At 27.8% G+C, this 118,389-nt stretch overlaps 4 protein-coding genes across 5 annotated transcripts; 2 read left to right on the forward strand and 2 right to left on the reverse strand.

Annotated features, from left to right (window-relative positions):
- The first annotated feature begins 6,791 nt into the window (after positions 1-6,791).
- LOC145841564 (nuclear receptor subfamily 5 group A member 2-like) lies at positions 6,792-39,913 on the forward strand. Its single transcript, XM_082948919.1, has 10 exons — positions 6,792-6,962; positions 12,698-12,884; positions 16,689-16,891; positions 24,072-24,643; positions 24,805-24,925; positions 29,087-29,230; positions 32,461-32,532; positions 35,097-35,298; positions 39,098-39,191; positions 39,667-39,913. Exons 1-10 carry the CDS (start codon positions 6,792-6,794, stop codon positions 39,911-39,913), a joined length of 2,013 nt encoding a protein of 670 aa, XP_082805045.1.
- An 18,842-nt stretch (positions 39,914-58,755) lies between these two features.
- LOC145841022 (heterogeneous nuclear ribonucleoprotein Q-like) lies at positions 58,756-70,864 on the forward strand. 2 transcript variants are annotated; one of them, XM_082948381.1, is made up of 13 exons: positions 58,756-58,894; positions 59,533-59,645; positions 59,944-60,045; positions 61,083-61,193; positions 62,168-62,344; positions 63,414-63,549; positions 63,758-63,858; positions 64,339-64,443; positions 64,743-64,892; positions 65,245-65,363; positions 65,853-66,023; positions 66,398-66,588; positions 70,334-70,864. In XM_082948381.1, the coding sequence occupies exons 1-13, from the start codon at positions 58,777-58,779 to the stop codon at positions 70,381-70,383; spliced, it is 1,644 nt and encodes a 547-aa protein (XP_082804507.1). In that variant the 5' UTR covers positions 58,756-58,776; the 3' UTR covers positions 70,384-70,864. The 2 variants fall into 2 exon arrangements, with proteins under 2 accessions (XP_082804507.1, XP_082804506.1); XM_082948380.1 differs by lacking the exon at positions 70,334-70,864 and having other exon boundaries at positions 66,398-67,980.
- Positions 70,865-79,585: 8,721 nt separating this feature from the next.
- On the reverse strand, positions 79,586-112,502 carry LOC145840655 (DNA-directed RNA polymerase III subunit RPC2-like). Its single transcript, XM_082947976.1, has 28 exons — positions 112,467-112,502; positions 111,151-111,325; positions 110,882-111,047; positions 109,915-110,038; positions 107,347-107,541; positions 106,822-106,926; positions 105,607-105,700; positions 104,840-104,943; positions 103,601-103,711; positions 102,950-103,111; positions 102,506-102,604; positions 102,200-102,308; positions 101,584-101,697; positions 100,988-101,064; positions 100,545-100,663; positions 99,227-99,406; positions 98,705-98,832; positions 97,598-97,662; positions 96,976-97,120; positions 93,828-93,937; positions 93,559-93,633; positions 90,919-91,020; positions 89,560-89,668; positions 89,185-89,325; positions 88,336-88,465; positions 86,855-86,968; positions 85,686-85,815; positions 79,586-80,352 (listed from the first exon to the last, which is right to left on the reverse strand). Exons 1-28 carry the CDS (start codon positions 112,500-112,502, stop codon positions 80,179-80,181), a joined length of 3,393 nt encoding a protein of 1,130 aa, XP_082804102.1. The 3' UTR covers positions 79,586-80,178.
- Positions 112,503-113,927: 1,425 nt separating this feature from the next.
- LOC145840630 (small ribosomal subunit protein bS18m-like) lies at positions 113,928-114,954 on the reverse strand. Its single transcript, XM_082947947.1, has one exon. The coding sequence runs from the start codon at positions 114,941-114,943 to the stop codon at positions 114,485-114,487; it is 459 nt and encodes a 152-aa protein (XP_082804073.1). The 5' UTR covers positions 114,944-114,954; the 3' UTR covers positions 113,928-114,484.
- Positions 114,955-118,389: the final 3,435 nt, after the last annotated feature.

Raw genomic sequence — 118,389 nt, forward strand, 5'->3', positions numbered from 1 at the left:
ATTTTAAAAGTCTATCGCTTTTATAAGACTTAATTTACACTTTAACCTATTGCCGAAACTTATGAATAAACCTCATAACTTAAAATCTCAAACTCATCACAAAAGTTTTTTTTTTCTTATTCGTATCTGTAGGATTTTTTAATACAGGAACCTAAAACTTTTGATAAAAAAATTTAACAAACTAACAACTAAAGTTAACGGCTAACATCGTTTCTAAATTTATTAATATTAGTAAATAGAATTTTTTGTTTTTATTAATCGTTTACTTTAAATAAATTCAATAATTTAGCTTTTTTTGGAGACTTAAAATAAGCAGTTTACAAAAAACTTTTTTTCAAACAAGTATGTTTTCTTTGCACTATAAACGAGTGCACGACAGTTCAAATTCAAAAAATTCAAACTCTGATAGTTCTGATTTATTAATAATTATATCCTATTATAAATTTATTTTTCAATTTATTTATTGAAAATATAGTCTTAATTGATTTGACCAGGTAAGTTTTTAATGTTTAAATTTTAAGTTATTTTTTGAGATATTGCTAAACAAATGACCTATGTAAATCTACTACTTTAATGACTGGATTATTTTACTATTATATTTTGTTACCATAGTCTTTATAAAATAGATCTTTTGTTACGTTTATGTTTTTTAATTTAATTTTATTTTTAAGGTATGGCTTCTTAAAAACTTTATAATAAGTTTAAATGCTATGTAGTTGTGAAAAACTATACAACTAAACTAAGTGATTTTTTACATCACAAAAACTTTAAATAACAAAGTAAAAAATTGAAAACTTGATTATAATCAAATTAGTTTCTTTAAAGCTTTTATTTGAATTTTACTAACTAAGAAGTAGTTTTGCTCTAGCCTAGAATTAATTTCTTAAATGTAAATAAACTTATCATAAGTTAGAAAAAAAATACTGAAATATAAAAACAATTTATTTACAACTGAGGTTTATTAAGGGAGTCGTTAAAATTTTTTTTGAGTAAATTTTATTGTTTTAATGCTCATTAATATTTTTTACTACGATAATTTACTAACAAAAATAGATATATCATAATTTAGAAAAAAAAGCTAACGAATAATAAAATAATAAAAATTACTCGAAAGCAAAATTTTAAACGACTCCTTTTATAATCCACATTATTTAGTAAAAATGTTTTTTGTTCGTTAATGTGGAATAATAAAGGAATTATTGGAAATTTTTTTTTGAGTAAATTTTATTATTTCAATGTTTTTTTCGCATCAAATTGTTTTTTTTTTTATAGTTGACTTTTTTTATTTTTGTACATCTTAAACTTCTACTTAAAAATGTATATATTGTCTAATAAATAAAAACAAATAGTACAGTAATCTTCCTTTATTTTACCAACATATGTTTCTGTGTGTTAACGAATCAACACACTTCAACTGAGTTCTGTAAAAAAATAATTACTGTAATGAAAGAATAGAAGCATATAGTAAAGTAGGTATATACATGTTTTTATTAAAATAAAAAAATCTCTACAGATAATAGTTAATAATAGGTTAAATACTTAATATTAAATCCGACTGTTATAAAACTATATAATATTAGTGACTATTAAGTCTAAAATAAGTAAAGTAAACTAAATACACAACATTTAATCACAAATATTATATAGTTTTATAACAGTTTGATTTAATATTAAGTATTTTACCTATTATTAACTATTAGCTGTAGAAAATATTTTATTTTAATGAAAACATGTATACACCTACTTTACTATATGCTTCTATTCTTTCATTACAGTAAATATTTTTTTACAGAACCCAGTTGAAGTGTGTTGATTCTTTATACACAGAAATATATGTTGGTACAATAAAGGAAGATTACTGTACAGTTTGTTTTTATTTATATTCCAGTGAAGTTACTTCACTAGGATCTTTTATTAGCAAACGATTAAACCTATATTTTTAAATTATATTGTCTAATAGTGACTAGCAAAATATTAAATTTACTCATAAAATCTTTATATAACAACAAAAAGTAGAATAAAAATATAATGTTATATTAATAAAACAAAAAAAATTATATTAATACTAATAAAAGTTATATTGTTGTTTTTATCCTTTATAACTAGAAAATACAAATTTACTCTTTATATCATCAAATTTTTTCAATAGAAAACGAAAACGAAATAGTAAATGCACTTTTGACCAAATCGATAACATAAGTATCAATTTTTCAACTCAAAATCTAAAAAAATACATATTTTTTTCACTTCACAAAAAAAATCAAAGAGTTCCTAAAATTACATAGTATGTTATGAAAATCGAAGCCATATTTGTATTTACTGTAAACCCAAAGAATGTGGTGTGCTAAGTATAAATTAAGCAAAAAAAAAGATCAAAAGTTCTATTTCTATAGTTTTATTAACTTAAACTTAATTAAACTATTTTTTGTGAATTTATACTTCGAAACTATAAAAAGGTACATTTAAAAGTGTACAGAACGCTTAATTGTATTTTAGTGTGAAGGTAGTTGTTTTATAGCATTATAAATAATTTTTTGTTTTATATAAGTTATGTTTTGAAATAAAAATTCAAATATTTGTTTCACGAAATAAGTTGCATTAACCTTCAATTGCTTATCACTAGTCTCATTCAAAATATTTATGAACAACTATTTATAATTCTCTTTTTTAATTTAAGTTCTTATTTTTAATTCTACTTAACTCTTTGTATTTTATTTTACCTAATTTCAAATATTTCAACTACTTCAGCTACTTTATTTAGTTGCTTACCATTAATCTCATACAAAATATATATGTACAACTAATTAAAGTTCTCTTTTTAGCATAAGTTTTCGATTCCAAAGCTAATGAACACTTTTTATTATATTTTACTTAATTTCAAGTATTTCTAGATTTTATTTTTCAAAACTATGTCTCACCTAAAAAAGAGATCATCAGTTAATAATAATATTTTATTCAAATAGAGTTTTATTAATTGTTTTACTTAAAGTCAAAACCGATTATTTTATATTTAAAAACAAGTACTTAAAAACATACTTTAGTTTAATAATTTTGAAAGTAAGAACCGTTTTTTAGGCTCAAATAGAACTCCTTTTCTAAAAGACTCAAAATCACTTCTTTAAAAACATTAGTTTGATTTCTACAAAATCTCAGTAAATAAATCTTTATTTTAAACTTTTTTTTATAGAATACTTAAATAAGCTGTAAGTTGTGTAATATAGAAACTTACTTTTTTATATTTAGTTTTTTTTTTTTTGTTTATTCAGTTTATCTTCCATATCATGAGTTTTTTTTGCATTAAAATTTTTTAGATAAAATCTATATAAGATCTAAATTATTGTAATAAAGCTCTTATGTTTTTATTTCACAAAACCTTAACTTTAAAAATAATTTTCAATAACTTTTTTATTTAAAGCTAGAAAAACGACAATCTAAACTTCTCTTAAATTAAATTAAAACAAATAAAAAGTATGTATGCAATTGTTTACTAGAGTTTTTTTTCAAGATGATCAGACTGATTAGACATGTATAAATTAACTGTACATATAAACTGAATATAACTATCTTCTATAACAATTAGTAAAGACTACTTTCATTACCTTTACCGAGTTACCTTTTAATAAATATAATTTCTTAAAAAAACAGTCTCAAAGATTTACACACGTAATTGCAGGGTGGTAAACAGTAGTTAACTGCGTTTTCTATGCCAATTAAAGCACGAAACAAAGAAGATTCTAATTACTCAACTTAAAAAAACAAATCAGTTTTTAGCTGAATGAAAAATAAATGTCTGTATTTTTGTGTTTAATTTAAATCATTAAGGCGGTTTATGGTAGTCGTAAACTACTTTAAGCACAACAAGAAAATTGCTGCTATTCACAAAACTAATTTTACTTATTCATTTTTATACTTGAACTATAATTTACAGTTAGAACAATGAAAACTTGTCTATAATGGCGCAGAAGGAAATTAGGAAAATTGCGTTTTATTATTTTAACACGTAGAACTTACACAACACACAAGATAGCAACCCAATTATATTTGTATAATTATATGCTTGTGATTTAAAGCATCTATTTTTTTGAAACCTTTGATTGGCTAATTACTTTTTTTAATACTCAGTAGTTATAACTTTTAATCTTAGAACAATTTCTCCAGAAAAGTTCCTTTAATGTTTACCAAAAAAAAAGCTACAACTCTATTAGATGTGAAACTATGGTATTTCTGCTTAAATTAAAAACATTTTTGTTCTTTTTTATTAATTGTTATCTATAGAAACGTTGAGCGTTATAAACTACAAAATAATACTTCAAACTACTTTTTAAAAAGGTCTTAATAAAACGCTTGTTTTTATTTTGATTTTAAATGAAAAAATAATTAAATCTAATCAACAGTAATTTTTTGTAAGATAATAAGTCGTTAAAAAGTTTTATATTACTAAACTTAAAATTAAAGATTTTTCAATAACTTTAATTTTAATGTCAATTTCGAGATTAATATTTTAGCTTGCTGCTACTAAAGTAACCTAGTACATGAAACATTTAATATAAAGTAAGGTGCAACGTATTTGAGAAATTGTAAAGGAAAATATTGTGTCATTTCTTACATTTATTAGGTTAACTTATCATTTATTACCTTAAACCTACAAGCGTTCTAAAACAGTAAGAGAACTCTAAACTAAGTTAATTTTTGTGTTTGACTTTAAGTGTAAAACTTTTAAAGTAGCTAAAAGGAAAGTAGATAATAATTTTGGTCAAATACTTTGCGTTATAATCCTTTTTTATTAGTTGATATGACATAATAAATCGGAAACTGATTCAGTTTAAGACTTTGCTATATATTTTAAGTTTAACAAAACAAAACTTAGTTTGAGTTTGGTATAACATTAAAAAGTTTTATCAACTTTCATAAGTGTTCAAAACAAGGCAAGCAACGAAAAATGAGTTTTCAAAGCTCTTAAAATTTGTTAACAATTTTGTATAGGTAAGCTGTTCAATTTGAAATGATTTTTTCCAAAAAAGTTTTGCAAACTAATTCGCTTACTTTTTTAGAAGTATAATTTTTGTTTTATTTTTCTTCATATAAAATTGTTAAATATAAAATCAAAACTTTATTTTATTTATGTATTAGATAAATTAAATATCAAAGAAATCGTAATAAGTTTTTATCCATGATAGTTTTAGTATGCAAATCTTTATTGTTAATTGTGTATACGACCTCAACTTTTACTAAATTAACTTATTGTTTTAGTTAAACTGAACTATTTGTATTTATTATAAACCATTTAGTATTGCTTTTTTTTGTTTGAAAATTTTTTTTTAAATCTACACCAAGATATGTTTCTATAGTTGTGTCTAGATTTTATGTAGTTACACGTGTTCTAAAGATAGTTATTGTTTATTCAAAAACTTAAAATTTTATGACTTAATGTGTTTGTCAGTTTGTAAATTGATTAAAACTAAAGTTTTATTTATTAACATATTTAAGTATTGTTCTAATTTGATCTACAATGCTAGTTTTGTACTTTCTGTTTATCAGTTATATATTGAAACTGATAATCTTAATAATCATAATTTTATGGTTTTTTACCAATACAATAACTAATTTTCAAACTATTTTTATAGTCTGATAAAAAATTTAACTATTATTATTTTAAACAATGATTACCGCTTTTTTGCTTTTCATGACAAATTTTTTTTAAGTTTTAAAAATTACAAAAGTTTTTACGATCTGCTTAATTTTTTTTATCAAGTTTAATAACGTTGAAATATCTAAAACCTTCCAATCTAAGGTTTATTTCAAGTTTAGTGGAAGTTTACAGTTTTTGATTAAAACCGCAAAAGGAAAAAAGATGTAAAATGTATAAATTTGGTATATATTCAAATGAGCTAGTGCAGAGAATAAAAAAGCTGTGAAGAAACATGTTTAAATGTAATTTATGGCTTTTCGGTAAAAATTTTACAGTAAACAAAGTTTTTTTAAATTACTTTTTTTAATTTTTAACTCTGCAGATAACCATAACCAGCAGTATTTTTTTGTAATTTTATGTTTACAATAACTTTTAAAAAAAAATTTGCATGTGTTATTAAAAAGTTTTTTTCAGTTAAAAGTTTAACAAAAGTGGAAAGTTTATATTTGTTGGTAACTAATTGTTTAGTCTATTTTGTTTTTGTATTCTATATTTATATAAAAAATTACGAGGTAATAAGCTTCCTCAAGTTATATTTTTATTTACTAATACACTGTAACTAAATTGTATACAGCTTAAACTTATTACATTTTTAAACATGACTTGGTCTAATCACGATTTTATTTTTCTTCAGTAAAATTCTCACCACATCTTCGACAGTTTTTTTTCCTGCACATTTTAAAAACCCGTACCCTAATTTAAAACCCGTGTGCTATTTTTAAACATTGAAAAACGTCGTTAAAAATAATACCTCAAAGAACACGATAAAACAAACATTTATGAATACATTTGCTAGCGCACGTAGTGCAACGCCGGTCAATCCCATTATGTAAGCGCAAACAGCTAGTAAAAAAGAGAGAAGTGAGAAAAGAAAGAAAATAATAGCGGCGATGCACGAATATCAGGAACAACAAAACATCACATCTCCACATTCAGGTGATAATGCGGACAAATCTGATTCGGTATCTGTAAAAAAGAATTGAAAAAATTAAAAATCAACATCGGTCTGAGAATTCGAACTGTTTTTGTTTTACTGTCGATGATCACATTTGCTCCTGCCGTTTCGCTCGCAACTTGACCGAAGATTTTTTAAGACTCCGGGATGTCCACCGCATCCATGAAGAAAGCCGAAGATCTGCACGTGATGGGAAACTTCTCCAAAGCGAACCAGCAACAGAAAAATCAGCTGAGTACGAGGAAGAAGCGGAAAAGTGCCGACAAGTCGAAGAAGAACATTTACGAAAACGAAAAATGTCCAGTTTGCAACGATAAAGTTAGTTGAAAATTTTTTTTAATGAATTTAATGGTTTTAGTTGTTTAAATCTGCTACTGCTGTTTATTTCAAGCAGTTTAAGAAAAATTTAACACAAAAGATTTGTTTTGGTCTATCACAACAAGTTTAACATCGCTAGTTATTTAAATTATCAAAATGTTGTAATTAAACTTTAAATTTTTTTTGTCACAAAATAAAACGTCGAGAATTATTCAGTTTAGTTTTGAAACTTTAAAAAGCACTAATTTTTGTCCTTACGTAACTTTATTTGTTTGTTTTGCTGTATATTATCGAGCTTTCAGTTTATAATACATCAGCCAGGTCTTTTATAACTATTTCTTTGCAAAAACAATCTAAAGTTGTTTTTTTATTAATCTCTACACAACTAACCTAACTCATACAAGTATATATAAAATTTATAAAAAAAATTGGTATAATTTTGCAACATTCTTACACCTTCTACACATATTCAATTAATATGATCTATTCATAAGCCGGAATATTATAAAAGTTCACCGCAAAAATTCAGCTAACAAGAAGATTAATAGTTCATTCCAAACCAACACCAACACTTTTACATAAAACTTTAATTTCACTTATTTTGTAAAAAAAATATATAAATTAACAACAAATTAGCAATTTTATGTGGCATACGTTGTTTATTACAGTTTTATCGTTTATCTAGATTTTGAAATTATTAAAACAGGTTAAATCTTTATTTTTTATAACTTTTTATTAAGGCTTGGTAACTTAAGCAAAAAGATTTGGATATTTCTCGACTTACTGTAAAGAAAATATCCATACAAAAGCTAAATCTAGTATTTGTTATCTTTCGAACCGTTTGTTGTATAAACAATTTTGGTCAATTATTATTGTACTATTAATTATTTATACACCATTAAGTTTAAAATAATAGAGAAACTAAATTCTGCATTATTTCCTAACAGCTTTTTAATACCTACACTGCTATAACTTTAAAAGTAGATAAACTTACGGTTGTTACTTTAGAAAGTGATCAATTAAAGTAAAAAGTGTTAATACGGAGCGCTTACAATTACTCACTAATATATTAAACTTTAATCTAGGTGTTTTTTTGTTTTGCGTTCATAAAAAAAATAGAAATTGTAGGACAGTATATGTTGGTACATGTTTAAGAAAGTTGCAAAAAATCAGAATACTGTTTTTTTCTTTACAGGTTTACAATGGTTTTTTCACGGCTTTCACTTATCTAATTCACGGTATAAATACTTACTTTTAGCAGAAACAACAAAACAGTAAAAAAAATATACTTTTTAACTTTTAAATGTAAAAACCGTTTATTTTTATACTCAAAGTTATAGCACATAAGTGTTTTTAAAATTATACTGCTTTTTAAAAAAACTTAAGAAATAAAAAATAGTTGTTTAATTAAAAGTTAAAAGCTTACATCTTTAATAGCTAGTTTAAACAACATTTTGAGCCTATTATTAGTATTTATTTTATTGATATTTATAATCTAAGACGGTTCCTTTTTCCATAACTTTTAAACTTTTTTTACGATAAACTTTAGCGTAAAAAAAGCTTTATTGAATTTTTATAAAATCAAGCAAACTTTAAATAAAAAATTTTTTCACAATTTTAATACTGAAACTACAAACAATATGTACATTGAACATTTACAGTAACTTAATAAAAGCTATTCCTATTCTTGTTAGTGTGTTGTTAATTTTTTATTTTGTTTTTCAGAATATTATTTAAAAAGTTTTAACTTGTTAAGAAACTCATAATGAAATATATATGTAGTATTTTATCAACTAAATGTTTTTGTTTTACTGACAAATACGCATTTACCACTTACAAAAAGATGTAACATATTCAAAAGAATAAAGAAGTTGAATTTTTATTCAAAATAAAATACACATTAAGTTTTATTTTGTTTGAAACTGCTCGTATTAAGCTTTTAGATCTTTTTTCAGACTATTAAACGTAAAAAGTGTCTATTTGAATTAAAGAAAATATATAGTTGTTTTAAGGGTGAGAACAAACTAAAACGTCAATTCCAATAAACAAAATATACTTTAATAAAACTATTACCATGATTCACAGCCTTTTTTCAAACCAATAGCATACAAGTATTAAACATCATTAATCAATTTGTAGAGGTAATTTTTTTCCTAAAAACATTTTAATATATTACAAAATATCGATTGAATCTAAATTAAAAACGCTTTACGTTCAGAATTGTTTCTTATTAGAAATTTTACATAAGAAAAAAAGTTATAAAACGTTTGAAATATCCGCTTTGCATATGCTTGTTGTTTATTGAGTAGTTAATTTTATTACGTAAGCTAATTTTACTATTTGATTTTAATAATCGCTGTTATAATGTTTTTTCTTTTTTTTTTAATACAAAGTTAAGCAACAACTACGTTTCCATTCTTTATGAACATTAAAACCTTCTCAAGACTGTATATTTTTACAACAGCTGTTTTTGTTTACTATGGGTAAGCCTTAATATTCTTTTAACTTTAATAAATCGTCTTCTTATAACCATTTTTCTATCAAAAAGCTTAATAAGCTCTTTAAAGAAAAGATCTAACTAAGCTTAAAACTAAATCGTGTGAGGAAGAATTTAATAATAGATCTTGCCAGTATCTATACATGAAATAAAAGTTAAACCATTTAAAAAACTAACGCTTGTAATGAAAAACACTAGCTTGAGTAAATAAGGTAAAGGTAATTTTAACTACAATATTTTTACATTAAGTTTTTATAAATTCCAAAGTCATTTGTAAAGAAAATTGTGTTGCTTTTAAAGCCTATATTAATTAACGTTCAAAACCAAACTTTATCTAATCTTTTTTTAAATGTTTTCAAAAACATGCCCTAATTATATCTCTACATAAACTAAGAGGTAAAGAATACTTTAATATCAAAATAAAAGTACTTTACAATCAGTGTATCCTTTTTAAAAATACTAATATTTTGAAAGTAACATATGATACATTTGTACAACATATTTATCTACTAAAACTGTTGTTTGCTTATTAATTTTACAGAACTTTTTTAATATTTTTGCGCTAATGTTTAAATATTTTTTGTATCATACTTTTTTTATTTTATACAGCTTACTTGTCTTGAGTGATTTCTTTCAACTACTTAATGTTATTTTCATGACATGAAAACAAGACATAAAAATAACATAAACATCATATATAAGTATTCATTTTAAGTTTATTGTTGTCTTCTAAATCATTAAAAGCTTAAGTTTATAAATTCTTATTCATATCAACTAAAGATATAAAAAACAGTCATATTCTCTATTACTGCAAACTAAATTCCGAACAAATCAATTTAGTTTATTCAAAAAAACAATTATTTTATTAAATTATAAATTTCAAATCGTTTCAACCGAAATCGGTGCAAAAGTTCACTCTTTACGTAACAGCCCGCTTACATAACAAAATTCTAAGTCACGTGAGTGAAATGTTGAGGGGGGTGCCAAGGAGGGCCGCTGGGCAAACACCGTTGTGTAGTCACAAACATCAGCTAGCGTAGTGGCTCGTTAATAAGTAACCCGTTGGAATTTAGTAACCCGAGCGAGAACGCGCTTTCATTGATGGATGTTCTTACCACTGCACGCACGTACTAAGACTTTTGCTGCGGACGAGTCTATGCATTAACTACAGACTCCTACTCGTTTCTTGATTCTGGTATTTATGATCAAAAAACTTGTCAAGCGAATAGACCTCAACAATTTGGATGGAAATTATCTTAGGATTTAAAACCTTAGAGTTTAGGTTGTAAATATCTAAAATAACAACTATTAAAGGTGTTTAGGGCACGACTAACTCATAATAAACAAGAGAGATGAAGAGTTGAAATATTTTCAATAAAGGCTTTAAAGAATAAATTAATTACTTTCATACCGTAATTATTAACTAAAAAATGTTAATCTAGTAACTTTATTACTTGTAAAACTTTTAAAAATAAAAAAAAATTCCATCACTCTACAACTCAATAATTACTCGTTAAAAGCATCCGACAAACAAGTTTTGATAATTCTTAAAACTTATTACCCTACTAGAATGATTCAATTAGTTCAGTAAGCAAAAATATTACAAACTTTAAAATAAAATTCATTACAGTTCTATTCAAAAAATATATTGATATTAAAATATTTCACAAGTTTTAGTACATGAATTAGAATTAAAACTAAAATTTTCAATCGAAATTTAAATAAATACTAATTTATACTCTATTTACTCATATGTTTTCTAATTAATTTGTTTTTAAACTTTATTTCAAGTCATATTAACTTTACAATTAACATAAATTCTAATTGAAGCCAAAGAAAAAAACCTATAAAACAAAATTGAATTTAAGTTTTAAGTTGAACCGATATCAAAAAAGCTTTAATTAGCTAAGCTTGACAACAAAAATATAAAGTATTGTCGATACACTTTGTTAATAAAGATTTTCAGAAAGGTAATTTTGAATTAAAGTACTATTTAAGCTAAATTACTTTATTAGAAGTATACGCGAATTTTATTTACTTTAGTAATTTTAACTGTTTGCATTCTTTTTATAACTTTTTATAAATATTTTGTGAGATATAAAACTGTACTTTTATCAAGGAGTATTATTATAAAACAATTTGAAAGAATTATTAAAAGAACTTTTAAAAGTCATAAATAATGTGTGTTTAAAATATGCTACTAAATTATACTTACTATAGTTTTTACTAATTAGATAACACTTTTTAAATAAACATGCATTGAAATAAACCGTTTCATATTTTATTACATCAGTAAAACATGAGTTACAATTTTTTTTTTAACTGCAAAATTGTTTAATCTTTGCCTGACTCTACAAATATTAGGTTAAAAAACTTTGATTTCGTATTTACACTACTTATGTACTAAATATTAGTTACAAACTTATTCTTTCTCAGTTAAAAGTTATACTTAACTTATCTGATAGTTAAGTTTTAAAGTGTTTTCTAAAACCAGTAATTAACTGTCTTCTAATACCGTTTAAGTTTACTGAAAAAGCAGTAACAATGATGACTTCTTAATCTATTAACTCATTCCAATAACGTTTTATTGATTACCTATTCATATTAAGGATACTCTTAGTTTCGTTTGTTAAAAAAAAACAAAAAAACAGTACAAAACCATTTCTAACAAGTACTTACTCTTTTTATACTTCTGCTTTTAATTCTTCTGTACTTAAGTTTTTATTTGTTAGCGGTAAATACTGCAGTCTTTTTCTAGTCAATCATATGTTAGGCTATATTTCTCGCAGTTTTGTCTTGCAAAACTTATTGTTTTAGTTTTGTAAATACTTTTTAAAGCAGTGTTCTAGTACTAACAGGTCTTTTAAATTCATCTATTTACAACTTTTGTCTCTTTATTCATCTGTTTAAGTTTCATGTAGTAAAAAAATAGATTTTTTTTCCTCAAACGAAAATAAAAGTTCAAAAATAATACAAAGAAATATCATAAACAAATTTTAAAAGCTCTAACTTTTGTTTCAGAAAAAACATAAAAACAATACTTTTTAATCAAAGATTTATCAGGTTACTCACATGCCACTACGGTTACCACTACGGGTAACAAAAGTCGCACTTTTTCTGAAAAAAAAATACATTCAGAATTAATTTTCAACAAAACATACAAATTTAATTTGAGACCAGTAGTTTTATTTTCAAAACAAAAACATTTATATTTCAAAAAAGCACACACAATTCTCAGGTCTCAGGTTACCACTACGGCCTGCTGACGTGCGAGAGCTGCAAGGGGTTCTTCAAGCGGACGGTGCAGTCGCTGAAGAAGTACCAGTGCGCGTTCAACTCGTCGTGCCACATCGACAAGACGTGCCGGAGGTGTTGCCAGCACTGCCGCTACCAGAAGTGCCTCAACGTCGGCATGAAAGTCGAAGGTGAGTTGTGGTGATAAAAACGCTGAAAAAATCTTGTAGAAAATTGAGTGAAACGATTGTCAGAATTAAAAAAAAAATATTTAGCTAAAGTTGATTACATTTTGTTACTAAAAGTGCTTGAACGTCGGCATGAAAATTGAAGGTAAGCAGAAAAATAATATGAAAAATTAAGCAGGAATATGCGAGCAATAAATTAAGTTTTGCTAAACAAATTAAACAAGTGTGATTTTGTGGGTTTTAACAGTGGAAAATTTTGAATTGAGATGTGTCTGAAGTTGAAGGTAATTTGTAATAATAGAAATTAAGCAGAAATGAATCTAATTTAATGATTAAGCAGAAATAGATGAATTTTTGCTAAACAAAAGTTAATACCATTTTGGTTCTAAAAGTGCTTGAACGTTGTCACGGAAATCGAAGGTACATAACCAGTTCGTATTTAGTTATCATTTCAAAGTTTTTCTTTCAGTTTGTATTTGTCATGTTATTTTGATATTATTTTTGATGTTGCAGCTTGAATATTTTTCTGAATAAAGTCTTTCAATAATTTTTCTGAAATCAGAAAAGATTGAATGTCGGATGAAAGGTAAAGTTAATTTGTAATAATAAAAAAGCACTAATAAACTCGTGTAAAAGTTCTGTAAAACGATGAGCAGAAGTGTATAAAAATGATAACCATAAGATCTCTTTATAAAAACTGTGCTTATATCAAAAGTGTCTCAATGACAGCATGAAAACTTAAAGAAACTTGTATAATAAAAACAGTTCGTTGACTGTTTATAACGGTTTAAAAGCATTATTTTTACTTAACAACTATATCACTTTGATAATTGGTTCGTGCAGTAACTTTAGTCTCAACCTTAACTATAAATGTTAGTTAAGTATTTGAAACAAGAAATGTCTTAAAGTTTGCATGAAAATTAAAGGAAGATTCGTTGATTTCTGATTATAATTGAATTCTTTATGTTCAGCATAGGGATTTGCTGCTCAAATTTTTTTTATCTCTCGACGTAATCTTAATAATTTAAGTAAAAAAATTTTCCAAAACAAATAAAACCGAGCGTTGTAGTAACAAATAGGTTGAAACTTGCTTGTTGTGCGGTTTTCAGCACAAAGTAGTTCTTACTACATCATAATTATTATTTTGCTGTTACTTGCTAATTCCGGCCAAAAAACTACAATAACCGTACACCTCTAGACTAGAAACCCACGTAGGAAAAAAAAAGTCGTGAAAAAAGGTGAACAGAAGTGTTTTTTTCATCTTAGTTTGAGTTTCTGTCTTAATTTATTTCAAACCCTAGTAAGGCGTTTCGAAACCAGATTAAACAAAGAAATTTAATTTAAAAATTAAAATAAATTTTAATAACTTCTTACGAAGGAAAAAAAAAACACTGTAAAAAGCTAAGCAGAAGTATGAGTGTGAAATGACAAAAATTTTACAAAACGATAGGTGGTGTTTATAAACAGTTAAGCTTCACTTCATATATGACAGACGCACAGAGCGTGGTTTCCATAAGTTGATTAAAGTTTTAAATTTGTTTAAATTAAAGTAAGCTATCAACTTTCATCTGTTAAAGTTCTTTTTTTTTTTGTTCAAAAATCAGCTACATCTAACATATCTATGGCTCGTGTATTAAATTCAGGTCTCTACAACCCATATGAACAAAAAACCTTTGTAGAATATGTCGAAACTGCATCGGAAGCGTAATGTCAAAAGTAATAAGTATTCTGTTTTTATGTATTTGTTGACTCGGTTCCAGATAGTACTTGCTGCTAGCACAGTATTTCACATTTTGTAGTTATTTACGAATACTTCCTGATAAAATATATCACAGTCATAAGTTCAGAAAATTGGTTTTAAAATTTTGAAAAGTGTTAATTTTAACAAACGAAATATATTATGTACAAGTAAAGGTAGAAACAAATCAAATGTGACACGTAAATACTGCTCGATAGGTAGCAAGTTTAAATAAAAGGAAAACGCAAGACTCGATTTATAAAATTTTGTCAAATTGCTCGTGAGAAACAATATCATTGCTTTGAGTTCTTAAAAATTACATCCACTTGCATGAATCAAAAAAAAACTTTCCAGAATAGTATAAGCACTTGGTCTAAACATAAACAACTGGAAATTATTTACGCGACTCTGTCTGTCAAGCAAAAGTTGCGAAGATCTTTTGTGGAGTTTTCCGAAACGTTTTTTGATACTTTAAAAAATAATTTGATCTTGTTTGAGAATTTGATCTTGTTTAAGAAACTTGAAATTTGAAATCAGGATATATTTCAAAGTTGCGACGTCGTAGTTATTTAAAGTGTATTTCTCGTCAGAAAATAATAAAGTTCGTTAGCTCTGCCTTTAATTGAAAACTAATAAAACTAAAACAATTACAAATCAAGTTTAAACCAGATGCTTATATTACTTGTATGATACTTTTAGTCAAAAATTCAAAACAAAGCTTTTTTTTGTAATTAAAACTAACTTTTTTTTGTCTAGTTAAAAGCTTAAAGGTATTTCAATAGGTGTTTAAAAAACTCATGTTATTAAAAAATCCGTCTAAGAAAAACTTTTTAGAAACAACTAAAATTTTTGTTTGATATAAACTCGTAGCTTTTTTAAGAAACGAAAAATTACCTGAGCTGTAAAAATAGTTTTTAAAATGTTAGCTTGTCGATGAGTACGATACGTTTTTCTGTCGAAACTTTTTTGAATCCTAAATAAAATTTAAATTTATGAAGATTCCCTTTAGATTGTTCTTAAATAAATTATCAATTAAATGAAACAAGTATTAAGTTATTATAAGCGTTGTTGGCCTGGACAAGACGTTAAAAGGTATCCGTGGTGTGTTTCTTAATAACTGAGAGGTTTCACCAGGTCCGAGGACCAAACATCTTGAGCGTGTTTTTTTGTTGTTCAACAATATAATAATGTTTAGTTTTTCGTAAGAAGTTTGATTGTTGATTTCTGCTTATTTATAAGTAGTGTAGAATTTTTTATAATTCAGTTAACGTTTTTACTAGCTTTAAATTTAGCGTAAAACGGACGTGTAACTTTAAAAAGCAAATAGACCATTTTCGAAAACTAATTGTTGAAAAGTAAATTACAAAGTTTCTAACCATATAAAACTGATATGATTTGTAGTTTATAATTATACTAGTTTTTGCTAAAACAAACTGTTTTCTCAAGTTTTGTTTCACAATGATGCTGTATGCAAACTACTCTAAAAACAGCCTTGTTTGTTTAGTTTACGATAATAAAGCATTTCCTATATTACGCAAGTCTTTCGAGCCTAGATTCTAAATGTATCAATCTAAAAGCAGAACTTCCTTTTATGCTTTGTTTTTCTGGTTTAAAAATTTTTTTAACTTTGTTGATTTCTTAATTTGTTGACTATTCAGAAAAGAATTAATTCAAACTAAGTTGCAGATACTATCCACACAGCTTAAAAAAATTAAACTAACAAAACAATTTTGTTTTGTGATTGATACATTTACAATCTAGGCTTAAAAGAAATGCTAAATGCAGAAAATATCTTATTTTCGTACCATGAAAAAACAAGGCTGTTTTTAGAGTAGTTTCTTTTTAGACTGAAATACTTACTAATACAGGGTTGGTGGAGGCACAGTTAATAACATTAACCTTTTTACTAGTCAAGAACTAAAAAAATAAACGATTGAACCAAGTTTCAGATACCAAATTGCACTTAAATCCTAACTGCCACAGGTCGCACAGTCTCCCGCGATATAATTTATTAACAACAAATATCTTTCACTGCAGTTTATAATTTAAACATTGTCAATTGTTTTCAGCCGTCAGAAGGGACAGGGTGCGCGGGGGCAGGAACTCCTTCGGTCCCCTGTACAAGAAGGACCGGGAAAGGAAGCGGCTTTCGGCGGCGCAAGCCTCCACGCAAGCCAGGTCCCAGGGGACCAAAAAGTCCAAGGTGCTGATCGGGTCGTCCGTCGAGAGGAGACTGAGCGAATCGTACAAGACTCACGGCTACGACCTGCAAGTCAGTTGTGAGATTTTACAGTAAAAATGGTGACAACTTTGTTTCGCTGATTTTCATTGCAAACAAGCCAAAATTAAGACTGGTTATCTGTTGATAGCTTTTTAAGATTTTTTTTTAATATTCTAACAAGTAATTGAGTTAACTATGTAATTTGTTGTAAAAATATAACTAAACACTAGTGCGACAAGATTTCACCCAAACACTTGTTGTATGCTAAGTGAATGTAAATTATTCTAAACTAAACTTTCTAATAGTTTACATTATGCTTTAAACAGAAAAGTATATCACTCTTGAAGAACTATTTTTTTCTAAAAAGCTTTAATTATCCTCAACCAAATCAATCAAATTCCTCAAATCCAGTTTTACTAAAGCAAGTTACCTTGTACAAGTTTATACTTATCATAGTATGAAAAAGCTGTTTTGCCAAAAATTACAGCTAAAAAAACCTAAAAATTACTATGCTGTCGGTATTTTTAGTTAAAACATTCAAGCTAAAACAAACTTGCATAAATTAACTGAGCTGTGGGCCCATGAAAATTATAGTTAACAAAAAAACAAGTCTATACCAATTAAAAATTATTTTTTTACTTTCAATAGCGTCATTTTTCACACCAAACCGTATTATACACCAGAGCTTTATACTTAGTTTGGCGTTTTTTTTTTTATAAAACCGGATAGTCATCATAATTTTAAAAACGTAATTCAACTAAAATTACGGTTAGAACAAGCATGAACATTTTAAAATCATTGCAAAAACAATTCAACCTTGAAAAAAACTTTAATCTCTAAAAATCGCGCTGAAACTCCGCCGTTGTTTTTCCTGCACTCTGCCTTGTTTACCTTTGCCAGCGAGAGGCACTTGAACGTGTTTACGGTAGCCGAATGCATTGTGGGCTAATTTGAGCAAATTCATGCAAGTGTTTCCGAGAATTCCGCCACTTTCGCTTTCGGTTTACCAGTAAATTGCGAAGGTTCTGAGAAGCGCAAAGTAGTCATTGCAAGTCATCTTTTAAACAAATTAGTCATCGGTTTTGCAGCCGCTTACATAATTGTGTCATAATCTCATCTCCACACTTCCAAGAAGTTAACTCATCGTTCGAGTTGTTGCGAGAAAAACAAATGGAATTCGGCTGAGTGGATCATTTTGAAGGTTTGAACTTTTCATCGAAAAGACCTGTTCTGGTTGTTTCTACCTTTTTACTTTGGAGTGAAAAGCTTATTAGTTTTATTATTTCGTTTTATCGAATATTCTTGCGCAGCACATATTTGACAAGTATGATTACAAGTGTCACTGATTGTACGCAAAAAACTGAAGTTTTTTTTTTTCTGTTTAATGATCACATATTTTTAATGCTTCTAATTAAAATGAAAACATTTAAGAAATACATACACTCAAAAAGAAAAAAAATTTAAAAAGTTATGATAAGTTACGATAAGTAAAGAAAAAACTGAGTTTATAATTGTAAATAACCTGGTTTATAAGTTATGTTTTGCTATTTATAGTTTCATACTTGTTTTAAGATTCTTAAAAAGTTTGACTAGTTTTTCAAATTTAGTTCTATAATTTCTTAGGCCATTTTATTTCTAAAAAAATTGTTTATAAACTTGTCTGCCTTTCTACCCATACTTGTTGGTAAACACTATTAATTTTTGCACAATAATTAGAAAAACATTTCTAAGAACTTGTTTATGAAATCAACCTGTATTTACGTAGTTTGATTAAAAATATGTTTAATTTTTTTTGTACTTGTATTTTTTTAACTACTAGTTCTTAACATTATAAAACTACAGTTTTATAAGACTATTGTTTGAGTAATAGATAATTAACTTAAAACACAGACTAACTTATACTAGTATACTTTCATTATTTTTAAGTAACAGGCGATTGAACAGTGTATGTTAAACTTTTTGGGCTAAATAACGTGTATGTAATCAAAAAAGTGTTTTTCTATAAACGAAAAGGGTATAAGGTCTAGAAATTAAATTGAGAACTTGATGGATTTTGGACTGTGATCACTAAACTACCGTATACCTTGGTACTTTTCGAAAAATCTTCGTCCCAGCATTTTTAACAAAAAACCTTATTTTTTTTGTTTGGTATAACAAATCTTAATTGATCTTAAAACTAATTGATCATAAAAACAACAATAATGCGGTTTTAAATTTTTTGGTTCCTATCTGTCCTCTTTTTTAAAACTTACATAGGAAACAATTTTTATTGCTTTTTTTTACTAATTAGTTTTTAAGTTAGCACATTAGTTTCTAAACTATTTATATTTGTTATAGATTTAACTAAATATGTACGGTAGTGAATGAAAAACAGGTCTGTTGTTCAACCACCGTTCATCGCACCTGCCGTTTATCTTTGCAGTTTTACATGTTTTCAGAACGCGAAGTTACACAGCAGGCAAAACAATAAAAGTTTTTTTTTTCTACCAGTAGTGGTGGATTAACTCAAGTACCTAAAAACAATAAAAGTTTTTAAGTTTACAGCTAAGTTGTGACTTTACCGAAGACAAACAATCAAGTATGGTCACAAGAAACGGTACTTTAAACTTTGTAAAATAGTTATTGATATAAAAAAAAGTCCTTTTTTGAAAGCAAACTATGTTTAAGTTTAATAACCTAGATGGTTTTTATGCATATTGCTTTTTAATAAAGGTCCTTTTTTTAACCAAAATAAACTTAATAAACAAGTGTTTTTTTAATTTACATATAAAGTTATCAAAACTGTTAATTACTAAAAGAATAAAATAACCTTTTATCATTTATTGTTTGTCGTTTAAATTCTAAAATATATATTTGATATATATATTTAACCAGAAGTGTTTAATCAAGCATACTTCGGTTTTTGTATAAAGCTGTAATCTGATTGAAATACACAAATTTCAAGTGTTGTTAAGTTATACACCATATTTTTACCATATATTCAAATCAACACCACAAGTCTTTTCTAACGAGATAAAAAGTCGTATTCCCTTTGTTGAAATTTTTTGTTAAGTTTTATTCAGACTTTGTTCAAAAAATATGGTTAAAAATTTAAGTTTTGACATTGCACTTTAAAACCTGTAAATAAAGTTATTTCAAAAGCAAGTTTTTAAAAAGCAATATTTTCAAACTTTAAAAGCTTATGACTAAAATACCTGTCAAAAACAAAAGCAATTTGTGGAATAAAAATTACTTTAAACCATATTTATTACTTTTTGCTTATTTTATACAAAACTAGTCTTAAACCATAAGCTTAACAACTTGTTTAAAAATACTATTCAGGTTTAGTTATTGTACTAACATACTAGCAAAAGTTTTTTTTTTACTTTCATTATTAGATCAGTCTGATTTATAACAAAAACATTTCATTATTATAGATTAGTTTAAGTTAAAGTACTCGTTTATTTAGTTTTTTGTAGTACATTTAAAAGTTTTGAACACTTTTTAAAAAAGCTGTTGTTAAAAAAAAATCGAATTTAAACAGCTTTTTTTAACTGATAAACTACTTACCATTAGTGAATAAAGCTATATATAAAATGTAGATAAATAAGTTAGTATTTTACCAATTATCAAATGCATTAATAATATTGATTATCGAAAACTGTAAATACCGAAAGCAGATTTCTCATAAGCAAAATAACGATTTCAAATTTTTACATGGTTTATATGTCAAAACTATTTAATTTGATTTACTAACTTGTATACCATAAAAACTAAGTTTTAACACATTTCTAACTTATTTTTAAACTAACAATTCTAATTAAACTTATTAATGGGTTTAAAAATAATGTATATGTTGTGGTTTAACTAAACTATTATATAAGCATAAACTCTAAGGCAGTGCTTCTGAACCTTTTTCTAGTGGCGGAACCCTTTTCCAAAGTTCAACTTTTCCGCGGAACCCCTAATTTAATTTTACATAAAATGTTTATTATAATATTTCCTGCAAAAAACAAAAGAATTTCAGTGAAAAACGAATTTTTTAGCAAAACTGTATCATTGTTAGAAATCATAACAATTTTAATAGTATTAAGTCGAGTAAAACTCAAAGTGCGCCAGAGGCAATAAGTATTTTATGATTCTATGATAAATAAATGAAAACAAACATGTTTAATCGCAACGTCATAAAAATCTTTCCTTGCATAATAAAAACAAAATAAGAGCTACAAACAATAACGAAATGAACAAAAACCTTATCGAATTCACAGATTACTGTAATAAACGAGTAAAATGCCTAACAAAAAAAAAAACAATTAGTGCGAAACTTGAATTTTTCTCTTAGCATGTCAATGCGCGGCTGGATTTTGGATAGACTGAGACGGAGACAGGAATATAAGGTTGAAGTCAGCATACAGTTCCTTTGCTTCGTTTTAATATTTGTTACATGCGAACAGCCGGACTCGCAAAGATAAGTGGTGGTGAATGGTAAAAGAAATTTTACTGCACGCTTTGCTAAGACGGGGTACTCTGAAATTGCACATATCAAAAAATCTAAAAGCTCCTTCCATGAAACTCAATTTAAAATTGCTATGTTCAGATAAATGCAGCAATTCGTTTTCTGTATCTGTAGGAATATTCATTTCTTCTGAAGCAATATCACACATAAAAGGATTCAAAATCCATAAATTTCCGATGCGAACATCTTCAGGAAAATAATGTTAAAAACTTTATAGAAAAAAGATCAAGGTGGTCGTATATTTCGTCAGAGAAGTTGAATTCTATGCATTTTTCATGGACCTCATCAAACCGGTGAAATATCGCAAAATTACCATTAATTTTCTTATAAAAGTTAATTCTATTTTTAAACGCCTTAATCTGGTCTGTCATGACAAAAATAGAATTTTGCTTCCCTTGCATGCTTAAGTTAAAAGCGTTTAATTCTTCGAAAATATCGGTGGGATAAGCTAGCCTAGCTAAAAAAAAACATCTGATAAAGATTTTTTATTTAGTTTTATTGTGTAAACATTTAGAATTTGTTTTGATTGCTCCTACATTGTTTGCTTTAGTGATAATACCAGTATTTTCATGACTTCACTAAGAATAGAAATTCAAAAAATTTGCAAAAATTTTTGCAACCAAGACACCTATTTATAATGAATACCCATTTAAAGTGCTACCGCTAGATACACACTAAGCATATCAATGAATGCTAAAATTATATATGTTTTCCATTTTATGTGTTCCATTTTTTTTTGAAGTTATGTGATAGATGTTTTTTTTTTCTTTCAAAATTTCTTTTTTAAATTTCGAAAGGCTTTGCGGAACCCCTAAGAGGCGTCGCGGAACCCTAGGGTTCCGCGGAACCCCATTTCAGAAGCACTGCTCTAAGGCATAGTACAAAAACAAATTTTGCAGTATTTATGTATAAATCCACACATTAATTCATTTATCATGTAAAATATCAGCGTTTTTTTATTGTTGTTTGAAAATTTTTCTACTTGGTTTAATATTATTGTTTTGAATTTTGAATTTACATATGTACCTTTATCAAACCATAAATTCTAATATTTTTTTTTACATTATACTTTAAAAAAGAATTATAGTTATTTTTTTTAATAACAGTTAATTTTCAAATAAAAGTTTCAAAATAAAATTTAGTTTGAAAGTTATTTTAAAAGTTGTATAGTTCATACTGTAGACAAATAAAATAGTTAAAATATTTTGTGAATCCTTTTTTAAAGTTTTTCTGCAATTAAATTTATTTTGAATCTAAATGAGTCTTAGTTTATTTCTTAAAGATTTTATAAATAAAAAATAACAGTTTTTTATAAAAACTACATTCGTTTTTACTATAGTTTTTAAATAGTTTTCTAAGAAAGAGATAGTCTTAAAAGTAGCTAGAATTAAAAAACTAACTTCTTATATTTTTTTCAATTTACACGATAATTTTATTTTGTGGATATTACAACAAACAAAACTAATTTATGTATTCAAAATTTTCAAACATACTTTAATATTTACTTTCTGCTCGTACGTGCAGACTTTATAAAAATTACATAAATATCAAACAAATAAATTTAAACTTACAATTAAAACAAATGTTCCAAGCTTATTCAATAAAATGGCTAAGTGGTGATCATAAAACTTTGTTTTAGAAATAGAAATACAGTTTGTTCCATCACTTTACTTTTGTCAAGCAATTTAATATTTTTCTAAAATCATTATTGCGCAATTGAACAAACAATCTTTAAATATCAGATCTCAGAATAATATACATTTAGACATATGTTACGTATTTAGAAACAAAAGCTCTTGATAATTTTTGAATTGATTATGGGAAAACCTCTAAGCGTTACTTCGAGTTATTTCATTTCAAATTAAATCCTGTTTAATTAAGAGTATGTGCTTTGTTTGTTTTACCTTTTTTGGAATCGATTTTTCCTTGTTTTGTCAAGTCTTGGGCTTTGACGCATTATTGTATTTGATTGTTTTACTGAAAAAATATATTAATTTACAATGAATATCAAACACAAGTATAATGTTTAAGCATTATTTTAAACAGCTTAAAGTTTTTTTATATAGCTAATTTCGTAATTTGCATTTCTTAACTTAAAATGAGAAAGTAGGAACCGTTATAATTATGCAAGTTATTATTTTTATTAAACAAGTTTTTAAACAACAACACATCAAAACCTTTTATACATCGTATATATACATGTATATAATATGTAAAGGTTTTAGTTTGTTGTTGTTTTTATATTTGTTTAATAATAATAACAACTTGCATAATCCTAAACCAAACACCTAATGTCTACTTTTTGATCGGTTTATTAAAAATAGCAGACAGTTATCTTAAAATTAGTATTGTTTAAAATTGTAATATTAAGATAAAAAGATGTGCTAACTTTTTAGCGTTTCACAGAACTGAATATAACAATTAATACCACTTCAATAAATTAGTCTTGTTTTGTATTAACGTCTCCAAAGTAAGAAATTTACAACAAAATTCTACAAACTACTTAAAACACATAAATATATTTAATAAATTTTTTTTATGTCTATATGATGTATATAAAGAGAAATATTACATATTTAGTACCATAAAATACAAAAAAAAAATACGCCTTAAAATAGCTCTCATTTAACCTGTTTCAAACTTGTTCTATTTGATGAACACTTATGGATAAAAAAAACATTTTTATTTAAATAATAATTACTTAATTTACTTAAAGCCGTACGACCATTCAAACAGAACCACCCCCACCACCACCACCGGCCCCAACAAAAATCCCCCCAACAGATGAAGCAGTTCAGCCAGCAGCAGAACGGCAACTCCTACCCCACATCGTTTATGACGTCACAGCAGGCCTTCAACGGTCCCCACCCGCCCATGCGCTCCGTCGGCATCGACTTCTCGCCCCCCACCCCCTACTCGCCCGCCACCTTTATCAACCCAACGGGGAACTTTCCCGCCTTCGAAAACGACGACCACTTTGACCCTAGGGGCCTGTTTTCCCATCACCTCCACGGCGACACCCCGTCTCCTGACGAGAACCCGCCGCACGGTGGCGACGGTTTCCATGACGACGACATGCAGCTCTTCCCCGACTCGATCCCTTCTTCTTTGGTAATGATGACGTCACCATCCGTCAAGCGGGAACCTTCGATTGTGACGTCATCATTAGACTTCTTTCCCACGACGTCGTCGGCGCTGCGCGAGTGCCACGAGGAGGACGACGACGAGCTCTTCGCCACATTTGTGACGTCACAATCATCTTCGCAGGATGAGGAGTCACCGCAGCTGACGGTGGAGAAATTGGACAGGTATTAATACTTAAAAAAATAATTAAATATTTATAGTTTTTATGGTTAAAAGAAAGAATAAAACTGCAAAGTTTAGTAAAATTTTATTACAAAATAAATGGTACGTATTAATCTTATATCATGACTCATCAAAGTTTTATAACAATACTTTTGTTGGACAGGTACCTGACGCAGTTGGACGGTCAGGATGCGTCGGATCGACAGGACACTGTGAAGTTCAGCAGGAACGTGCAGTTTCCGCTGTTGAACCAGCTGCTCTGCTTGACCATACGGCACTTGCAGGTTGGTATAATGAATACATTAGTGGAGTAAAGTAATGGTTCTTTTGGTACACATTTGTTCAAGAGCTTGATGTAAACTTGTAATACTTGCAGTTAGTTTTTTACTTTAATTAATACTTAGCTAAAAAAAAGTTCTTAAACAAATATTTAATAATAACAAATTAATCAGTATTCTTTTTTTACTGCAGTACTATTACAGTGTTATTACGGTACTGTTTTCTTTGTTAACCCGTTAACACATAGAAACATGTTTTACTGTAATAAAGAAAGAATACTGTTTAACTTGTTATTATTATATATTCCTGTGAACTTTTTTTGCTCGGATCTTTGTTAACAAACGCTTAAATTTATATTTTTGAATAGTTAAGTAAGTATCTATATATTTAAGTTTTGATTTATGAATTAAAAACAAACATGTTATCAATGTAAAACAATGTTATTTGAAATTGGTTTGAGACGACTTATAGATCCAATTTTAAGCTTTGTAGTGTTAAAAATACTCTTGGCATTTAAGAGTAGTACTATATAAATAATTGAAGTTTAATGTTTTACAAAAGGTTTATTAGATAAAATGAAAAATAAATTAGAGCTTTAGAAAGAAACAATTTTTCGAAAATAAACATAAAAATGTCTTAAATTAAAAATCAGTAAATATAATTAAACTTTGTTCGGCCATTAAAATTTTATATATTAACTTCAACAAGTTAAAAATAACGATTTGTTATAACGTTTTAGTAAAACTATAATCCGGTCAAAGTTTTGAAATTTAAATTTAGTTCAATGTATACTTTTAGCAGCTTTAACAAATTCTCGTAAGTATTTTTATCGAGTTAATTATACAAGCTACAACTACGTCAAATAAAAAAAATTAGTTAATAGTCAACTTCCTAATCTATGAAATCTAAAATTTTAACAATATTAAACTATAACAAAACGGTAATAAAATTACCAGACCTATTTAGCAAATAAATAGTTTAGTTTTACTTTTATATAAGCTTTTAATGGATACATTTTAGTCAATTTAAACTTTATTGGATATTTACACACCTACGGTGTTTACTCATTTTAACTGGCTCGATCAATTTTTTCAAATAAACTTAAGACCCAGGGCACTTTTAAAAGGCTGATATACTTTTGTTTTTCTCTAGTGTTAAGTACAGTTGTTGTTAACAAAATTATCTTTAGAAACGTGAGTGCTTATCTGTTGCCGAATACTTGTTGAATAAATTGTGTATTCAGCTACTCGTCACTGCTACCCAACGGTATTTTTATAACAAATTTTCCAAAATTCAAGTTGATCACCAAAACTAAACTTAGCTACGAGATTCCATCACTTATAAGTATATGACGAGAATCTTTATCACAACTTGTAAAATAAATATTTCATGTTACAACTAAACTATTTAACATAGATGCAAGAAGTTTAGTCATAATTTTTTTTCTAAACTGTTACGGTCAAAACATAGTTTTTAATATGAATAGGAAAGTTCAGTCAATGTTGTATAAACAGACTTACACTTTCAAAATCTTAGTCTAAAGTTTTTTTATACTTTGTTGTAAGAAAAACACTAAGAATAGTAAAACTTAAAACATGCAGAAAACATACTTGTTTTGTTACCCGATTAGATTAATAAATAATTAACGTCTACACACGCCCAACAACGACAGCATCCGAGACAACCTACGACCGGTTTCGTCCTTATTAGGACTCATCGGGTAGGCATAGTCGCGAGAAACCGCTGTTGAGATCTTACCAAGCGAGCGTAGATACAAAATACTGAAGCGAACGTTTATGGGTAAAGTTGAAAAAAATGACACAGCTGAATCATTCACAGCCCAACGTCTCAGACATTGTCAGCTTACTGTGAGATTATAGTCTGTGCTCGTTCCATCAGTTTTAACTAACATTTATATCGGCCATCGTCAACAAAGTTGAGATGTTCGCGCCATCTACAATAAATAATGAACTTCCCCACACGACCAACAACAACCGATTAGATTAGTCAGTACTTGTTATTTGTTGTTTTGTAAAGTGTAGTCAATGAATATATGACACAAAAAAAATTCTACAAAACCTTTGTTGTTGTATTAAGATCAAAATATAATAATTAGTTTTGTTTAGATTATATTTTTTAATGTTTATTTTTTAATAATTAGTATATCTTCTATATTATAACACAGTACAGTTAACACTAGGTTGTTATATTACTTACAGTTTTATATTTTCAAAGAATTCCTAACTTAAGACAAAGCTACAAAACTTCTGTTAATCTAAAAACTTGAACAAAACTATTACATTTAAAATCTTTAAATTTGATATTAAAAAGACTTTAAAATTTTCGTTTGACAAAGTGATCATGTTATTGTTTGTAAGTAAATTTTTCGCTCTAAACGATTTGTTTGATGCAAAATAAAAACGTTCATGAAACTTTACTACACTTTTTAAATTCTGCACTCACTTTGTGTTTTTTATAATAAATAGCTATTCTGAACCTAAGCACACTTAGAACTGTTAATTTTAATATTTTTTAATCAAGCCTGTACGTATCTTACACAATTTTATAAACTAAATTATTTTCTTAACAGACAATGTTTACCAAAGCACAAATTAAATCTAAACAAGTTTATCTTGTATTTTTTGTGATGTGCGGTATTTAATGTCTTAAAATTGAAACAAATAAATTGAAACACTAAGTTTGTACGTGTTATACTTATATTAATTTTATTCTATATCTAGCTTTACAAATATTTATCTAATGGTACAAATGTTATAGCTTATAACTACTGCATTTTTTTAATTTTACTTTTTTTGAATTTACTTTTTTAAACAAAGTATGTAAGTTAAAGTTTAATGTATGACATATTTTAAAACTGGAATTGACTTCAATAAAAAGTATTGAGAAATTATTTTGTTTGACAATTATTAATACTCTAACTTTTATATAAATTACATATTAAAACTAATTTGAACAAGTACATAATCAAGTTATTTGTAAAATAAAAATCAACAACTAACCTTCAACATAAACTAACATAGTACGATATTATTAAAAAATAATAATAGTTCATTAAGTTTTTATCATAAAGTGAAATTTAAACTTTATGCAACATTTCAGTATAAATGTTACAAGAACCTACTTCACACTAAATTTCTCACACATGTTTTTATTTCACACATAAAAGCATGTTGACCAGATAGTCTGTATACAACAAAAACACTAATGCATTTTAGTTTTTATTGTTCGAAGAAACTTTGATTGGCTAAAACTAAGTTTCTAAAAGCTTTTTATGTTTTAGTTAGACTACTAAACTAAATAAGTTATTTACCTACTTGCAAGTTTAGTAAAACTAGAACTTTTTTGTTCTAAAAACTTTTAGCAACTTACTTTACTAGGTGTTTATTAAATCGGTATAAAAACCTAATTATTTCTAAAGGACAGTAAAAGTTTTGTTTTATTAGATTAAATATTAAAGTTATAAAGCTTAGCTTCTGTCAACGATTTTCGAAAATTGCATAAGAATAACAATATATCAGCGGTTATTTATAAGCAAAACTAAAGCATAAAAAAAAACAAGTTTGGTCAAGCAAGTTAAACTTTACTGTTGGTCCCTATTTTGTCCCAATGTTTTTATTTTTGACATAATTACAAAAACACTACTTTTTATAAAAACAATTAACATAACTGCAAAAAAATCAACATATAACTTAAAATTTGCTTATGATACTGTTTTTAGATATAAGGGTTTTCTCTTTTAGAACTTATATAATTTAAATTTCATACTTCAATTAAGTTAGAAATAAATTTAATAATGCATTTAAATAAAACTAGATAACTAGTTAAAATATTTAGATAATAAACACTTGCAACTTGTTTTTGTTTTAAAAACCATACTTTAAGTTAACTTCAATAAAATTACCTCACCTCACCATACTTCAATCTAGCTGTAAAATAAAATAAATAATAGTTTCAAATAAAACTATATAAATAAATGATATGGTTTAGATAATAAGTTTTTAGTATTTTAAATACCATACTTTAAATTACAAACCACTCAAAATAACTGCACCTAGATTAGCTTATAAAATTGTTTTTAGTTACTTTATCCGCATATTTCAAGTATCATACTTCAAATTCACAATTTCAGTTAAATTACCTCACAGGAATCCTCGGAGCCCCTGAAAGTGTTCACATCTCTGATGAGGCACCCGGAAAGAGCCTTTCTCACGTTCTGCAAGCTGGCCGACCAGTCCCTGTACGACCTGGTCAAGAGGGCGAAGAAGCTGAAACGCTTCTCAAAACTGCAGGTGAGCTTTTTTTAAGCTAAAATGTTATTTATGTTTTTGTTTAAGTAAAATATATGGTACAGTTTTGAAACATACAAAGACTTCGATATTATTAACTTCGATATAAAAACATTCTAAGTTTTTAACAAAAAAAACTATAAATGTTTCATTTTGAAAATAAAAAAATTTACAGATAATTTTAAAGGCGTTTAAATTGGTTTGCCCTTAGATAAAGTCTTTAAACTTACTCATTGAAAAAAATATTTTTTTTTGTTAAAAAAAAAGCACGATATTTTTTATTTAATTGAAAGTAAGTGGAAAACAAATCTTACTTCTAATTTTATCTAAATACTTATTGAACAACATTTAGTTGGTTCTTACTTTCTATTTGTTAATTGATTATGACCTAGTCCGTTTTATCTTAAAGAAGCTGAAGTACTAAATAATTATATAATAATTATCCTTTGCTAGTTGATAATTCGAACTACTTTTATTTTAAACTGAATTATATATTGATACACCTGTTTTACTTAAGACTTTTATTAAAAACTGTTTGTTTATATATAAAACTAAATTACTAATTACAATCTGAGTTCATTTGATGTTTATAAGTAAACAATTGCTTTAAGTGTTATTAATTACCACAAACTTGATTCTTACAAAAAAACCGAAAGTAACAAAAAAGTTAAATTTATTTTATAAAGCAGAAATGATAAAAAACTATAAACTAAAATTTTACAATTGTTATACCATGCCGAAAAATATTATAAGGTATCATTTTGTAAAATATTTTAAAGAAGTAGTTAAAACTTATATACGATTTTAAAGTTTGATTTCAGAGTTGTTTCAGTTTATGTGTTTTTTTTTGTGTTCTTTACGTGGTTTTTCTTGTTATATTTAAATTTATAGGAATAAATTTACATTTAAAACTGAAAAGAAAATAGAATTTCTAAATTAATAAAGATGTTAAGTGATTTAACAACTTAAAACAATTAAACAAGCATAAGCTTACTATTTTAAGCAAAAGTTTACTCTGACATTTATTTTTCAGGTAAAATAATTCTAAGTAATATTTTATATTCTGTTTGATTTTTTCATTATTTTTTTTTCTTCAAAGAGTACAAACTTTTAGTGTCAAAGGTATGGTATTTTTATAGCACTGAATATTTAAAGTAAATAAGTGGTGTGTAACTTGATGACCGAAAGGTCTTTCTATACTTCCGGTTCTGTGACCAAATTTTTGAGCTTCAATTTCTTTGTCGTGTTCAATAAACTAGCATTAAGAATTTTATAAACAATTATGAAAAGCAACAAGTTAGGCAAAACTTCTGTTTATGTTTATCTGTATACCGGTGTATTTAAGGTGTTAAAATGCTATATGGATTGAAACTTTTTTAATACAAAAACGTCACAAAAAAACAAATAAAATTTTTCATTATTTTGTGAACTATAATTATCGCACATCAGCAATACTTGTTAATTTTAGTTTTATAACAATGCTGCTAAAAACAAAAAATACTCATTGGAAGTAAATAATTATGTAGTTGATGAAAATTTAATTCAGTTGTTGATTGTGACGTTGATTCTTACCTTGACCTTTGCTGTTTATGTGCTTGGCTGAAAGTCCTCGGGCGTGTAGATGCTGACTTCGAATAAATTCATGATATTACTCATTATAATTAGGTGGTACGTCCCATCGAGAGCTTGGCTGTAAATTTTATATCTAGATCTTTAGGTTGTAGTAAAACTTAAACAGTTTTTTTTAATTAAAACACTATAAGAAAGCATACTTTACCTCGTGTATTTAATAACTCCTAATATAATTATGTTTTTAATATTAAAGTAATTTTGGAGACTTGACTAAAATATGCTGTTTTTAATATTTTTTAAGAGTTACTTATAATGCAACTAAAACCTTTTAGTAGTTACAAAGCGCAGATAGTATATCATGATCATTTTATGCAGAAAACTTGGCAAAAGGCTATTTTAATAAAAATATAAACATCACTGAACTGCTATATAAACCAAATAGTTGTTTTATAATATCTTAACATGTTTTAGTATGTTTTTATACATTTAACTACCAACTACAAGCCATACTTTATTTAAACAGAGTTTTAATTCAATGCCATACTCAAAAAATGTATTTGTCTCAACACCTTTCAAAAGTCTTGTTTAAATAATTGATATGATTGTTTGATTAAAACTGTAATTTTAATCTTTTAATTTATTTGTCGATTTAAATTAAAACTTCAAGGATACAATAATATTCAAAAAATTAAACGTAGTAGAAAGTTGTTTCTTAACACAAGTGTGTTGTTTATCTATCACAAAAACGTGTGCTTTAGTTTCTAGATTCAACGCCTACAAAAACATCAAGTCTTGTCTAATTGTCGCTGACTTGTTATCTATTTGGGTGAAAAACTAATTAATAAAAGTATCCATCCTTAAAGCGGCATTGCAAGTCAAAAACTTACACGTCGTCTTTTAAGGTTGTTTACTTAATTTAAAAACATTTTCAGCATCAACAAAAAATGCCGGTTTTTATACGACATCGTGCCGAGCAACTTCTATTTATATCACCCGCATATTTCGGTGCTTTCTCTAAACTTTTTATTATTATTATGACGTCACAATGTGTAAAACAGCCGCGGGGGGTTTTTGACCGGCGAGCGGAATCAGTGTTTCTAAATTTAAAATTAAATCGCTTTGAACCCGATATGTGAAAGCGGAGATAATATCACAACATGTTTTGAATGATAGCCCGGTTTTCACGTTCGATTGTCTTTCTGACTTCGATTCGGCGTTGCGTTGAAAAGCTGTGAAATTTGTTGTTGATTTTAATGTGATTTCGACACATTTGAGCGTTTTGAGCAAAAACTAGTGAAATTCATGAATAGGAAAGACTTGCTTGACTCTTAAATATCTATAAAAAAAAATTTCTAAGGAAACAAAATTAACTTTGTAAATTTAAAAAACAGCTAAAATTTCAATTTAAAAGTAATTTTGCAACAAATCGATTAATAAAACAGTTTCATATAATTTTTTTAATTCAGTCTTTCAAAATATTACCAGAAGAATGCAATATTTTATAATGAATATTCAAAATATAAACTAAAACCAACTTTAAATAACATCTTTCACATACAATTTAAACCTTTTTTCAAAGTTCTTAAACTTGCTGTACATACACATACGTATAAGTTGGTTTTATTGAATATCGAATAAACAAGTCATTTTTTATTAAACAGATTCACCAACAAATGCATTTGCTTCGTGGAAGTTGGTTGGATTCATTAATATTCGACCACTTACAGCGCCAAGTAAGCTTTTATAACTTTTATAATTATATTTTAATATTATAAAAATATATTAAATATATAATATTAATATTTTATAATAAATTCTAATTATCAAATATTATCTCATTTTAAGTAAAACAATTACGCTCTGTTAACAAAAAGAAAGGCTTCATAAACAGTTTTGTAAAAATTTTAAAATTAAATTATCACGCGTAATTTTTGGGATTAACACTTTTTTTTTTGTTTATAATAAACATATTCCACAATGTCATACATGTTCGTAAGTTAATTTTTAATTTTTTTTAAACAAACTAAAGTAAATTGTTTGTTACTTGTTTCACGAAAGTTGTTCAATGTAATATAGAATGGAGAGAAATCTAAACTTACAGTTTTATTTAAACTGTTGAAATTTATTTTTTATATGTACCAAAGTTTCAGCATTATCAAAAAATGCTACTTCGGAGGAAATTAACTGTAATTTTTTTTTAATATACAGAACTTTTTCTTAATGAGTTAGAATTTTATTACTAAAACAAGCTCGTTTTATGTTTTTAGAACAGAATGAACTGAAAGTATTAACTATTTTTAAGTAGCTAAGATGTTGTAATACAAAAACAATTTGTATAAATCTTTTTTAAATTTTTTTTAATAAAGTAGTAACCTTATGTCTTAAAATACATTAAATAATAATAAATATAAATACTCATTAGTAAATAAAATCTTCTAAAAATATAACCTGTTAAAATCAATTTTTAATACTAATATTCCTAACTAAGTTTTTATTTTGCGTTTTATTTTATTTGTTTGTTTAGTTTTTGAGGGAAACAGCAAGTTTTTTTTTCTTTTTGTATTTTAAAACATTTAGTAATAGAAACTGTAAGCTAATTAAGTCGGATAAAAAAGCTTTTTCTTTTAATGGAATTACTGTTATTGTTTAGTTTCGTTTTCTATTAAGCTAAATTGGTCTTAAGATATTTTTTGAACAACTAGACGTGGTTTTTATCAAATAAATATAAAGATATTGTTAATTAACTTTTATTATCGAACAATCACATAAAAAGTCAAACTAAAACTTTTTCAAAAAGCATTGGTGTCGTGTTTTCCCACAATAATATTACACCCATTACCACAAGCATTATAACACTCCTATATAAAGTTACTAAATGTTCACCTAATTTAAAAACAACAAACTTTTTAACTACTTTTCTGTACAAAAATACATTGAAAAAACTTTGTTACAGTTATAATTATTGCGTTCAAAATATAACTAAGCTAATTACTGTTTGCATACTTATAATTGAGTTTTATTTTTACTTCTAATTAACTACATTTAATCTTATTTTATTCATTATAAAACTATGAAACTACAACTTATTAAATAAAACATATCAAATTTAAATCTAAAAAAAGACTTAAATCAAATTCTCCTTTGTTAATCTTTTCAGATATTTTTTTAATAATATTTTTATTAACAACTACCTGTTAGGATACAAAAAAGGGAGTCACTGAAATATTTTTTGGCTAAAAAAAAAACAACTAAATAAGTAGTACCAGATTAAAAATAAATAAATAAACTATAGAACTATATTTAGTTATAAAAATTTAGTTATAAAGCTAAAGTTGCTATAAACTAATACTGAAAAAATATATATAAACTTACTTTTTTACTAATTTACAGTTTTTAAAGTCAATGTTACTAGTGTAATTTACAAGTTTTTTGTAACTAATTAAGTATTAAGTAATGATTTACTTATAGTTAAACTAGTTGGACTTGGATTAATTATGGTTTTTAAAGCTTATATAACACTACTTTGAATATTTTACAAATATATTTTCAAAACCAAGCAAAAAAACGCTTGATTAAAAAAAGAGGTGTTACTTGTTCATTAGATTTAAACTAATACAATTAAGAAATAAACATATTTTTTGTAATAGGATTATTTTTGTTTAATATGAGTCAAATATAGAAAATCGTTTTACAAACAACTTAGTATATCTCATTTGCTTTAAACAAACTTTTTTTTAATTTTTAATAACAAGTTTGCTTAGAATTCTATTTAGTTCAGCAGTTTGTAACAACTAGTAAAATAAACTATTAAATGAACTATTGCCGGAAGGAAATTTATCGTTACTAAAAAACTTTGCTTCTTAAAAAAGTTTGTTATCTTAAAACTAAATCACAAACTTCTCAGTACAAACAGCCAATTTAACACTAAAACTAAAAGTGGTCTCGGATCAAAAAAATTTTCTTTGAAGCATACCATAAAAAAATACAATCTTAAAGTAGCATTAAAATGCCAGACTAGCATCAAGGCACTCATATTAACATAAATTTAAACTTCATTTTAATTGTACTTTTCAAACCTAAAATTTCCTTAAAAAACTAGACCAACAAAATAATATGTTATTAAATAAACTAAACTAAATAAGGAAATTAACTCAAATAACTAAAGCTTAAATACCAGTTCCTGGGACTAAATATTTTGAGTGCTTTTTGTCGTTCAATAAACAATAAAAATTAAACATAAAGTGTAAAGCAATTTTAAACTGAAAAAAAATCACAAAAAAACTTTCAAAACCTGAAGATCTGCACGTTCAGCAAGCAGGGGTACATCTTCCTGCCCAACGGCGAGCTCTTCCCCAGGGACTTCGAAATGCTCCCGCCCATGTTCCGGCAGGTCATGGGGACCCTCTCGAGGACGGCGGCGCTGGAGAGCGAGCTGCGGCTGATGAAGATCGACTCCGTGGAGTGCGGCGCCATGGCGAGCCTCATACTGTTCCAAGCAGGTGACTTTTTCTATAAAGAAATTTTTTAGTTTCTTTTTTGTAAAAATTTTTCTTGCTTTTTTAGTCTTACTTTTGTTTGCTCATCTGTATTCTTCATTCCAATACAGCCTCATTATATTGCTCCAACCAAGAAGTTTATTTTCTGTAAAAATTATCAATTAGTTTTGTATTACTAATACTCTTTCAAGCAGGTGAATTATTTAGTTATTAAATAGTTACTCTATTTAATAGTCTTCTGGTTTCAATTTTACTAACTTTTGATTGCTTTTGATACTAATACAGTAGAAGTCTACAACAATCATACTGTATTAAGCAACTACTTTTTGCTATTGATTAGTAAAAGTAGTTAACTAGTTGATCTTCTTTATAAAAATGCTGTTCTTTTAACTTATATTTTTCTAGTTTTATTTACTAATTAAAACAGGTACTTTTTTAGGTAAGTAGTAAAATTATTAATCAATTACTTTACTATTTAGTCTTTTTTTGTTTTTTTCTTTTTATTTTTGCTTTTATGACTAGTGTAGTAGAAGATTGCATTAGAAAACGTTTAAAATGATATTTATTATGATAATATAAATATTTCAAACCAGTGTTCTTTAACTTTTACAAAGCCTTGCACAGTAAGTTACTAAAAAAATTAATTCTCTGCACACTAGACTAAAAAAAATATAAATTGCTACCAAAAATTACTTTTTTTATGTTTATTTAAAAATCTTAATGTATAAGTAACGTTTTAATAGCTTTTTCTTATAAAAAAACATCTTTTTAAATACAATTTTGACCTTGTCAAAACTTGTGTGCACAGCACAGTAAAGTATTTTCTATGCACACTAATCTGCACAGGTGCAAACTGTGAAGAGGTTTTAAACTATGAGTTTATTATCTAGAAATTTACAAAATGTACCTTGCATGTTTTACTTTTTCCAATGAAAAACAAAAATAAATATCTTCCAAAAAATAATTAACACATATCAACTACTATTCAGTACACTTTACTTCATGCATTTTGTAACAAAGCATTAGTTGACGTTTTTAAACGAATGATTAAGCATAAATTAACATAGACTAAAAAAGTTAAACAAAATAGTTTTTTTGTCAACCTACCTGATCAAACCAGCAGTAATAATAATGTTATTCCAAAATCTTCAGCTTGAGATTAAAAATCAGCTTTAAAAAAGTCACAAAAAAACAAAAATTCCCACACTGCAAGGTCGTTTCGCACTATTTGAAAAACGTGACATGTTTGTGAATTTTTCAGTAGCTCAACTGGCTTTGTTGAAAATTTCATAAATACTTAAAGATATCTGCGAATAAAGGAAAAGTTTTTAATAAACCAAGACCAGCTTTAAAGTTTCAGATTATAAACTTTAAAAAATCTTATCTTTTTGCATGTTGATCATTGTTTTGCTGTCCGAAGTCAGAACATCTAAAGATAACGTTTGCAGTTTTCAAGTTGTAAGTGAACTTAAACAAAAAGTTCTACATCGTTAACTTCTTTAGTTAATAAAACTTTTGTTGCAATAAGTAGCGAACTTTTAAATTGAGTTTAATTAATATTTTCGAAGTAAAACCGTAACATATAAAACTATAAGAAACAAGTTGGATTGATAAAAGTTGTTTTTTCCTTACCATGAAAAATCTAACATATCAGAGATTTTTTTTATAAATTATAATTATAAATCAAACAACTGTTTTCACTTATTTTAACTAGGCTTATAACCTTTAAGTTCTAAACTTAAACCTGTACAAACATTCAAAAAATATTATAAATTGACTAAAGGAGCTTATTATATCAATTTCAAACCATTAAAGTTATCCACTACTTGTTCACTTATATAATTTATGAATATTTATTTTCTGGCCTTTTTTTTTTATTGTTACTGAAAGTTTTTAAATATATTTTTGCGATAATTTTAATAGTTTTTTTTTAATCCCGTCAGTTCTTAAACAATTAAATATGATTAAAAATAACAATGAAAACAATAAACTTAGTATCAAAATATTTATTAGCTTTATGCTAATTTAAAGGTATAATGTTTATTTTGTTTTAACTTTACTAAGTATTTTTACTTTTTTATTATTGTTTGGTAGAAAAAAATCCTTTGCGTTTTCTGTCACTTACACAATTTTAAGGTTAGTTTTAAAAACTAAAAACACATAAGAATTAGAAGAATTTTTTTATAAAATATTTTAATGGTTAACTTGAACATTTTATTTATAAATTAACAGTTCTTATCAATAAACTTTTCAAAAATGTTTTTTTTAACTTTCAAAATAATTTTGATAACGCTTGAAGTAAAGCTCTGATTTTTTCAAAAGTAACTATTGTAGAGTATAAGGTTTGCTTAAATACAAATTTAAAAAAACTTTAGTTAATAAAGCTCAATAAGTTCTAAAAAAACTTGCTAAAAAAGGTAATTTTCATAAACTTGCTCGTCTTTTTATAGTTTTAATCGTTTTACAGTAAATCTAGCAACAATTCTTTAACTTTTGCGCACTTTATATGCAAATTAGGAACCACTTATGGTTCATGTTTATTTAAAACAATATTTCATTCTACCTTTCATCCTAAACCTTACAGTTGTTTAATTTTCTAATCTGACTGGTTTGGTTTTCCTGGGCTAAAGATATTATTGACTGTATGTTCATATTGCTTTAAACTACTTCGAGGTCGCACTTAAAAACTAACATGCTAAAAATTGTCACAACCTCATTTAGATAACCTTACGGAATTTTCTATACAACTTCAACTTAGGTTAACATAAGAACACCATAATTATTTTTGTTAAATACGTAGTTTGTGTTGTATACAATTTAAATATAACTGTCTCTTTTTAGCTTTATTCTGATTCATCAGTTGAAATATTAAAATCTGCTACATAGTTTTTTGTGGTTTCCATGTAAAATATATTTTTCTCATGCGATTTACTTCAACAATAAATAAAATTATCGTTTTAACTTCTTTTAAAAAAATAGTTAGTTTCTTAAAGTAGAAGTCTTAGTATGAAATAAGTATTCAGTAAAAACTTCTGTATAAAAAAGAAACAGCAATAAAAACTTGTTTAAAAACTTGAGATATTTTACAATGCGGATAGAAAGCATAAGCATTATTATTAGAAATAAAAGAACTCAGTTTGTTGTTTTAATTAACTAATGAGCTGTATGTTCATACATACTGATTTAGAATCGCATTTGTTGCTAAAAATTGTGTTATTCTCAATTAAACAATCTTACTAACTATTCCTACAAGTTCAACTTAGTTATCAAAAGCATAACTATTTAAACTTAATATTATAATATTTAAGTTTATCAAATCGCCCATAAGTATGTCAATTATATCATTGTGATTTTTTGCCTTTATCTTAATATTATATATATAAGTTGTTATACTTCAAACGAATCGACAAACTTTATATTTTACACTCATTACATCATATTCAACTTGCTTGCTGACGTTAGTTTTGAAAGTACTTTAAGCAATAGAATGAGTGCAAAATAAAAACTTTGTCAACATTTTTGAAGTATAATAGTTTTAATATGTTTAAATTATGTGAGTAATTTTCTTGTTCAACTTAGTTTAACGAATTAATAAGCCTAAAAACCAATTTAACTGCACAATATTTTAATTAATTAACAAAATTTAGGACATGTTGAACTATCTAACAAGTCAGCTATGTATATCTCAGTAACTAACATAAATTGTTACTCTTTTATAAACCAGGAAAAAGGCTAACTTTTAGGTTTAATTTTCTTTTATAGTTTCATTCTTCTTATTCCATTAAAAACGAAAACATTATAGAAATAAAGAAAGAAAAGAAGAAAACAACGAATGAAGAAATTAAGAAAGAACTTCAAACGTACGTGGTCACCAAATACGGCAGCAAGTCTCAAAGGTTGCTTTTTAAAACTACTGCGCTCTCTTGTTAAATAAATAGCATTATGATAAATATATTGCATAGAAATACCGATTACTACAAACTTCGTTGAAATTTAAAAACACAGTTCTTTTAACTTACGTAAACTTAAAACATAAGATAACTTTAAGTGTAAAAAGTTAACTTTTTCAGTATCTATTTTTAATAATTTAATTTGTGTTGAAGGTTTTAAAGCTTTTTAGTAGAAGTAAAAGAAGTTTTGTTATAATCTTTTTTATATATCGTAAGTATTTTTCGCAAGTTATACGCCTTTTACTTATAAACAAATAGACTTTTACCTAACTTCAACATTTAGGAACAAATTTATTTTTTTTACTCAGAACGGAGCTTTCTGTATTCATTTTTACTATAAATTTTTTCTCCACCATGGTGGGCTAGACGTTTGTTTTTTTACAACTTTGTTTTTTTTTCATATTTTTTTTCTCCCCACCAGGATGGGCAAGATGATGCTGCACATCAGTGACGTCATGGAAATCCGACGTCAGCTCACCGTCTTCCTGTTCAACCGCGAAAAAATGGGGGCTTTCCCTGCGGTGGACGACACCCTGCTGGTCGAAATGCTGCGGGCGTCGGTGCAGTCGGGCGCGGTGACCATGACGACCGCGCTGACGTCATCGTCGTCGCCCACGCAGGCCACCTACGTCATAATGGGGCAGAAAGACATCAAGGTGGAAAAGTGAAACAATGGTTATTTGAAAACTTAAAGTGTGAAAAATAATAGAGTTTTATTGAGTTGGTAGTATATGAACTTTATAAGCACTTTTTAAACAAATTGTACTTCAAAAGGTTTGTAAGTGTGATAAGATATAATATTTTAAATAGTATAAAAATAATGTAGATAATGTATAACGATATTGAATTATATATATAATTGAGAAGATGTTGTAGTGAAACTACTTTGGTGATTTATGATATACTCACAAATACATGTACAGTATAATTATGCTGACAAAAATGTTTAAAAACACATACAACAAAACATACTATTTTATTCAAGAACAAACGTTTAGATTCCAAACGGCTATTTTTGCCATTCTGTTTTTCGCCAATCACTGTTGAGTTTCCACCAACTTTTGTGACAAGTGATAAAAACTAGTTTAAATAAACTAAGATATGTAAAGCTTGACGTATACGCTGCATCGGTCACTGTTAAAAGTTATTGTGGTTCTTGTAACTTAATGTTGTCAAAGACTTTCATTCTGCTTAGCTATACTTTTATTTTAAGAACACTTTTTAAACTTAATAAAATGGTACTGTTTCAAAGTTTCTTATTTTTACGAATATCCAAAAGCTGAACAAAAAAAGAAACCTTAAGTATTAGTCTTTTTTGCTTACCTACCTAAAAGTATGCAATAGACAGAGGTTGAGCTAAAAGTTACAAGTTTTGAGTTTATTGTCATGAACCTCATTGAAAAATGTCTAAAAACTTATCAAAACAAGGTAAATTAAGAAGTTTTATTTAGTTTTATTTCAAATCTAGATAATTATTCCAGTAAATTACTCTACACTCTACAGAAAACAATAAAATAAAGGTTTATATGCAAAATTTGTACTAAAAACAACTTTGTAAAAAATAGAACCCTTGGAGTCTAAAGTTTTTTTTTTTATTTTTACAGAACAATTTTGTCACAAGTAAAATCTTAGTACTTAAAAAAATATCATAAACTTTTGCTACTTACATTTGTTTTAAAAGCATTTTCTATATAAAGTTTATTCGTATCAAACATTTTGTAAACTCTAAATAATCGGTAATAAGTTATTTTTATTAAGCTTACAATTGCAACTGTTATGTCTAAAACTTATTAAAGACAGCTTTAAACCAACAGTCGTATTTAAACATACATGTGTATAATTTCATCAGTGTATGTCTTTAAGTTTCTCAATAGTAGTAGATTGTATAAAACTATATATATATTTAAGTTTATATTACTTTAAACGAAAAAAAAATTAATTTTTTATAAAAACCAGGATTTCCAAAACTCATTTTCGTAACTTAATTAAATTAAAAAACAATAGTAATTTTCCCTTTACTTGTTAATTACCCATTTATTTTTTTCTCACCTATTTATTTCCCTTTATTAGCCAAAAACGCTCCAAAGATTTTAAAACTTTCATTAGATAAACTTTTTTGTTAAAGAAAAATAATTTCATTATCTAGTATACTATAAATCAAGAGGCAAAAGTTAAAACAACACCTAACAGAGTTCCCATCAAAAACTTTTAAAAAATGTAGCTTTTTAAGTATATATAAGAATGTATACAAAATTTTAGAAATTATCTTAAAAACTTATCAATATCTATTTCTACCATGATACAAACTATTTAAACGGTTTTTGTTTCTTTCTAAATAGTATATATAGACCACTAAATATAGGGTATACTACAATAAAATATGTGTTGCCAAGCTAAGCTCTTTTTAAAAACAATCGAATATTTTATTTTTTGTTTAGTTTGTTTAATCTTAACATCCATTCTAAATTTGTTACAAAACAAGTGTAAAAATAAAAATAAATTATAGTTTTGCATAGTGAAACATAATTTTTTTTAGCCGTAATAAAAAGTTTTAATAAGGTGTAATATTAAATACAACTATGGTTTTTTATTCTTCAAGTCTTTTAAGTTAGTTGTTGAAACAATACGTAAACAATAAACACTATAAAAGCTTTGATATCTTTTACATTGTTTTAAACTAAACTCTAAATAATCATCACTTAACTAACTTAAACGACTTAAGTAAGACTTATATTTAAGATAAATGACTTCTTTTTTTTGTAAGACAATAATATAAAGTATAATTTTTGAAAATTTTACACTCGTAAATAGTCTTTCACTAAACTTTAGTGGTAACATACAAAATAAATGTGTTCATTACGTTGAATTTAAGTATTAAAAAAATCATAATCGTTGTTGTAACAATTTGTATCCTTTAGATTTTTTTACTGTATTTAATTGACTTTTTTTTGAGCTATAAGGTATGTGTAACTTACACTTTTTCACAGTAAGCCCTAGGCTTGGTGAATACAAAAAAATAATCTAAACCAAAGCCCTAACCCTCGAATTAATTTTATTGGAGCTGTCATTTGAAACTCATTAACTATAATCGAATTACAGTGACTAGGATTTAAGAATTTTTACGTTGTAATTTTTTCATGTGAACTTTTAAAGGCAAAGTTTTGTATATAATTTAAAAAAAACTCACAAATACTTAACACTTTGTTTTAGCCAACTAAGCTTAACTCTTTTTTCTATAGTTAGTTTTTTTAATGTATTAATAAAGTTACTATGAGATTAACTTAGTTAATATAATAAATTGTACATTAAATTTCTTTACAAAAGCTCTGGGACAGTTGAACTATATTTTATTATTGTAGTTAATTTTGTTATTTTGTTTATTTTGCTTTTTTTTATCTGTTTGCTAGAAAATTTTAAAATTCATCATACTTGTTTAAGCTTTTGCATGTCTTTTTTAAATAATAAGCAACTAAAAAATATAGAATTGATTTAACTCTAATTTAATATGTCTTATAACTTTCTAAGTAAAGTTTAAATATTATAGGTTGAAAAAAAAACCAAAATACATAAAATGCTTTTTTTTTGTGTTTTCTTCTTTTTTTTATTCAATCCTCTTAAACAGTTGATACAAACGCAAAAAAATGCTAACTACTTTTTACAACATTCTCAAAGTGATTTTCAATTACTTTAAAAGCTTGTTAACTTCTATCTTTAGTACAGTTTTGCTATGTTGTATTAAGCACACTTAACTTTCTTTAGTGTACATAATTTTAAAACGTGCAATCAGTTTTTATTCGTACTATTGAAAATAAAACGTAACTATGATTAGTTTTCTGTACCTTCAATGTGTTATTTGATGTAAATGATGTTTTTCTAGTCTGAAGTGTTTGTTAAAAAGTTTACAAATAAAAAGTATAGTATTTGAATCACATATATTTTATTAAAACTTTCATAACTTTTTTGTGTACAGATTTTCACTTTTTTAATTTAAACTCGTAAATTAAACTAAAAAAATTATTATCAAGACTTGAAATCAACATCAAAAATATTTTTTTAGAACTATTTTAACAAAATAAAATTTGTTCAATAGTTAACCTAGTAAAGTTTTAAGGTTTTCAACTAACTAATAAACATTTTATACTAAGATTACAGTTTTCTAAGCATTTGTTTTTAAACATAGTTTATTTTATGTCGTTATTTAAACTATTGTATTTTAATCTACCTTAAATGTTGTAACTAGCGTATAGTATAAGCTTATTGCTTACTAGCTATAGAAGCCAAGTAGATAAAATCTTGCCTAATTTTATACATGATTATGTTATTATCCTCTTTATTTAATTAGGGTTTAGTTAAGTAGTGTTTAGAAGTTTTTAAAAATTTAGTCATTACTATACGTTTTGATTAAACAACAAACTAAAGATTATTCTTTTTTCTAATATATATAAATCCTTTTTAAAAAAGCGAAATTTTTTTGCTCATATAGGAGCAATTATAACACTTTATTTTGAGTAGCTTTTTAATTTTCTTTGGTTACAAAGGCTTACCATATAATATAACGTTCTTAAAAAGAAATTTAACTCTACAGGTAAAAAACAAGATATTGTTATATATTAAAAAAGTATACACTAATTATTTGACAGTCATTTGTTAACCATATAATCCAAAATAAGGGCTTCTACTGGTCAAAATAAGACTTCCACTAAAGCTACTAGTTAGCAATATTTTAGTTGTGCGTTAGATAGCTACAAACTTGCAACTTCATCTTTGTTTCAAACGCTTTTATTTTTAATTATCTATGAACACCTGGTTGTTAATAAGAAAGTCATGTAGAATTTTTAAGCAAAGTACTTTTCATCTTTATAAAATCAAAAAGTTTTTTAAAATTACACAAAGCAAAGAATTTTATTCAAAATTTCAGTACCTAGTTATTCGTATCTAATTTTCTAAACGTATATGAATATCCTGTGCTTATTTATATGCAATACTCGGGGATAGGAAATTGTATTCTGACGAGTATAAACCTTATTTTATTTAAAAAAACTGTTTTCTGTACATTGATACTTTTTAAAACTGACGACATAGTTTTGTTGATTACAATTTTTTTCTTGCTGTTTAAACTGTTTTTATTTTATAGCACATAACATTTACAAACTTTAATTTAAAGTTTTTTTTAACATATTTTTGTTACATTACAACATATTGGTAAAAAAGTTTCAAATTAAAAATGGTAGAACAAAAACACGAATGCAACACTATTTACCAACAATATTTAGAACAGGGGTCGGCAACCTTTAGTCATTCGCGGGCCAATTTTTACAGAAAAAAATACTCGCGGGCCGCACTATTTAGAAAAAAGTCTTCAAGGGCCGCACTTATTTTGAAATTGTTGTAATAATCACTATAAAAATACTGTTTTAAACCAAAAAATGATAAAATAAGTAATAATAAAGCACTAGTAAAGAGTATTTATTGAACTAAGAGCCTAATTCTAAGTTTTTATCACAAAACTTTTTAGTTTTATTGTTTTAAAAAAGTATGTTTTTAGCAAAAAAATTCTTCTCGGGCTGCAAATTTTTGCTAAAAGGGCTTTTAGATTTAGAATGAAATCGAACTTTAAGCTACTAAAAGGTAATTAAACTATTTAAATGCATTCTACAATGAATAAATGTTGAGTATTGTGTATAAATGTAAGTAAAAATACTAAAATATCAAAGCTTAAAAAAGCTTTGCATAAGTCAAGTTGTTTAGTTTTTAATTAAAAATTGTTTATGTTAAAACATGTATGGCACAAGAACATTCAGTTTTAATCAAAAATGACACCTGGATAACTGAATAACAAAGCTTTTTATATTGGTAGTAAAATTGTTGAAGTTATTTGAGTTGTCGGAATTTGATTAGTCTTGATTTGAATTAACATGTAACCGTTTTTTTTTTTTGGGCGGGGAGCATAATTATTCAAATTCAGACATTTCATATTCCGTCAAATCGAATTCTTTAAAAAAAACTAAAGTTCCCCGACACTCAAAAATTTATGTACATCAAAATAAATATAAAAAGCATATAGCTAAAATAGACGCCTACAAATACTTTCTTTTTTCTTTTTAAATATTTTTGGAGATTAACTAAAATAAGATTTTAAATACAGTAAATTTTTAAATCCCTTTTTTACTAAATGTTTTTTCAAAATCAAAAAAAGTGTTTGTTTAGGTAATAGTTAGACTTACATACTCATATTTTTGTTTTCAAAATAAATTAATTTTTGACATATGGCCCTTTAAATATTATTTTAAGAACTTGAATTGTCTGGATTTTAGTTTTCTGAATTTAAATTGCCATGTAATAGTAGTAGGAATATCAGAACTTTTTTTAAGGAAGAAAATAATAAGAACTCACTCTCCCCTCTGCAACGATAAACGTTTTCTGAAGGTCAAGCGAGTGAGTTTGAGCTGATCATGTGTTATTCCAGCTGCCCTATCTTCAAATTTATCAAGAAAAAATTCACCTTTTAATTAAAAATAAAATTAAATATATCTATAAATAAAATTTAAAAAAGGAGAACTTTTTATAATAACAAAAGAAGAACAAAATTAGAAATTAAAACTAATCCTAACCCTTTATTGATAAAAAACCTGGTGACACGTCATTCGACAAACACTCACAAGGTTAAAATCTCAACACCAAAAACTACAAAGTGTTGGAAAATCATAAAGCTCAAATCTCCAAGTAAGTATCCGCCGACGCTACAACAAATAACACATCAACAATCCAACCATGTGATCACTGCCACCAGTGTGAACTCACAATTAGCTGTTGCAAACTCAAATAAATTAATATTTAATTCAAAGTATTAAGTTCCATAATTTTAACTCAACAGCTGATACAAAACTAACATAGTGGTACTTAAATATAACATGTCTTAAGAATCAAACATGAATCAAAACAACTATGAAAAAGAACTAACTGTATTCTGCTTTTCTAAATTTAGTAACTTCTTTAAAAACAGAAATAAAATATGACTAAAAAAAAGTAGCTATAAACATCATTTACAAGAGTCAGAAACTATCTAGTTAATTTAGTACAAAAATCATCATTAAATAACCGACTAGTAGTAAATGGACATAAAAGCTTCGACCTACTTTAGTTTTTTGAGAGAAATTAAGTTTTATTTGTCTTTGAAGATGAACAAAGGTTTGTTATATTTTGCTGATACGCAATAAATAAAGGTATTAAAAGTTAAGATATTTCTTTATTCCAGAACGCAAAAAGATTTTTAATTTGTGTAAAGTTTAAATTGATATTGGTATAATGTCATCATATGCTACTTTTTAAAACGTATTACAATACAATTACAAACTTGTTTTTTTTTTACAGCACAAGAAGTTAGTATGGTTACAAAAATAAGTTAAATAAAAGAAAACCCAAATTAAGTCAATTGATACGTTAAAATAAAACAAATTTGAAATGTACTAGTTTTACAATCCGAAAAGTAGTTAAGTTGTACACAGTACAATTACTGTTTTTTAGTTTTATTTATTTAGAGTAAAATCAAAATCTAAGTTTATATATCAAACGTTTATTAATATATAAATTTTTGGAATCTCAACAACGCAACGTAGAAAAAAATGCGATTATTAGTTGATGTGATCACTTGAAAGTATGGCTCTAAATTTGTAAATATGTAATGATCTTCATGTTGAAAGTTGAATGGATTGGTATCGAAAGTTACTCCTTAGTTGCAAAAAATGTATATATTTTGTCTTACAAGGTAAGCTTTGATGTATCTCATGGTTTTTTTAGCTGGGATGGTATTAAAGTCCTGCGTTTTTCGTCATTGACTGATTATAAATATAACTTTAGAGTTTTAATAAACAACATGTTTAATCTTTATAAACTATTGTTTTATCTAAAAATATAACTTTAGTTGCGTTTTTTGTTTGTTTAAAATACTTTAAGCCGTTTTATGAGTTTTGGTCCTGAGTTTTTTAAGCGTTTTATTTATTTTTCAGACTAATTACGAAACTTTAAATAAAATGAATGACTAATAATTTTTAAAATAACTAAAACTTTACATGAACATATTGTGCAAAACAATTCATTAACAGATTAATAAATAATATGTTACATTTTAACTGAGAATTTTAACGAAGTTAATTTGAGCGTGTCTCTTTTTTTTATTTGAATTAAAAACTAAAATTTTTCGATCCGAGCAATGCTGACTTATTTAAATAAAAAATGTCGACGGTTTCCTACAAAAACTATTATAATTTAAATATGAGTTTTGCTATGCATCATTTTTTTACAGAGTTACAAACAATCTTTAAAAACAATCCAATATTCAAGAAATATTTTTTTTCATTTAAATTTTTTATCCCATGATCATCAACGCTTTTGACTTACTAAATAATTAACAATGTACTTCACCGCACGATCAACAACAACAGCATCCGAGACCAAGACAACATACAACCGGTTTCGTCCTTATAAGGAGTCATCAGGCAGGCATAGGTTGTTTCGGATGCTGTTGTTGTTGATCGTGCTCTGAAGTTATTGACGAAAAACATCTCAACTTTGTTGATGGTGAACGAAATAAATACTGGACTTATTAAATAAATAATAATATAGTGTTTTTTAAAAGGTTATGTGAAACAAAATTGTGTAATTGCTAGTTTTGAGAAAAAAATTCTATCGAAGTTGTGTTTATTTTTTGCATTGAAGTTCTACAAATTTAGCAATCTTATTTTTGCATGGGTATAAGTTAAAATAATGATAACAAATTAAACAGTATTCTTTCTTTGATACACTAAGACATGTTTCTGTGTGTTAACGGGTTAACACATTTCAACACAGCTCTATAAAAAAATAAATACTGTAAGGAAAGAATAAAACCTAAAGTAGGTATATGTATGCGTTTATTGAAAATAAAAATAAATGCTATATATTATTGTAGATTATTGGTTAATAATAGATACAACACATAATGTTAAACCCGAATGTTATACAACAATAAATCTACAATAATCTATGGTATTTCTTTTTCTCTTTAAGAAACACATATGCATATATATACCTACTTTAGCTTCTAATCTTACCTTACAGTTTTTTTTAAAGTAATTTTTAATTTTTTTACTCATAGTTCTTACTATAGAAATTTAGGTGAAATCATAAAAGCAGAAAACTAAGTTTATGATACTTTAACAATAAAAGTATAAACACAAAACTAAATAAAATATTTATTAATATTTGTTGGAATTTTTTTTTTTTTAGAAATTAAAATAAAGATACAAATTAGTTTAAATTTTTAATTCGATTTTGATAACAAATCATTTTATCATTTCGCTCATTTACCATAAGCGAAATTTTACGATGTACCTTAAAAAAAATTATTTCAAAAACATATATTTTTTTCTTACTTAGTAAATCTGTGTTTTTGTTAATGTATTAAATGTTTTTAATCATGAAAAAAGTTTAATTGCTTAATTTTAAATGCGACATGGAAGAATTGGAAAAGTTGGTTGTGTTGGTAAATCTAAATAACAAAGATTTGAAGCGGTTGGAGTGTTTCACAAAATAATTATAAATTTTTGAAAATTTCTCAATCTTGAAAGAAAACACTAATCTTTCTCATTACAGTTATTGAATTGAAAAGATGGTACTCTGCAATTATGATACAGAGAATTCAATCACCACACTCTGTAATGAATTAATATTCAGGATAATTTCATCAAAATTACTTTTTTATTTATTTACTTCATCATTGTTTTCCTGTTGTTTTTCCAGTAACTTATTTTGAGAAATACATGTGTAAAAACATTGATGTTAATACACAAGATGATTAATAAAAAATAAATATTTGTTAACTTCAATTTTATTAAAGTAACTTGTTTGATTGTAAGCTATAATTAATTACAAACTATAATTAATTATTGACTCAAATTAATAATATACGCTAATTAAATAACTATAAAAAATATTAGTCAATTTACTCTACACATAGTAAAGGTTTTAAATTATATTAAAAATATCAGGAAATTTGAACAATAATTACTAAAAAACCTAGAATTTTAAACAATTTTTACAAGTAAAATTATCAAATTTTTATTAGACACATGTACAGTAAAGTTTTAAGTATTTTTTAGAATTTCATTAATTATTAAACACAGTTAAAATATCATTACAGTATCTTTTCAATATTTTTACACTAATAAAAACAGTTAATTTAAATTTAATGAAGTTTTAAACTTAAGAAATCTACAAACAGGGTTGCCACTTTACCTGGAATCCTGGGATGCTAATGATCTGAAAAAAACCGCTGGCTTTCTTGAGAAATACAGTAACAAGTTTTTTTACCTTATAAAAATTTCATAAGTTTAAAAACCTTTAGGTATAGCAATTTTTTTTTCTCCATAAAAATACTAGTATTTACTTATCATATATAGTTTTATATATCATCTCATTTTAATTTGGACTTGATTATCAAAAGTAAGTAGGTAAACATAAAATAAATATTTGTTATAAAAAAAAGCATTATAATTTCAGTAATTTTAGAAGCACAATTTTCAACAGTAGAAGCACTAAGAATGATAAACTAGTGGACACTACCATCAATAATAAATAGTGCTTGATCTAGTATACTAACACCTAAACTATATGATTATTTTAAACAAAACAATCCTATTTAATAGTTGCTTAAAAAGAGTAGTAAAGGTTTAACAAAAGCTCCATAATTGAAAATACTTCTTGAAATTTAAATTACATGTTAGTAAAATTTAAGTCCTAACTTAACAGTTTAGTGAACATATATAAGTTACTTAGTAATAACTTAGTAAAAATCAGGTTTGTTTCTTAAATACTTTCTCTTGATGAGTTAACAAATCTAAAATCAAAAGCATTCTGTAGTTATTATTCATACAACAATTATACATAAAAAAAATTATTTGAAATCTTTAAAAATTATCTGATATTGTTGCCACAGACTAACTCAGATAGTTTAAAATGTTTTCAAATTATTGGAAAAACTATAACTTTTTTACAGTTTTACGTAACACTCCAACCTGCAGTTTTGAACAGTTTTGATATGTAAAGTAACAAATGTTAGATACAGAGTATATGTTGTATACAATTGTTTTATAAATTATTGTTTTTTGTTTATCATAAAACAAATTAAAGTAGCATTACAGTATCTTTTCAGTATTTATATACTATTTAAAGCATTTTTACCTTAAATTAAGTTTTATACTTAAATGGAAATAAAATCATCTTGTACCTTTAAAACCTGGAAGAATATTCTGAAAAACCATGACCACCTTAGTGTGTTTTTAATTTTTGCCTTGCTTACTTAATTTTTTCATAGTTTAGTAAACATAAAGTTTGAAACATAAGTTGTGCAGTAGATAATTCTATTTCTAGTTGAAATTGATATTTTATCGTATAGTTGTAGTTGACTTATTTTGATTTATTAATAAATATGAAATAAAAAACTATAATTACGCCAAATACTTTTTGAGTATAGTAAAGTACTTGCACACTACTGTTCACAACTCCACTGGAGTAAAGATTTTAGCAAAGTGGCAATTTTTTTGAGCTATTTGAATAAACTCAGGAGACTAGTTTCTAGTTACTCTTAAAGTAGTTTGTAGACTTTCTATGCCTCAAGACATAAACAGTGTTGCCATATTTGTAGGACACTGAGGATAAATTAGGATAGTTTGAATTTTTATTATTTAACACAAAAAAGTTTTTATTATAAATATAACTAAACTGTTTTAAAATGAAAAATTATGACTTCATAAAAAACAAAAATTGATTACAAAAATTCACTATAAGCAGGGTGGCCAAAAAACCTGGAAAGACCTTGAATTTGACACTTAAGAAACTAAAAAAACCTGGTATTTAATAAACATAATTTATTAAAAAACTTATAAAAGTGAATAATTTTTACATGTAAAATATATTTTTTTTCTGAAACATGTAAAATAACATAACAGTATGTTTTCAGTAACTATATACTTTTAAATACATTTTTTGGGTAAGTGTCAAAATTGTGAGGAAATACTTTAGCACAAGGGGACTAAATTGCACAAAAGGTCACTTTTGCATGAAGACTTTTTTGCACAAGCAGACAGTTTTGCACAGAGACATTTGAATATGTATCAGGGTTGCCACTTTACCTGGAAACCTGGAAAAACCTTGAAAAACCTGGAATTCGACAATTTAGGCAAAAATAACCTGGAAAAACCTGGAATTTTGATCAAAAAACCTGAAATTTTTAATAATTTTAAAATTTTTTGTAGTAAAATTTTGATTTGACACAAAAAATTTATAGTATGAATTTGATTTTTTTGACATCATCAAAAAATTTTTTTAATTAAAAAACATATTTAAAGTAACTTTACACTATCTTTTCAATGTTTTTATACTTTTTAACACAGTTTCTTATATATAAATTAACTTAAAACTTAAAATAGACCCAAAAATGTCTACTTTTAAAAACCTGGAAGAAATTTGAAAAACCTGGAAAAAAATTTGAAAAACCTGGAGTAAAATTTGAAAAAACAAGTGGCAACCCTGTATGTATATATATATTTTTATTAATTAAAATTTAATTTAAAATGTTATTTTATTTAATTTTTTCACTATCACTGTTACCCCTAACCCTTGGTGGTTAGCTTTTTTTTTCTTTTTAATTAATTTGTTTAATAATTTTTATTAGTTAATTTTTTATTTTTGTTTTTACTATCACTGTTACCCCTAACCCTTACCCTTGGTCAGTAATTTTTTTCTTTACTCTTTTTTTTATTAGTTTATCTTTTTGTTTTTTAAATTTATTTTTTTCTGTTTTTTTTTACTCTTTTGCAAAACTGACTCTTGGTGAAAAATTGTCTTTGGGCACTTTTTCTTCGCGCAATTTTGTCCCCTCATGCAAATTTGTCTTTGTGCAATTTTAACCCGTTCCCACATTTTTTACCTTAACTTAAATTTTTATCAACTTTTAGTACAAATAAAACCACTAATAAGCTTCTCCAAAAATGCAGTTCCCATACTAAAGAGAACCATTTGCACTTAACATATTACATTAATTTTAATCAATTAACTTAATTTTGTCTATATGTAAGTTGGAAACTGCTCTTATTTGACTAGTAGATATTTGTTACTATGAATTCAAAACTTAAAATCATAAAAAAAAACTTTGCTGTCAATCAAAACTTTTCCTTTGAAAAAGAGACCACAACTAATCAGATTCTGACAATTCAAATTCTAAAAACAAATTCAAAAGGCCACAACTGAACTTAAAAAGAAATGGACATTTGAAAAAAGTAAAAATTTTTATGTAGGTCTTTCAAGCCATTTTTATTTTTTGCAAAATTTCAAATATTTTTTGAGATATGGCTAAAATAAGTTTTAAATCATAGTAAATTTCAAATAATTAAAAAATTTGCAAAAATAAAAAACTGCTTGTAGATATTAATACATATTATTTTTTTTGCAAAAATATTACACTTTTTGATATATGGTTTCTTAAATATCTTTTTAAGAATTTTAATAGTTAGAATTTGAATTGTCATGTAACCTTGAAAAAGGTGATAAGCAAAAAGGTTAGGATTCAACTTTGCTTAATTTCTCATTAAAATAATTTTAAGGATAATTTGTAGTAAATTTAAGTAGACATCACCAGCTAGTATTTTAACATAAATGGCAAAATTTATTTCAGTTAAATGTACAAGAAAAAACAAAAAACCTGAGCAAAACCCAAAATCTTTAATGCATACTTACCATTGTAGCCATAACATACAAGTTCTTCCTATACTTGAACTTAATTAGTTATATACAGACTACAAAAAAAATCATCTTTTACAATAAGATAGTTTTATAATTATTTAGATATAATATTATTTTATGTTAAACAGAGTTTCCAGCACACTGGAAAACTCTGTAAAAACTCAGTTTAAAAAAAACATAAATACACCAGGTAAAATATAAAAACAATGAAATTTTGCATTTGTAATGGAATATACAATTAATTAAATTAGGATGTTTATTGTACAATTTATATCTAAGTCTGTCCACAGTCAGAGAAACACCAACTTAAGACACAGACAGAAACTGACAGATGAATTTTGATTGCTAATAAACTTATCTTTGAGAGGGTGTATGTTGCCTATCTCAAGTCAGTAGAGATTACGGTATGCAAGTTTAAGAAAAATAAAAAGTCACAAAAATGGATAAATTTTGCAAGTTTTAGCTTTAAAGACTGGCAAAGTTTGTAATAGAAATGTGAGTTCTTTAGAAAAAAAATAGTTCAATTGACTAAAAGTAAACATAACTATTCTAAATCTTAAAAAACTCTAGTTTAAATTAAGTTTAAGTTATTTAGTTACAAGCAGAATTTTTTACTTTTTATCATTATACATATTTACAAAATAAGTAAACAAATTTTATTCAAGTTACTTTTCACTGCAAAAACTTCTACAACTTTTAAGCAGTTACGAAAACTTTTTCATTCTAATCTTATAAAAGATTTTTTAAATGTCTAATTAGGATTTTGTTTTGATTTTTTTTTCAAAAATAAACAAAATTAAATTTTTGCTAGTTATAAAAACAATATTTAAAAAAATTTCATTTGTGTGCTGTCAGATTTTTACAAATAGTGCAAGGAACACATCCTCAAAATTTATAGTCTCTAGCTCAAAAATTTGAATACGAACATTTATTTAATTAAAATTTTATTTTTTGGTAAAAATTTGAGGTCCTAAGTTGTAGTGAAAACTTTTTATAGAAATGACTATATCTCCAAACAGGGTGGCCATCTAACCTGGAATTAAAAAATTTATGCAAAAACAATTTTGAATTTGATTCTTCTTGAAAACACTAGGAATTTTGAACTAAAATCAATAAAAAATCTGGAGTTTTAAACAAATTTACATTGAAAATTACAAATTTTAGATAGAATTAGAGTTACACAAAAAACATTGTTAGAATTTTTATAAAATATATGAGATATTTAAAGTAGCATTGTAGTATTTTTTCATAAATTTTGATACACTTAAACCAATCCAATTTTATTCTAAAATGAAAATGTGCTTTAAAAACCTTTAAAGAAAATCAGAAAACCTAAAAAAAAACCAGTGACCACCATGTCAAAGTTTGACTTATGTTCCATAAAAACTGACTTGTATTTAAGGGCATAGGGGGGGGGGGGGTAAACACCTTTTTTTGGTTTTTGATCTTATTTTATATAGTTTTTACTAAGCTACAAGATGCTTTTTACAGATTTTAAAAATTCAAAATAACTTTTGAGATATAGCCGGTCAAAGTCAGAGGCAACAATAGGATCCTTATGGGAGGCGCAAACTAAAACAGCAAATAACAAGAAATCACTAAAAATCTATCTTCTCCTACGTTTTTAGAGATAACTACCTCAAATTTTCAGGAAATGTTCCTTGCAATATTTAGAAAATTCTGTCGGAACAGATTTTAAAAAAATTAAAAAATAAAAATTTTATAACAAAAAACAAAAAAAAAACTGTTTTTTTTGTTTATTTTTTAAATAAAATTTTATTTTTTAATTTTTAAAAAATTCCTTTTGACAGAATTTTCTAAATATATCAAGGAACATTTCCTGAAAATTTGAGGAAGTTATCTTAAAAAATGTAGGAGAAGATAGATTTTTAGTGAAATAGTCTATTTTTGCCGTTTTAGTTTGCGCCTCCCATAAGGAACCTATTGTTGCCTCTGACTTTGACCGGCTATATCTCAAAAATTAATTTAAATTTTTTTAATCTGTAAAAATTATTTTGTAGCTTAGTAAAAACTAAATAAAATAAGATCAAAAACCAAAAAAGGGTGTTTACCCCCCTATGCCCTTAATACTTAGAGCTTAGCCAAAGTTAAGTTTTGAAAGAAAGTTGAACCCTTGTGCCCTTTGTATGTTGCTAGAAGTTAGGAATCATAACAAATCATACCTGCCAATCCCTAAGCTTCCCAATTTAAACATTTCAATAAAAGTAGTTTTTCTTTTTAATCTATTCAAAAAAAAGTCTTTTTTTTTGTTGATAACTAAGCTACTAGTTTCTTTTTACTGCTGTTTGAAAAAGTAGCTTTTGATATGTAAGAAATCAAAGTTTGAAAGTTAGAGTGGCTCCTTCCTTATAAAAGGCAAAAAGTAATTTTCTTAAAATATGTATCTACGAAATTTTCTGAGGAACTATTTTGATCTTACACAGTATAATTTTCATAAAAAAATCTTTTGGAATAGAATTTTATAATTAACTTAAAAAAAAGTTTGTCGTTTAATTTGAAAAAAGTATTTTGATATTTTATTTTTAAGAAAAAAAAGTTCTAAGAAAAAGTCTTCAATATTGCAATAAACATTTTCCAAAATAAAAAAGTTTTGCTTTTGAAAGTGAGAGAAACTTGTAATTTTTTTTTTAGTATCAAGAAAACTTACCATAAGATTTATCTTCTTGTCAGTATTGAATAATTAATACACAACTGAGTATTTTTAATGTAAATTTAAGTTTTGTTAGTTCTTATTTTTTATTCTTCCGTTAAAAGTATCATAGTCTGCACAAAAAGTTTTTAAGTAGTGACTAGCATGTAAAAATTAAATTAATTATTTATGACCTGTTTAAAACATCAAAATTTTACTAAATTTAATAAATAAAAAGTTAGTTTTGATTTATTACTATTTCTGTTCAACTGTTTTATATGTTTATTATTAAAACTATATATATCAAAAACTTTTTTTTCAGCAATATAATTTATTTTACAAGTTCATACTACTACAGTAGTTACTTATTACAGTATAAAATAAACTTTATAAGAATAAGTCAGGCTAAAATGTAAAACTATTTCAAATAAAGTAAAAAAAGAAAAAAGTATGATAACATTTTTATTAAAAAAAAAACACTACTAGTAGATAAATTTAAATGTTTAAATATTGGAAGTAAATTTATACTTAAAAAAGAAAATCTAAAAAGATAAAAAAAATCTGTAAAATTTTGAATTAATTTAAATAAAATTTTGAAAGCAAAAAGTTACTGTTGATTTTTTGTTGAAAATTAAATTCAACAAATATCTAAGGTTTTTTATATATTCAAATTAAGTTATTTGTATTTGCCAATAAGTTAAGCTTTTAGTATTCAGCATTTAGTTGAAGCAATATTTTATATATTGAAAATTACTTAGTCAGTTAAAAAAAAATATAGTTAACCTATAGATAATTTAGCAAACAAAAGAAATTGATTTTTTTTTAAATTAAATTAATTTTTTTATGATAAATATCTACATGAATTCTAAATGATTTTTGGTTAAATAAATACTTTAAGTAGACGTAGAAGAGCATGCTTAATTGAGATTTAATTTATGTCATAGATTGTTTTAATAATCTTAATACAGTGCTTATTCACTTATCCGGACACCTTGGGCAAGATTTTTCTGTAAACATGTCCGGATAACCAAAATTCCGGATAAGTACAAAAAATCAATTTTTTCCTATAATAATATAACTGCTGCATATAATGCAATGCATAAGAAAAGTGTAATGGTAAAAACAAATACATTGTAATTGTGAGTGATATATAATAAAATGATAAATAATAAAAGCTAAATTTAAGGTTAATTAATTTATTTTTTTTAGTGTAGAAAAACATCAGATTTATAAACCCTCTGTAACTATAAACGTTTTTGAGGGTCAAATAAGTAAAATTCATCATTTGCAATTCCACCTGGCCTAACTATTAATTACAAAAAAAGATTAATTTTTATATAAGAGAAAATACAAATTGAGTTTATTTTTAAGAAAATAATGTAAACCTATCTCTCTAAATGAAAAAAAAAACTTTTTAAACAAAGAAAAAAAAACAGACATAAAGAAAAACTTTGACTATGTTTAAAGTCAATTTAATTGAAACATATTACTCCTAAAAAATTAGTTTTTATTTGAAGTTTTACTAAAATTAGAAAAAATAGATGTTTGTTTTTTAGTTTTTTCACGTTTTGCAGCAGAAAACTCACAGAATTTGTTAAGTTGTGAAACTTTTTGAATATTTTTTTGTGTTTATTAATATTTACTATTGAAAATTTTTTGAATTTTCATTTTACCGAAACTGTCCGGATAAGTGAAGTCCGGATAAGTGAATAAGCACTGTATTACCAAATATCATAGATTGTTTTAATAATCTTATTACTATCAAATAATCATTTGTTTTGTTTTTTCTGAACAATACAAGTATATTCTTTAAAAATTTATTGTAACATAACCTTGAAAGTAATCTGATTTAATCTTAATATAAAAATAACATAAGAAAAATGTTTGAAATGGATTAAAAAAAAACTTTCAAATGTATTTGTTTGAAATAAAGCTTTTCAAACTAAGACCCGTGTTTACACTATTTTGCATGATACTTTTTTACTAATTTTCTTTTTTCCAGTAAACACTTATTCATTTTATTTAACCCTGATACTTGTTAAGCTTTTGACTCAAATAAGATGATTTAGATTATATTGATAAAAATAAAAATCAATTTATTGGTACAAAAAAAACTTATGCTGTTTACTGAATAGTGAAAACCTGAACAAAAAATACTAACAAAAAAAAAAAGCTTTGCAGTTATTGTTTGCTCTAATTTTTCCTCAGTTCTAGTAAAAAGTTAAATAATATTATCATCTTAAATAAAACTTGTCTATTTTAACAAAAAAAGTTACTGAAATTTTTGTGCTGATCTACTATATATTAATAAACAACTGTTTGTATTGATAAATAAATGTAAAACAATAAATAATGATTGAGTATGTGTGTGTCATGAGTGTTAAATTTTCTTAAACTGTGGTAATAATAATTCTGATACTATGTTTGAGTAAATTTATTATTTGTTAAATTTCAACCATATTGTTTGTTGTGTGAGGAGAAAATATTTGTTTGATTTTTGACAAAGTGAAACATAGTTAATTTCATGTCTGATTTATTAACAACTGAGAAAACATTAAATTATTAAATAATTTTTTGCCAACTAGCAGAAAGTAGTAAATTAAAATTAATTATTAATTAAAAAGTAAAAAAAAATCAAGTTCTTCTGTTTTAGTAAAATTACTTTTTAAGTTTTATCTTTTATTTCTACAATTGATTTTATGCAGTTAACAAAATACTTACTATTATATGTTTTGATTTTTAGAAAACAAATAAAGAGATCTCAACTACTGGAGGAGAAATAATGAATTTTTTCTTTCAAGACATTATTTTACAAACAAAGTTTTGGTCAAAGACCTCGTCAGTTTTTAAATAAATCATATTCAAATAGAATATTTCAGTCTAAATTCTATTTGAATAGAATTTATATAAGCTTATAACTTATATTTATTTATGACGAGGTCTTTGACCGAAACTTAGTTTGTAAAATAAAGTCTTGAAAGAATATAATACTTACTATATTATAGCTTTTTAGTAAACTTAATAAGTTTCCATTTTTTGCTAGTTAAACAAAGCAGTAATAGTTTTTTTTAACAGATAAAATAATTAGAATCATTAATTATCAAAATGGAAAACCAAGATATTAAACCAAATCCTGATTCTTTAGAGAATTCTAATCTAACCCAACTACTTAATAATTCTTCTGATACAATCAAAGAAGCTTTTGAGAAACTTATCAAATCTGGTAAATATTTAGTCAATGTTTACTTGTTTAACATCTACCTACATTTAGCTTCTTAAGTAAAATTTTGTTAAGGATTGATTTATTTAATCTAATTATTTCACGTCTCAATTGTATGGTTATATAAGTCTATTATTGATTAAATGTTAAAGCAATAAAATAAAGCTTCAAAACTAAAAAAGGTTCTTTTAAAATTTAAAATTCACTTAAAAAGTTTATCTTAAATGTTTCAAAAGAAAAAAAATCTTAAATTATTAAAGTGATGTTTATATTTTTTGGAACATCTTGATACTATTTAAATATATTACTTCACATTTCTAAGTAAAACATGTTTTTACTAAACAAATATTTATAAAAAGTTAAATCTAGTTTTGTATTAGTTGTAATTACAGTCTTAATTAAAAAAATAATTCTACTGCTAATTACATTTGATTAAACTCTTGAGCTTTGAAAACAAATTTTACCTATTTGTATATTAAATTGTATTTAAAGGTACTCAAACTTTTGAAATTGCAATATGGAAGTAAATAATTGATATAAAATCGTGCACTTTCTCATGGTTTCAAATTAAATACCTGATATTTTTGTTTAATTGATTCAAGCTTGATTGTAAAAGTGATAACTAATAAAAATATTTACAGACGTATTCAGAGAATCCGATTTTGACATGGAAGAGTTGGAAACTCAGTTGAAATCCTGTGAGGACAAACATGTGATTTCGGCTATTGAACAATACCGCGAAAACAGAAGCAAAGTAAGTTGTTATAAATGTTTAGCTTATTTATTCTAAAAAATATTATAAGCTTTAAAGGTTACAGAGGTAGCTTCATTGTAGTTGCCTCTAACTTAAAATTAATTCAACAATTTGTCACTAAACTAACTCTGTTTTATCTAATCAAGGCTCATCAGAGCTTACCAGAAGGTGAAACAGAGTTAGTCTAGTAAAATATACTTATATAAATTTGGCTTGCTAATAAAAAAAAAATTGCACTTTAAAACATATAGCTTTTTAAACTTATGTAACTTGCTATTCTGAATTAATTTTATTATAGAACGCAAATGAAGCTCAAAATTTCTGCAGTTTGTTAAAAGCTGAAAAGACTCCTAAAAATCCGTATGCTGAGCTTTCCGCCGAAGATCAAGCTAAAATGGATGTTAGTGATTATATTTAAATAGTGTTTTTATATACCTTAATTATTTCAAAAAAAAGTTATTATCAAAATATTTTTTGTGGAATTAACAAAGCTATAATTGCTAAAATAAATAGTAATTTATACGGTTGGTGATTTTAGGTAAATGAATATGATATACTTATGACGCATTTGAAAATAAGAAATAATAATTTAGTAGTCTATGAGATTAATAAGCTAATGAAGTTGTTGTATAAGTTATAAATTTCTATTGAAATTAAAGTTATTCAAAGCTTAAGTCTAACTATTAAGTTGCAAATGAACCTTAGATAATAGTAGTTTTGGTATCAGTTTTTCCATTTAAATTATTTAAGTATTTAATATCTAGCTGTAAAATAAATAAAACATTTATAATACATTTTGGATTGTGTTTCTTAAGTGTTGAATGCATTTAAAAAAGTCAATTATTTTATAAAGTCGACTACTTTTAATTTGTTTAAATTTATAAATGTGGAAACTTGAATAAATCTTGACACAAGTACTTACAAAGAGTTAAATTTAAATATTTTTATAAAAAATTCTCTTAGTAAAAAAATTAAAGGTTTGTTATTTTAACCTGTTCTAGTAAAAAAAAATAGCAAACAAGTAATACAAAAAGAAAAAGTGTTTTCCTATGTTAACATTGGTAAATGTATTTCTAAATCTGAGTGGTATTATATAAAGAGCGAGTTTAAAATCAACTATAATTTTTTTTTTAGTAACTCAGACTAACAGTTGACATTTTTGAATTTTGAATTTTTAAACTCTAAGAAAATCTAAGTAAAATATTTGTCAGCATGTTGCCCTTAATTAATTCCACATTTTAATTTTTTAATTAAAAAACAGTAAAAAAGTTCTTCAAACAGTTGCTGTTGTAAAAACTCTTTAAATCAACATGTGCATACATTGCGCGTATATCAGTGTTGTGCTCATAAGTATAACTACATGTGTTTAGTTAATCACTCTACTGTTTTCATTTATAAGCAATAAAACTCCGTGAATATTTGCATTATTTGTCACAGGAACTCCTCAAACGAACAAAGTACGGCAGCGAAGTGACTTCAGGTCAGAGGAGGTACGGGCCACCGCCAAAAGAAACGTACGACGGAGAAGACCCCAGCCCCAATTGCCAGGTAGTTGAGTAGTATAAACAGTGAAGTTGTAAAACGTTTAAATCAGGCTTTCCCAAAGTGGGCGGTACCGCCCCCCTGGGGTCATTTTTAGTAAGTTGGGGGGCAATAGCTAGTTTAGGCAATAAAACATTTTGAAACTTACACTAGATATTCTTGAGTTGCAGATGAAGAGCAAAATAAAAGATCTTGAGTGTTTTCAAATGGTAGTTTTTCGAGTAGTCTTATAGCCTTTTAAATTTCTATAAAGAGGGCCATTTGAAAAAAAGTTTGGGAAACCCTGATTTAGATTGACAAAAATTTAAGTTGTGAAAAATGTTTGCACGGCTTAAATTAAACTGTTCCCAGTTAGTTTGAAAAGTGGTTAGTATCGAGTTTGTTATAATGTGAAATTTCAATAAGACTTTAACTATTGTAGCTTCCACGTTTAGACTCGTCTAACTATACACTGACAATTACATACTTGTTAAAAATATTGACAAGCACATTTAGAATTTTTTTTATTTGATCATTTATTTTAAATTAATTCATCAATTTTAAGTTATTGAAGCTTAATCTTCCCAATAAAAAAACAAAACATATTTCATTATTTTAAATTTACTGAACCACAACAGGTGTTCATTGTCTAAGAACAAGATAATGATGATAAGTTATTTTTTTAGATATTTATTAGAAAAGACCTAATTATAATTCAAAAATAATTAATATTTAAATTTTCATGTTAAAATTATTTACACCCGAATCACCAGTCTCTTAACATCTTAAAACAGAATGACTGTTTTACATCCACAAAATGTAATGTACATGGAATAAAAACCAACTGTATATTATTATTCTAAACAGGGTTGCCTCTTTACCTGGAATTTGACAATTTAGGCAAAAAAAAAACCTGGAATTATAACAATTTTCACACGTTCAGCAGTAAAATTTCAATTGGAGTCAGAAAATCAATCATCTAAATAAAAAAAACTTTCAAGGTGTTCATCGGCAAGATACCGAAGGACGCGCTGGAGCACGAGCTGGTGCCCGTCTTCGAGAAGGTCGGCATCATCTGGGACCTGAGGCTGATGATGGAGCCGATGACCAGCAGGAACCGCGGGTTCGCCTTCTGCTGCTTCACCAACAACCGGGACGCGCAAAAGTGCGTCAACGAGGTATGAATGTTATACAAATAAGTATTGAATATTATGTGATAAATTATTGAAATGGCATTTGAGTACAAATATTTTTTATCAATTATGTTGTAACCGGGACGCACAAAAGTGCGTTGATGAGGTTACTATAATTGTGTTAATTGATGTGTAATTGATATTAAGTGATTAATTTGAGATTTAGATGTAAACTTTCAACGAGTATAATGCGTTGACGAGGTAAATATAAATGTTATAATAATAAATTAATATTGAGTAATTATTTACTAATATTGCGTTTAATTTTAAATAATTTTCAAAAATGCGTTGATGAGGTTAAAAATTTAGTTATGCTGTTCATTTGTTAGATATGAATTTTTCAAATCTTTTCTTGATATAAGTCTGCTAAAATTTAATCGTGTATGCGCTAATGTGTTAATATCAGGAAATTGTTGACTAAACTCTAAATTGTTACTATGTGTTAAAATTTAAAAAGTTGACGTCGTATTAAAAACACTACAAAATTACATTTAAGTTCAACTTTTTCTTTAGTAATTATCTTTACGACTTGGATGCGCAAATATGCGTTACTGAGGTTTGTATTGACTTTTAAACAAAAATGTATCAAATAATTGTAAGTGTAAAAATAACAAAATTTTACCAAGATGCAAACGTACCAAGATTTGAAACTCACTTGTTGTTTACGATGTACTGACTGTTATTTTTTATCAAGTGGAATTGCTGCTTGTGTAATTCATTATAGTTTTTATTATTAATTGAATATGTATTAAAAGTTAATGAATATAATTGGCATTGTTGAGTGGGTTCTATTTTACATAGATATATATATCTAAATAAAAAAAAGAATTTTGCTGAGTCAGATGTTTATACAAGTTAAAAACACTGAAACAGTTAAACAACTGTCAAGGCCAAGTCAAAGCTTGTGGTTTTGTCTACATTGTTTTTGGTTGATGAAAATAAAATAATAATATTGAGTTAGTTGGACAATTTATAAGGTAAAGGTTCTTTAAACCTATTGTTTTAAAGATTCTTTAAACGAATAAAAGTTATATTACAACAAAACTTGAAACAGTTGGACAATTACGAAATTCGCCCGAACAAAAGCCTGGGAGTTTGCCTTTCTCAATCGAACTGCCGCCTTTTCGTCGGGTCCATTCCGAAGACCAAAACGAAAGATGAGATCTTCACGGAATTCGATGAAATCACTCGTAAGTGCTAATATGATATTATTATTTTCACTATGATTATTACTGATTTTTTTTAAAATGTTTATTTTGGTTAATTGTTTTTGTAATTGTTATTATCACTCGTAAGCCATGCAGGATACTGTTATTATAAATTAAAAATAAATTGAGTTGTTATATTTATCAATATCATTACTGATATGGTTTTTAAAATGTATCTTTTCAACCACAGAGGGATTGAAAGATGTCATCATCTACCTTCAAACTGAGGACAAGAACAAAAACAGAGGATTTTGCTTCCTCGAGTTCAACGACCACAAAATGGCCTCTCAGGTATTTGTGCAGAAATTGCTAAACTGTACATAAAATCAACTTCTTAACTATATATCTTTATTAACCACTCGATTGTTTGTGTAAATGTTTAAAAAAAATCTTATGGATCTTGAAAATTGTAAATTGATGTGTCATTTGTGATCGACTGAACGCAGATGCCATCAGTTGGAATTTCAAGTGATCAAATTTTTGTCACCACTTTGATGCGCATGACGCAAAACAGAATAAATTCAAATATCAATTGCAAAAAGTTGTAAAATAAAAGTTAAAAATAATATATTAGACACAAAAAAAAAACCCTACGTTTGAATATATTTTTTATGATCTTAAGAAAAAAAAATTTGAAATATTTGTCAAATCTTATCAGTGATCAACTAAACTAAAACATTGTTTCGAGTTGTAACCAACCAAGTTTTTTTTTTTGCCCTACGTAACTGAAAATGAAATTCTCAAACAAATCGTGTTTATCACATCACACAGGCGCGAAGGAAACTTTCTCACCCGAAAAGCCGCGCTTTCAAAAACAGCATCACCGTCGACTGGGCGGATCCCATCGACGAGCCTTCGGACGAAATCATGGCAAAGGTGCGTTGAAATTTTAACTTGGTTTCAAATGAAAATAAATGTACTTTTTAAACTTCCAAATTGCACTTAAATTCCAATTTGATTGTCCACGTCATTCTGATTTTAAAAATCTGTGCACCTTAGTTTAATTTATGAAAGTTAGTTTATGTGATCACTATGTAATTTGGTTTGTAATTTTTTACTTGAAAATATGCAAGCATTTTTTTTATGAGCTTAAAATTTTAACCACATCGTATAATTTGAACACGCTGCAAAAAACAAAAAGTCAGTGAGTTAAGTCGACCACTTTTTTTTCAAAGGTCAAAGTCCTGTACGTGAAGAACTTGTCGGCCAAGTCCACGGAAGACAACTTGAACGAGCTGTTCGTGAAGCACGGGGAAGTAGACCGGGTGAAAAAAATAAAAGACTACGCCTTCATCCACTTCAAAGAACGGGAGGACGCCATGAAGGTTTGTGAAATAAATAACAGCAATGATGAATTATCGTTTAATAAATTTCCTTGCCAAGAGGCAAAACTGTAAATTCTTTGTACTTGCACATTAATCTTGCTGTTTTGCTTTAAAGTTTGTGTTGTGTTTTATAAATTGATAAAAAGTGTTGTGATTTCAATTCCCTTCTAAAAAGTGCGCGTTGCATTCGACCACAAGTTATAAAACAGACATGTTTTAAACAATTAAAGCTCAACCATTCAGTACGGTGTTACACGAGCTGAATGTGTTTGAAACGTGTCTCTGTTATTTACACGATTTCAAAATAAATCAAATGTAACAACCGGTTAAAAGTTAAATTTCTTCCCAACAGGCGTTGGAAGCGCTCAACGGGACTTGCTTGGACGACGAGGTGATGGAAATAACGTTGGCGAAACCGATCGACAGGAAGAAGAGGGAAAGGCAGATGGAAAGAAAAATCACCAACAGCTTGTTAGTTTGATTTTGATTGAGAAACAAATGATAAAATTTATGCGTCGAGAAATTTTTCAAGTTGTGAAAATTTGAGTGATTTGAACCAATTTATATTTTACAAATATGTTTCAATTAAACTTTTAAATGTATACTTTTTAAAAAAATGTTTTGAATTTTAAGTTGCAAAAGCTGTTAAGCCGTTATCAATCTGAACAAAGTGTTTTACAAAAATTTTCAAATAAAAGTTTAAAAGAACTTTACACAAATGTAATATTTATTATTTCCGCAACAACGGACTCTGACATAATTGATAAAATATATTTTTTTAAGTAAATATGATTTTTTACCTAGGAATACTTGAGTAAAAAACAGATTGAGCAACCATTTAGTAACCAGTCTAAACCAAATTAATTTTAACAAAACTCTGCAAGGGAATATTTTTGTATTAATAAACTTAAATATAATGTATATATATTTATATATATATATAAATTAATTTTTCCACAGCAACGGACTCGGTCTTGGTCCCAGGGGCCCGATGAATTACAGGAACGGTCGCATGATGGGGGGATATCCGAACATGTACGGACCGATGGGGGACTTCCCCTACATCGGGGGGTACCCGAGCAGGAACCAGATGCAGTATTACGGCAGAGCAAGGGGAAGGGGCGGCCAGAGGTGAATTTAAAGTTGTTTGGGATGTTTAAAGGTTAATGGATTTAGCTGTTTATTGGGCTGTTGTTCTCGTAACAGACTTTGAAATTAGAAAGTTAAAATAAAATACTTTCAGGCCAAGGGATGGCGGTCAGAGGTAAATTATTAAAACTATTTGTTTAATTTTTAGAAATAAAAAGTTTGAATTGCTGTATGGAAATGTTATGTTCTGTTGAAAACTTTTTGATTAAACTGGGGCAGAAGCGGCTTCGCACGTTTCTAAGTTTTAATTTAATAATTTTACAGCGCAGCTTCCGCTCTAGCCGCAATTTTTGGGGCGAATTAAACTGGTTTTCGCAGCGTAGCTTTAAATTAATATTTCCCAAATTGTTTTCCAGGTTTAACGGGCAGCGCGGCATGATGATGCCTCCGATGCGCCCCGGTCACCATAACAACCACCACGGAATGCGCGGACCCCACCACCAGATGAACTACAGGGGCCAGTCGAACAAGTTCAATTACCACGGAATGCACGGCAACCAGAGAGGAGCTCAGATGCGCCACCAAATGAACAACCCGGCAAACAAACGTAAGACGCAAATTAACGGCCCCTCGCTTAGCAACGTCGGCAACCAAGCGTACCCTAGCAACGGCAACGCGGGCAACTTCATGGGGCAGACTAAAAAATTCAAGCCCGAGGGTCAGGGGGTGGTCGGGCCGGCGGGCGACTGGGGAAGCGAACCGCTCATTCAGCAGCCGCTGCAGACCAACGAAACCTGGTTTTAAACCTATTTTATATCCCCTATTGACACCAAAAAATATTCTAAGAATTTAACCCCTATTGATACTAAAAAATGTTCTAAAAATTTTAACCTTTTGACAACATATTTTAAATTAAACTCTTTAGTAATTTTGACTCCCATCCTTCTATCTCTTTTAAATAAATCTACCTCCCCCACTATCTACTTATGACACTTTGAAATATATTTTTACTTTATTTTTCCTTTGTAATTTCATCTCAGGAACTTTTAGATTATTTTTGCGTTGTACAAAAATCTCCTTTGACACTTAAAATATTTTTAAGTTTTTTAATCCACATATTATACTGGATTTTTTCTCTTTTAACATTTTATCTCGGGGAATTAAATGATTCACAACTAGATGTGATGATTTCTGTTTAAAATAGTCTCCTTTGGAATTTAAAAATTTTAACCTTTGACACCCTATCTTAGGCCTTATGAATAGAAAATAGGTGATTATTTTAAAATAGACAAATTAAGAACATTCAAAAAAAAGTAAGTTTAGATGAGAATAATTTCAAGTAATCAGGAAAAACATTTAGATTTTTAGGCACTTAAATAGTTAACATTTTAAAATAGTCGAGTAAGTACAATCACAGGTATTTCACGGTGTAGTTTTAGCTGTCCATTAGGTCCCTTTTTTAACATCCCAGGGTTGTTGTAGATCAAATTATGTCGGTCACACAAACCTACCTTTCAGTTCATTTATCCACTAAACAGTTCGTTTGATTTTGTTTTGTTCCTTTTTTCAAAATGATATATAGTTTTCGTGCAGTATGAGCGTTCGTGAGTTGACCTTGACTTAGGGTAATTGTCTCTCTATTTATACAATTTATCTATTTTGTGCGTGCTTTTTCACTACAGGACGGTTCGTTTTCAATGTACTAAAGTACTGAAATAAAACGTTAATTAACGTGTGTGTTCCGAAAAACGTAACCAACAGTTTTATTTTTTGTCACTAAAAAGTCTAACACCACTTTTTTTTTTTCGGTTACGAACCTAGTTCTGATCTGAATGTTTTTTTTTGAGCTTTAATTTTTCTCAGTTAAGAGTTTTATACTTTTTTACACTTTTTTTTTTAGTTAATGGTTTCATTTTTTCGATACTGGCTCGTCGCTTCCTTGCTGACGTGACTTCTATCTTGTGTATATCGTTGTTGTACTCTTGATAAAAAATAAAATTATCAAAAAAAAACCTTGTCTCATTATATTTTGTAACATGGTCAGTCGAAACAAAACTGACGTTTTCATTGCAACTAATTAAAAATAACAACTCAAAATGTGCTTGAAAGCTTTTGACACTAGAAACAAACGTGTACACTTAAAATTTGTAAATATGCATATACTAACACAACTGTTGAGTATTTTTCAAACGTGTTACATAATTAATGAGAGCAAAAAGACTCGCGTGCATCAACCATGTACACTAAAGATGGAAGCACAGCAGAAAAGAAAAACGACGAAGTAATTTTAAAAGCATGAACTGAAATTGACGAGCTTGAAAAATATTGTATTTGCAGTGTTTAAGCATGAATTGAAAAAAATATAAGGTTTAATTTAGTTTCACTGCACTTCAGCAGGAATAAAATAAAAGCATTTTTGTAACCTTTTAAAAAGGTTTGAACAAAAGTTAAGCCTGATTTTTAACGTTAAATGCACAGTGACTGAAATAAGCTCTTATTTTGTGCGCAACTTTATTTTAACACAATTATGAAACTTTTATTGCACAAATTGAAATTATTCTTTGCATGACTAAAGCGTTTGAGGCGAAAATTTAATGAGAAGTATTTTTACTGTTGTTTTAAAACTTGACAGTAATTTCAACTTTAAAACAATTGTGTTAAGACGTCAACTATTAACAGTGGTGTTTCAACAATACAGGGTTGCCAAAAAACCTGAAAAGACTGGAGTTTCGAACAAAAATTACTAAAAAAACATGGAGTTTTTAACAATTTTAACATGTTCAGTAGTAAAATTTCGGCTTGTCACAAAAAATCCATCCTATAGAATATAGATAGAAATTTTTTTGTCATCATAAAATTTTATTGTTATTAAAAAACACATTTAAAGTAGCTCTACAGTATCTTTTAAATGTTTTTATACTATTAAACACAGTTTCTTACTTTAAACTTAACTTAAAACTAAAAAAGACCCAAAAATGTGCACTTTTAAAAACCTTAAGGAAGTTTTGAAAACCTGGAGAAAGTTTGCCAAAAAAATTTGGCAACCCTGACAATAAGATAACTTTTTATAATTTGATGTTGTACTTAAAATTGGAAAAACCAGTTTTATAACAACAAACATTTAAGTTTTTTTTATGAAATTTAAAATCTATGAGTAAAACATAAGTAATGTTCATTAAAGATTTAACGTAATTGCTGATTGGTCAAATTAAAACAAAAATTAGTTGCAATCAAATAGGCATGTAAAAGGTTGAACAGTAATCTTGAAATTAATACACTTATTACCACAATGTTCAAGTAAAATATCATTTAAATGTAATCTTGAAATTTCAAGATCATCCGTATCAAATTTTGTGGATGCATATCATTAAACAACTCAAAGTAATAATTTGTCACCAATATATATTTTTTTGTGTTGTAACACAATAAAAGCATCGTTTTTCACAAAAAGTTCAAAGTACAGTTAATTTGTTAAAATAAAAACGTTTCAGCCACATAAGTTAATACGTTGATCAATTTAAAACAGTTATGTTACAGTATAAATAAAAAACTTTGTAACTTAAAAGTCTACTTGGTATCAATTTAATGATAGCTTGTATTTCAAAGTACATAAACAGTAAATACTTGAAAGTTGTTGTTGGAAACAAAGTGGTATATTTATCATTTCTAAAGTACATCTAATAATTTTATTTAAGATAAACTATTGAAAACAATTAAACAAAATTTTAACTACAAATTATAAACTTAATAAAAGAACAATTGTACAAGTTAAGTTGTTAAATGAGTAAAACATCGAAAAAAAATTCTCTCTTACCAAAAAACCTTAAAAGTTTTGAGTTTTTGAACAACACTGGCTAGAAAAGTTGGTAAACAGTTAATACTTGATCAATTATTTATAAAGTTAATGTGCACACTTTTGTTTTAACCACTAATTATCACTAATCTATTCAGTGTTTTGTGCGATTCGTTGTTTTCACATTAATGACTACCAAAAAAAAAGGCTATCTATTGTTAGTTTTTAAGTAGGCTTAAAAATAAAATATTAAATTAAAAAATTCTTGAAGTAAATAGTGTAGTTTTAATTGAGTAATTTAATTGACAACAAAAAATATACTTGAATGAAGTTGTTAGGGATAAACATTTTGAAAACTTGAACGCTTATGAAAAAAAGTTAGCTTACCGAGTAAAACTATTGTTTTTTTTAACAGGTATAACCAGCTTGCTACAAACTACTTTAAATGGTTATATTAGGAATACTTTCATAATATAATATAACTTAATAAAGTTGAAAAAACTAATCAAAAAAAGTGTATTTTTAGCTTAGTAAAACTACTATTTTCTTTCATAAACAGGTTACAGACAGCAAGCCTGCTACAACGGCCTGGTGGAAAGTCACGCCTAATTTGCCACTATATCAACACTGTTTACCTGTGTAATATTATTATAACTCCTGAGTTTTGAATTATCCTGTGTTTGTACGTCTTATTTATCTTACTATATCAAGTTTTGCTTCTATAAAAAAGGCGTTATGCGTCGGCTATGTAAGAACTTGTTGCAATTGTCCGTGATTTGCAATACACCTTTGTGTTGTCTTACCTGTGAAGGAGTTATTTTGTTTCCTAATTGTGCTTGGTTGTATAAATTTCGTTGTTTGTAGAATGCCGCTCTATTCGTTTCAACTGGCTGGCTCAATGTTCTTGCTGTGCTACGTTGTTGCTTTCTTTTCAATTTAGAACATCTTTTTTAGTTTTGAAAGTGTTATTTTAAATGTCCTCAGTATATTTTATGTTACTCTCTCTGTTTTTTGTACCCAGTAGTTTCTTTTTTTATACTTTAAGTGGATTTTGTCCAATCATTCCTACACAGTACTGTACAGTTTGAGTATCGATTGTATGTGATTGGTTAAAAAAAAATTCTTTGATTTTTTTCGTTATTCAAAACGTTTCGTGCTAAATTTTGAATATCATGTATAATTCAAATGAATACACTTTTTGTAACCAGCTTGTGTATTTTAGTAAATAAGTTTTTTAACGAACTTTTAAGGGTTATAAAAAAAGTGTTAACATAAGAAAGTAGTAGAACAAAGTAAATAAAAGCTAACAAAAAGATTTTACTAACGACCAATGCAAGGCGTCGATTTAATAGGTGAATTTTACCGTGATGAATAATTCAGAGGTTTTCAGCTAGAAGTGCTTTGCTTAAAACCATGTGTGTGCGTACATATTGCTTGCAATGACGGTTGGCAATAAAGCACCGCGCTCATAAATTAAATTGGAAATTTGAAATTTAAAAATCTAACACATATTTGAAATGAGAACGCCAGTTTAAATTTTTTTCGTGAACAAATAAGTTCACTTCATATTGAGTTATAACATGGAGGTAAACCTTTCTAATTGTTAAGAACTTAAGTTTTATTCTAAGCAGTTAAAATACAACTTTTGACTAAAAAAAAACTAAATCTTTGTTAAATTTTATTTTCAGCACAAACTATTCAGGTCAAATATTATTTATCCCTCGTTTTGTAAAGTAAAGACGAGAAATTAGACGAATATGAACCATATTTAAAGCAAAACTAAAATCAATGCATGTAATGTAACAATAAATGCAGTTGAAATAAAGTTAATTTCATAATTAGTTAAATCTTACAGTTTTAACACATATGTGCTTCGGAAACAATACTATATATTAAAAATGTTAAATGCTACAAAAAATTGATTTAATGACCTTCAGCTAAGACTAAAAAGCTAGGATTTTTATTTTACTTAATGACTAAATAATTAAGTCTAAGTATAAAACTTAGATAACGGGAAAAAATAAATGCATCTAAACCTTTAGTAATATTAACCAGATACTTTTCTCGACACACTGATGACTTAATTTACAAATCTAAAAGATAAATATATATATATATATATAAGTAGTTATAGATTTTTTAATAAATAAAAATGGAACAAAATTTTAAAGTATCATAAAGGGCTATTTATCAATATTAGTTCAATTTTAACATAAAATCTGTAATGAGTTAAATGCGTTTACTATTTAAAATGTTTTAAAACTTTAATATTATTGAATTTTATATTAAGAAAGGTAAACTGTTATTTTTAATTGCTAAAGCTTCAGGTTTTATGAAAAACTAACAGTCTCTTTGTTAATCTTGTATACTATTTCAGGAATGTTGGTGAACTATCTCCATGAGATACATTTTTTAAACAGGGGTCGGCATCCTTTCATAAACGCGTACTATTTTTTCCAGGAAAAAAATCCGTGCGGGTCGTTTCTATAAAATAATATAGTATTTCTATCAATTTGAGAGTTTAATTGTAGGGTTGTACTAAAAAAAACTATTTTAATTGTTATAATAAGGTACGATTTTAGCTGAAAAGTATATTGCAGGGTTAAATTCGTTTTAAATATTTTCACTACTTAGTATATTAAACTAATAAAAAAAAAATAAGTTTTTCTAAGCATCGGTTTTTATTTAAAACTTTTTATTTTTTAACTTTTAATTATATATATTTTAGTTTATTAAAAATTGGTCTCATAACGGTTTACTTCATAAATAAAGTAAAGTTATGATAGATAAATTTTGATTAACTATATTTTGTCTTTGTAAAACTGATAAGTCAGTTGCAAAACTTAATACATACGAAAGTTGTTTTGCTTTTATTGAATAACCATTTTTAATCTTCCTTATTATACTAGTAACCTAATACCCTGATTAATTTACATGTAAATTGAGTCTCACTAAAAATAAAGTATAATATAATAATGTAATAGAAAGTTTGTCGATGAAAGTTGAGTGTTAAAAACCATACAAAAAAGTAAATTATTTTATAAGGAAAGAGTAACTTTATTAAAGAAGCTTTTAAGAAAAAGCTTAATTATAACTAAGTTTTGTTTTGACTGACATAACTAGGTATTCTGGGTAGCTGTCAAATTTTCACGAGCGTAAAAAATTGCACGAGGGCACAAAATTGCACGAAGACACTTTTGCACGAGCAGACAATTTTGCACGGAGACATTTTAGCACTGGTTGAATTTTTTTTGCTTTTTATTTGTTTGTATTTTTTTTTTGTAAATTAGTTTTTTTTTCACTGTTACCCCTTACCCTCGGTTGGCAATTTTTATTTTTTGAAGGTAAATTATTTTTTTTAAATTAATACTTTTTTCTTTACTATCACTGTTACCCCTAACCAAGTATAGAGTCCCTCGGTCAATATTTTTTTCTTTTTGTTTTTTTTGTTGATTTATCCTTTAGTTTTTTTTCCGGTTTTTTTTTTAAATATATTTTTTTTACTCTCGTACAGAAATGACCCTCCGTGGAAAGTTGTAACTCGTGCAATATTGACCCTTGATGCTAAATTGTCCTCGTGCAAAAGTATATTTGTGCAATTTTGTTCCCTCGTGTAATTTTGATCCGTTCCCAGGTATTCTATACAGCAACTTTTTAAGCATTTATTGTGGCTAACATTTTTCTTAAACTTTAAGTCTGATAACATTCTTGGCCTTGAGACAAATTAAAGCCAAATTTAGATTCAGGACCATTCGAAACTTTGAAAGCTATATAGCATGTTAGTATGGATAGATACTTAAGTTACAATAAAATAGTTATTAAACGTTAGTAACTTTTCAAGTATTGTTCACAGTAAATTTTGTTACTGAAAGTGGATTATTATAACAAAAACTGGTTTCCAAAAAGGGGCAATATCGCCCCTTTTTTGACAAATTTAGGATGTCTGGGGGTAATTACTAGTTAGAGAGGTAATTTTGGGAAACTGAGTAGTTTTTACTTTTAATCCTGCTGCTTAACTAACTTTTCTTGCTACCTTGTATTGCGCTCTATCTAGTAAGGCGCCAAAAACGAAATAAACAACTTACACTAGACCATTTTTATTTCTAAGTTTTTGGTCAAGAGTTGAAAAAAAAAGAAAGGGATAACTGTGGGGATATTTAAAAGTTTTAAATTAAATGTTCTAAGACACTAGATGTTCTAGGGTTTGTAATGGAGAGTAAAAAAATAGGGCAGTAACTAGTTAGGAGGAAAAAGTTATATTTCAATATATACTCTGAAGTTATATATTGTAATGAAGAGTAAAAAAAAGGCCGTTTCGAAACTAAAACTATAAGAGCGCCCTGCGAAGGTTTTTACTTTGAAATTTGGTCCGCGAACACTAAGTGCCTACTGATTCCTGATTAAAGTTTTATTTTTTAACTTACTACTACGGGGACAATTATGAAAACAAAATTTAGAAAATCTCAAAATGTTCTTTTTTATTAGTGTAAATAAGTTGTCTTCAATGTGAGCACAGGAAACTGAGAAATTGAATAAAACGCTTGTTTTGTAAGTTTTTTAGAAATAGCTAACTAAACATAAAATAACAGTTCTTTTATGTATTAAAGAATACATAATACAGTGTATTTTATTGATATTCGTTTTTTCTAGTCTATGCAGAAAACTTATTTTCTAGCAATTTAGTGTGCACAGATTTTAGGAATGTATAAGACCACAAGTTTAAGTAAAAGGCTTTTTACGACTTAATATTTTATTAATCAATAATTTCTAAATTTGCTTGCTTTTACTAGAAAGTCACAACTATTATAAAAAAAATATTGAAAATCGAGTAACTATTTTGATAATTATTTTCATCTAGCCTTTAAAGAGCAAATATTAATTTTTTGAAATACTTAGATAAAATTTATGTATGAATAGCTTACGTATACAAACTTAGGTTTATCATATAGACAACAAAATAGACTATATTTATTTTCTTAGAAGCTTTTGGTAGTTATAGAATTTATAATAGTGTTTTTATTACTAAATGCCGCAAGAATTAATATTTATGTTAAAAAGACAGTTTAATTAAACTGAAATATTTTTTTTTTGTACAAGTAAAACTAAATTAATGTTGATGTAGTTATATCGATTTTAAATATTAAAAAACTAAATATTTTAATTTTTTTGGATTAAATGTTGTTCTGTTTTAATGAACACAACTGAGCTAAATTTATATAAAAAAACTAAAGAAAATCTCTATCTAAAACAAATATGTGTAATTTGCATGTTATTTAAGTGATTAATACTTTAAGAAAATGTACCATATGACCTTATTGTATATATAAGATCGGGTAGGTGTCAAATATGCACGAAGGGTCACATTTGCACGGCGTAATTTTTACACGATGGGTCATTTTTGCATGGGTTTAAATATTTTTAATACTTTTATTTCTTTATCAACTTTAATCTTATTTTTAATATTACTGTTACCCATTACATTCAATAACTTTATTTTTGTTTCTTTATTATTTAATTGTTTTTTCCTAAATTCTTTTTATTATCACTAAAACCCCTGACTCTTACCCTCGGTCGGTAACTTGTTTTTCTTCTTTTTTGTTTTACAAATTTATCTTTTAATTTTTTTAACGTTTTTTTTTTAAATCTTTTTTTTCACTCGTGCAAACATGACCCTTCGTGCATATTTGACCCGTTTCATAAAAAACACATTAAAAGTCTAATATGGTAAACTTTTGGCGAAAATATTTAGCCAACTGAAGTTTATCAACTTATCTGAAATAAGTATTCAAAACACTTTTAGAGAAATAGTTTAAAACTAGCAGCATATAGTCAGGTACTCGATTATTCTCAATATTATTAAAATTTTTAAACTAAAATCAGAGAAAACACATCGTTTTTCAGAATATGAGTTTTATTGAAAATGCATTGTACGTGGATATGGGCAACAATTTGGTGGCATATAAAGTAAACCAATACCTTAAGTAACGCTAACTGATTATAACTAATACAGTTGATAAAAACAAAAGTTTATTTTTTATTCATATGTAAATTTTTTTATGAAAATTACTCTAACCAGCTTTATTTTATTAAATTAAGATGATTGAAAATTTTAACAGAATTTTTTTTTTAAGTTTATAGTTTAAAAAGCCAAAAGTTATTTAAAAACAGTTGTGAAAATTTTATCAAAAAAGAAGATTCATAAAATAATTTTAGTCTCAAAATTGTTATGAAATTTTAACTGTTTATCTTTAGCTAAAGTTGCTAAATGTAATGTTTTACTATTTTTAAATTTAAATTAGGTTTTAGTTTACATAAAAATAAAATTTTTTATTACTTTCACATTTTATGTACTGAATTTTTTGTTATTTTTCTCATGTCACAAAACTTGTAGCCAATCTCGGGACATTCTTATATTTCATAAAATAATTGCCCATTGCAAAAATTAACTTTTTTATTTTCTCAAACAATTTTTAATAGTATAAACCAATGGCGTCGCGTGGTATTTTTCTTAGGTGGTGCAGAAAAAAAAATCCGAGTTTAAGGTGATCGATTTGCCCCTACTTGAGTTGTCCCTGCTCGAGTTGCCTCTTCTCGAGTTGCCTCTTCTCGGGTTGCTTCTTCTCGAGTTGCTTCTTCTCGGGTTGCCTCTTCTCGAGTTGCCTCTTCTCGAGTTGCCTCTTCTCGAGTTGCCTCTTCTCGAGTTGCCTCTTCTTGAGTTGTTTCTTCTCGAGTTGCCTCTTCTCGAGTTACTTCTTCTCGAGTTGCTTCTTCTCGAGTTGCTTCTTCTCGAATTGCCTCTTCTCGAGTTGCTTTTTCTCGAGTTGCCTCTCCTTGAGATGCTTTTGTTCAAGTTGCCTCTGCTTGAATCGCCTGTGCTCTGCTTAGCTTTGTTTTCATTTTTTGTTTATAATAACTTGTGGAATGGTACTTAAACCTGTACTGTTTCAGGGAATTTTCAACTTAGCTTACTTACCGCAAGATATCCATTTTGCGGTAATTCTTGAAGAAATTTTGCTGTTTTGAGTTCATTTGCGGCAGTCAGCTAAGAGTTTGCGGCAGTGAAGTGAGCAAAATGGTCGTTTTCTAAATTGGAGTTTTATAAGAGATTTTCTTCTAAAAAATAACGAAAACGTTATAGAAACTTAATTTTTTCTTACAAAATTTTAAGGTGGTGCAATTGCGGCAGTGCAACACCCCACGCGACGCCCCTGGTATAAACTACTTCATACTTTTTTAAAACATCATAAGTCTTTAAAATAAAAAATATAAAATGATTAACAAACAGTGTTAACCTTTAGTTATTTTTGTATACTTTAAACTAAACTTAATACTTATTTATACCTCTCTATAAGTAAGTTTTCATTAGTATATAAGTTTTAAAAAAGGACTAAATGATACGGGTACAAAAGTTTTAATTTTGTTTACATAATAAAGTTTTTCACGCCATCAACAACTTCTTAATACATTTAATATTGTAAAGCTTATTATAAGTTTATTACTTGTCCAACATTAAGAAAACTGTGTCTAAATATAGAATTCAACTAATTAAAACGAAAGAACTTGTTAGTGTTTCAAAGTTAAAAGCAGTAATATATTTGAAACTAAAATGGATAAGCAAAACCAAAATTATCTAATAAAAACTGTGTATTTTTTTTACATTCAGCTCATTTATATATAGTTGAAATAGTTTTTACTAGAAAATGTTCTTGCATTAATCTTTTTGATAGATATTATGCAGTTATTCAGTAGCTGAGGCATTAGCCAAACTAAAAGCTTATACTTTTAAAATAACGTTCAATAAAATAAACTTCAGAAAGTATTTTAGCAGGGTTCGTGCGCGAAATTTTTTTCATTTAGCCTGACTGAGACCAATTTAGCCTGACATTTTTTCAAAGTAAGGAAAATCCCCTTTAGAAGTAATCTTAGGTATTGGGGGGTCTTGATTAGTACTATTATAGTCTCCGACTTCAATCAGCTTTATCTCAAAAATATTTTGAGCTTTAAAAATCTGCAAAAAGCAACTCATAGCTTAGTTATAACTCAATAAAATAAGACTAAATTGTGAAAAAGGTGATTGACCCCTCCCTATGCTATTAACATAACAAATTCAGTAATAAGTTTTAAAATGAGTGTTATATATAATCTATTACTAGTGTAAAAAGTATATATATATTACTAAATACAATTGTTTAATTAAATTAATCACTAATAAAAACATTATAACCAGATGATTTACATTAAAACGACGTAAAATGTTGTGGTTTAAAAAAATTCAAAATGAAACGCTTACAGGAGTATTAAAATTCAAACAAACAGCTAAGTTGTTGAACTAAACTGTAATGTTTAATAAATTTTCATAATTATGACGTATATAATCTACTCAAAACAAAATAATGAAGATTCTAAAATTTTTTTAGAGATTCAACAAACGGTTTTAAGCGTTTATTTTTACAAATACTAACTGATTTTGTCTTTAATAACAAAATCTTTATTTAGAAATAAATTCACATCTCATTTGATCTTAAAAAGATTTCTAAATTTTTTTAAATCAAAGATTTTCAAGCACTTGAACTGAGAAAAACTGATACTCTCAAGTTTTTGAATAAAAAACTGATTTAGCCTGACGCGCACGAACCCTGTTTTAGGTACTTTCAATTAAAATAAATTGTTTTTCTTTTTAAGGTCGAAAACATCAACAATTAGTTTATCTGTTTCGGGGTTTCTCAAGTCATTTGTGTCACCTTATTTCTGAAGTAAACTAAAGAAAAAAAATACTTTAATTAAGTAAGAACAAAAAAAACAAATACTTTTTAATATATGAAGACGAGTCTCTTTTACAAAAGATACATCAGCTAGATTATACTTAAAAAAACTTGGAAAAATGTTTTATTATCAAATTTTTTTAAACCATAAATACAGTTTTATTCTTAAAAATGCTCTTGGTATACTTACTTTTTTCCTCTTAAGACTCATTTTAAAAAGGTTTTATTGCAACTGTTTATGCTAATCTAGAGGAGGAATATTACTATTTTTTCCTGTACACAGAAAACAATTCAGTAACAAAACAGGCTTAATTTTATACTTTGAAATAGTCAAAGCTCAATTTTTCTTCTTTTTCTTAACAACAAATTTAAAACCATTTTTAGTAGTTATAAACGTTTTGCTTTGCCATATTTATCTAAAAAGTTATGTATTGGAACATAATTATAATACTAATAATATGATAATGTTTAATATATTCCAAAATTTAATTATTCAGCTAAAAATTCACTTCATCAGGTGTAACTTTTAAGCTAAAAAGTTGGCGATTTAGTTATAAGTTTAGCTAACTCTTAACAACTTATTAGTTTTTTAGACTTCACATGAAAATTCTAATAAAATTTTTTTTATAACTTGCAAAACAGGTCTTTGAAGAATATCTTAAACTACTTAATAAAGTTACTTATAAAAAACTTAAACATGGTAATGTTACTACTTAATAAAGTTTTACATTATTAAAAAAATATTTTCAATAAATCTATATTTTTAGCATCAAATATTTTTATTTATTTATAATAAAATTTTTCAGAAGAAACAAGATACATGCCTTTTAATGACCTAAAACACGTTTAATTTACTAAATTTATTAAACAGTAAAGAAACTTCATTAACTTAAGAATTTATCAAACTACATCTTTTATCTGTTGTGTATTTTTAAGTAAAAAAAAGTTATATCTTTGGTAAATTAGGCTATAAAAATTATTGTAGTAATTATTATTAATTTTCAAATAAATTTGAAATACATCAACACAATGGGTAAAACAATAAAAACTTTAAAAATTTCAAAATTGTTATGTAAAATCACAGCCTAAAAGATCTTTATACTAAATTGAAAATACGAAAAAAATTCAATTGTCTAAACAAAACTCATATAAACAAAATTTCCTACAAGTAATTTTTGTTTGCGGTTTCAAAATACCTAAAAACTATTAACTAAAATCCAGAATCGAAATTTCACACAAATATGCAAATTATCCACATATCACGTTTCTTTCTTTTAAGTAAATTTTATTTCAAATCAAATTACTAGATTCCAAATCCAATATTAAATTAACATGGTGAACATTGTTATAGAACTTAATTCTAAATTTTCTTAACAAACTTGATACCTGAAACCACGGCCAAGCAAAAACTACATAACAAACATCGGGGAAAGCACCCGAGGAGAGAAAAAAATAAACCAAACAACTTCCGGGCGTTTAACTTGAAAACTATAACCGTTGGACGCGCTTGAGTTCCGAATTTTAAAAGCACAGAAAAGCAAGCGCGTTAATTTAAATACAAATCAAACTTCGGAAACTGCCTTCTGCCAACGGGCGCGCTTATTAAAAAGAAACAAAAACAAGCGCGTTCTACCGAAGGTTTCTACCTGAACCGCTGCTGCAGCCTCAACCTGACGACGACGTTCATGCTGATCATCTCCTGCACGACCAGCTTGAACGCGTACGGGACGGTTATGGTGGACAGCCTGCCCCGCTCCTTGCAGTACGCGCAGTACCCGTCCCACCCCATCAACCCGCACTTGTTGCATACGTCGATCTGAAAACAATAAACTTTTTTTTGAATTGATTTTTTTTTTAATTAGTTTAAAAATTTTTCTGTTTAAAACTGAGACAACTTTTTCTGAAAACAATCTGAGTTGCGAAAGTTTTGAATGACCATAAAACCTATTATGACTTACACCTGATGCTCATGTATGAGGGCTTGAGCAATAGAGCAGTGTGATTTCTATTTTATGCTAATAAAACTAAACTAAATGCGTATTGCCAAGATTAATGTGATTTAAAAAAAAATCAACCTGGCATTCTTTCAATGATTTCAGTAGCTTCTCCAGCAATATACATATATTTTTAATTTTTTGAAAAACCATACACTAAACCAGGGGTCGGCAAACTGCGGCCCGCGAGGTACCTTTTAACTCAATACATATCGTTTTGTAATCACTAAAAAGAAATTATTTTGGGGAAAAGCTTTCAATTAGGCTTTTAATATTAAACTACCAGGGTTGCCACTCGTTTTTTCAAAAAATTTTCAAGGTTTTCCAAATTTCTTCCAGGTTTTCAAAAAGTACACATTTTTCGGTCTATTTTTAGTTTAAAGTTAAGTTTAAGGTAAGAAACTGTGTTAAATAGTATAAAAACATTGAAAAGATACTGTAAAAAGCTACTTTAAATATGTTTTTTAATAAAAAAAAAATGATGATGACAATTTTATTTTACTTATATGATAGATTTTTTGAGTGAAATCGAAATTTTACTACTGAACCAGGGGCGTCGCGTGGGGTGTTGCACTGCCGCAACTGCACCACCTTGAAATTTTGTAAAAAAAAAAAGTATCTATAACGTTTTCGTTATTTTTTAGAACGAAATCTCTTTTAAAACTCTAATTTTGAAAACGACCATTTTGCCCACTTCACTGCCGCAAACTCTTAGCTGACTGCCGCAAATGAACTCAAAAAAGCAAAATTTCGTCAAGAATTACCGCAAAATCAATATTTTGCGGTATGTAAGTTAAGTTAAAAATTCCTTAAAACAGGACTTGCTTAAGTATCATCTACAAGCTATTGTAAACATAAATTAAAAACAAAGCTAAGCTACTGCAAAGTGCAAAGGATTAAACTTAATTTTTTGTACCCACTTGTTTTTTTAAATTTAAAAATCACTTCTATTAAAACGAAACAATGAAAGAACAAAACTTGTCATAAATTACATATTTTGAAAAAAAGATAAAAAACCTAAATCACCAAAGTCTTAAAAATTTGATATTTTATTTTAATCTGTTCACATAAACTTAACTATAACTGATTATTGTTATCACAAGGTTAATAAAATATTCAATTAAATTATATTTAATGTAAAATTTGAGTTCTGAAATTTTTTTTTAAGAAGTTTATTATAAACTTCTAGTTTACTCTTACAGAAAAATAATTTAGATTTATTGTAAATAAAAATTAGTATTATTGAAACAGTCACATATTTAAATAAAGTAAATAGCCTTAACTTAGAAACTTTGATTACTTAGAGTAGTTTAACATTTTAGGAAAATTTAGTCTACCTTATATGACTTTTGGTTTAAGTTTTTCATAAACAAAGCAAAAATTTAAGATAAAATTGTTGAAACATGGTTGCCTTGTCACATAATCAGGATAACTTAGAAATTAAAAAAAACTCAATATGACCCAAGATAAATTAAAACAGGCCAAATTTGAAAAATATTCAGGCTGACTAAAGCAGTTTTAGTTTTTTACTCTGAAAATAACAAACTTATTTAAAATTAAAAAATAAGTGTTTTACCCCTATGGCCACTTGAAAACTAACTAATCATTTTTTTTACTGCTATAATGATTACATATTTATAATTTATCTTTAAATTTATTGAAAAGTCAACAGCCTCACCAACCAAACTTTAAAAAATTGAGCTCATGAGAAAAATACTGTCATCAAAATGAAAAACAAATTAAATTTAAATAAAGAAAACATACCCTTAAGAACTATTGAATTTTTAACCTCCATCAAAAAAACATTAAATTTAGAAAAAAGTTGATAAAAATCTTAATGTTTGTAAAAAAAAATTGTGCAAAATAAAGAGGGGTAAGGGGGGGGGGGGTGTATAGGCTCTTTTTTATGTTGTTCTTATTATAACTTTTTCAGAAAGCTAATAGTTACTCTTTAATAAACTTGAAATTTCCAATTAAACTTTCAGATACAACCGGTCAAAGCCAGAGAGTACAATGATTTATTATACAAGGAGCAAACCAAAACAGCAAAAAAATACAATTTTACTGAAAACCTATATTCTCGATAATTTTTAAAGCAATTTTTATCTAACTTGTTCATCCTACTTTTTATAAAATTTTATACTTTTGTTGAAGAGAAGTTTTAAATTTTTAAGTATCAATATATATGTTTATATATACAAAATAAATTACTTTTGTTATAACTTTTTATTTCTTAGTGTTTTAAATATCTATTTTAGCAAATTGTTTTGTTTTATAAAAGAAGCATATAAAGATTTTGAGGCAAACATATAAAAAAAAGATATGATTATAGTGATTTGATTTATTTGTTGTTAGTTTATATTATATTAATAAGGATTCTTTTGTACCTCTGACTGTGAATTACCATATCTCAAAAATTAATACGATTTTTTTTATATTGATAAACTTGTAGTTAAGTTAAAACTCTATAAAACAATTTTAATAAAATAATTCTAAAGTAGATGTTAAGGGCTTAAAAGGGGGGATGGGTTAAAACACTTTTTTTTAACCCTTTTTTAGTTTGTGCCTCCCATAAGGAACCTTTTGTTGCCTTCGACTTTGACCGACTAAATCTAAAAAAATATTTTAAATTTTTTAAATCTGTAAAAAGCATTTTGTAGCTTAGTAAAAACTACATAAAATAAGATCAAATTGTGAAAAAAGTGTTTCATCCCGAGTCAAGGTCACTCAGGACAGTTTTTTGACTCAAAGAGTGGCAACCTTGTTTTTAGAGTGGCAACCTTGCTTTTGTTTTTTTTATACTGAAACTGTTTATTAGTTTACTCTGTATAACTAAAACAATTTTTCGTTGAACAAGGTAATTGCTATTTTTATAGATTTTATAACTAGGAAAATGCAGAAAAATACTAGTCAAGTAAATTGGACAGTTTCTAAGCTTAAATCATGCCAGTTATCAGAGTTAACAGAGGAAATTATGCCTGCAGTTGAAATTTTGTATAACATCATGCAATGCACAGACTTAACTGTTCAAAAAGTTAAAGAACATTTGGAAACATTTCAAGCTGCACTCAATAGTATAAGAAATTCAAGTAGTACAGAGAATGTTAAAAAAAGCCTTTCTTCTTCAGCAAAAGAAGTCTGTGATAGTGTCAGCTTCAACATCACTGAAAGGTTCAAGTTTTCAGGCCATTTAAGAATTTTGCAGTTATTTTTGGCAAAATATTTTACTGTTTATAAATCTTGTTTTCCTTTAAAGCTTATAGAAACAGTGAAGAAGTGTTATCCTGTAGTTGAATGTAAACAGTTAGAAAGAGAACTGAAAACATTTTATTCACGTACAGAAATGCATCAGGATGCTTTAGTGAAAATATTGTTATATCTTGAAGAACATAACCTGACTAAAATATTTAACGAGACTGCAAATCTTCTTAGAATTTTGATAACTATTCCCATGACTAGTGTAGAAGCTGAAAGAACATTTTCATCTTTGAAAAGGATCAAAACATTTTTGAGAAATACCATGGATCAGTCAAGGTTAAATTCTTTAAGTGTAATTTCAATTGGTAGGGACTTACTTAAAAAATGTACTAGTTTCAAGGAAGAGGTGATGGAGAAGTTTATCAACCAAAAGGAGAGAAGAATGAATTTTAGTTACAAAGGTAAAAAGTAAGAGTTTAAGTATTTATGTTTGCAAAGTTAGAACTTCAGATTTATTTTTTAGGTATACATTCAGTAGTAACCATTTTCTGTACTAAGCAAGTTTAGTTTTTCTTTAAAAAATTGTAATTTGTACATAAGGTTTTCTTTGTTTGTAGACTTTTTAATTTACTTGACAAGTATAAATAGATTTTTTATAAATTAAATATTAGTAAAATAATTATAAATAGTTTGATGTTTAATTGATCCAATATTTTTTAACTAAAGTTGAGGCTAAAAGAAATATTATTTCATTTGCTGTATTTTCTTGTTATAATATTAGTCTGTTTAATCTAAATTGTAAGTTAGAGACTTCGTAAAATTTGATATTTATGAGCTTGCTTATTTTACTTTTGTGTTTTCAACTTAGTAGTCAAGCTGTTTTTTTTCAAACATCAACAGTTTTAATTAGTTATAAGTTGATACTCGTTTATTTTTTTTAAATATTTAGCAGTAAATAAGCAATTATTTTCTACTTGGTAAAATAAATTTTACTTAAAATTAACTTGCAGTTTGTACAAAACCTTTTTTTGTTTTGTTTGTAGACTTTTTAATTTTGTTGCCAAGTCTAATAAGACATTTATTATTTTGTTAAGTTAAACATTAGTAAAATAACTATTCTTAGTATGATGTTTAATCAAATATTTTTAAATAAAGTTGAGGCAAAAAAAAGAACTAATAAAGTTGCTGTATTTTTCAATATAATGAAAATTTTTCTTGTCTAAATTTTTTCTACTGTTAGTTTAAACTTTAGAGCCTTCTTAAAAATTAATACTTATAAGTAAGCTAACATTTTTTGAATCTTTAAAATTACTAAATTTTTTTTTCTATTCCTATATTTACTTTAATTTTCAAAGTATTTACCTTTTTTTAAAAGTTATTTTCTAAAATAATTTCTTTTTGAAAAAATAAATGTTTTATTTTTTAACAAAATTTCCCAAATTACATTAGCAATTTAAAGTAAAAATGATTTAGAAAAAAGTCTTTATTTAAGATAAAAAAGAGTTTTAAAGTAGGGGATTTTTTTAAATTCTGCACCACCTAAAAAAAATACCACGCGACGCCACTGTACTGAACATTAAAAAATTGTTGAAATTCCAGATTTTTATAGTGATTTTTATAGTTTTCAAAATTCCATGTTTTTCCAAAATTTCCCAAATTCCAGGTTTTTTCAGGATTCCAGGTAAAGTGGCAACCCTGAACTACGCATTACTAATGCTCTACTATTGCTTTTTTCATCACAAATTTGGTTTAACATAATATTTTTATGTTGATTACGTCAATTAATTTGAAATAACTGCGGCCCGCGGAAGAACTTTTAAAAACAGTGCGGCCCGCGAGCAAGTTATTCTAAAAAAATGGCCCGCCACCTATAAAAGGCCGCCGATCCCTGCACTAAACTAAACGCGGGTCTCTAATGCAAATCTAAACTGTACAAGCGGTTACAAAAAATCCCAACCTTATATTCGTCCGACGACTTCAGCAACCTCTCCAGCAGCAAGGAGGAACCGCCGTACCCGATCAGGCAGTCCCTTTCCATTTCTCCCAACCTCAGCCCGCCGTCCTTCGACCTTCCTTCCAACGGTTGCCTGTCGATCCGATACACATTGTTTAACAATAAATTACATATTTATAACAAAAATTTGTATAACTTTTTTTTAATGATTGAAATTTATTAAATAATACTTTAGTTATTTTATAATATATTTCAGCGGTTGCTTGTTGACCCAGTGTGTTGCATTTAAAATTTTCTTTTTGCACAAACAGCGTTTATCTACTTTGAAAACACTTGATGATATTGCCGATCCAACACAGTCTATTGTACAACGTTTAAAAATATTTTAAAGCCCTCCTCCAACGGACAAACTCGTCTAGCCAGGCTTCTGACTGTTTACAACTTTTTTTGCTTGAACATTGTTTATTCAGCTGAACCAGAATTTACTAAAAATGGCTGCACAATATGAGTAGAATCACACTGTGGTGATTTTCGTGTTTGTTATTACTTGTTGAACTAACATATATTGTTGCGTGCTTTCAAAATTTTATTAATCTTTTGTGCATATTGTGTTTAAGTAATAAAAAGAAACATTTTGCTCATCATTTTAAATTACCCTTTTGTTTATATATGAAGAGCTATGTAGTTCAGCAAAGTGCTTTTTTTGAGCATGTTTGTTTTTATTTTTTAACAGGTAGTTCAGTGTTCGTAAATTTGATGTAATGAACAACGAGTCACTCTTCACAATGTACTTATTAAATTGTATTTCTTTTGTTCAAAGTTATTCTTTTGCAAAGTTAGTGTTTTATTTGCGCAGAAATTTAATTGTTTTGATTTTTTTTGGGATGATAAACAGAGGAAAATGTTTTAGGTATAAGTATTAAAGCCTTTCCTTAAGTTTTTGAATGAAGTTTTCAAACTTTTCATGTTTAGCAACTTCATATTCTTTAATACTAACAAAACATTAAAAAAAATAAAAAGTATTGCGTCATAAACAATTTTAAACACTACATCAAGTAAAATTTCACTATACATACTACTTATCATAAAATATACACAACAAACAGTAACAACTGTTACAAACAAAAGTTGAAAGTTTGAAAATTGTGCAAACAACACTGAAACACACGCACCTGGTGAGCGAGTGCATCTTGCCGGTGGCCCTGGCGTGCATCTTGTCGAGGACCATGTGTTTGAGCTTCTGGTAGTACACCGGCCCCTCGTACACGTAGCACTCCAGCGGCTCGCTGTGAAAAAATAATTCGATTTTAAAGATAGGTCCATCAGTTGGCACAATTAGGATATTGACATAACGTAAATAATAGTTTAACAGAATACAGGGTTGCCACTCCTTTTCTCAAAATTTTCTCCAGGTTTTCAAAAATTTCCTCCGAATTCCAGGTTTTTTGCCTAAATTGTCAAATTCCAAGTTTTCCCAGGTAAAGTGGTAACTCCGAGAGAAGCATTCAAGCGCTTCTTTGCATCAAAATCAACATGCTGATGACAACGATTTTAATTTTTTTCCAGACTTTTATTCTAGTAGAAGAAACGCGTTAACTGGCTAACAGAACTTCTCAAATCAAACTTAAAAAAAAAAGGGAAACGAATGTCTGGGTCGAATCGTAAACTCGATACAAATGATAATAAAAGTAGCTGATTTTATCTTCAATTAAAAAACGCGAGTAGCATTTAGTTTTGAAAACATTTTATAACTTTTTGAAAACACGCCAGAGAAAAAAAAATCAATTTGTTCTAGCATTCCAAGTATCAAAACAAATCAACTTGTAAAATTAGTTTGATCAACATAGGGTTGCTACTCTTTGAGTCAAAAAATCTTCATCGAGTGACCAGAAACTACCCTGAGTTTTTTCAAACCCTTAAAAATGCTATCATTTATTAAAAAATTACAATGTTAATTTTAAAACTATTGAAGAACTAGCCGCAAGGCTAAAAAGCTTCTAAAAAAGCACTTAAAAATAAATTAAATTAAAATTTTTGAACAAAATATTGAAACTGGATAAACTAAATCTCATTCTAGGTCTAGAAAAAAACTTCCCTGAGATAAAATAATAAATTAAAAAACTTCCCTGAAACTTTTAGAAAAACAAAAACTGTCTTGAGTTAAAAAAAAGTATCTAAATTCCCTGAGTTTACCTGAGTGTGTGGCAACCCTGTCAACAACAAATACCTTGTATTTAACATGTGAGTATGGTTATTGTAAAGCCTTATCGATGGACTTATCTTCCCAGATTTCTAAAATCTAAGAAGACAAGTTTATCATTTGGCTCAGGGCTTCTGACTTAACTTTTTAATTTAACAGACATATACATAAAAAAAAAGTTTTTTGGAAACACGTATCTAATATTACAACCAACTCTTTTTTCCAGAAGCGAGCATGTCTTCACCGAAATACTTTTACCAGAAAGAGAAATTAACAAAAATAATCAAACACTGAAAATATCAAACCTAGCCGAATTGCAAAAAAATTCAACAAAATTTTTTTTGAGTTTTAAGAACCTAAAACAAAGTTGTAGTTATCATGTGATTGATCAAAGTTAAAATGACAAAAACTTTCAAGATAAACTTGATGATTTAAAAAACAACAAAATGTAACCCGGTCTTTCCGGACGTCAGTATGTCCTTGCCGAGGCTGTTGAACCCGTACTCCTTCAATATCTCGCTGATGTCCTCGATGTTGTCGCCGCTGAACGGGGTGGCGTTGTGGAACTTGCCGCTGTGCGCAGCTGTGATGAATTAAGAAAACTAGTTGGAAACACTGCGCTTAAAATTTAAACTCGAAGCCAATGGAGCAATTGATGAACTTGTTTTGGCAGTTTAAAATTATACAAAGATAAGTTCGTGAATTGACGAAGGGTTTTGCGACAACTTTTTCTACTGCACCTGCGCTTAAACCAAGTAGAGGTTTTAAAATCGGCTAAAAAATAAATTGAATAGTTTTAAGATTGATATTTTTGTTGTTGAAGAAGATTCAAACTAAAACAGAGTTGAATATTTTTTTTTTTCAGAAGTTGAACGAAGGTTAGCTCAGCGCAAAAAAAAAAAAGATGCTCTCCAGTTTTAACTTTTGTTAAATGCTGCTTAAAATTTAATAAAATGTTTTTTTTTTGGAGTTTAAGATTTCAAAACAAAAAATCTAACAAAACCTTCTTCTAAAATCTTCAAACAAAAAATTTAACCAAAATAATTAAGTTTCAATAAAGTATTTTGAGATTTGTAAAACAAATTTGTATATAGTACACGTTTGAGTAAAAACATTAACAAATAAAATCACCAAAAAATCTTAATAACAAATAAAATGTTAACGAATAAAGCTTGTTCAGCGATTTTTAAATCTTTTTTATCCAAAAAATCAATCAACTTACAAATAAAATCTTCAAAGCTCAATTCAGCGATTTAAATAATACTTTTCATCCAAAATATTAATCAAAATAAAACAACTTACACGCTTTTGCGCCGACAAACTCCAACAATTTTCCCACAGTCATCCGGGACGGGAATCCGTGGGGGTTCATGATCATGTCGGGAACCATCCCGTTCCGGTTGAACGGCATGTCGCACGCGTCGCACACTATTCCCACCACTCCTGAAAAGTTTAAATTAAAAAAAATCAGTTTGAAACCCTGTGTGCGCGCCAGCGTGGACTTTCAAAAGCCCGGGAAAAGAGGAGCGTCCACATTGGCGGCTAGGACGCGCTCCACGCGAAAGCAGAGAAACTTATTAAAAAGTAGTTTTGTCATTGGGTGCAAAAACTTAAAACAACTAAACATTAAATTTAGTATTAAAGTAAAACTTGAAACAATTTAATATCAATTCGAACCTTTCTGCCCGTGCCTGCTGCTGAACTTGTCTCCGATCTGGGGGATCCTCGTCTCCCTGATCTTCATCTTCACCAGCGTTTCGTGTCCCACCGTCTGGGTGAACAGCACCTGCAAAGCGCATAAAGTTGAGCAAAAATCAACATAATGTCGTGCTGTTCCTGACCACAAAATGTTGCCTGAAACATCAACGATATTAGATATTTTGTGTCAATGCAAACTTCTGCCAACTGCTGGACTTAAAGACCCATATTTTAAAAATGTGTGAAGATAAGTTCGTCAGCTGGGGTTTAGTTGCGTTAAATTCAAGTGGTTAACTGGGTCAAAATAAACACCTGTGAAATACTTGTACAATGAGCATTTAATTATTGTTATTAAAGATTAAAAAAAAAAATTATGACTGGACAGCTGCGTAGAGAAAAAAAAAACACCCTGTTTATATTGAAATGGACGTTTAACATGAAATTATGGGAGTTGGTAAAAAACTTTAGCTTTACGACGTGAAGTCATACCATCTTCACTACAATATTTAGTATGAAACTATGCAAGTTTGTATAAAAAATCAAACTTTTAAGCTTGATAGCTGTGAAAAATAGTTATTTAACGAAATAGACACTTCCTTTTGAAAACTATTTTATTTCGATCAACTTTAAATGAAAATTATCGACTCAAACCTAAACTACCCACATTTATATTTTTTCTTCAAAGAAAAAAAGAAACATTCTTATAACAAATTTTACCTGAAAAATAAAACGTGATTTTGCTAATGAAAGTTTATGAAAAAAAGTTTTGAAACTCGAAAGTCTTATAAAAAACACAAGGTTAAAAAAAAACTAAGCTTTCAATTGATTTTAGAATGGAAACCATAAAAAAATCAAACCGTTTTTTTTTTTATTCAAAGGCCTCCTGCTAATTTAACATTTTTTTCATTCAACAGGGATTTATATATAAAAAAAGTAATGTTTTAGTTTCACATGGTACACGTTAAGATCTACCCGCGATCAAAATCCACCCAGTGTCAAATTCGAGAACCGCTTACCGATAGAGGGTAAGGGTTAGGGGTAACAGTGATAGTGAAAAATAAAAATAAAAAAATGCAAAAAATAAATATAGATAATGAAGAAAAACTGGGTGGATTTTGATAGTATACCGTTTTACAGATATTTTTTGGTTAACAACTTAAACTTAGTTACACAGAATTTTATTTTGTAGAAAACTTTAAAATCATTGCAATTAAAAAAAATACAGTTTCAGCCCCACATTTGTATTTTTTGGTGGAAAACTTAAAAATCAATTGGTAAGTAATAAAAAAGTAAGAAATACAACAAATAATAAAATAAATCAATTGGGAAACCACTCACGTCGTCGACGACGGCTTCGGCGGGGCCCATGAACTTGACGTTCGCCTTCTTCGCTTCCACCTCACGAGTCTTCAGGTTTTCGGTCACCTTGTTGATGAGAACCTGTTGATTTTTAAATTTAAACTTATTTGTTGATGAGAACCTGTTAATTTTTGAATTTAAACTTATTTGTTGATGAGAACCTGTTAATTTTTGAATTTAAATTTATTTTGTTGATGAGTACCTGTTGATTTTTGATTTAAACTTATTTTTGTTGATGAGAACCTGTTGGTTTTTGAATTTAAATTTATTTGTTGATGAGAACCTGTTGATTTTTGAATATAAACTTAATTTGTTGATGAGTACCTGTTGATTTTTGAATATAAACTTAATTTGTTGGTGAGAACCTGTTAGTTTTTAAATTTAAATTTATTTTGTTAATGAGAACCTATTGATTTTTGAATTTAAATCTATTTTGTTGATGAGAACCTGTTAGCGGATTTTTGAGTTTAAATTTATTTTGTTGGTGAGAATCTGCGGATTTTTGAGTTTAAATTTATTTTGTTGGTGAGAATCTGTGGATTTCGAATTTAAATTTATTTGTTGATGAGAATCTGTGGATTTTTGAATTTAAATTTATTTTGTTGATGAGAACCTGTTGGTTTTTGAATTTAAATTTATTTTGTTGATGAGTACCTGTTGATTTTTGAATATAAATTTATTTTGTTGATGAGTACCTGTTGATTTTTGAATATAAACTTAATTTGTTGGTGAGAATCTGTGGATTTTTTGATTTAAATATATTTTGTTGATGAGTACCTGTTGATTTTTGAATATAAACTTAATTTGTTGATGAGTACCTGTTGATTTTTGAATATAAACTTATTTTGTTTATGAGAACCTATTGATTTTTGAATTTAAATATATTTTGTTTTTGAGCATCTGTTAGCGGATTTTTGAGTTTAAATTTATTTTGTTGTTGTTGAGAATCTGTGGATTTCGAATTTAAATTTATTTGTTTATGAGCATCTGTGGATTTTTGAATTTAAATTTATTTGTTGCTGAGAACCTGTTGGTTTTTGAATTTAAATTTATTTGTTGGTGAGAACCTGTTGATTTTTGAATTTAAATTTATTTTGTTGATGAGCATCTGTTGATTTTTTAGTTTAAATTTATTTGTTGATGAGAACCTGTTGATTTTTAAATATAAACTTAATTTGTTGATGAGAACCTGTTGATTTTTAAGTTTAAACTTAATTTTGTTGATGAGAACCTGTTGGTTTTTGAATTTAAATTTATTTGTTGGTGAGAACCTGTTGATTTTTGATTTTTAATTTATTTTGTTGATGAGCATTTGTGGATTTTTGAATTTAAAGTTATTTGTTGGTGAGAACCTGTTGATTTTTGAATTTAAATTTATTTTGTTGATGAGCATTTGTGGATTTTTGAATTTAAATTTATTTTTTTGATGAGCATCTGTGGATTTCTGAACTTAAATTTATTTGTTGATGAGAACATGTTAGCGGATTTTTGAATCTAAATTTATTTGTGGATGAGAATCTGTGGATTTATGAATTTAAATTTATTTTATCATTGAGGACCTGTTGATTTTTAAATTTAAACTTAATTTGTTGATGAGAATCTGTGGATTTTTGAATTTAAATTTATTTGTTGATGAGAACCTGTTGGTTTTTGAATTTAAATTTATTTTGTTGATGAGAACCTGTTGTTTTTTGAATTTAAACTTAATTTTGTTAATGAGAACCTGTTGATTTTTGAATTTAAATTTATTTTGTTGATGAGAACCTGTTGGTTTTTGAATTTAAACTTATTTTGTTGATGAGAACCTGTTGATTTTTGAGTTTAAATTTATTTTGTTGATGAGCATCTGTGGATTTTTGATTTAAACTTATTTTGTTGATGAAAACTTGTTGATTTTTGAATTTAATTTTTATTTTGTCAATGAGAACCTGTTGATGAATTTTGATTGAAATTGGGTTGGAAACTCAACGTGCTTAAAACATGAGTTGGAAGCCCGGCTGCCAATGGACTCGCTTATTTTCCCAAATTTTAAAAATCTGGGAAAGCAAGCGCGTTCAAGGGCAGAAAGCTTTTAAACAAAATGTTCACACCTCGAGCACAAGCGAACTGCGTTTTCTGCCAGCAGTTTTTCGTGGATGTTTTCGAAAAATTTTTGACCGAACTGAAAATTTCCAAAACTACATTGCAACAAGCAAACAAATTTGTTAGTGTTTCACACGTTTTAGATTTTTATACAACTATTAAAAAAGGTTCTACCAAAACGCCATATTTAATTTCATGTGTGTTCGCTGCAGCAGATAAACACATACTGGTTGGCTTTGGTGTCTTGAAAATTTTGACATTTCAACTTGACAGGTGAGAAATATTTTTTTTGCTATTTGAATTTTTTACAATTCAAATTCTACTGAAACCAAAAAAAAATCAATATTAATAATTGTATGCAATTTTACGCTTTTCAGTGAACTTTTAATTTAGAAAATAAAAATTCTTCCGGTATTTTTTTTAAACTTGATAACTTTTTTTTTCCTAACAAACAAACACCGGTTTTGTGTTTTTTTTAAAGATTTTTTAAACCAAAATTTTAATCCTAGTTCACAACAATTGAAAATTCAAACTCACGTCGCCTTTCACAACTTTGGTTCCTGGCCCCACGATGCCGTCCCTGTCCAACTTCTTGTAGTTCTTGTCGACATACTTTAAAAAAGAGTTAAACATACTGATTAGTAAATAATAGTATTGTAAATGCTACTTGAACAAAAAAAATCATGAAGAAAAACTCCTGCGTTTAAATTTATGTTAAGGACGGAAAATCTAAAACGTTTACATGCGATAAAGTGCACTGTAAAATAAAAATTACACATTGCAATCAATAAATTTATTGCACTCACCATCCCTTGCTTGCCCTGCTTCATGTTGGGCGGGTTTATTTTGTCCTTCATGTCAGTGTCGGCGCGCAACACCGTCGAGTACTTCTTTGTGACGAAACAGCGACCGTACCCTGAGTTTTGAAAGTTGAAGTTAATTTGAGCGGGAAAATTGAGCCGAGGAATATTACGGGAAGAAAAGTTCATCGGTTGACAGAAAAGGTTGGGACAAAAAAAAATATTTTTTTGTGAATATTGATAGTAGTTTACAGTGACGTTATAGTTTGAGTGACGAAACAACACCGAGTCGTTTTTAGCGGGAAACGTTAAAGTTTATAATCGGGTTGGAAACCCAGGGCCGATAGATAAACTTGTCTTGTTAGATTTCTAAAGTCTGGAAAGATAAGCTCATAAAGAGAGAAGAGGACCAAAACAAAAAAATTAAATTACTTCTTTATAACAAAAATTTTCGGTGTGAAAAGGTTAAAAAAAGTGAAAGCCCTGAGCTGGTAGATGGTTTATTTTAACAGTTTAAAAGGTCTATTTCCAACATTGAAAATACGTCAATATTAAGTAAAATAAAACATTTTTTGAAGACAGTTTTATATTTTTATGTTTTTATTCCTAAATTTGTACTTAAACCATAAAGTTCGTTTATAGTTACTACTCACATAAACAATATACATGCTTTCTTTCTAATGTGTGTTAATATTTTATAGACTCCGTAGATCTGTTTTTAAATTTATTTGAGAGTGGTGAAACGCCGTTAGTCGGAATAAAGTTTTGACACAAAAACATCTGCGGTATATATTCCGATTAGCTTAGCTTATCAGGATCTCCAGGATTTAACGCGTTTTAACGTTACATCTTGTAAAATAAAACATAAATATTTTTTTATCAACCCAATTTATACTTTTGTCAACGGAGAATTGCTTCATGAAAAATATTTTGATAATACAAACGAACGCACTTATTTCAAAAATCTGGGAAAACAAGCGCGTCCGTTGGGCTTCAAAGTATTTATGCAGCACACAAAAAAAAAAAAAAAACGTTTAACTTTCACATCCCGGTCAACAGAAAATCTGTTGGTGACGGAATATAAATACACTTATATACATTTATAACTATTTATAGCCTATATAAAAATCAAAACTGAAATTATGTAGTTAATTAAATACTATGTATTATAACAGTTATGTATATACATATATATGTAACTAATGTATATGCCATGAGCCGTATCTTAGATGTAACTTTAGATCTTCAAAATGAAAGCCACAAGCCGTATAGAAAACCAATACGGTCTATGTGAATAGCAAGTTAAACCATTCAGAGCATGTATTAAAACACATACCGGTCGCAGTGAATAAACCGCCTCCAGAAGATTTCTAGCAGTCAAATATTTTTAAGGAAACAACCCAACAATACCAGGAAGCTATAAGAGAAAGTGGGTACGGTTACGAGTTAGCCTATAGCCACAAAAGCGAGAAGAGTAAGAACAAGAAAAGAAGGAGAAGAAATATTTTATATTTCAACGCTCCATTCTGCAAAAGTGTGGCAACACGGGTTAGGAAGCGCTTCCTAGAAATTGTATAAAAATAACTTTTCTTAAAACCATCCATATTGTAAAGTTTTTAACAGGAAGACACTAAAAGTGTCCTACTCCTGCATGCCAAGCATGAAACAACTTATAATGGCACACAATCAAAAGATGTTAGACACGCAGGACAAAGAGAGGCGAATGTGTAACTGCAAAAAACAAGAACGCACGGTAAATAAAGTTGCCTAATGGAAAATATTATATATAAAGCGACAGTTATAAATAAAACCAAACCAAGTTTTATGTTGGCTCGACTGGACTATCGCTCAAGAATCGCTACACAAAGCACAAGTACAGCTTCAAACACGAAAAACATAAAAATACGACTACTTTATCGCAGTACATTTGAAAACTTAAAAATAACGAAGTTAATTTTAAAATTCAGTGGGAAATATTAACAAGAACGAAAAACAAATACAGTTTAAAAAACGGATGTAAATTGTGCAATGCGGAAAAAATAAAAATTTAAAAAATCTGAATCTCTAAACAAAAGAAACAAATTACAAACTGGCTGCATACATTATCGTAAACAATTTATCTAAAAAAAATTGTCTAAAATCAACTAAAATTCTATTATTAAGTAATACCTAATTTTGTATAATTTCATTGCTGTACTTACAAGTTTGCTTTTAATTGAATAAAACTTTGCTGAAGACGCGTATTAAACGCAGAAACAGCTGTCCCAAGCAAAAATTTATTTTGTGTATTTTAGTTCTACATATATATGTATATATTTACATAACAAATACATCTGTCAACATAAAATCTGTTGATGACGGAATATATATACACTCCGTTAATACATTTATATCTATTTATTACCTATATAAAAATCAATACAGAGCCTATATAGTCAATTAAGTGTAATATATTATAACAGTTTTAGATATATATTTACATAACAAATGCATCTGTCAATAAACAATCTGTTTATTACTGAGGCATTCTCGACATAATGTAAATTATTGTTAATAAACAGCGTGTTTTTAGAGTATAATAATTTTTTTATGAATTTAATTTAAACCTTTTACTTTTAAAACTAATTAATATTAAAAGCGATCTAATTATATTCAGACATATAACTATTATTTAATAAAACAAACACCTGTATCAACCGAGAATCTGTTCATGACCGATGCGTCCTCAATATAGTAATTATAGAGTTGTCACTTGTTTTTTAAATTTTCTTTCCAGGTTTTCCGAATTTTCTCAAGATTTTAAAAAGTAGATATTTTTGGGTCTATTTTTAGTTTGAAATTAAGCCTAAGGTAAGAAACTGTGTTGAATAGTAAAAAAACAATGATAAGATTCTATTAAGCTACTTAAAACATTTTTAATAAAAATAATTTTTGATGACGACAATTTTTTTTAATCCATATGATGGATTTTTTGTGTCAAAACGAAGTTTTACTACTTGAAATGTTAAAACTGTTCAAAATTCTAGGTATTTCCAGGTAAAGTGGCAACCCTGTAATTATTATCATTTTCAATTATGGTGTTTATTAATATTAATGATATTAAAAACAAGCAATTAGTTAAGCATGCTACAATATGATATTTTTCAATGAATACCTCTGTCAACGGAGTATCTGTTCATGACGGAGGCGTCTTCTATGTCGTACCCGCTGAAGGACATGACGGCCACGATGGCGTTCTGTCCGGCCGGCATCTCGTCGTACTTCAGCATGTCTATCGTCTTCGTCTTCACCAGCGGTTTCTGTGTTTAAAACAATATGAGTTGGGAACACTTTGAAATTTGAGTAGCCCCGCGCTCGTTTTCCCTGGTTTTCAAAATGTGGTTCATGATATTTAAACATCATCCGTTGAAAATTTGAGTCGGAAACCCTTCGAGCCGTTCCGGGCGTGTTTTAATTATTTTAAAAATATGAAAAAGAAGGTTGGAAAATATTTTTGTTTACAAATGCTTATCGGTTTTCAAAATGTGCCTGTTTTCTGTGAAACACCATTTTGTTAAAATGTAAAAACCGTGCGAGTTGACGCAAACATTTACCAACTTAAGTTGTTTCACCTTCAAACACTAATCACGAGCCCGAAAAGGAGAAATGAACGCTGTTAAAAATTTAGCTGCAGAATTAAGATTTTTTTTAAAGCTACTTTTTCTCCAACAAAGCCGATAAATAATGTACTTATGAAAGCTTGAACGACAAGGGACGAAAATCAAACAAAGTCTTACCTGTGGGTAGGCTAACAAAAACTGTTCCGTGTCGATTCTCTCTTCTTGGTTGAATCCGATAACACCTGGAAAGTTGTTATTTAAAACATAAAAAAACTCAGTTGGAAACACTGTTTTTAAAATTTCGGTTTCAAACTCTGAGCCAATGGACACACTTATTTTCCCAGATTTTTAAAATCTTGGAAGATAAACGCGTCCATTGGCAGAAGTCTTTTAAACAACTATTCCCACGCGCATCTGCAATTTGAAAAGAAACTATTTCCACCACGTTTGTAATCTGAATTCTAAAACTTAACTCTTTTCTTATCAAAAAAAAACATTGTGTATTCAGCGCTTAAAAGGCACATAAAAGCAAATGAATCCAAGTAAAAAACTTAAACCGAAAATTTTTCAAACGTTAACTTTTGCCAAGTTGAACTCAACAAGGAATAAATGCTGAATTGTAACTGAAAGTCTAGTGAAACAAGTTTACCCGATTAAAGGATAAAAGAATTTTTATCGACTTTGGTTGTTGCGTTCTCAGTGATTTTTAAAAGTTTTACTGTGGCCCATTTTTCAATTTTGTCACCAGAAAATAAAATCAGTAATCTATTCATCATCTTAAATATGAAACTTGTTTAAACTAGCTACTAACACTTTAATGAAACACTTGTTGACTTCAAGAAAGTAAACTACATTAAACTACTGATTATAACTCATCAAAATCAAACTCTAATTTTTATTAAATTTAAATAACCCAATAATAGCAAGCTATTCTATATTACTATATAGGGCACTAAAAAGTATAAACTTATTATTTAAATTAAAACAAATTGCAACAGTTATAATATGGATAATAAAAACAAACCTATGGTCTGTTTACCTATAGCACACTGATAAGTATCATTTAATATTTAAATTAAAATAAATTAAAATAGAAAAATATGAAATAAATAATCAAAACCAACCTATTCCTGTATTTAATATTAAGAAAATTTAAAAGTATTGAACAAACAACATAAGTCAAAAACAACCCATTGCTGTTCCCCCATGGCGCTACGATGAGTAAAATTTACTAATTGAAATAAATAAAATTTACAAAACTATTAAATAAATAATAAAACCAACCCATGGCCTGTTTACCCATGGCGCACTGGTAAGTGTTCCTCGGCGATTGGTTGTGGTCCGGGTAGGGGATCAAGCCTGCCACCGCGCCTAGCATGGTGAACGGGTCTATTTCCAAGTGGGTCGTTTTCCTGTTGAGATTAGTTCTGTTAAAGCAGGTTCCACCTGAAACTTTCTGTTTAATTTAAAATCGCCCCGTCCCAGCGGACGCGCTTACTTCACCAGACTTGTAAAATTAAGCGCGTCCGCTGGGCAGAAAACTGTAAAATAATGATGCATCTCAAAAAACAAACACGAAACCCGTTATGGTGCTTTTCTTGTTATGATGGGTTTTGAAATGACATTTTTGCAGGTTTATTTTGTCATAATTCTTTTTAAAATCAAACAAATAAAACACGAACCCGACTTTTTATAAAAATATACTGAAAACCTTTTACTAAAGCATTAAAAGAGCAATAAAAGAACCCAAAATATATCAAAGCTTATAAGTTTTTCATTAAACACATTTCGTTAGAGCAATTAAACCCTTTTAATATTTCCCTCCTGTAGAAGCTGGCCAGCACGTCGTTTTCCTCGTTTACGTCCAGAAACTCGATCAGCCCGAGCTCGACGAAGTCGTCGAACGACCTCAGGCCCGCCTTCAGCTCCAAGATGTGCTTCCCGGTCAGCCTCGGCTCACCGTCCTTGTCCACTATGATGTACGGCCTGTTGAAATTCTGATGTTAATTGATTTTTGTTAAAAAATATTCAAGGTTCACTTTGTTTTTGCTTGAGCTACCCCGTGCCAAAATTATTGTAAATTGACGCAAAATATTTTGTTATAAAATTTTATTTGAAAAAATATTCAAGGCCCATATTCGTTTTTTGTTGTTGTATGAGCTTTCCCGTGCCAAAATTATTAAAAATCAACGCTAAAAAATCAACTTTGATTCAATATTTTATTAACGGACTGTTGAGTTTTGTTATTGTCTTACATTGTTAAAGCCGCTCTTTCAACCCGACCGTTGGATCGTTTGACCCCTGAAAAAATACGCACAAACAAAAATTGTTCAACCGCGAAAACGTAGGCTTTCTTGTTTTCCGGATTCTGAAATCTGTGGGAAACGTCGGATCGGCAGCTCTTTAAAAACAGCGATTTTAGCATGACTTAAAAGCTTAATTTTACCGTAAGAAAAAATACGTTTGAGGATAGATTTGTTTTGAAATATAAAACGAAATAGGCAATAAAAAAAAAAATTAGTGGTCAACTGGCCACAGTAGCCAACCCGTTGGCTTAAGGTAAGGCTTATATATAACTTATATATATTATAATTATTATAATAATAATATATTATGTACAAATCATCAAGTCTGCAGAGACGACTGCGAAAACTGATGCACGGCAAGAATAATAAGTTTAAATTTTTGTTAAATTTTCAACGAAACGCTATCGTGTATAAAAAAATCTCTGTTTACGTAAATTATCCTGTACCAGCGGATGCCTAGATATGCACTTTTTATTTTATACTTTCAAAAGAAAAGCATCATAGGCAGAAGGTCTTAAATACCTTATGTATTATATAAGTAATTAAATAAAAAGTATTTTATCTGCAGAAAATGGGAAATAAGGCACGGGATCTTCGGGTCTAGAAACAAACGATCTTAACATGCTTGAAAAAGCTTGTTTCTAACCGTTGTAAAAAAAATACACTTTGGGATAAACTAGTTTTAAAACAAATAAGATAAAACTTGCAAAAAAAAAAAGAATGTGTGACAGTTTGCTCATCCTCTTGCGTACTAACAATGTATTATGTAACAAATCATAAAACCTGCAGAGGCTAGTCATGAATAAACGTCACCAAACCTGCAGAGACGGCCGGAATCGGAAGCGATGTTGACGGTTTTGGTGGGCTTGGACTTCGAAATGGACACGAACTTGTCTATGTGGCCTCGTCTGCGCAGCTTTCTCAATTGATCGGTCACCTTAATATAATAATAATAATAACTTAATGATGGTTGAAAACAGGTATAAACAGAAAAAGCGGTCACCGTAAAAGAGTTAGAAAGTTGTCACAAATAAAAATCACTGGTGACCTTAAAAATTTTGAAGTAAAATGTAAGTTCCATAAAGATAATAAATACAAGTCGAGTAAAATACTAAAAATAACCTAACTTCTGTGAAATAAAACAAATAGAACAAACAACCTAAAATGGTTAAAAATGTATCAGTTCTATTGAATAAATAAACAAAAACGAAGTAAACTACAAAAAAAGCTAATATCCGTAAAAATAAATAAAACAACTTACCCCGTTTGGGTCGTCGGTCAGTCCTATGGGTTCCCCGTTGACCGCCACCACGAAATTTTCCGGCAGGTGCATCAGACCTGCAAAATTATTTTATGTTTAAAAAAAGGAGTTGGAAACACTGTTTTTAAATTTCGGTTGGAAACCCTGAGCCAATGGACGCTCTTATTTTCCCAAATTTTTAAAATCTGGGAAAATAAGTTGGCAGAAGGTTTTAAAACAATGATGCACCTCAAAAAGTGTAAAATGCAAACTTCAGGTAGTTATTTATTGGCAGCTCGTTCTCGACTTATTTTTGCAAGCTTTTGTTTCCACGTGATACTTGAACCTAGCTTTACTTCAACTTTAAAATTATGAAAGCTGATAAAAACTGAAATAGAACACAACATTCCAACTCTTTAACATCATTCACATAAAAATTTATTACAGTTATTCAATCAAGCCTAAATAACGAGACACTTAAAAATAAAACTTGCTGCAATTATAATGTTTTTCCAAACTTATAGTTATATTCTAATTTTTCAGTTACAATGTATTAGTATAACAGATTAATTTACAACGAACGTGCATAATCGCATAAAGTAACAATCAAAACAAACTTTTAACGCTGAAAAGGTCTCTCACTCCCAGCAGACCGAAGAGAATTGAAACGATCGATTTGATTTCGCTCTCGACAGTTATGTGAGCCAACAGCGCCAAGTTTTTCACCAAACCTGCAAATTATTATTATTTATTTCGTATTTCAGTTACTGTTATCTTTTTTCACCTAATTAGTATTTTCTTAACCCTTGTCAAAACATTTTTTATTTCAAAAACCTGAGAAGACGGGTACGTCAACTGGCAACATACTAATAAAAGTAAAAAGTTCTGACCACAAAGGTACTTGACTTGTTACCACTTTGCATGACTTTAAATAATATAAAAAATAACAGTGGCTTTCAGTAGTATCCTAAGTACAAGCACCTCGTGTGAGTCAACAGGCAGATGATAAAACACTTTCAACAGCAACTGAGCTAATTTAAAAACAAAACACCAAAAAAAAAAATAGTCCGACGAACAAAACAAAAAAATAATAAAAACTAAAAAAATAGATATGTATATAAATAAACAAAAAAGGCACTCACCACAAGAGGCACCCTCGGGGGTGTCCGAGGGGCAGAGCATGCCGTACTTATTAATAAGCTAAATAATCAAAAATAAGAAAAAGACACTCACCGCAAGAGGCGCCCTCGGGGGTGTCCGAGGGGCAGAGCATGCCGTACTGGCTTCCGTGCAGCGACCTGGGCCCCGACGTCTTCCTCGTCTTTTCGAACTGCGAGTTCACCTGAAACAGCAACAAGTTGAACGACAATAACAGATGTGAATAGAAAAACGATCACCATAATACTGTAAAATAAATCACTGGCAACCTTGAATTTTTTTTTTTAACAACAAGTTGAATGACAGTTGGAAATAAGCACAAATAAGAAAGTGTCACTTTAAAATGTACACAAGTTTAATTGAGAAAAAAATGCTAGTAACCTTGCACATGGCTCCCACGGCTGATATGTAGCTGTACCTGGTGATTCCCTGGGTCACTCCCTTCTTCTCCATGTTGAAACGCTTGATGGACCACTTGCCCTGTTCGTGAAAATAAATTTTGTTTTGATGGTGGGGATTTTTGAAATGTTTAATTTTGTTGAAACTAGAACTGCCCTGTTGGTTAAGGTTTAAACGTTGGGGGTTTTTGGAATGTTGTTTTTTGAAAAATTGAGTTTGAAGCCCTGGGCCAATGCACGCGCTAATTTTCCCAGATTTTTAAAACCTCGGAGAATGAAAACACCCATTGGCGGAAGGCGTTTAATGAAAATGTACAAAACTCAACGAATCAAAAAACAAACAGTGGAAATCAAGTTGGTGAGTTTCAATGTTTAAAAAACCAAAAATATATTTAGAAACACAAGTGGTGACAAAATCAAAACAAACGGTGGAAATGGCGTTGGTCAGCCCCAACGTGATGCTCCTGTTGTTCATGTAGTTGGTGACGTCGAAGGATTTAGCGGATTTTTTGTTTATCAGCTTGTCGGCGTACTTGACCAGTTCGTCGTTGAAGCGCTTGAACAAGTCCTCAAACTGTATCGCCACCATCTGTGATGCGATGTTAAAGTTAGCTTTCACCCTCAAATCTAGTTTTCTGATTTCTCTAATTTAAAACCCCGCGCGCCAATCGATGAAATTATTTTCCCGGATTTTTAAAATCTGGGTGGACAAGTTTATCGATTGGCGGAAGGCTGAAACAAACAAAATCTGTTGGAGAAGTTTGTGGTTTCTTTTAATTAAAAAAAAACTATTTCGTGCAAACGGACGCACTTGTTTTTTTTTCGAATTTTGGAAATCTTGAAAACAAGCGAGTCCAGGGTACAATTCGTTGTTGTTTTTTTCAATCAACAATACAAATTATTCAAAGCTGTTCGAAAACAAGTAGTTTTTTACGTTTCAACTTCTATATAAGCCGACTTCTTAGGCCCGTTGGCCAAACGCTCTTATTTGAAAACTTTTAAATCCAAACAACTTTTATCAAGTTTTCACAAAATTGCTATTTTTTTTCATTAAAAAAAAACACCAAACAAAACTCACGTGACCGGCCAGTTCCACCCTCTTGTTGCCATAGTAATCGCGGTCGGTGGGTTTGATCATCCCCTCGTCCAATAGCATCATCTGCCGCACCATCATTGCCAGGTACAACCCCTGTTGTGCAAAATTTAAGAAGGTGTAAGTTATGTGAAAAGTAGAACTGTTATCTTGAATATAAAAAAAAAGAAAAATGTATAACTTCTGTTAATATTTTAATCGTTATGTTTGTTGTTGTTAATTAGAAAAACAGTTCAAGTCTATATGATAGATTATTTGAGTCAAATTGAAATTTTACTACTTAACACGTTAAAGTTGTTAAAAACTCCAGGTTTTTGAGCCTAGATTATCAAATTCCAGGTTTTTCCAGGTTTTAAGGTTTTTTGGAAACCCTGAATAACTCAAGTTGCTAAACTATATTTCGTGTATGTTTTATGATGAAACTAATTATTAACTACTTTGTAAATAACTTTTTGGTAAATAAAATTAAATTTTCTTAAAATAAAAATTTTAAATCTTCATTTAAAACCAGTTTAAACTGACATTAATTGTTTTGCTCACTACTACTTTTTTGATTTTAATTTGAATGAATTGAGTTGTTTCAACTTTTAAATTGATTACCACCTACTACAAGCCCTTATATCAATAAAACTTTTTAATGAAGTAAAATTGTTTCCAAACAGTGCTTTATAAAATATTGTTCATCAAAATCAGTAATTAGGGTTACTAATTCCCAGTGCTAGGGGCCTTTGAAAATCATTAGTTTAAAAAAGTTTGCAATGCATCAACGCACTTTTGCAACAACTCCTTTTTCGGATGCCTTAACTTGCATACTCTTACATAACAAAAAAATAAACTTTCAAACATTCTGAGTGAAATCTCACCGTGCACCTATATGATAAATTTAATCTAATATAATATTTAATAAACAAATAACTTTCTTAGTGAAATCTCACCTTGGAGTTACTGGTAAATGACAAACTAAATAAATAAAATATTTAATAAACAAATAACTTTCTTAGTGAAATCTCACCTTGGAGTTACTGGTAAGTGACAAACTAAATAAATAAAATATTTAATAAACAAATAACCTTCTTAGTGAAATCCCACCTCGGAACTACTGGTAAGTGACAAACTAAATAAAAAAAATATTTAATAAACAAATATCCTTTTTAGTGAAATCCCACCTCAGAACTACTGGTATGTGATAAACTAATTAAATAAAATATTTAATAAACAAATAACCTTCTTAGTGAAATCCCACCTCGGAGTTACTGGTATGTGGCAAATCAGTTGATCGTGAAGCCATTCCTTGCATTCGTCCATCTTCCGGTCCTTCATCGACTTACCTTTAAATTTACAAACAGTTAACAAATGATCTGTAGAGAACAAAATAATTGGTCTTTTTTCACGCCTTCTACCAGTTGACAAGCTTGTGTTTCCAGATTTTAAAAATATAGAAAAAAATGAGTTATCAACTTGCATAGGGCTCGCGTAAACTCACTTCTTTTGTACATTAACTTACCTATATTTAACTAATTAAACTTAACAAGTGGTAGAAAAAATATTAAAGATAACAATTAAAAATCTCAACTTTTTGATCAGGAAATTAACATCACTCAAACTATTTCAAGATTTAAAACAATGTTTCATACATAAAAAAAAAATCATCAGTTTATAATAAATTATTATTCAAATAGAATATACTAAAAAATTAAAAAGAAAATTGTAAAAAAGAATTTGACTATAGTGTTGCTTTATTTACTTAATGCTCTTTTTGGTGTTTATATGTTTGTATTTAATCAGCTTTAATAATTAGTATTACGATTATTGCTACTGTTACTTTACAAGTTAAAGTTATATTGATTTATAGCTGTGTATCCACTGATGAAAACAGCGTGTAACATACCTGATTTTTTACACTGAGTGTTATTTGCATATTGCTAAAAAATAATTTTGACTTCAAACGTATGTAATGTCAAACAGAAAATATCAACAATCAATTCAATTACCCGCGCCCTTGAACTTGTTCCTGTTGTTGGCGAAGTTCATCATCGACTTCACCCTGGTCGACAGAAACTCCAGCGCCTGCTCCTGAGTCTTGATCTAAAAAAATACTAAAATTATTGTTTACGGATTTTTTATTGCAAGAAGCCAATAGGACCAATTGATGAGATCGTCTTCTCGGATTTTAAAAATCCGGGAATTAAGTTTATCAATTGGCAGAAGGCAAATTTATAAAATGTTCAAGCGAATATTTAATTGTTGATTGGTTGGCAAAAACTCCAACGCCAGTCTTGATCTAAAAAGTTTGGCTGAATTTATTTTTCATGTTTAGAAACTTAGATTTTCTTTACTTTTTATGCGCGAAAAGCCCTGAGCCAATTAACGCAGTAATCTAAGTTCATCAATGAACAGAATACCAACACAATGCTTAATCAATTTGTTGAGATTAATTTTTTTTAGTGTTTACAACCTCTGCACTGATGATGCGAATTATACTTGACTTTGATGTGTGACCACAAGCGCAAAGAATAACTTATCATCCATGAAGTCAAAATACTTGGACAACTATGATAAAACCGTCTACAATTTAGCTTAAATTTATAACAAATGTTAAACTTTGTTTAAAATCTAACATTTAACAAAGCATTAAACCAAACAGACATACGACCAGAAAGAAAGTCATATTTTAAAAGCAGCTTCAACAAGTTAAAGGCATGGGGTGGTAAATCACAAACTGTCTCATTTTGATTAGTTTTAACTAATCTACAAGTTGCTTTTTACAAATTTTTAAAATTCGAAATAACTTTCGAGACATAGCCGGTCAAAGTCGGATACTAAAAAAGGTTCCTTTTTCGCCTTTTTAGTTTGCGCCTCCCGTAAGAAACCCATTGTAGTCTTCAACTTTGACTGGCTATATCTCAAAAGTTATTTTGAATCTTTCAAAGCAACTTGTGGGTTAGTTTAATTTAAACAAAAACAAGATCAAACTGAAAAAATTATTCACCCCATATGCCCTTAACAACGTGCATCTCATATAAAATACAAAATATAAACTTGAGCGTTTGCTAACGAAAGATCCTAGCGAAACAAGTTCACTGGAATATATAATAACAACAAATTATATAGCATCCTTCTTTTATTACACTGATATATGTTTATGTGTGTTAAACGAGCCAACACACTCCAACTGAGCTATGAAAACATCATTCTGTTTCACTCACCTTCAGCCTCATGCATTCGTCCTCGTCCCTGCAGTACCTCTGGCAGATCCTCTCTTCGAACCCGATCATCTGGACCACCTCCTGAAACGCCACGAGTCCCATGGCCTGCAAAAAATATGTTTTTGATAAATTGGCTTCTTTGTTCGGGCGCTTGATTTTAGCAGTTTTGGAAAAGGGGCGCTGGCTGACAGGGTTGTTCGACACAAAAAAATGTTAGAATTGTTCAAATGTTAATTAGGACGCTTAGAAAACTTTGAAAACTATTTCTTGAAAAAAAAAAAATCAATTAAACGGAAGAATTTCTTTGACAAGGTTTCCAAAATGAAGAAAAAAATTATCAGTTGGCATAAGGTATTTACGGTTTGAAGAACTTCAAAACATACATTTTTTTTCTAATGATTAAATGCAGTGTTTCCCAAAAAAAACTACTGTGCGTTCATCAAACAGAAAATTTCTTACAACTTCAGTTTTAAACGTTTGCTGGTAAACAATCTACTTTTGTGACAAATTTAACTGAAATATAACCTTGAAAACGACCGCCACGGGCACGGGTTCCTTCAGCCTGTTCTGCTGCACGTACACCAGACCCTTCTTCTGCACCAGGTTCGTGTTCGTCTTCGTCTCCACCGTGCTCGAGTGCACGAAGCACTTGGCCACGCCCTTCGGGTCGTACTCCACCACCGGCCGGTTCTTCATCGTCTGCTCCGACATCATGATCACCTGAGTTTGATGCATTGTTTTGAAAGCCTTAATTAAACTCGCGTGTTTGCTGAGTCAGCAAAAACTTACGTACCTTTTATCTGCACCCTTAATGTAACCTGCCTTTACCAAACATGTAACAAAAAAGTTTTAATATTCAAAATTAATACACATGAAAAAATATTTCTTTTGCTGACTCAGCAAATATGCTCACTATTAGCAGGTTATCATTTTGTTATAGCTTCGAACGCTACAGACACAAACCTGTTATAGCTTTTAGGCAAACTTTTTGACCGTTCTGAAACTACGAAAATTGTTATTCTTAAAGAGTTACTTTTTAACTCAGCGGATGTAGTCTTTAAACAGCATATGTGTTGAGTTATAATTTTTAAACTTTATTTAACAACTAACCGTTACAATATTTTAAACTATTTTATTTTGCTGACGTACCATATTTAAATTAGTGATGTACCGGACCCACAATTTTGGGTCCGGCCGGACCCGGATCCGGACTTTTTTTTCAAACTAGAATCCGGCCGGAACCGGATCCGGACTTTTTTTTCAAATTAGAATCCGGCCGGAACCGGACCCGGACTTTTTTTTCAAATTAGAGTCCGGCCGGAACCGGATCCGGACTTTTTTTTCAAATTAGAATCCGGCTGGATCCGGATATCAGACAAAAATGGCAATATCCGGCCGGACCCGGATAGTGAGTCCGGTACATAACTAGAATAAACTAGCCTGAGTCAGAATGAGGTTTTTAAAAACTGAAAAAAAAGAACTTTAATCTAATGATAAGTAGAACAGCTAGCCACAAAGTTTACAAACTTAGGTGTTGTTTACAATTAAAAATCTGAAATCAAGTTCTTGAACAAAATACACTAGAAAATTACAAAATATTGAAAACTGGATCAGCTTAAACTCATTCAAAATCTAAAAGAAAACTAGCCTGAGTTTTTATAAAAAACTAAACTAGCCTGAGGCAGTCCAAGATTTTCTAAAATTCCTAAAAATTTTGAAACTAGCAGGGTTGCCACTGTTTAAGTCAATAAAACTAGCTAGAGTGAGTATAAACAAGCCTGAGTCAGAATGAGGTTTTTAAAAACTGAAAAATTACTTTAATCTAATAATCAGTAGAACAGCTAGCAAAGGTTGACAATTTGGTAGTAAAGTTGTGGACTGATTGTGGTACACTTAACTTATTAGTACTACCCATCATAATTAAATCCTACCTTATTTAATTAATATCTAACAAATACTAAATTCTAACTGAGACTACTTTCTATAATCAGACACGACAGTTTTGAGTGATGAATCTTTTATATAAAACACAACAAGAAATACTAGCATATACAAAATTATTAATTACTTTGGTAACACTTTAAAAACTGGAAGCTATTTAAATCTATATCAAAATACATAAAACAAAAAACTAAAAATTAAATAAAATGTTTAGTAAGCAAGAAACTGTAAAATTTTTAATAAACTATAAACCTGGCTTAAATATTTAACAATTAAACACCAGTTGAAATATTCACTTTTAAAACAAAACACTACTTACAATAAGCATTCACAAAAACGTTCAAGATATTTTGTTGCTTCAAGCTACACACCAAATTAACTAACTGCTTACAAATAAACTGCCTGTCATATTCTGATGTTTTGTTGCATAAGTATTTAGTTTGAAACATTTCGTCATATGATTCTCATTGGCTCGTACATATTAACTCTAAATATTCTCTGAGCTCAACTTTAAACAATAAATAATGCAAGTATTCATTCAAAAGTTTTCAATTTTACAACATATGTAAAGAGTTGCATTTCATGAAATGTTTATTTATAGTTTAAATGTAAACAAATGTAAATTAGTCACGTGTACAAAATGAGCCAATCACGGTAGGTGTTTAATTTTAACTGACGAAAATGACTCTTACTAATTTTCACAGGGTTTGTTTTTGAAAAAAATACTTTTCAGTATGCTCTTTTTTACTAACTAGATCCGGGTCCGGCCGGATCTCTGTTAGGATCCGGCCGGACCCGGATCCGGACTTTTTTTTTAAATTAAAATCCGGCCGGAACCGGACCCGGACTTTTTTTTCAAATTAGAATCCGGCCGGAACCGGACCCGGACTTTTTTTTCAAATTAGAATCCGGCCGGAACCGGATCCGGACTTTTTTTTCAAATTAGAGTCCGGCCGGATCCGGATATCAGACATAAATGGCAATATCCGGCCGGACCCGGACCCGGATAGTGAGTCCGGTACATCACTAATTTAAATACAATGCTTATTTTGGCTTCTATGAACTATACAAAAGCTACTTTTAAACACTTGAAACAATTTTGAAAATTAAAATTAATAACTTTAAAGTTTAACATATATTAAACAAATAAACTTTTTCCTGTCCTTTGGTGATGAAGTAGCCGCCAGGATCGTTGGGGCATTCCTTCATGCGGTACATTTGGTGTTCACTCTGCTGGTACAAGTGGCACTTGTCACTTCTTAACATGATTGGCATCCTAGATTATTAGTATTTGTTTTTATATTACAACTGTTATTATACAAGTGACTTTTGTCACTCCTTAACATGATCGACATCCAAGATTATTAGTATTTGTTTTTATATTACAACTGTTATCATAAAAGTAACATTTCTCACTCCTTAACATGACTGGCATTCTATATAATAGTATTTGTTAATAACCATATTATTATTTGTTTTCAAGACTTGTCTTTACTTTTCTTTAATGTGAGAAGCCCTGGGCCACTTGACGATTTTTTTTTAATTCTGGGAAGATGAGTTCACTAGCAGGCCATATAATAAATCAGTAGAAAACAAGACAAATATTAGTATGTTATTATAATTACTGTAATGGTTTTGAGTATTCTCAAGCATGAGAGTGCCGACATTTAAATCTAAAGATTATAACTTTAATTTCAACCATTTCAAATTACCTAATTCAAAAAGTATTTATGTATTGCGTATTTTTTCCACTTACAAAAGTTTTTTAAATGCTTTTCATTAGTTTACAATATTTTTTTGTAAAAAACTGGTTATAATTTTAATATACTATCATTGAAACCTCTTTAATCGTTTTTAAGGCAAAAAGTAACAATCAAAACACACGTAAAACTCCATTCAATGGGGAAAGTCTATAATTATAACCATTTTAATGGTTCTGCGTAATCTCAAGCACATTAAGCGCTGCTGTAAATATTCAAAGCTGAAGATTATAACAGGGTTGCCACTGACTTTTGACAAATTTTCTCCTGGTTTCCAAAATTTCTTCCAGTTTCTAAAAGTACATCGTTTCCAGGTAAAGTGGCAACCCTGTTATTAATAAAACAAACAAAAAACTCACTTTCCAATCGGGAAGTCCTTCTTGAAGCACCTTTCGCTCCCGACCACGTGCTCGAAATCGACCAGTATGTTCCCGCTGTACGTCAGGTCCCTCAGCCGGCACTCCAGAGGGTACAGCGGGACTTGCTTCAACACAGTGCTGTTTGGGTCCTCTTGCGTGGGTTTTTCTGTGAACGATATGTTTCAGTTCGATGTTTAGTAAAAAAAAACTAACAAGCATTGACTTTCAAAAATTGCACTTTATAAAAAACTCTTCAATGCAAATCCCACCGATTCTGATGTTGGTGTAGTGCAGGTACCACCGGGAGTTGTTGCTGCACCTCACCCACTTGTTCGCCTCCACGATCTTCTGGATGTGGTTGTTGACGAAGTCGTTGTACGAGTGGATGTGCTGCCTCTGCAGGCCCCTGTCCCTCAAGTATTCAGGCACCAACAGCCACTGATCCTAAAGTTGAAAAAAATCAGTTGAAATTGAAGTCTTGTGGAAATGAAGAATTGAAATGACGAAGAAAGATTGAGTTGGAAGCCCTGGACCAGTTTTTTAAATCTAAAATAGGCTAAAGTTAATCAATATTTTAATCCCCTGTCGCTCAAATATTCAGGTACTAACAGCCTTATATAACTAACTAACTGATCCTGTGAGAACATATTAGAAAAAAAAAGTTCATCAATTGCCAAAAAATCAAACAAAATAATAATATCTATTCTAAATCATGTCCCTCAGATTTTCCAGTACCAAAAGCCACTAATCATGTATAAAATTTAAAATACTGAACTTGAAAATTAAGTAGAAAAACTTGTGAAATTGGATGAACTTATCTTCAAATATTTTTAAATTCTAAGAACAGAGGTTCATTAATTAGCATGAGGCCCAACCAAATCAACAATTCAATTTGCTGTTCTCTAAATGCTCTGGCACTAGCAGCCACTGGTCCTGCTGGATATATAGAATGAAGTTAAAAAAATGAGTTGAAATCCCTGGTTAAAAGATAATTGAAATATTAGTCTTAAATTGGTGACCCTCAAATACTCTGGTACCAAGAGCAACTGGTCGAATGAAATAAAATATATTGTATAAAGACTAAGAGCCACTGGTCCTGTGTAAAAGTAAACAAAAATTAAAAAAGTGAAGCCATAAGCCTTGGGCCAATTGATGAACATGAATTGAGTTTATTTTTTCAATAATAATGTAAAAATTGTTAGGTCTAATTTATTGTTAAGTACAATTTTAAAACTTTGTTACAAAAGTTATTGCTTAAAACAAAACCACTTTACCATAGAATTTTTTTTAACTACTGTTTAGAAGTAAATAAATTTCTTCTATACAGACAACTCTACTATTGGTATCCTATCAAAATCCTTCCAATTTTTTTTTTATTTATTAATTTATTTAATTTTTTTTTTGCAATTTTTTATATTTATCTTTTATTTATTTTTCACTATCACTGTTACCCCTAACCCTTACCCTCGATCGGTAAGCGGTTCTCGAATTTGACTGGGTGGATTTTGAACGCGGGTGGATTTTGAACATTTTCCCTACTATTAGCTTCTTAGGTTATTAGAAATCAAATTTACAAAAAACTGACCTCTACTTCTGTTTGTTCTTTTTTCACATCCGACATAATGATATACTTAGCTGAAATGAACATTAAAAACGTAAAACCAAGTTAAATACTATTATAAGTACATATTTTTTAATATGTTAAAGGTATTTTAAAGTTTTAAAGCTCAAAAAATTAAGTTAAAAAAATAATACTGGAAAAAAAAAACTTTTAGTTGTAAACTAGTTTTAAACTAAAACTTACAAAATATATGCTTTTATTCTGTTAAGGAAAACGAAATTAACTAACTTCAATTTATTTTTAAGTTAAACTGTATTTATTTTATAAATACTTAGTGCCTAAAAACAATAAACTGAAGAAAATAAGTCTTCTATTACAAAGCTAAATATCAAAGTCTAATAAAAAATAAAATGCCTAATTATATGATGAAAACTTTGAATAAATTATACAACTAGGATCTTAGAACACCAGGGCTGTCATTGTTTTATGCAAAAAAGCTGGGTGACTAGAAACTAGCCTTAATTTATGTAAAGATACTTAAAATTACTTTACTTTTATCTTTAATATACTTACAAGTTTAAAAAACTTTAAAAATGACCTAAAAATGATACAAGTTCTTTAGTAATTTAAACTCAAAACAATTCAAAGACACTAAATACAACTTCAATTTTTGACTTGCAATGTTTATATTATCCAGATAAACAACATTAAATTTGTTTTTATAAACTTCGAAATGTTACACTAATTTAGAGCTAAAGTGAAAGTCAAAACACAACGTTTAATTCAAAATAACATTATAAAGTTAACAATAATAAGTGGTAGAGCAAAAATTGAGAAAAAATAACAAAATGAAATTTATTTGAAAACTGAATCAAATAAATTTCATTCAAGTTATAACAAAAATGACAAGAGTTTTCTAAATATCAATAACATAATTTAGGTGTGCATATAATTACATTATATTCATATAACACATACATTTACTTACTATTACAAAATTAACATTCAAAAACTACTTTATTAGTAACTATTCTAAAATAGTGAAAATATTTGTTGCAATTTTCTGGTCACATAATGTAAACATTTAATTAGACTGTAAATAACTAGTTTAACTTATTTTCAACCTTATCAACTGATTATAATTATTTTCATGCTGTAGTACAGGGTTGGCAGAATTCCAGCAGTAAAGAGTTCTAAATCTTGAATAATCAACATGATTTATGTTTAAATTTAATATGTCTTGTTGAAGTTATTATGAGGCAATTTCTCAAAAAAAACTGGCAACTATTTAGGGGTGTATATCAGGGTTTCCAAACCCACTTTCACAATCACCAATTTTTTTAAATTAATACCCCCATATTAACTCTTGCTATTTTACTTTTTTCCTTTCTTATTACTTATTGTCCCTGATACCAGCCAAAATCGCCCCTAAGTTTGGGAATGAAACTATTTAAAACTAACTTCTTTCATGTTAAAGTTAATTAATTCTGTAAAAAAAATATTTTTATTTAAAAAACTTCAGATATAAAAATTTGCACAACACAAGTGACTAATTGACAGTTAGATTATCAAAGCTAATCACATAGCATTTAAATTTTTATAATTAAATATTATTAATTTACTAATAAAACTTGAAAAAAATATCAGCTTTTTATAATTTAAATGTTTTTATACAAAAACACAAAATATATACTCCTAAAAAAATAAAAAGAACATAATCTAGTATATTACTCTAACTTTCCTAGTAAACTGATTGTTATAGAATTTAGCATCCTGAAAATAGTTTTAGATGCTTAATAAATAACTGTTTTAAAAACAATTAAAATCTTTAAATTCATAAACAATGTTTTAAATAATTAAGACCATACTACAGAAAAACTGCAAAACATAGTCAGTGTAAAATTTACAAAATATTAAAGTACATATTTTCATTAACTTAGTGTTTAAAATAAGCATAAGCTATTGTTCCCAAAAAAAAAGCTAACACTACACGACAAGCATTAACTTTTCACTAAACAATTTTTCTAACAAATATCCAGCCACTAATTCTCCACTTGCTTCAGGCTCTCTTCCCTTCTCGCCTTCTTCCAGTCCCTGCCCAAGTAAGGGTCGTCAAAAAATATGGGCTCCTTCATCAGCAGCGGCAGGAAGCCGGCCAGCTGCGCCCTCTCCACCGCCTTCTCCAGCTCCTGGTACTTCTTGCCGCACAAGTTGACGTTCTCCTTGGGCATCAGCAAGCCGGTGAACGAGGAGGTGAACTGAGACAGGAGCTGGGAGTTCTTGTAGTCAATATGGACGCCGCACAGCGTGCAGATCTGGTTTTCCCTTTTGAAGGGGTTTTCCATTTCAACAGGCTCGTCCTTGTTGATTGTTGGGGTTTTTTCGGACGGTGGGAGGGTTGGATTGCCGTCAATGGCTTTGACAGAGTAGAGCCGCCAACACGCTTGTGCTGGTAGTTTTCTGGCAAGAGATGAGCTTTTTTGCAAGAGTTGCAGCAGCATTTTAGTTATCAATGTCTGAAAATTTAATACTGTGTTTTTAGCTCTAAAAACATTAAAAAAAGTTAAGAAAGTAAAATAAATCCTATTTTCAGATATTACTGTGAAAAAAAACTATTTTATTAGTTAGTAGCTGAGAATATGTATGAAGAACTTTGAGTTTTTTACAACCAAAATATAATAAGTTACATATAATATAATGTTTTTTACCAGTACAACATTTAAGTAGATAAAACAAAAATTAAAAACAAAAAACTTTTTATTTATTAAGGCACAAAATCAAAACTCTGTCATTGTGACTTTATAATATATTCAAAGATTTATAGTTCAACTTACACATTTAGATATATTCAATTTAATTATATGTTTTTTTTTCTAAAAACTCAACATTTTCAATTGAAATTAATAACTATTTTTAAAATCTAGGGATTCTAGTTAAACAATGTAGGAGGTGGAAGTGTTAAATAGAAACCTAAAAACTGGCAAAAAATAGATTAAATAACTTGTTATAGAAAGCATCTATTTATTTATTTATTTAAAATACAGTACTTATGTTTTTTAAAATTTATTATTAATTGTACTTCATAAAACATTAACTAATCAGGGTTGCTACTCTTTGAGTCAAAAACAAACTATACTGATAGACCTCAAACTATCTAGAGTCATCTTGAGATTTAAAAACCTTAAAAAAAGTTTACTTGCCTCTGGGGCAAATACAACATTGTTTATTAGTAGTAAAGAGCTAGCCGCACAGCTAAAAAAACTTAAATAATAACTTGAAAAATCTTGTACAAAACTGGTTATATAGAGTAACAAAATATGTAAATAGGATCAATTAAAGCTATTTTAGATATGAAAAACACTTAAAACTATCTTGAGTTCTTTATCAAAAAGTAGTTGCCTGATTAAAAAAAAAAACTTTAGTATCCTGATTTGTCCTGAGATTTTCAAAACCTTTAAACACCCTGAGCTACCCTAGGTACCATAAGTATGTGGCAGCCCTGATTAATTATTGAAAATAAAAATCTTATATTTTCCATACAATTGAAACTTAAAAATCTTTTAAATCCAAAAAATTAGATACAACTTTTTTGTAAAATGTTAAATTAAAATAAAAAATTATTTATTTTTTTATTATCAAAACTTACTTATATGCTTTTCTAAATAAATAGCCTACATTTTCTTAGTATTAAAAAACTATGACAATAAGTTGTTCAAGAAAGCTTTTAGTAAACATCATAATACTATAATAAAGTTGATAAGATTCAGTTGAACCCATTTAGGTTTTAAAGTAAATTATAGCAAATTATTTTTAATTTAACTTAAGTTAATAGTATACAATTTTTATTTTATAACACTAATTATTTTATTTAACTATATTATTTATTGTTAGAACTTATTAATAATTTTTGCATTTTATTAACAAAATTAAGTTTTCTTCAATTAAATAAAAATTGATTTTTTAAAAATTAACTGCTAAATTGATTAATTTTAAAAGCATTAGGTTTAAGCTTTAAGAAATATAGTTTTACTTTAAAAGCTCGTTAATTTTGCCTAACACTGTTATTTTTATTAACATTACTTTAACAGAGTTACTACTCCTTTGTAAATTAATTAAATAATTTTTTGATGATTTCCACGTACAAGTTTTATTTACCTTATCTAATGCAACTTTAAAATTTGGAAAACAGAATAATAACTTATTTCAGCTAAATATTAAAATGTTTTTATACTTTCACTTAAAATAAAAAAAATGTGTAGCATTTATAGCCATCAAAGTACAAAAATTTGAATTTTAGTTATAACATTTTTTTTATGTTGCTTTAAATTTTATACAATTTCATGAGACAACCTTCTCCTAAAATTTAAGATTATTTTTTTAATTTTCAGTAGGTATCAGCTTTTAACCAGGTTCAAGACAAAAATTAACAACTAGTAAAATAAATATGTATATTAACAATTTTTATATTGCTTATTTCATTTATTAGTTTAAAACACATATTTAAGTAATACCAAGTGTCACATTTTGGAAGCAAACTTTTTTGGCATTGCTTGATATAAACTAAATTCATTTTTAAACACACCTCATAAACTACATAATATAGTTAGCAATTTTAAAATGATAATAAATAGTATTATTATTACTCTGAAACTTCCTGTTAAAATATATATTAATAGTTAAATGTTAATGTGTTTTTACATACACACATCCTAAATAACAATATATGAGCTTTTAGAGACTACTTAGATAATAATAACTAAAAATAACCAGAAGGTAGATATAAGTACTATTTATTTTCATATTAAAATTGCCAAGTAATCTATAAAAACTCATATATTGTTATTTAGGATATTTATATGTAAAGACACATTAACACTTAACTATTAATATATATTTTAACAGGAAGTTTCAGAGTATTTTAAAGATGACTAATTTTTATATTTTTTGAGTACCATATAAATTTAATTTACAGCAAAGAATTTCTATAAGTACAGCAAATAAAAGAAAATATGTACTTTTTTTTTTAATTTATAAACCATACCAAAATGTACTTTACTTGCAACTGTCTATAAATGTTGATTAACTATCATAAACATTGACTTTTCTTATATTAATATGTGTTTAAAACTTGGGAAACAAATTACAATATAATTTATTACTTAAGTTTTGTAAAACTGATTAAACTGCTTTTAACACATCATATCTACAGAAGCCTTGACTTCAGAACTCAAAAAAAAAGCTATACAAAAAAGTCTATTAAACATAAGAGTGTTCACACATAAGTATGGTCATTGAATCTGGATAACAACCTTCAGGTCCTCAAGCATTATACATTAAAGTTAAACCACTTAATTTATAACAAAATTAAACCTAAACTCTAGAGAAATTGAACAACTTTCACAAACTATTCAACTTTATCTAGGGAAATCTAATGATTTTTCAGGAAGTTGCAAAAATCTAGAGTTATTTAGGAAGTTGGAACCCTGCAGGTAAAATATCAAAATTTGAAAAATAACCTTGTATACTATCTACAACAAAAACTACTAAAGTTTAGAAACTTTCATTGTTTTTCTCTTGAACTTAACCTTAATATTAGTAAACTTTTTTTATGAATAAATGTTATCATTAACAACTGCACATGAAATTAAAAACTTGTCAACCTCTAGGCCAAAAAATGTTGACTGTAAAATGAAAGACTACTAATAATCTTTAATACAATAAAAAGTTGCTTTAAGGCCATAGGGAGTAAAACACATTTTTTTATAAAAATTAACTTTGGCTTTTATATGAAAACTTTAAGTACAAACTACAAGCCAGTTCTTATAGAATTCAAAAATATCATTCAACTTTTGAGATATTTTATTTTTTGTAAAAAATTTCCTATATAAACGTATGGACTGCAAATTTTTTGGGTCAATTTTCTCAGAAACTTTAAAGTTCACTAAAA

Source organism: Thalia democratica, chromosome 7 (assembly GCF_965202585.1).
Source record: "Thalia democratica chromosome 7, ktThaDemo2.hap1.1, whole genome shotgun sequence".
NCBI lineage: Eukaryota > Metazoa > Chordata > Thaliacea > Salpida > Salpidae > Thalia > Thalia democratica.

Coding starts and splice junctions, on each gene's coding strand:
- LOC145840655 (XM_082947976.1), bottom strand. CDS start 112,502: ATGTCGGATGTGAAAAAAGAACAAACAGAAGTAGAG. Junction 111,048..111,150: donor CTACACCAACATCAGAATCG/GTGGGATTTGCA, acceptor TATCGTTCACAG/AAAAACCCACGCAAGAGGAC. Junction 102,309..102,505: donor CCGTGGGAGCCATGTGCAAG/GTTACTAGCATT, acceptor TTGCTGTTTCAG/GTGAACTCGCAGTTCGAAAA.
- LOC145840630 (XM_082947947.1), bottom strand. CDS start 114,943: ATGCTGCTGCAACTCTTGCAAAAAAGCTCATCTCTTGCCAGAAAACTA.
- LOC145841564 (XM_082948919.1), top strand. CDS start 6,792: ATGTCCACCGCATCCATGAAGAAAGCCGAAGATCTGCACGTGATGGGA. Junction 12,885..16,688: donor CGTCGGCATGAAAGTCGAAG/GTGAGTTGTGGT, acceptor AATTGTTTTCAG/CCGTCAGAAGGGACAGGGTG. Junction 29,231..32,460: donor AACGCTTCTCAAAACTGCAG/GTGAGCTTTTTT, acceptor TTTATTAAACAG/ATTCACCAACAAATGCATTT.
- LOC145841022 (XM_082948380.1), top strand. CDS start 58,777: ATGGAAAACCAAGATATTAAACCAAATCCTGATTCTTTAGAGAATTCT. Junction 63,859..64,338: donor ACCACAAAATGGCCTCTCAG/GTATTTGTGCAG, acceptor CACATCACACAG/GCGCGAAGGAAACTTTCTCA. Junction 66,024..66,397: donor AGGGGAAGGGGCGGCCAGAG/GTGAATTTAAAG, acceptor ATTGTTTTCCAG/GTTTAACGGGCAGCGCGGCA.